This window comes from Panicum virgatum, chromosome 2N (assembly GCF_016808335.1).
Source record: "Panicum virgatum strain AP13 chromosome 2N, P.virgatum_v5, whole genome shotgun sequence".
Classification (NCBI taxonomy): Eukaryota; Viridiplantae; Streptophyta; class Magnoliopsida; order Poales; family Poaceae; genus Panicum; species Panicum virgatum.
This window is the reverse complement of record NC_053146.1, coordinates 11,839,601-11,983,779: the sequence shown is the minus strand read 5'-3', so window position 1 is coordinate 11,983,779 and position 144,179 is coordinate 11,839,601. Positions and strand designations below refer to the sequence as shown.

Here is a 144,179-nt window from a genome sequence, read left to right as displayed (position 1 = left end):
TTATATTTGTAAAAAATGAGGATTTTCAAAAATTTTGGGTGGAATGAGATTAACTAGCATCACGTAAGGCATAACTCTCCTCATCTCGATCCTAGCTCAAATAAAATCAAGTTAAACATAGAGAAATAAATGATAGAGTGAAAATATTTGGGTTTTATTTGGGTTTATGCCTCTACCTTGCTTAAAACATTTGGGGGATTTTTGTTTGATTTTGAGTGGTGTTAAATTTGAATTAGGCAATTCAAATTAAACACAAAAGCTAACCCTAACCCCTAACCCCTATCGGGCCGAAACCCACCTAACCGAACCAACCTCGCCCACCAAAACCTCCAACCGACCCGCCGACTCGGCCCGCCACCGGCCCGCACAGCCCAGACCGGCCTAACCTACACCGTCCCGCCGGTCTGCTAATGCCGCCTGCCGGTCCGTTAGCGGCGCGACACCCTGAGAGGCAGCCCCGCCTGTCAGCCACACCCTTCTCCCCTGTTCACCTTTCCCGTAACCCTCTCTCTCTCTCTCTCTCTCTCTCGCCGCATTGCGACGCGCCTCGCCGCCCGCTCGCCTTTTTCGCCCGCGCCCTGCCACCATGATGCCACTGTCTGCCACCCCGGTCGGCCTTGACCACGGCGCGCGCTCCGCCATGCCCCGCCCGTGCGCCCAAAACCCTAGCCGCAGAGCCGTCTGATGCTCGCCACGTACCCCAGCGCCCCGGCCGTCCCATCGCCACCACTCCCTCGATGTTCGGGCCCTACCGGCGCCCCTGGCCATCTATTTAAGCCCGCAGCCCCACTCCGCGGAACCCTAGCACCCCAATTAGGGTTTCTCCTTCGCCTGCCGCCGGAATCGGAGAAGAGAAGGAGGAAGCAGAGGAAGGGGGAAGGAGCGCCGCCCACCACCGGAGCTCCGCTGCGCCTGTGCCTGAACGTCGACACCGACATTGCTGTGCGGCACGACATGACCCCAACGGACCTTCCTGCCCCGACCCCTCGCCGCATCGAGCCCCGTCGCCCACGAGCCAGCTAGTGAGCCGCAACTGCTGCCCCTCACCTCCGCCTTCCCTCTGCTCCGGTGAGCATGGTCCGCCGTGGCCGAACCCTAGATGGCCTTAGGATACCCCCCACCCTTCTCTGTTTGATGCGCGAACCCCTGCACCGCCCTTCCGACGAAACCTCACCGGCGCCGTGCCTGGCCTCTGCCATGGCCGGTGACCGAGCGCCATCGTAGTGCTGCGGCCACGCTCTGCGTGTGCAGCACACTTATGCACGCAGAGACCCCCCAAGGCTGGCCCTTGGCCGCCTTGGCACCTAAGGGCCGCCGCCGCCACCACCGAACTCCTCCAGGCCCTCACCGTGGCACGCCGGTGTGCGAGCTCGCGAACCCAAACCGCCGCCGTGCTCTGGGCCTATCTCGAGTGCGTGCAGGCCCGAGGACGATATTTTGCCCTGCTCTGCCACCGGACGCGCCCGCCGCCGGCGTTGAGCATCACCGCCACCGCCGTGTTCTCCAGCCGTTGCTGTTGCAGGCCTGCTCCACCGGCCTCGCGCATGCGCGCATAGCATGCGGCACAACTAAAGGCCGGGCCACCGCCGCGACGTCGTGCACATGTCGTGCCCCGGTGAAAGGATCATGGTGATGCCTAGAGCGGGGGGGGGGGGGGGGGGGGGTGAATAGGCGAACCTGCAAAACTTAAAAAATTCTTCGCAGAAATTAGTCCTATCGGAACTTTCGACCCTGTGAAGGAAGTTCCGACCCTAAGCTAGGTATGAACAAGATTCTGTTTGAATCAAAAGTTCACCAATGAGTCATAGATACCCTTGCAAGTGATCTCGTGCACTAGAACTACTCAACGACGTAGATCTGGACAAAACAAGGTTAGGTCAACAAGAACAAGTTATGAACAAGAAAAGTAGTGACACAACGAGTTTGTTCCCAAAGTTTACACCCACAAAGGATGCTACGTCTCCGTTGAGGAGCTCACAAAGAGCCGGGTTGCCCTATAACCCTTTGTCGGATGGAGCAAGGCACTTCCGATGGCGGTCGGAACTTTCGACTCCTACTGTATTTTTCTGGTTTAGTGCCAAATTGTGCATTGTGTTGAGAGTTTGTTTGTTAGCTTCTAATCTAGACACTATAGCATCTCCAGACCGTAGTTTCGCATCCCTCTTAATAGTATGGTGCTTCCTATACTCAAATTCAAAATAGAAATTAATGAAATTCCACAAGGAAGCTCATGCACCGACCCATTAGCGAATTTAGCGTCGATACTTGCTCTTTTCAATTCCAATGATTTTAAATCCTGCTCATAACTCAATAAACATATTAGCTCCTTAATTGTGCATGTCATTATCATCAAAAACCACTTAGGGGGCTAAATGCACTTACACCCGTCTCGGCACACGCACACGCACACACGGGTCAGCCACACAGGATCAGCAGGCCACCGCGCCAGATCCCACTGACGCTGACAAGTGGGACCCACATAACAGAGAAAGAAGTGACTCCGACAAGCGGGCCCAGAGCGTCAGCAGGAGAAGAGAAGAAAAAGAAGAAGAAAAGAAGAAGAAGAAAGAAGAAGAATGGGCCATGGCCCATTAGCTGCTGAAGGCCGAGCCGGCCTTCGGGTCAGAGCCACGCAGAAAGGAAAGCCAAGGCCATAGTCGAGCCGGCCCGCCAAGCCAACCCGTCGCCGAGCCGGTCCAAGCCGAGCCGAAGTGGGCCGCGAGCCGGCCCAGGAAGAGATGAAGCCCACAAGCACAACACCTTTTCTCTTTTTCCTTTTTCCGGCACTGACATGCGGACCCCACTGGTCAGCAACTGCCACTGACCGACATGTGGGCCCTCTGACTATTGACCGTTGACCGATCAATGCTGACGTCAACAACGACCTTGCTAACGTCAGCAGACTCGGCCCCCTCATGACGTCACGCTGATGTCAGCATGCCATGTGGCACGCTCAGAGGCTGCCACGTGTTACTGATTTTATTTTTATTTTCATTTTTCAGAAATCATTTATTAATCTCAGAAATACCTTTTAACTTTAAAAATTCATAATAAATCCATTTTAGCTCCAAAAATTATGAAACCAATTTCATATTTTTTCTAAAAACATGATCTATGCGTTAGAATAGGTTTTGGGTGCAATTTGGATCTTATTTTTGATATTTGTGCATATTTACACTTTTGACCCCCTATACTTATATGTATCTACAAACAGGACCCACCACCGAGGAGCTGACCGAGGACCAGGAGTACCGGGAGGCTAAGGACTTCTACGAAGAACAATCAGGTTCACACCCATCTCTTTTCTTATCTCCCATAGACATCGCATGTTAGATCTGCTACCACTTTACTTTCTGTTAAGTGAAAACTGCATGGCCCCTTTTGTACACATTTACCCCTTGACCACCTACTCCGCCAATATATGGTTAGAAGACTACGAGCATATACAGCTTCGTGATATAGTCTGGGTGTATGAGTTTTACCTGGAGGAGGATGGTGAATAGGGTGTTGTCGCGGAGACGAGCAATGTAACTCGATCTCGGATCGAGGGCTGGGGGCATGAGTTGGGCATGCCCTGCAGGTACCTATGGCAGGTACGAGAGTTACCAGTTCGGGGACGGATCCTTCGGGATCCAAGATAGTGTAGGGAGGAGTTGGTGGGCCATACCTATAATGGGTGCCAGTTGCGGACCGCTGTGGCGGAAACGCATTTGTGACGAAGATGCTCGTTTCGGCAAGGACCGAGTTGCCTGGGCCTGGTGACAGAACTTTGACTGCGTGCACACCACTTATCCTTTATGAGAAAGGATCTGGTTGGACTAGCCATGCGCGGCGCCAAGCCTGCAGGAGGATAGAGATCAGTGCAGGGGGAGGACCAGTGCTGGCGTGAAGGGGTGTTAGCCCTCGCTAACCCCGATACAGCAGGGAGAGGCTTCACAGTCCCGGGACGATCTCTCGCAGGAGATCGTACCCAAACCCGGGAAAGCAAGATGGCGGCCATAGCCGTTAGTTTCGTGATTTTAGACCGGTGTTTCGATATCCGGGAGGGTCATTCCCGATCGGCTATGATTCGAGTGGGTCCAGGTGTATAACCCCTGCAGGGTGTAAAACTATACGTATAGCCGCGTACTTGGATATGTACGATTCTTGATCCGGCTTCACTGACTAGAGTAGGGTTACTACTTTTCTACCTCCCCCTAGTCAAGTCTTCCTGCCGTTGTGCAGCTGAGGTACGAGGAGAGGGAGTCCACGTGCCAACTGAGTGAGTAAGTGAACGATGAAGGAGAGAATGGTCGGGAGTTCAGGATGCCGAAAAAGCCCGAGGTGAATAGAGATGTGCTCTTGCATAGGAAACCCCTGCCTTTCCTTGGCTATTCTTTATACCTTTGCATCCACAAAGCTTGCATACGGATGGTGACGTGAACTTATCCCACCCTTGGGGATAGCTTGGCAAGATGCAGGATCTGAGGAGGAGTTCGACACCAATGACGATGGTTGGTACGATTGAAGCTTGGGCTACGCACAAGTCTGCTTGTGGGAAGAGGAGACCCGGAGTTGATGGCCTTGAAGACTAGACCCGCTTTTGATTTCTGTCTGGACTATGAATTCAGCCCTACGGGCTTGTAAGGATAGAGAACTATAAAACTCTTAGGATCTATGTAATAATTAAACCCATGTTTGTACTATTTAAGTGGTATGACTTCGATATTGCCTGAAATGACAATTCTGTATGTGATAGCGTCTGATTCAGTGACTATCACGACAATACTGGGAGTCGGGTTCTCTTATAGAGAACCCGGTTCGTTTCAGGAGCGGATTGCAATACCCCAAAACCCTCTAAAGCGGCTTGGTCCATGGTCTGTTTGCCCAAAATAGAAGGAAATCTTGGAATAATTAATTTGAAGACCCACAATGAAGCATTGTTGATGAAATTTCTCTACTAGTTCTTCAACAAAATGGACATCCCTTGGGTTCATCTAGTCTGGAACAATTATTATGCCAATGGTCAATTACCTGGGCAATAGGAAAAAGGATCGTTCTGGTGGAAAGACATTGTGAAATTGCTAGATCATTTTAAAGGGCTAGCTGCAGTTTCTATAAATAGTTGGGACACTGTTTTATTTTGGCAGCAGGGGCGGAGCCACCACTAGGGCGAGCTAGGGCGGCCGCCCTAGCTCCCCCTAGACGAGGTCTAGAGCATATCTGTTAACAGCATTGGTAACGGAGAAGAAGAAGAAGGATGAATTTGAGGAACATAGGAAGAACATAGAAGAATAGAGAATTAGCTTCCAGAGGACAGGTTACCAGAAAAAAGAGTAAGAGTTCATACAAGTTGTTCGATACCCTTCCTTCTCGCGCGCACTTAGTATTTAACTAGCGACTCTCTTGTGTTTACATGGGCTGGGTCTGATACGTGCGCACAGGCACATCTAGCGAACCCATTCGCTGTCGACAAAATGGACACTAGGCTTTCTAGTGCGGCGGCCTATAGTAGTAGATGCTTTCTCCGGTTCCATGGGTGCTGACAATATCCCTCGTTCTCAACTCTAGCAGGGGCTCATGACTGTGCGGCACCCCCCCCCCCCCCCCCCCGAACGCGAGGACGACGATTCTCTACTGCCAAGAGTTGTGAGACTCAGATTGGCCATTGGAGCATTGGGCGAGAGGACTTCATGGCCTTGTGAGCAGTCCGGTCGAGTGGGCTGCGGCCTCTTAAGCGGTTCAGCCTAGCACTCCAGCCCAGAGCTGCATCTTCTTGCCACCACACGATGTTACCGACTTCGGCAGTTCACTATCCACCCCCCTGCAGTCCCGCTCGGGCGCTCACACTGACGCGTCTCTGGCGTTGCGTGACGGCGCTCTGCGCCAGTTCGTCCTACAGCCCCGCCTTGGCACCCGCCAGCCGCACCAGCGGATCCTGTGCGCCGTCGCCACGGGCGCCTACAGCCGGGTAGCAAGCCTTGGTGCCTCACTTTGGTCGTGCAAAAATTTTATCGTAGAAGTTCACCCTAGGTCATTTCCTGGGCTGGCTTCGCCACTGTTTGGAAGGATTTGTGGAAAGGATCGGTTCCTCAGCACCTACCCACAGCTATACTCCTTCTCTAAAAACCTGACAGTCACCTTCAGAAAGGTAGTAACTGACCTTTCATTCAAAATTTTCATATACCCCTTTCAGAGGAAGCACATCAACAATTCTTGCAGCTAGAAGAAATCATCAACAATACCTCCTTATCAGAAAATAATGACCAACGGTCTTATATCTGGGGATCTAGTATTTTTTCGGCTAATAAAGCCTACAGAATGATGATTGAACACAGGCAAATACATCCAGATTTCAAATGGATTTGGAAATCTAAATCACAGATGAAACATAAAGATCTGTTTAGGATCAAAGACCTTCTGTAGTAGTGAGATCAGGCATAAGCTGAAAGTACAACAAGCTCCGAATTCTGAATACTGTTATACTGATTATGCAAAACTGAATATTTAACATTATTCCTTCTGCGTAGCTGCTACCACACTGCGGGAGAAGCTCTAAATTCTCAAAGCTGATGAAAGGTCCGCTTCCAAACCGAGAGGAAGCTTTACAAGGGATAGCTAGATTTGCTGTTGCCCTTATATCTCAAGTAATATTGATATTGTAATTCTGAATCATACTACTGTAACTTAAGATGATAATTGAAAGTATGTGTCAGTAAAAACTGATGTATTATTATACTACTGCTCGAGGACATGCTTGTGTCATTTCACTATTTCAGATGCAGCAGGGCGAAGATGTCCATCAGGCCAATGACGCGGAAGTTCCCGGTGCAGAGGCAGCAGTTGATACGTTCCAGCCTTGGCTCCACAGCTTCGTAGTGCACTCGCCTTAGCTGGTGAAGCCAGATCATCACCTCTGTTGCACTGCAATGGCGATCATCACTTGATATGTTCCAGGCTTCGCTTCAACTTCACACTCAGTGCGCTCGCCTTAGCTGGTGAAGCCAGATCGTCACCTCCGGTGCACTGCAATGGTGAAGACCCTGCATGAACAAGAAACAGAGCAAGCATGTCTTAGTAAGCAACTTTTTAAGCTATAAGACAGTGCGTGAAGTGATCAACCGAAGTACCAAGCCCCAACAGTAATTCAGGATCTGTTGACAAAATTTAGGGAAAATAAGTACTGTCTGCACCTGCTGTTAACAAATGTGTGTTCCACAGCTACCAGGGAACTAGACTAAATGGAACTAGATTTGATTGAATCTACCAGAGGTAAAGAAAATTCTGCCAAAGCATCTAATTGCCATTCCAGATCCGAATAAATCTAGTTACTCTAGAAGTCTAGAGGGCCTAAAATATTTTGGACTGAGACAGCCTTTTCATTTTCGGTCTAACCCTTTTCAGTCTAACATAATCTCCCAACTAGTATAATTGACATGTAGAGTTCAATATATCTGTTATAACTGTAAGTCCAATCAATTACAGGAGAAGTATTGCATATGAAAACCTAGTGCAGTATTTGTGTAATTAAGAAGAAAAAAAATCATAACTCGAGCAAATAAGGGAAGTGCACATACCTGGAACAAAGGAGACTAAATCTGCAGTAAGCATAAACTTCAAACATGGGTTAGAAAAGCAATGGCTAGCAAAAGATGATAATCATGACTAATGTTTCATGCCAGTGCAATGAATTATGACAAGATTGTATTACACAAAAAATAAAGATAAGCATCATCACTATCTGTCAACAAAAACTAAGCAAGTAAGCATTAAGGAACCGACTAGTATATTCTGACCAAACAAAACTTGCACGAATAAAAACAGAATACCCCTACAGCCCAAAACAGCACACTGGTCATGTTTCACGTCCTATTCTTAACGAGATACTACACTAAATAGAAACAAACTCGTCCAATCTACCATAGGCAAAGCAATCCGTGCAAGACCATCTAATAATCGCCATCTACAATGCAGATAACTGTATGTGGAACCTAAAATCCAGGTGTTTTTCTGCTTGAAAACGCAATATAATATTTCAGATCTCAGTTACAGAAAACCAATGCACATGAAAAAGAAAAAAAAGGAAATGACAGAAGCAGCGCAATTAAGCAATACGACGATCCAAGGCGTCATGCAGTAGCCAATGCCGAATCAAAGACAGGTCATGGGGAGGGCACGTACCTCGAGCAAGGAAAGCAGCACCTGCAATGGGGTTAGAAAACGCAATTCAGGCCAGGAAACACATACCGCACAAGGAGAATCGAAACCTAGCACATGTCCATCGCCGGAGGAGGCGGGGACGAGGGCTGCTCCGCCGACGGTGCCGCCGCCAGCAGCTGCGGCGGCGGATCGAACTCGACGACGTAGACCCCGTCGACTGCCATGTACCAGCGGATGAAAGTGCACGCGACGAGCACCGTTGCGGCGTAGCAGAGGCACTGGAGCGCGGCGTGGACGGGTGACCAGAACGCGGCCCGCTCGGCGACCGGCGAGAGGGCGAGGGCCCTGGCGGTGTAGAGCGCGCAGTGGAGCGCGACGTAGGCGCAGCCGAGCTTCTCGCCGGCCGGGCCCGCACCGAACACGCAGTACATGGCGTAGGGCGCCAGCTTCATCCGGATCGGCGGCGGCCACGGCCGCTCCACCTCCAAATCCACCTCCTCCTCCACCTCCGCCGCCGCCGCCGCCGCCGCCGCCGTGGCGGCTGGAGTGGAAGGAGCCAGATCTTGGAGCATGGATCGGGGGAGAAGGAACGGGGAGGAGCACTTGCGGGGGCCGGATCAAGATCGCGAAGCGCGCGCGGAGTTGCGGTGGGGATTGAGATCGGGAGGGGTGCGGGAATCGAAAGCTCTCGCGGGGGGGATTTGATTTGGTGGGAGGGAGGAAGGGGGGAGGCGGCGCGCCTGGGGTTTTGTTCGCGCGCTCTGGCGGGTCGGTTCCGTTGCGTCGCGTAGGCCTCACGCGCGCGCCAGCTGGCAGCCAGGTGGACGACTTGGCTGGCAGTCGGAATCCACGGAGTATGTCGGTGATGACCAATTTACAAATTCCCTAGCTTTTTTTTAGCTGTAATAAATTTTTGCATTGCCGAATTTTCGTTACCGAGTTGGGAGATTGGCTAATGTGGTCAAAAATCCATAGAGATTGGCAGATTGGCTACCGTAACGGATCTATAATTTTTGGAAAAAAAATCCAATTTACACTTTTGAGTTATTGCAAAAGTTTGATTTTCAACGTTCAACAACAAAATCAGATAATAGAGGTTATCCAACTATCAAAACATGGCAAATTTAGCTGCCAAAGTGGTTTTGAATGTGGGTTTTGTTTTTTCGAAAAAAAAATTCTAATTGGATCTAAAAAATTAAAACTAATCATTTTAAATCAGAAAAATATGAAACTAGTACTAAAATTATTCTAAAAATATGAACTATCTATTATTGCTCGATTTGAATCTTAGTTATTCAAAAATAATATGCATAACTAAAAGCAACTAAATATTATGAATATAAAAATATGAATCTGAATGACTGACAAGTATCGTGCCAATAGATACGTTATACTTTTAGAAAATTGTTGATACCCATTTCAGATTTTTTGACCTAAAATGAATTACTTATGAACTTTTTAGTTTAAATTTGGCAGTACTAAAAATTTTTTTTTGTTGATACCCAGTTTCGTAGTTGAAATTTTAAAGTCGACTTTGTGATAGTTCGAGGGTGTAAACCAGATCACCAAATTTGGCAAAAAACGATAAAGATGGGCTGCAAACTTACAGCAAAACACGTGAACAAAATGTGAAGGTAAGGCCCTATTTTGTCCGGATCCATGCTAGATTATTGCCAATCCTAACTACTATAACTAGTTGAATTTCCCGCGCGTTGCTACGGGAATTTGAGATTATAGTTATGATGATAGTTTGCCGTTATAGTTTAGGTAACATATTTGGAGATTAATGGAGAAAAATTTAAATAAAATTCATGGAGATTGGCAGATTGTCTACCGTAATGGATCTTTAATTTAGGGGGGGGGGGGGGGGGAATCCAATTTACACTTTTGAGTTATCGTAAAAGTTCGATTTTCAATCTTCAACAACAAAATCAGCTAATAGAGGTTATCCAACAGTCAAAACTTGCAAATTTAGCCGCTATAATAGTTTTGAATGTGGGATTTGTTTTTCTTAAATAAAAAAATTCTAATTGGATCTAAAAAAATCAAAACTAATTCATTTAAATAAGAAATATATGAAACTAGTACCAAATTTTTTCTAAAAATGTGAGCTATCTATTATTGCTCTATTTGAATCTTATATGCATAACTGCAAGGAACTAAATATTATGAATATAAAAAATAATCTTAATGACTTACAAGTATCGTGCCAATAGATACGTTATACTTTTAGAAAATTGTTGATACCCATTTCAGATTTTATTGACTTAAAATGAATTACTTATGAATTTTTTAGTTTAAATTTGGTAGTATTAAAAAGAATCTTTCATTGATACCCAGGTTCGTAGTTGGAAGTTTAAAGTCGATTTTGTGATAGATCAAGGGTGTAAACCAGATCACCAAATTTGGCAAAAAAACTATAAAGATGAGCTGCAAACTTACAGCAAAACATGTGAACAAAATGTGAAGGTAAGACCCTATTTTGTCCGGATCCATGCTAGATTATTGCCAATCCAAACTGTTATAACTAGTTGAATTTCCCGCGCGTTGCTACGGGAATTTGGGATTATAGTTATGATGATAGTTTGCCGTTATAGTTTAGGTAACATATTTGGAGCTTAATGGAGAAAAAATTAAATAAAATATTCCTAAGGATGTGTGTGTGTGTGAGAGAGAGAGAGAGAAGAAACAAATTAATTTATGAATGATGACTGATAGATGACTATATTCATTGTAATGGACATATATATAATACGTGATTTTATATATAGTACTTAAATTGCTACATAATAACACTATAGCACAATGTGTTTCATCGGGAGGGCCCTGCCCCACTATGTTGGCCGTTGCAACCGCGGAAGACGAAGTCACTACCACCTCACATCAAATGGTATATCAATACAGGCCCATTCATACTCCACTACAATGGAATGATCTTTCAAAGGTCTCTGATCTGTAAGCAGTGAGAAAACAAAGATTATGAATCAATAATTCTCAAAATCAAAGTAAAAGACAGGATCCCCTTCGCTACCGTATGTACATGGAATTTCACCCAATGATGCATGCTCGTGCTTCGGACGCCGCAATTATTGCTATCGAACCTGATGATCACGCGTGGTGCGATGTGGTACATGGATGGTGAGTGCTCATGCCGTTGCCGGTTGTCGGACCATGCGGAATCGGAGTCACTGTATACCTAGACGTGAGCAGGTGGCTCCAAGGTGATCGACTAGGGAGCCGCTAGAGAAACTGCCGCCAGTAGATGCTACTCTCTGCAGAGCACCTCAACTCCATCAAAATGGCACCCGCACATCTTCAATTTGCACGGACCAACGTAACTAATAACTTGAATAGGGAATTGACAAATCAATCATAATACCAAAGATTAGATTGGGGTTTCTCTTTCGTATACCTGATTTCATCTATAGAGGCCGCCTCGAAATATCAGTTGGTATCCCAGTAGCCATGTTCCATCAAATCAGTGGGAGAGGGCCTACGTCATGGCGGCACCATAGATGGGGAATTTATAAGTGACCCTACAATGAAACAGTCACATCCGGTTTGAAAAAGAAGACCAGAAGTATCTCATATGTGCGCCAGGATCAAGTTTCACACATATAGAAGACGTCATTGGACGAGAGTGGAATGCAATGCCCGAGTTGTATTGCCAATGATGTACAGATTATATACACGGGCATGCGGCCGGTTGAGGCCATAGTGGCCGGGCGAGGCTGTAATGGGGACGTGGGTTCCCGATCTTCTGTCAGATTCTAGATAACTCTCGTTGTAGGCGGAGCGAGACACACCGATCCGACTTTCAGATCCTAAGACCCGAATCCAGCAATCTTATCACCACAACTCCTCTGGTTATCAACCGTGTCACAACCCGGTTGACCTCACCAAGAAGGCTAATCCCTGCAAGCGCAACGAAGAACACAAGTAAGAACTCAAAAGAACGCAGCTCAAATGAAGTGACTCTGCAGATGAATGATTAATCTCACGAGTTGGGGTTTCACAAACCGATGAACGACGACAACTATTCTTGACAGAATGAATCTAAGCAAAACCCAAGTCTCACGATGGCAGCGGCGGCTGCTAATAAGAGTTTAGGTCGTGCAAGACCCCCTGGACGCGCCCCTATTGGGCTCCAACACGATACACGTGCGATCGGCCCAAAAAACAGTGACGCAGCACCGGGACAGATTCTGGACGTCAACTTCCATGGATTATTCCTGTCGACTCCTGATGAATTTGGACCTGAGACCAGTTCCATCGGAAGTGTCTTGAAATTATCTTTCCATCCATATCAAGTGCGCCCAAATCTGACTCCATATGCAATCTGGGCATCCGTTTTAGTGCGGACTGTTCTGGAGTCAAAAACTGAAACAAAGTCGAATCGGTTTGGGCCTCCAACTTGATCCGGACGTCCTTGCTGGTCCTCCACGCCTCCAAGGTCTTCTCCATGCCCTTGCTGGTCCTCTCCTTTGTTTCTAAGTACAATTAAGTCATTAGGTAGCAATCTATTCTCAGATTCACAATAAACATTACTTAGGAACGAGCTCACCTGCAAGTTCAATTGTCGCGCGCGTGCGCGAGTAATAGCACCATGTATATCATCTTGAGGAGTGTCGTTTGTATTCATAGGAGTGATGTCCTCATCATCCTCCCCCTCTTGAATTGGAGTCGTCCTTGACTCAAACTCATCTTCTTCTCCCAAATATGGCCTCAAATCTAAAATGTTAAAGGTGGGACTAACCCCAAACTCGAGAGGCAACTCAAGTTTATATGCGTTATCATTAATATTTTCTAAAATTTTATATGGTCCAGCAGCACGTGGCATCAATTTAGACTTTCTCAAATCTGGAAATCTTTCTTTTCTCAAATGCAACCATACTAAATCACCCGGTTCAAGTTTAACTTCCTTTCTACCTTGACTACCAGCAATTCTATATTTCTCAGTCATCTTTTCAATATTCTCTTTAGTTGAAGCATGCAATTTCAAAATAAAATCAGCACGCTCCTTGGCATCACTATGTACACGCTCAGTAGTAGGTAGAGGCAAAAGGTCAATGGGAGCACGAGGGTTAAAACCATACACTATCTGAAAAGGACTTACATTGGTGGTGGAGTGTTCCGCCCAATTATATGCAAACTCCACATGCGGAAAACACTCTTCCCACATCTTCAAATTTTGCTTCAATATTGCTCGCAGCTTAGCTTTTTGACATATAGTGCAGCGAGCCACAAACCGCTCAACATATCTCCTCATCCTTGGCCAAAAGAAGTGTGTGGCCAAAACATCCTCCGTCTTCTTCGTACCAAAATGTCTCATCAAACCTCCTCCATGCGCTTCCTGCATCAACAAAAGACAAACGGAACCAACTGGAATGCAGAGATAGTTAGCTCTAAACACAAATCCGTCATTTATCACAAACTTGTTCCATGTACGTCCCTCTTTACAATTCAGCAACACATCTTTAAAATCAGGGTCTAGCGCATATTGTTCTTTTATCGATTCAAGCCCAAAAATCCAACAATCAAGTTGGGACAGCATAGTATAACGTCTAGACAAAGCATCGGCAATCACATTATCCTTCCCTTTCTTGTGTTTGATAATATAAGAAAAAGATTCAATAAATTCAACCCACTTAGCATGTCTACGATTCAGATTATTTTGAGAACGAAGATACTTAAGTGATTCATGATCCGAGTGAATAACAAATTCCTTAGGCCATAAATAATGACGTCATGTCTCTAAAGAGCGTACAAGTGCATACAATTCTTTATCATACATAGAGTAATTCAAAACAAGGTCATGCAATTTCTCGCTAAAGTAAGCAATGGGTTTACCTTCTTGCATCAAAACACCTCCAATGCCAACTCCACTAGCATCACATTCAAGCTCAAAAGTCTTACCGAAATTTGGAAGTTGCAGCAATGGAGCATGTGTATGCTTGTCCTTCAATGTGCAAAAGGACTCCTCATGTGCTTTTCCCCAATGGAACACCACACCCTTCTTTGTCAACTCGTGCAGCGGAGCAGCAATGGTGCTGAAATCTTTGACAAAGCGGCGATAAAATCCTGCAAGACCAAGAATAAACTCCTCACCTGTGTGATGGTCTGGGGAAATGGCCAGCTCTTTATGGCTTCAATTTTAGTCTCATCCACCTCAATTCCCTGTGGAGTAACAACATAGCCAAGAAAAGAGACTCGATCCGTGCAAAAGGTGCACTTGTCAAGGTTACCAAATAAACGTGCATCACGTAAAGCTTTAAAAACAGCACGTAAGTGATCCATATGTTCATCCAAAGACTTGCTTTAAATCAAGATATCATCAAAGTAAACCACCACAAATCGTCCAATAAAAACTCTTAAAACTTCATTCATTAATCGCATGAAAGTACTTGGTGCATTAGTCAAACCAAAAGGCATTACTAACCACTCATACAAGCCGAATTTAGTCTTAAAAGTTGTTTTCCATTCATCTCCAAGTTTCATTCTAATTTGGTGGTAACCACTACACAAGTCAATCTTTGTAAAAATTATAGCGCCACACAACTCATCAAGCATGTCATCAAGTCGAGGAATAGGATGGCGATATTGAATGGTAATGTTATTTATGGCTCTACAATCAACACACATACGCCAAGTACCATCTTCCTTAGGAACCAAAAGCACAGGAACGGCACAAGGACTAAGGCTTTTACGTACATACCCGCGGTCCAAAAGCTCTTGGACTTGGCGCTGAATTTCCTTAGTCTCGTCGGGGTTGGTTCGATAAGTAGCTCGGTTTGGCAAAGTCGCTCCCAGAATCAAGTCAATCTGATGCTCAATTCCCCTCATAGGTGGCAATCCGGGAGGTATGTCAGCTGGAAAAATGTCATCAAACTCCTGCAAAAGGTTAGCGACAACAGGAGGTATCGAGCTAACATCATCATCAAGGGAAAACAGTGTTTGTTTGCACACCAAAGTGTAGCAAACATCATCATCAGAAATTTCAGCAAGGTCGCATTTTCTAGCAAGTAAAACTCCACCCATCAATTTAATCCCATCAGTCTTGGAACTAGGTGCAGACTTATCCTTTTTAGGTGGGTAAATAGAATTAGCAACTTGCTGATTTTTAGATTTAGTTTCATGCAAACTAGCAGCTCGTTCTTTTTCAGCTTGTACAATTTCAGCAGGGGTCATAGGAAGCAAAGTAATTTTCTTTCCCTTATGCATGAAGGTGTAAGTATTACTTCTACCATGGTGTAAAACATCATTATCAAATTTCCAAGGTCAACCCAACAAAAGAGAACAAGCCTCCATAGGTACAACATCACAATCTACAGAATCAGCATATGAACCAATGGAAAAAGAAACTCTGCAAGACTGTGTTACCTTAACTTTCCCCGCATCATTAAACCACTGAATATAATATGGATGGGGGTGTGGACGTGTGGCCAAGCCAAGCTTCTTGACCAAATCTGGACTCACCAAATTATTGCAACTACCTCCATCAATGATGACACGCACTCGCCGATTGTTGATGACAAAGAAAATCTAGAACAAAATTATGGCATTGAAGCTTCTCTGGTTGTTGTGCCTGTACGCTGAGCACTCGCTTCACAATGATGCTCCTGAAGGCTACCGTGTTCTCGCTACCCAGAACATGGCCGCCCTCCGCAGCCTCTTCTGCTTCTTCTTCTTCATCATCTTCAATGTCGGAGGCACTAATGTAGTCATCTTCTGTAGCAATGTATGCCTGCTTACTTGGGCAATCCTTCCGCACATGTCCAAATCCATGGCAGCGGTGGCACTGAATGTCGGTCGTGCCTCCCGTCGAGGCCACGGAGGACGAACTCTTGGCTGGCTCCTGCAAAAGCTTTTTACCTGAGTCTGAGGTTCGCGACGAAGATGGTTTTGGCATTGTGGCAGCTTCCGAAGCTGCTGGTCGCTTGCTGCTCGCAGGTGGGGCCAATCGAAAAGACGAAGGCTTGGTCAGCCCCGAAGACGGCGCCGAGCGTAGGGTGTAGGTGGCCTTGCTCTTGCTCTGCAAATCACATCCCTGCAACTCCTTCTCTGCAAGCATGGCAAACTGAAACAACTGGTTGACAGTGTGAAATTCTTTGTAATCAACAATGTCCTGAATGTCATGCCTCAAACCCGAGTAAAATCTACAAATAGCATCCTCAGTTCCCTCAACTATGGCACAACGCATCAAACCCATTTGAAGCTCACCATAATAATCCTGCATAGTTTTATCTCCCTGTTCTAAGCGCATCAATTTCTTACGCAAATCTCTATGGTAAGATGGGGGAACAAATCTATCACGCATAGCAAACTTAAGATCATTCCAAGTAGTAGGTGCAGTCCACCAAACGATAGCAAAATCTTTAAACTCACTAGTGGCTTGTCTAACTCTATGTTGCTCAGGTACAAGGTGTGCACTAAATTTTTGCTCTACTGTCAGCTCCCAATCAAGATACCCCTCAGCATCATAATATGCCGAAAAGGAAGGTATGGCAAACTTAACCTTAGCATAAGGATCATCGGGTACACGATTCTGATTACCTTGCTGGTGGTTGTGGTTGTGAGTAACACCCATACCTTGTGTGTTGCGGCGAAGACGATGGCGTAGCCGTGCTTCCCGTGTGACCGCTTCATCTATATTACCCTGGTCATCATACACCATGTCCTCATCTTGATTGTTCTGTTGACGAGCCTCCAGCACATCAATCCTGTCAATAAGCATGGATATTCGCCTGTCAACCCTCTCAATGATTTCACCAAGCTTGAGGCCTATGATCGCCTCGGTGACTGCCTTGGTGACGACCTCTTACATCTCTCTCTTGGCATCATCTAGCTGTTCTTGGCTAACACACTCGTTGAAGTCCTTGGGATTATGATCCCCACTTCCATCATCACTTGCCATGGTAGATACAAAAACAGGAACAAACAGTGAAGGTTATCCCTAATAATCTGACTACTCAGGTGGGATGGTGCCTCTCAAGGTCACAACTAAAGAGAGCGTCTTACCAAGCCCTTACAAGGTTCTTACCAGCGCTAGCAGTAGATGGTACAACCGGTTGCTGGTTCATGATACATGTGAGGAAGTGGTACCAAGATTGCAAGATCTTCTGGGTGTATTGATCTGAATATAATATGTGGAGCTTTGGGAGGCCCAAAAATATAAGTATGTGGAACACAATTCAAGTTCAGATAGCAATGCTGAATAATGGTCCAAAAGCACACTTGTCCTAGTTGCTGGCCTATATGTGTCCTAGAACAGTAATGGTAACAAACAGGATCAAGATCAAGTATCGATATGATAAACATCACTAAACATCAACAAACAGGATCAAGATCAAGTATGGAGGCACTAGTAGAAATCAACTTTTTTTTTTATTTTATTTTTTTGATATTTTTTTCGCAATCTGCCTCACCAGAATAGGCACACCACAAAATTTCAGCTCAAACGGATATAAGATGTGGCCTATGGAAATTCTGCAAAAACTTTAAAAGGCGTGCAGAAACTTCTAAGCTCCGACAGACAATTTTCTGAACCGAATTTTGAAATTCTGAATTTGCCCAACTCGACATAGCTTGGTCCCAGAGCTAGCGAAATTTTTTCTCTTGTCTGAAAAGTTAAATTTCGCCTGATTTCGAATCCGTATGCGAGAGTTATGGACGTTTGAAGTTTGGGGGCCCAATTAGGGTTTCGGTAGAGAGCAAAACCCAAATCGGGTGGAAGGCAATGGTGGATCTGAAGACAGCGGGGATGGAAAACACTACTAGACCAAAACATGAACTAACCAGCAACAAGATGATGAACTAGGACACAAAACTCAAAACTACGGACTCTGAAAAAGAAATATGCAAAAGGCTAAACACGGCTGTGGGATGGGAAAACTAAACCCTAATTTTTTTGGCTTTTTCGTGGACTATGGGACGAAAGATAGAAAACACGCGAACTAAAGATAGATGTAAACCTGACGGTAAACTTGAGTCTCTGATTACCAAATAATGGGGATGTGGATTCCCGATCTTTCTTCAGGTTCTGGATAACTCTCATTATAGGCGAAGCGAGACACACCGATCCGGCTTTCAGATCCTAAGACCCGAATCCAGCAATCTTAGCACCACAACTCCATCGTAAGTGTCTTGAAATTATCTTTCCATCCATATCAAGTGCGCCCAAATCCGACTCCGTATGCAACCTGGGAATCAGTTTTAGTGTGGGCTATTCTGGAGTCCGAAACTGAAACGAAGTCGAATCGGTTTGGGCCTCCAGGTTGATCCGGACGTCCTTGCTGGTCCTCCACACCTCCAAGGCCTCCTCCATGCCCTTGCTGGTCCTCTCCTTTGTTCCTAAGTACAATTAAGGCATTAGGTAGCAATCTATTCTCAGATTCACAATAAACATTACTTAGGAACAAGCTCACCTGCAAGTTCAATTGTCGCGCGCGTGCGCGAGTAATAGGACCATGTATATCATCTTGAGGAGTGTCGTTTGTATTCATAGGAGTGATGTCCTCATTAGGCGGGAAGCGGAGCGTGGCACAGGGAACGCACGAGCAGTTACAAGCAGCACGCAGCACAATCTAGAGCTAGCCACTTTGACACCCCCCTCAGTGTGAGCGTCGTGCACAACGCTCAGACTGGAACAAAAATCTTCGAACAAAGCCGTCGGGAGACCTTTGGTCATGATGTCCGCCAGCTGCTGCCGTGTGGGAACGTGATGAACGCGTACTGCGCCGATCGCCACCTTCTCCCGGACAAAGTGCACGTCTAGTTCGACATGCTTGGTGCGTCCATGGTGAACCGGATTCTTGGACATGTAGATGGACAAAACATTATCGCAGTAGATGAGTGTCGCTGTGTCGACCGGAACGTGGAGCTCACCAAGGAGATGACGGAGCCAGCAGCACTCGGCAGTGGTGTTGGCGACGCCACGGAATGTGGCCTCGGTGCTGGAACGCGAGACGACGGCTTGGCGCTTGGAGGACCAGGACACCAGGGAATCGCCGAGGAAGACGCAGAAGCCTGATGTCGAGCATCGCGTGTTGAGGCATCCAGCCCAGTCGGCGTCGAAGTAGGTGACAAGGCGTGGTAGGGTGGATCGCCTGAGTTGAAGTCGTTTGGTCGAAGTCCCGCGAACGTAGTGTAGCACCCACTTCATAAACGTCCAGTGCACGTCGCGAGGATCGTGCATGTGGAGACAGGCTTGCTGCACGGCGTAGGAGAGATCGGGGCGCATCAGAGTTAGGTACTGAAGTGCACCGATGATGCTCCGGTTGAAGGCTGGGTCCGAGACAACAGTTCCTATGGAGCTGGGCAGCTTGGACTTTGTGTCGACCGGGGTAGACGCCGGCTTGCAGTCGCTCATCCCGGCACGGTCGAGGATGTCGTCCGCGTACTGGGATTGCGAGAGGAAGAAGCCAGAGTGCGTTCACCACACCTGGATGCCGAGGAAGTAGTCCAGCGGACCAAGATCCTTCATCGCGAACTCGTGGAGCGGTTGCTCGACGATGCACTTGAGGAGTTGTGTGGACGAAGCCGAGAGCACGATGTCGTCGACGTACAGTAGGAGGTGTGCAATGTCTGTTCCCCGGTTGTAGATGAAGAGTGAGCTGTCGGACTTGGAGGCAGTGAAGCCCAGTCAAAGAAGGTGTGTAGCGATTGTCTAACATGCCGCCATTGTCAGATTGAAAGGCAAGTATGGGGCGACCAAACTGTGTTTGAACAAAGGCGTGAAAGGAAATCAGAGTGGGAAGCACATCTGACTTGCGACGCAACGGGAACGTCCACACGAAGTGGGAGTAGTCGTCAAGCACAGCGAGATAGTACTAGAACCCGGAATGACTCGCGATCGGCGAGGTCCAAACATCGCAGTGTAGGAGACAAAAGGGGTGGGGAGAAACATAAGTTGATTCATGAAAGGGTCGGCGAACATGTTTGCCTATACAACAGGAGGTACATGTATGAGAATGAGAGGGAGTGAAGCTAAAATCTAAAGAAGCTAAAATGTGGGAAAGAGTCGGGCGTCCAGGGTGTCCGAGACGAGCATGCCACAGGTCGACGGACGCATGGAGTGCACGGGGAGGTGGCGCAGGGCACGACAGTGGGTAGAGATCGCCGCCGCTATCACTGCGGAGAAGAAGCGCCTGACTGCGAAGATCCTTGATCGAGAAACCAAAAGGGTCAAATTCAACCGAAAGATTGTTATCACGGGTGAGCTTGCGAATGGAAAGTAGGTTTTTGATCAAGGAAGGACGGACATGGACATCACTGAGACGTAGAGAAGAGGAGTGGGTGGGCATGAGTGCATCGCCTTACAGACATGAAGGAATTTGGATGTATTGTTATCCGATGCTATACCCACCATCTCGCCATAGGGAGGAGGATCACGGAAGGCTTGTGTTCAGCAAGGTTTCACGATCAGTGCACGGCTGATTGGGACCCCACCAATCAGGTCAGAGGCGGCAGCTTACACCGGTCAGACCGGTCGCCACTGACCGGTCAGACCGGTCTCATCAGAGACCGGACAAAACTCATTCTCCAAGATAGGTTTACCGTGTCAAGGAGAAGAAAGAAGAGGTACAACCCACTGTTGATCCAGAGAAAGCTAAAGCCGATGATGTTGTGCAAATTGGCAATATTAAAGTGGTTGTCAATGATGCGGGTACAAGACCGATGGTTTTTGGTTAATCGGTCAATCCTTCTATCTAAAGGCCGATCATGGCTAATGATCATGAGGCTAGCAGTAGTAACTTGACATCAAAGTACTTTCAACTAAGATGGTGTCCTTCGGGGTTGACTCGTACTCAAAGAGGGAAGCTGCAGCGTCTACGTGCTCAGGAGAAGAAGGAAAAAGAGTTCAAGAGGCTGAGGGACAAACAATCTGACCACTGCAGACCAATGGTCCCCAAGGCAAGGTATGGAGGGTCAAAGCAGTTGACTAGCCAGCACGACCGGTCGAACCACCTCAGGAGACCGGTCTGACCGGTACAAGCGACCGGTCTGACTGCCCAGAGCAATCAGTCAGACCGGTTGAGGTTGCAGCAGAACAGAAAGCCGAATCGGCAATACCTGTTTCGGTTCCTTGCGATGGAGAAACACCGCTAACACTAAAAGAGTAGCAATATGGAGCTCGACAACATTTAAGTGCTCGGGGGGCAAAATATTGGCAAATGATAATTTACCTCATGAAGTTTCTATGCAACAGATCAGTTTGCAAGGGGCGCTCAAGACTTTTATCATGTATTTGAGGTCTTGAGCTGGTTGAAAATTGCAACATCAGCGGATAAAAACCGAATTAGAAGATTTTCAATTCGAGCTAGAAAATTAGCAAACTATTTGTAATAAGGCATATTGATGCTCTTACTTCTATTCTTCGGTTAAAGACTGAAACCGAATTTACTTGAGGGGCAGAATAGCAAGAGGTCTTTGAAAAGATCAAGGTTTATTTGTCTTCACCACCTGTGCTCAAGGCGCCTAGGAGAGGGGTTCCTTTTCAGGCTTTGTGTGGCTTCTGAAGACAAGGTTATTGGGGCTGTTTTGACTCAAGAAACCGAAGGGAAGGAGTATATCATTACATATTTAAGCCGACGACTTATTGATGCGGAGATGAGGTATACATTTATTGAGAAGTTGTGTTTGTCTCTTTATTATGTTTGTACCAAATTAAGGCATTATCTACTATCTAGTACTTGCATAGTAGTATGTCAAACCGATGTGATCAAACATATGTTACAAAAACCGATTTTGAGTGGTAGAATTGGCAAGTGGGCTTATGCTTTGGTTGAATATGATTTGGCTTGTGAACCTTTAAAATCTATGAGAGGCCAAATTGTAGCGGATTTTATTGTTGAGCATCGGATTAATTACAAGCATGATCTAGGCGTCGGCTATATTACTTGCACACCATGGAAGTTGTACTTTGATGGATCGGTTTGTGATAATGGTCAAGGGATTGGTGTTGTTCTTATTTCTCCAAATGGTGTTGTTTTTGAATTTTCAAACCGATTGGAAGAAGAGTGCACAAATAACCAAGTTGAATATGAGGCTCTTCTATTTGGCTTGGAATTCTTGCAATCCATGGGTGTGAAGCATGTTGAAGCCTTTGGAGATTCTCTTCTGGTGGTGCAGTAAGTATCTAAGGTATGTCAGTACTATAATGATTCTCTAAATGCATATCTTAATAAATGCCTTGATATTATTTAATCTTCCGATGAATTTATTATCAAACATATTCTGAGGGAAGAGAATGGAAAGGAAAATACTCTGACTCAGCAAGCATCTGGTTAAAATGTTATGAAAAAATATTTCAACATTCACAAGCCGATGCAAACGAAAGCCGAGTGTCTAGTTCTGGATGCACCGGTCCGACCGGTCAGCGAGACCGGTCTGACCGCCCAGACCGGTTTGACCGCCCAGACCGGTTTGACCGGTCCAGAGACCGGTCTGACCGGTAATGCAGTTGTTGGTTCTAATTCGGCCAAGAAAGACGATTCAATTGTCTCGGCCGAAGCTCAGGATTGGAGGGTCCCTCTTATATCATATTTGAGAGATCCTAGACGTGGAGCGGAGAGAAATATTCGGCGTTTGGCTTTTAAGTATGTTTTAATTGACGATGAGCTTTATCATCGAACTGCCGAAGATTTGCTTCTCAAGTGTTTAGACTCGGATCACGCCCGGGTTGCTATGGGTGATGTTCATGAAGGTGTTTGTGGTACTCATCAATCGGCTCCCAAAATGAAGTGGTTACTTAGAAGGGCCGGTTTCTATTGGCCCACCATGCTATCTAATTGTTTCAAATACTATAAATGGTGTGAAGAATGTCAGCGGTTTGGTGATTTATAATTGGTGCCTGCTGCGTTAATGCATCCTATTATTAAACCATGGCCGTTCCGAGGTTGGGGGTTGGATTTCATTGGACAAATTAATCCTCCATCTTCAAAGGGGCATCGCTTCGTGTTGGTTGCTATGGATTATTTCACTAAATGGACCGAAGCGGTTCCTTTGAAGAATATGACATATAAGGAGGCAATTGAGTTTATTACTGAGCATATTATTCATAGATTCGGCATTCCACAAACTTTGACAATAGATTAAGGTTCTTCATTTATATCAAAAGAGGTGCGTGCCTTTGCTGAATCTTATAAGATTAAGTTGCTCAATTCATCTCCATACTATGCTCAGGCCAATGGGCAGGCCGAGTCTAGTAATAAGATTTTGATCAAACTTGTCAAGAAGAAGATAGAAGAAAATCCTAAGAGATGGCATGAAGTGTTATCCGAAGCATTGTGGACTCATCGTATATCTAGACATGGTGCTACTAAGGTTACTCCTTTTGACCTTGTGTATGGTCAAGAGGCCGTTTTACCCGTTGAGGTAAATCTGGACGCATATAGATTGGCAAAGCAAAATGACCTCTCCACTGTTGATTACCATGATTTGATGATGGATAATATTGACGAGGTGACCGACAAGCGTTTGAAGGCTTTGAAGGAGATTGAGAAAGACAAGCTTCGGGTGGCCAGACCTTACAACAAAAAGGTAAAACTTAAATCTTTTCAGGTTGGGAATCTGGTTTGGAAGACAATTTTGCATCTTGGGATGAAAAGCAATAAGTTTGGCAAATGGTCGCCAAGTTGGGAGGGTCCATACAAGATTATCAAAATTATCTCCGGTAATTCATATATGGTGGAGACGGTGCAAGGTTAGCGTCTACCAAGGGCTATCAATGGGAGGTACTTGAAGAAGTTCTATCCTAGCGTATGGCAAAGTGCATGAGGACGAAGATGGCCGGTATTGGATATCGCCTTTAGTTTTATTTTTAGACTTGTTTGCTCTGTGTAAAATATTTACATCAGGATAGTTCTTGCTTTTTGGCTTGTGAAACTCACCAAAAAGCAGGGGGGCATATGTTGACAGCCAATTCCCGCAATTCAGAGGCCGACCGGTCGGGCCGACCGGTCAGACCGATCTGTCCAGTTGTAATCCGAGTAGGCTTCGTTTTATTTTGGAAATTCTTGTATAAACCGACTTGGAGAGGGGTACGACTTCCCCGGCCTATAAATCTAAAGGCTAAGGCCGATTGAGGTAATCCCAATCGATTCACACATTTATTCTTTACTTTTTACCTCCAAACCCTAACTTTTCCAATCTCATCTGCTGTTCTTCGCTCGTCTCCACGGCGTTCGATGGCGTTCTGAGTGGCCTGCCGACCTCAGAGCAACCCTAGATCCACAAGCTCCGACGGGGTCCCTCTTGAGCTCGAGGTTCTAGGTCTTCGCGGCGTTCTCTGTAGAACCGGTCTGACCGGTCGCCATAACCGGTCTGACCGGTCTATGCGCAGGGAGCCGGTGTGTTGGCGTGATTCTGTGTCAACAGATAATAATCATTTGCACTGCATTGTTGGTATTTGTAGGGAACAGAGAACATCCCAGAGCTAGCACAGACCATTGGATGAGATATCATACGGTTAAAAAGTATTAAGATGATGTGGATGCACCACATGTCATTAATGCTTTCTAGTGGGGAGTATCTATGTAAGGGATCTAGATAAGCAAGACACGAAGATGTCTGGGGCAAATTGTTTAATTTCAAGTGAGTGGGTAAGAAGAAAAATGGAGGGAACGATAGAGTTAACTAAACAAAATCGATCTGTTCAGCTGGCTTGTCAACCAGTCAGCCAGTAGTATTTTTCTCTCACACCAAATCAGCATCAGTCAGTAGTCAGTAGCCAGCAGCTAGCCAACAGTATTTTTATCTTATCTTACAACAAATCAGCATCAGCTACCAGCTACAGCCATCCGAACAAAGTGAATAATTGGATGGATGAGATTATTCGGTGATGTGGTTCAACGTGAGAGTAAAGAAATAGTAATTAATGATAGATAGTGGGTTCAACTAATATAATATATAGATAGATATGCTATAAGCAGTTGGTGACTAGAGAGTTGAATCGCAAGGATCTGGAGGAACAGACCCTGCATTCCGAGAGGGATTCCAAACAAAAGCTAATTCTTTTCATAGAACTGGTGCCCTAGTCAACCACAAATTCACAGCTCGCCAACCCACGGGCAACTCAGATTCTCTTGGGAAAAATCTGGCATGAACAGTATCAAAGCCCGGTTCAATCAGGTAAAGGCAACACCACACAATGTTTGGCTGAAGTTTCTGTTAAAGTTTCAGACCACAAAAGGAACAAACAGAGAAAGAGAGAAAATTTAACAGATTCAGTCATTACAGGACCTCACAACCACACTATCAAATTCGGTAACCGAGGCCCTGGAGCATTCTTCTTAGTACTGCCCTGGAGCATTAGTTAACAAGATGTCAAGCTAGAGAGATCAAAATGATCAATCGGCAACTTATGATGTTAAACTCCAGCGACACAGCTCAGCCAAGACATTCTGAAACTGCAGCTTAGCACTGGCACATGCTTCCTCAATGCTTCTTTTAGCTGCATTCAGTCTTGAGAGCTCTCCATCTTCACGCTCTTTCTCCTCAGCTATCTTCTGCGCTTCAATGGCGAAGACCCTGCAAGAACAAGAAACAGAGCAAGCATGTCTTAGTAAGCAACTTTTTAAGCTATAAGACAGTGCATGAAGTGATCAACCGAAGTACCAAGCCCCAACAGTAATTCAGGATCTGTTGACAAAATTTAGGGAAAATAAGTACCGTCTGCACCTGCTGTTCACAAATGTGTGTTCCACAGCTACCAGGGAGAACTAGACTAAATGGAACTAGATTTGATTGAATCTACCAGAGGTAAAGAAAATTCTGCGAAAACATCTAACTGCCATTCCAGATCCGAATAAATCTAGTTACTCTAGAAGTCTAGAGGGCCTAAAATATTTTGGACTGAGACAGCCTTTTCATTTTCAGTCTAACCCTTTTCAGTCTAACATAATCTCCCAACTAGTATAATTGACATGTAGAGTTCAATATATCTGTTATAACTGTAAGTCCAATCAATTACAGGAGAAGTATTGCATATGAAAACCTAGTGCAGTATTTGTGTAATTAAGAAGAAAAAAATCATAACTCGAGCAAATAAGGGAAGTGCACATACCTGGAACAAAGGAGACTAAATCTGCAGTAAGCATAAACTTCAAACATGGATTAGAAAAGCAATGGCTAGCAAAAGATGATAATCATGACTAATGTTTCATGCCAGTGCAATGAATTATGACAAGATTGTATTACACAAAAAATAAAGATAAGCATCATCACTATCTGTCAACAAAAATTAAGCAAGTAAGCATTAAGGAACCGACTAGTATGTTCTGACCAAACAAAACTTGCACGAATAAAAACAGAATACCCCTACAGCCCAAAACAGCACACTGGTCATGTTTCACGTCCTATTCTTAACGAGATACTACACTAAATGGAAACAAACTCGTCCAATCTACCATAGGCAAAGCAATCCGTGCAAGACCATCTAATAATCGCCATCTACAATGCAGATAATTGTATGTGGAACCTAAAATCCAGGTGTTTTTCTGCTTGAAAACGAAATATAATATTTCAGATCTCAGTTACAAAAAACCAATGCACATGAAAAAGCTAATGCCAGAAGGAACGCAATTAAGCAGTACGACGATCCAAGACGTCATGCAGTAGCAAATGTCGAATCAAAGACAGGTCAGGGGGAGGGCACGTACCTCGAGCAAGGAAAGCAGCACCTGCAATGGGGTTAGAAAACGCAATTCAGGCCAGGAAACACATACCGCACGGGGCGAATCCAAACCTAGCACATGTCCATCGCCGGAGGAGGCGGGGAAGGGGGTTGCTCCACCGCCGCCGGCGCCGCCGCCGCACCCACCGCCAGCAGCTGCGGCGGCGGATCGAACTCGACGACGTAGACCCCGTCGACTGCCATGTACCAGCGGATGAAAGCGCACGCGACGAGCACCGTTGCGGCGTAGCAGAGGCACTGGAGCGCGGCGTGGACGGGTGACCAAAACGCGGCCCGCTCGGCGACCGGCGAGAGGGCGAGGGCCCTGGCGGTGTAGAGCGCGCAGTGGAGCGCGACGTAGGCGCAGCCGAGCTTCTCGCCGGCCGGGCCCGCGCCGAACACGCAGTACATGGCGTAGGGCGCCAGCTTCATCCGGATCGGCGGCGGCCACGGCCGCTCCACCTCCAAATCCACCTCCTCCTCCACCTCCGCCGCCGCCGCCGCCGCCGCCGCCGCCGTGGCGGCGGGAGTGGAAGGAGCCAGATCTTGGAGCAAGGATCGGGGGAGAAGGAACGGGGAGGAGCAATTGCGGGGGCCGGATCAAGATCGCGAAGCGCGCGCGGAGTTGCGGTGGGGATCGAGATCGGGAGGGGTGCGGGAATCGAAAGCTCTCGCGGGGGGGATTTGATTTGGTGGGAGGAAGGAAGGGGGGAGGCGGCGCGCCTGGGGTTTTGTTCGCGCGCTCTGGTGGGGCGGTTCCGTTGCGTCGCGTAGGCCTCACGCGCGCGCCAGCTGGCAGCCAGGTGGACGACTTGGCTGGCAGTCGGAGCCGGTCGGTGATGACCAATTTATAATTTCCCTAGCTTTTTTTAGCTGTAATAAATTTCTGCATTGCCGAATTTTCGTCACCGAGTTGTGAGATTGGCTAATGTGGTCAAAAATTCATGGAGATTGGCAGATTGTCTACCGTAATGGATCTTTAATTTAGGGGGGGGGGGGGGGAATCCAATTTACACTTTTGAGTTATCGTAAAAGTTCGATTTTCAATCTTCAACAACAAAATCAGCTAATAGAGGTTATCCAACAGTCAAAACTTGCAAATTTAGCCGCTATAATAGTTTTGAATGTGGGATTTGTTTTTCTTAAATAAAAAAATTCTAATTGGATCTAAAAAAAATCAAAACTAATTCATTTAAATAAGAAATATATGAAACTAGTACCAAATTTTTTCTAAAAATGTGAGCTATCTATTATTGCTCTATTTGAATCTTATATGCATAACTCCAAGGAACTAAATATTATGAATATAAAAAATAATCTTAATGACTTACAAGTATCGTGCCAATAGATACGTTATACTTTTAGAAAATTGTTGATACCCATTTCAGATTTTATTGACTTAAAATGAATTACTTATGAATTTTTTAGTTTAAATTTGGTAGTATTAAAAAGAATCTTTCATTGATACCCAGGTTCGTAGTTGGAAGTTTAAAGTCGATTTTGTGATAGATCAAGGGTGTAAACCAAATCACCAAATTTGGCAAAAAAAACTATAAAGATGAGCTGCAAACTTACAGCAAAACATGTGAACAAAATGTGAAGGTAAGGCCCTATTTTGTCCGGATCCATGCTAGATTATTGCCAATCCTAACTGTTATAACTAGTTGAATTTCCCGCGCGTTGCTACGGGAATTTGGGATTATAGTTATGATGATAGTTTGCCGTTATAGTTTAGGTAACATATTTGGAGATTAATGGAGAAAAAATTAAATAAAATATTCCTAAGGATGTGTGTGTGTGTGAGAGAGAGAAGAAACAAATTAATTTATGAATGATGACTATCTTTCAAAAGGTCTCTGATCTGTAAGCAGTGAGAAAACAAAGATTATGAATCAATAATTCTCAAAATCAAAGTAAAAGACAGGATCCCCTTCGCTACCGTATGTACATGGAATTTCACCCAAGGATGCATGCTTGTGCTTCGGACGCCGCAATTATTGCTATCGAACCTGATGATCACGCGTGGTGCGATGTGGTACATGGATGGTGAGTGCTCATGCCGTTGCCGGTTGTCGGACCATGCGGAATCGGAGTCACTGTATACCTAGACGTGAGCAGGTGGCTCCAAGGTGATCGACTAGGGAGCCGCTAGAGAAACTGCCGCCAGTAGATGCTACTCTCTGCAGAGCACCTCAACTCCATCAAAATGGCACCCGCACATCTTCAATTTGCACGGATCAACGTAACTAATAACTAGAATAGGGAATTGACAAATCAATCATAATACCAAAGATTAGATTGGGGTTTCTCTTTCGTATACCTGATTTCATCTATAGAGGCCGCCTCGAAATATCAGTTGGTATCCCGGTAGCCATGTTCCATCAAATCAGTGGGAGAGGGCCTACGTCATGGCGGCACCGTCGATGCGGAATTTATAAGTGACCCTAGAATGAAACAGTCACATCCGGTTTGAAAAAAAGATCAGATGTATCTCATATGTGCGCCAGGATCAAGTTTCACACATATAGAAGACGTCATTGGACGAGAGTGGAATGCAATGCCCGAGTTGTATTGCCAATGATGTACAGATTATATACACGGGCATGCGGCCGGTTGAGGCTCGGTATTTTAGCGAGCCGAGAAAAGAGGCTCGGCTCGGCTCGTTCCAGGCTCGCGAGCCGCTCCGAGCCGAGCCGAGCCGAGCCGCTCCGAGCCCGAGCCGGCTCGTGAGCTACGAGCTTTTTTTCCAGCCCTATCCTTGGCCAAAAGAAGTGTGTGGCCAAAACATCCTCCGTCTTCTTTGCACCAAAATGTCCCATCAAACCTCCTCCATGCACTTCCTGCATCAACAAAAGACAAACGGAACCAACTGGAATGCATAGACGATTAGCTCTAAACACAAATCCGTCATTTATCACAAACTTGTTCCATGTACGTCCCACTTTACAATTCAGCAACACATCTTTAAAATCAGGGTCTAGCGCATATTGTTCTTTTATCGATTCAAGACCAAAAATCCGACAATCAAGTTGGGACAGCATAGTATAACGTCTAGACAAAGCATCGGCAATCACATTATCCTTCCCTTTCTTGTGTTTGATAATATAAGAAAAAGATTCAATAAATTCAACCCACTTAGCATGTCTACGATTCAGATTATTTTGAGAACGAAGATACTTAAGCGATTCATGATCCGAGTGAATAACAAATTCCTTAGGCCATAAATAATGACGCCACGTCTCTAAAGAACGTACAAGTGCATACAATTCTTTATCATACGTAGAGTAATTCAAAACAAGGCCATGCAATTTCTCGCTAAAGTAAGCAATGGGTTTACCTTCTTGCATCAAAACACCTCCAATGCCAACTCCACTAGCATCACATTCAAGCTCAAAAGTCTTACCGAAATTTGGAAGTTACAGCAATGGAGCATGTGCAAGCTTGTCCTTCAAAGTGTAAAAGGACTCCTCATGTGCCTTTCCCCAACGGAACACCACACCCTTCTTTGTCAACTCGTGCAGCGGAGCAGCAATGATGCTGAAATCTTTGACAAAGCGGCGATAAAATCCTGCAAGACCAAGAATAAACTCCTCACCTGTGTGATGGTCTGGGGAAATGGCCAGCTCTTTATGGCTTCAATTTTAGTCTCATCCACCTCAATTCCCTGTGGAGTAACAACATAGCCAAGAAAAGAGACTCGATCCGTGCAAAAGGTGCACTTGTCAAGGTTACCAAATAAACGTGCATCACGTAAAGCTTTAAAAATAGCACGTAAGTGATCCATATGTTCATCCAAAGACTTGCTGTAAATCAAGATATCATCAAAGTAAACCACCACAAATCGTCCAATAAAAACTCTTAAAACTCATTCATTAATCGCATGAAAGTACTTGGTGCATTAGTCAAACCAAAAGGCATTATTAACCACTCATACAAGCCGAATTTAGTCTTAAAAGCTGTTTTCCATTCATCTCCAAGTTTCATTCTAATTTGGTGGTAACCACTACACAAGTCAATCTTTGTAAAAATTATAGCGCCACACAACTCATCAAGCATGTCATCAAGTCTAGGAATAGGATGGCGATATCGAATTGTAATGTTATTTATGGCTCTACAATCAACACACATACGCCAAGTACCATCTTTCTTCGGAACCAAAAGCACAGGAATGGCACAAGGACTAAGGCTTTTACGTACATACCCGCGGTCCAAAAGCTCTTGGACTTGGTGCTGAATTTCCTTAGCCTCGTCGGGGTTGGTTCGATAAGTAGCTCGGTTTGGCAAAGTCGCTCCCAGAATCAAGTCGATCTGATGCTCAATTCCCCTCATAGGTGGCAATCCGGGAGGTATGTCAGCTGGAAAAATGTCCTCAAACTCCTGCAAAAGGTTAGCGACAACAGGAGGTATCGAGCTAACATCATCATCAAGGGAAAACAGTGTTTGTTTGCACACCAAAGTGTAGCAAACATCATCATCAGAAATTTCAGCAAGGTCGCATTTTCTAGCAAGTAAAACTCCACCCTTCAATTTAATCCCATCAGTCTTGGAACTAGGTGCAGACTTATGCTTTTTAGGTGGGTAAACAGAATTAGCAACTTGCTGATTTTTAGATTTAGTTTCATGCAAACTAGCAGCTCGTTCTTTTTCAGCTTGTACAATTTCAGCAGGGGTCATAGGAAGCAAAGTAATTTTCTTTCCCTTATGCATGAAGGTGTAAGTATTACTTCTACCATGGTGTAAAGCATCATTATCAAATTCCCAAGGTCGACCCAACAAAAGAGAACAAGCCTCCATAGGTACAACATCACAATCTACAGAATCAGCATATGAACCAATGGAAAAAGAAACTCTGCAAGACTGTGTTACCTTAGCTTTCCCCGCATCATTAAACCACTGAATATAATATGGATGGGGGTGTGGACGTGTGGCCAAGCCAAGCTTCTTGACCAAATTTGAACTCACCAAATTATTGCAACTACCTCCATCAATGATGACACGTGCTCGCCGATTGTTGATGACAAAGAAAATCTGGAACAAATTATGGCGTTGAAGCTTCTCTGGTTGTTGTGCCTGTACGCTGAGCACTCACTTCACAATGATGCTCCTGAAGGCTACTGTGTTCTCGCTACCCAGAACATGGCTGCCCTCCGCAGCCTCCTCTGCTTCTTCTTCTTCTTCATCTTCAATGTCGGAGGCACTAATGTAGCCGTCTTCTGTAGCAATGTATGCCTGCTTACTTGGGCAATCCTTCCGCACATGTCCAAATCCATGGCAGTGTTAGCACTGAATGCCGGTCGTGCCTCCCGTCAAGGCCACGGAGGACGAACTCTTGGCTGGCTCCTGCAAAAGCTTTTTACCTGAATCTGAAGTTCGCGACGGAGATGGTTTTGGCGTTGTGGCAGCTTCCGAAGCTGCTGGTCGCTTGTTGCTCGCAGGTGGGGGCGATCGAAAAGAGGAAGGCTTGGTCAGCCCCGAAGACGGCGCCGAGCGTGGGGTGTACGTGGCCTTGCTCTTGCTCTGCAAATCACGTCCCTGCAACTCCTTCTCTGCAAGCATGGCAAACTGAAACAACTGGTTGACAGTGTGAAATTCTTTGTAATCAACAATGTCCTGAATGTCATGCCTCAAACCCAAGTAAAATCTACAAATAGCATCCTCAGTTCCCTCAACTATGGCACAACGCATCAAACCCTTTTGAAGCTCGCCATAATAATCCTGCACAGTTTTATCTCCCTATTCTAAGCGCATCAATTTCTTACGCAAATCTCTATGGTAAGATGGGGGAACAAATCTATCACGCATAGCAAACTTAAGATCATTCCAAGTAGTAGGTGCAGCATCCTCAGCAATTAGACCAGTCCACCAAACGATAGAAAAATCCTTAAACTCACTAGTGGCTTGTCTAACTCTATGTTGCTCAGGTACAAGGTGTGCACTAAATTTCTGCTCTACTGTCATCTCCCAATCAAGATACCCCTCAGCATCATAATATCCCGAAAAGGAAGGTATGGTAAACTTAACCTTAGCATAAGGATCATCGGGTACACGATTCTGATTACCTTGCTGGTGGTTGTGGTTGTGAGTACCACCCATACCTTGTGTGTTGCGGCAAAGACGATGGCGTAGCCGTGCTTCCCGTCTGACCACTTCATCTATATTACCCTGGTCATCATACATCATGTCATCATCTTGATTGTTCTGTTGACGAGCCTCCAGCACATCGATCCTGTCAGTAAGCGTGGATATCCGCCTGTCAACCCTCTCAATGATTTCACCAAGCTTGAGGCCTATGATCGCCTCGGTGACTGCCTTGGTGACGACCTCTTGCATCTCTCTCTTGGCATCATCTAGCTGTTCTTGGCTAACACACTCGTTGAAGTCCTTGGGAGTATGACCCCCACTTCCATCATCACCTGCCATGGTAGACACAAAAACAGGAACAAACAGTGAAGGTTATCCCTAATAATCTGACTACTCAGGTGGGATGGTGCCTCTCAAGGTCACAACTAAAGAGAGTGTCTTACCAAGCCCTTACAAGGTTCTTACCAGCGCTAGCAGTAGATGGTACAACCGGTGGCTGGTTCGTGATACCTGTGAGGAAGTGGTACCAAGATTGCAAGATCCTATGGGCGTATTGATCTGAAGATAATATGTGGAGCTTTGGGAGGCTCAAAAATATAAGTATGTGGAACACAATTCAAGTTCAGATAGCAATGCTGAATAATGGTCCAAAAGCACACTTGTCCTAGTTGATGGCCTATACGTGCCCTAGAATAGTAATGGTAACAAACAGGATCAAGATCAAGTATGGATATGATAAATAGCACTGAACCGGGCTCAACGGAGCTCGTCGTGAGGTGGAGGCGCTAGTAGAAATCAACTTTTATTTTTTTTGCTTTTATTTTTTTGATATTTTTTTCGCAATCTGCCTCACTAGAATAGGCACACTACAAAATTTCAGCTCAAACGGATATAAGATGTGGCCTATGGAAATTCTGCAAAAACTATAAAAAGCGTGCAGAAACTTCTAAGCTCCGACAGACAATTTTCTGAGCCGAATTTTGAAATTCTGAATTCGCCCAACTTGGCATAGCCTGGTCCCAGAGCTAGCGAAATTTTTTTCTCTTGTCCGAAAAGTTAAATTTCGCCTGATTTCGAATCCGTATGCGAGAGTTATGGACGTTTGAAGTTTGGGGGCCCGATTAGGGTTTCGGTAGAGAGCAAAACTCAAATCGGGTGGAAGGCGATGGTGGATCGGAAGACAGCGGGGATGGAAAACACTACTGGACCAAAACATGAACTAACCAGCAACAAGATGATGAACTAGGACACAAAACTCAACACTACGGACTCTGAAAAAGAAATATGCAAAAGGCTAAACACGGCTGTGGGACGGGAAAACTAAACCCTAATTTTTTTTTTGGCTTTTTCGTGGACTATGGGATGAAAGACAGAAAACACGCGAACTAAAGATAGATGTAAACCTGACGGTAAACTTGAGTCTCTGATTACCAAATAATGGGAACGTGGATTCCCGATCTTCCATCAGGTTCTGGATAACTCTCATTGTAGGCGGAGCGAGACACACCGATCCGGCTTTCAGATCCTAAGACCCGAATCCAGCAATCTTAGCACCACAACTCCTCTGGTTATCAACCGTGTCACAACCTGGTTGACATTGCCAAGAAGGCTAATCCCTGCAAGCGCAACGAAGAACACAAGCATGAACTCGAAAGAACACAGCTCAAATGAAGTGACTCTGCAGATGAATGATTAATCTCACGAGTTGGGGTTTCACAAACCGATGAACGGCGACAACTATTTTGGACAGAATGAATCTAAGCAAAACCCAAGTCGCACGACAGCTGCGGCGGCTGCTAATAAGGGTTTAGGTCATACAAGACCCCCTGGACGCGCCCCTATTGGGCTCCAACACGATACACGGGCCATCAGCCCAAAAACAGTGACGCAGTACCGGGACAGATTCTGGACGTCAACTTCTATGGACGATTCCTGTCGACTCCTGATGAATTTGGACCTGAGACTGGTTCCATCGGAAGCATCTTGAAATTATCTTTCCATCCATATCAAGTGCGCCCAAATCCGACTCCGTATGCAACCTGGGCATCAGTTTTAGTGCGGGCTATTCTGGAGTCCGAAACTGAAACGAAGTCGAATCTGTTTGGGCCTCCATCTTGATCCGGACGTCCTTGCTGGTCCTCCATGCCTCCAAGGCCTTCTCCACACCCTTGCTGGTCCTCTCCTTTGTTCCTAAGTACAATTAAGTCATTAGGTAGCAATCTATTCTCAGATTCACAATAAACATTACTTAGGAACGAGCTCACCTGCAAGTTCAATTGTCGCGCGCGTGCGCGAGTAATAGGACCTTGTATATCATCTTGAGGAGTGTCGTTTGTATCCATAGGAGTGATGTCCTCATTAGGCGGGAACGCCGCGCACGGGCATGCCGCGCACGTCGCGCATGGCGAGCGCGGGAAGCGGAGCGTGGCACAGGGAACGCACGAGCGGTTACAAGCAGCACGCGGCACAATCTAGAGCTAGCCACTTTGACACCCCCCGCAGCGTGAGCGTCGTGCACAACGCTCAGACTGGAACAAAAATCTTCAAACAAAGCTGTCGGGAGACCGTTGGTCATGATGTCCGCCAGCTGCTGCAGTGTGGGAACGTGATGAACACATACTGCGTCGATCGCCACCTTCTCCCGGACGAAGTGCACGTCTAGTTCGACATGCTTGGTGCGTCCATGGTGAACCGGATTCTTGGACATGTAGATGGCCGAAACATTATCGCAGTAGACGAGTGTCGCCGTGTCGACCGGAACGCGGAGCTCACCAAGGAGATGACGGAGCCAGCAGCACTCGGCAGTGTTGTTGGCGACGCCACGATATGTGGCCTCGGCGCTGGAATGCGAGACGACGGCTTGGCGCTTGGAGGACCAGGACACCAGGGAATCGCCGAGGAAGACGCAGAAGCCTGATGTCGAGCGTCGCGTGTTGGGGCATCCAGCCCAGTCGGCGTCGGAGTAGGTGACAAGGCGTGGCGGGGTGGATCGCCGGAGTTGAAGTCATTTGGTCGAAGTCCCGCGAACGTAGTGTAGCACCCGCTTCACGAACGTCCAGTGCACGTCACGAGGATCGTGCATATGGAGACAGGCTTGCTGCACGGCGTAGGAGAGATCGGGGCACATCAGAGTTTGGTACTGAAGCGCGCCGATGATGCTCCGGTAGAAGGTTGGGTCTGAGACAGCAGTTCCTGTGGAGCTGGGGCAGCTTGGACTTGGTGTCGACCGGTGTAGACGCCGGCTTCCAGTCGCTCATCCCAGCGCGGTCGAGGATGTTGTCCGCGTACTGGGATTGTGAGAGGAAGAAGCCAGAGTGCGTTCAACGCACCTGGATGCCGAGGACTCGTGAAGCAGTTGCTCGACGATGCACTGGAGGAACTGTGTGGACGAAGCCGAGAGCACGATGTCATCGACGTACAGTAGGAGGTGTGCAACGTCTGTTCCCCGGTTGTAGATGAAGAGTGAGCTGTCGGTCTTGGAGGCGGTGAAGCCCAGTCGAAGAAGGTGCGTAGCGAAGCGCTGAAACCACGCCCTTGGCGCCTGCTTGAGTCCATAGAGGGACTTGCGCAGGAGACAAACGTTGTGCGGGCGTGCTGGATCGACGAAGCCGGCCGGCTGCTGGCAGTACACGGTCTCGGTGAGGTCGCCATGAAGGAACGCGTTCTTGACGTCGAGGTGGTGAACGATCCAGTCATGGGGGGCTGCCAGATGCAGGACGGTGCGGATGGTTGCTGGCTTGACGACCGGAGAGAACGTCTGATCAAAGTCCAAGCCGGGCCGTTGGGAGAAACCACGAAGCACCCATCGTGCCTTACGACGCTCCAAGGTGCCGTCAGCGTGATACTTGTTCTTGAAGATCCATTTGCCACTGATGATGTTGGCGTGGCTAGCACGAGGAACGAGCTGCCAAGTGCCGTTGCGCTGCAGAGCGTTGAACTCATCAGTCATGGCCGCGTGCCAAGCAGGATCGCGCAGGGCGGCGCGAACCGACCGAGGGACATCATATGCAGTGGCGATGTTGGCATAGCGTGGGTTTGGCTTGGCAATGCCAGCCTTACCACGAGTCACCATGGGATGCCGAGTAGGTGACGACAGCAACAGTGGAGTTGACGACATGTCCGGTGTCGGTGAAGACGAGGGAGATGGTGGCGCAGGCAGTGGTGATGGCGACGTCGTGGCCGGACGGGGAGCATCATGTTCTGTCGGGGAGACCGCAGGAGTTGATGCGGAACCGACAGAAGAGGGGGACGCCGTGGCCGGAGGTGGTGCCGCAGCGACACTGGCTGGGGCACCTCCAGGACCTCGCCGTGTACGCGCCACCGGAGCCACCGGGAACAAGTCGACCGGGGCAGGTGGAGGAGCGGTCGGGTTCACCAGTGGTGTAGGGACAACCTGTCGAAAGGGAAACACTTGCTCGTCGAAAACGATGTGCCGTGAGGTTAGAACGCAACGCGTGACGGGGTCATAGCAGCGATACCCTTTGGTGTTGTCAGGGTAGCCGAGGAAGACGCATGGCAATGGGCGCGGAGCGAGCTTGTTGGGTGTGGTGGCGGTGGTGTTGGGAAAACAGCGACAGCCGAACACGCGCAAGTGGTTGTAGTCGGGCTCCTGGCCGAAAAGGAGGAAGTAGGGGGTGGCGTGGCTGCATGGAGTGCACGAACGGCAATTGAGGAGGTAGCTAGCGGTTGGCAGCGCGTCGGGCCAGAAGGTGGGGGGGCATGGCGGCGTGGAGCAGCATGGTGCGCACGCTATCATTGAGCGTGCGGAGTAAGTGCTCGGCACGACCGTTCTGCTGCGAGGTGTGAGGGCAAGTGAGGTGCAAGGCGATGCCGCGTGCAGCGAGGAAGGAGCCGAAGGCCTTGTTGTCGAACTCGCCACCATTGTCAGATTGAAAAGGCAAGTATGGGGCGACCAAACTTCGTTTGAACAAAGGCGTGAAAGGAAATCAGAGTGGGAAGCACATCTGACTTGCGACGCAGCGGGAACATCCACACGAAGTGGGAGTAGTCGTCAAGCACAGCGAGATAGTACTAGAACCCGGAATGACTCGCGATCGGCGAGGTCCAAACATCGCAGTGTAGGAGACAAAAGGGGTGGGGAGAAACATAAGTTGATTCATGAAAGGGTCGGCGAACATGTTTGCCTATACAACAGGAGGTACATGTATGAGAATGAGAGGGAGTGAAGCTAAAATCTAAAGAAGCTTAAATGCGGGAAAGAGTCGGGCGTCCAGGGTGTTCGAGACGAGCATGCCACAGGTCGACGGATGCATGGAGTGCACGGGGAGGCGGCGCAGGGCACGATAGTGAGTAGAGATCGCCGCCGCTATCACTGCGGAGAAGAAGCACCCGGCTGCGAAGATCCTTGATCGAGAAACCAAAAGGGTCAAATTCAACCGAAAGATTGTTATCAGGGGTGAGCTTGCGAACAGAAAGTAGGTTTTTGATCAAGGAAGGACAGACATGGACATCGCTGAGACGTAGAGAAGAGGAGTGGGTGGGCATGAGTGCATCGCCGGACAGACATGAAGGAATTTGGATGTATTGTTATCCGATGCTATACCCACCATCTCACCATAGGGAGGAGGATCACAGAAGGCTTGTGTTCAGCAAGGTTTCATGACCAGTGCACGGCCGATTGGGACCCCACCAATCAGGTCAAAGGCGGCAGCTTAGACCGGTCAGACCGATCGCCACTGACCGGTCAGACCGGTCTCATCAGAGACCGGACAAAACTCATTCTCCAAGATAGGTTTACCGTGTCAAGGAGAAGAAAGAAGAGGTACAACCCACTATTGATCCAGAGAAAGCTGAAGCCGATGATGTTGTGCAAATCGGCAATATTAAAGTGGTTGTCAATGATGCGGGTACAAGACCAATGGTTTTTGGTAAATCGGTCAATCCTTCTATCCAAAGGCCGATCATGGCTAATGATCATGAGGCTAGCAGCAGTAACTCAACATCAAAGTAATTCAACCAAGATGGTGTCCTTCGGGGTTGACTCGTACTTAAAGAAGGAAGCTGCAGCGTCTACGTGCTCAGGAGAAGAAGGAAAAAGAGTTCAAGAGGCTGAGGGACAAACAATCCGACCACTACAGACCAATGGTCCCCAAGGCAAGGTATGGAGGGTCAAAGCAGTTGACCAGCCAGCACGACCGGTCGAACCGCCTCAGGAGACCGGTCTGACCGGTACAAGCGACCGGTCTGACCGCCCAGAGCAACCGGTCAGACCGGTTGAGGTTGCAGCAGAACAGAAAGCCGAATCGGCAATACCTGTTTCGGTTCCTTGCGATGAAGAAACACCGCTAACATTCTCGGTAAAAGGCAATGAGGAGCTAGTGGATCATGAGGCTACACCAAAAGAGCAGCAATATGGAGCTCGACGACATTTAAGTGCTCGGGGGGCAAAATATTGCAAATGATAATTTACCTCATGAAGTTTCTATGCAACAGATCAGTTTGCAAGGGGCTCTCAAGACTTTGATCATGTATTTGAGGTCTTGAGCTGGTTGAAAATTACAACATCAGCGGATAAAAGTCGAATTAGAAGATTTTCAATTTGAGCTAGAAAATTAGCAAACTATTTGTAATAAGGCATATTGATGCTCTTACTTCTATTCTTCGGTTAAAGACTGAAACTGAATTTACTTGAGGGGCAGAATAGCGAGAGGTCTTTGAAAAGATCAAGGTTTATTTGTCTTCACCACCTGTGCTCAAGGCGCCTAGGAGAGGGTTTCCTTTCAGGCTTTATGTGGCTGCTGAAGACAAGGTTATTGGGACTGTTTTGACTCAAGAAACCGAAGGAAATGAGTATACCATTACATATTTAAGCCGACGACTTATTGATGCGGAGACGAGGTATACATTTATTGAGAAGTTGTGTTTGTCTCTTTATTATGCTTGTACCAAATTAAGGCATTATCTACTATCTAGTACTTGCACAGTAGTATGTCAAACCGATGTGATCAAACATATGTTACAAAAACCGATTTTGAGTGGTAGAATTGGCAAGTGGGCTTATGTTTTGGTTGAATATGATTTGGCTTGTGAACCTTTAAAATCTATGAGAGGCCAAATTGTAGCGGATTTTATTGTTGAGCATCGGATTAATGACAAGCATGATCTAGAAGTCGGCTATATTACTTGCACACCATGGAAGTTGTACTTTGATGGATCGGTTTGTGATGATGGTCAAGGGATTGGTGCTGTTCTTATTTCTCCGAATGGTGCTATTTTTGAATTTTCAAACCGATTGGAAGAAGAGTGCACAAATAACCAAGTTGAATATGAGGCTCTTCTATTTGGCTTGGAATTCTTGCAATCCATGGGCGTGAAGCATGTTGAAGCCTTTGTAGATTCTCTTCTGGTGGTGCAGTAAGTATCCAAGGTATGCCAGTGCTATAATGGTTCTCTAAATGCATATCTTGATAAATGCCTTGATATTATTTCTTCTTTCGATGAATTTATTATCAAACATATTCCGAGGGAAGAGAATGGAAAGGCAAATACTCTGGCTCAACAAGCATCTGGCAAAAATGTTACGAAAAAATATTTCAACATTCGCAAGTTGATGCAAACGAAATCCGAGTGTCTAGTTCTGGATGCACAGGTCCGACCGGTCAGCGAGACCGGTTTGACCGGTCCAGAGACCGGTCTGACCGGTAATGCAGCTGTTGGTTCTGATTCGGCCAAGAAAGACGATTCAATTGTCTCGGCCGAAGCTCAGGATTGGAGGGTCCCTCTTATATCATATTTGAGAGATCCTGGTCGTGGAGCGGAGAGAAATATTCGCCATTTGGCTTTTAAGTATGTTTTAATTGACGATGAGCTTTATCGTCGAACTGCCGAAGATTTGCTTCTTAAGTGTTAAGACTCGGATTATGCCCGGGTTGCTATGGGTGAGGTTCATGAAGATGTTTGTGGTACTCATCAATCGGCTCCCAAAATGAAGTGGTTACTTAGAAGGGCCGGTTTCTATTGGCCCACCATGCTATCCAATTGTTTCAAATACTATAAAGGGTGTGAAGAATGTCAGCGGTTTGGTGATTTGCAATTTGTGCCTGCTGCGTTAATGCATCCTATTATTAAACCATGGCCGTTCCGAGGTTGGGGGTTGGATTTCATTGGACAAATTAATCCTCCATCTTCAAAGGGGCATCGCTTCGTGTTGGTTGCTACGGATTATTTCACTAAATGGACCGAAGCGGTTCCTTTGAAGAATATGACACATAAGGAGGTAATTGAGTTTATTACTGAGCATATTATTCATAGATTCGGCATTGCACAAACTTTGACAACAGATAAAGGTTCTTCATTTATATCAAAAGAGGTGCGTGCCTTTGCCGAATCTTATAAGATTAAGTTGCTCAATTCATCTCCATATTATGCTCAGGCCAATGGGCAGGCCGAGTCTAGTAATAAGATTTTGATCAAACTTGTCAAGAAGAAGATAGAAGAAAATCCTAAGAGGTGGCATGAAGTGTTATCCGAAGCATTGTGGGCTCATCGTATATCTAGACATGGTGTTACTAAGGTTACTCCTTTTGAGCTTGTGTATGGTCAAGAGGTCGTTTTATCCGTTGAGGTAAATCTGGACGCATATAGATTGGCAAAGCAAAATGACCTCTCCGCTGTTGATAACCATGATTTAATGATGGATAATATTGATGAGGTGACCGACAAGCGTTTGAAGGCTTTGAAGGAGATTGAGAAAGACAAGCTTCGGGTGGCCAGAGCTTACGACAAAAAGGTAAAACTTAAATCTTTTCAGGTTGGGGATCTGGTTTTGAAGACAATTTTGCATCTTGGGATGAAAAGCAACAAGTTTGGCAAATGGTCGCCAAGTTGGGAGGGTCCATACAAGATTATCAAAATTATCTCCGGTAATTCGTATATGGTGGAGACGGTGCAAGGTGAGCGTCTACCAAGGGCTATCAATGGGAGGTACTTTAAGAAGTTCTATCCTAGCGTATGGCAAAGTGCATGAGGACGAAGATGGCCGGTATTGGATATCGCCTTTAGTTTTATTTTTAGACTTGTTTGCTTTGTGTAAAATATGTACATCAGGATAATTCTTGCTTTTTGGCTTGTGAAACTCACCAAAAAGCAGGGGGGCATATGTTGACAGCCAATTCCGGCTGTTCAGAGGCCGGGCCGACCGGTCAGACCGGTCTGTCCAGTTGTAATCCAAGTAGGCTTCGTTTTATTTTGGAAATTCTTGTATAAACCGACTTGGAGAGGGGTACGACTTCCCCGGCCTATAAATCTAAAGGCTAAGGCCGATTGAGGTAATCTCAATCGATTCACACATTTATTCTTTACTTTTTACCTCCAAACCCTAACTTTTCCAATCTCATCTGCTGTTCTTCGCTCGTCTCCACGGCGTTCGATGGTGTTCTGAGTGGCCTGCCGACCTCAGAGCAACCCTAGATCCACGAGCTCCGACGGGGTCCCTCTTGAGCTCGAGGTTCTAGGTCTTCGCGGCGTTCTCTGTAGAACCGGTCTGACCGGTCGCCATAACCGGTCTAACCGGTCTGTGCGCAAGGAGCCTGTTGGTGAAGATCGTGTCGACGATCAACGCGCGTTCTAGCGCATTCGAGTGTGTTGGCGCAAATTAGTGTCAACAGATAATAATCACTTGCACTGCATTGTTGGTATTTGTAGGGAACAGAGAACATCCCAGAGCTAGCACAGACCATTGGATGAGATATCATACCGTTAAAAAGTATTAAGATGATGTGGATGCACCACATGTCATTAATGCTTTCTAGTGGGGAGTATCTATATAAGGGATCTAGATAAGCAAGACACGAAGATGTCTGGGGCAAATTGTTTAATTTCAAGTGAGTGGGTAAGAAGAAAAATGGAGGGAACGATAGAATTAACTAAACAAAATCGCTCAGTTCGGCTGGCTTGTCAACCAGTTAGCCAGTAGTATTTTTCTCTCACACCAAATCAGCATCAGCCAGTAGCCAGCAGCCAGCCAACAGTACTTTTATCTTATCTTACAACAAATCAGCATCAGCTATCAGCTACAGCCAGCCGAACAAAGTGAATAATTGGATGGATGAGATTATTCGGTGATGTGGTTCAACATGAGAGTTAAGAAATAGTAATTAATGATAGATAGTGGGTTCAACTAATATAATATATAGATAGATATGCTATAAGCAGTTGGTGACTAGAGAGTTGAATCGCAAGGATCTGGAGGAACAGACCCTGCATTCCGAGAGGGATTCCAAACAAAAGCTAATTCTTTTCATAGAACTGGTGCCCTAGTCAACCACAAATTCACAGCTCGCCAACCCACGGGCAACTCAGATTCTCTTGGGAAAAATCTGGCATGAACAGTATAAAAGCCCGGTTCAATCAGGTAAAGGCAACACCACACAATGTTTGGCTGAAGTTCCTGTTAAAGTTTCAGACCACAAAAGGAACAAACAGAGAAAGAGAGAAAATTTAACAGATTCAGTCATTACAGGACCTCACAACCACACTATCAAATTCGGTAACCGAGGCCCTGGAGCATTCTTCTTAGTACTGCCCTGGAGCATTAGTTAACAAGATGTCAAGCTAGAGAGATCAAAATGATCAATCGGCAACTTATGATGTTAAACTCCCGCGACACAGCTCAGCCAAGACATTCTGAAACTGCAGCTCAGCACTGGCACCTGCTTCCTCAATGCTTCTTTTAGCTGCATTCAGTCTTGAGAGCTCTCCATCTTCAAGCTCTTTCTCCTCAGCTATCTTCTGCGCTTCAATGGCGAAGACCCTGCAAGAACAAGAAACAGAGCAAGCATGTCTTAGTAAGCAACTTTTTAAGCTATAAGACAGTGCATGAAGTGATCAACCGAACTACCAAGCCCCAACAGTAATTCAGGATCTGTTGACAAAATTTAGGGAAAATAAGTACCGTCTGCACCTGCTGTTCACAAATGTGTGTTCCACAGCTACCAGGGAGAACTAGACTAAATGGAACTAGATTTGATTGAATCTACCAGAGGTAAAGAAAATTCTGCGAAAACAGCTAACTGCCATTCCAGATCCGAATAAATCTAGTTACTCTAGAAGTCTAGACTCTAGAGGGCCTAAAATATTTTGGACTGAGACAGCCTTTTCATTTTCAGTCTAACCCTTTTCAGTCTAACATAATCTCCCAACTAGTATAATTGACGTGTAGAGTTCAACATATGTGTTATCAGTCCTGTGTGTTATAACTTATAAGTCCAATCAATTACAGGAGAAGTATTGCATATGAAAACCAAGTGCAGTATTTGTGTAATTAAGAAGAAAAAAATCATAACTCGAGCAAATAAGGGAAGTGCACATACCTGGAACAAAGGAGACTAAATCTGCAGTAAGCATAAACTTCAAACATGGGTTAGAAAAGCAATGGCTAGCAAAAGATGATAATCATGACTACTGTTTCATGCCAGTGCAATGAATTATGACAAGATTGTATTACACAAAAAATAAAGATAAGCATCATCACTATCTGTCAACAAAAACTAAGCAAGTAAGCATTAAGGAACCGACTAGTATATTCTGACCAAACAAAACTTGCACGAATAAAAACAGAATACCCCTACAGCCCAAAACAGCACACTGGTCATGTTTCACGTCCTATTCTTAACGAGATACTACACTAAATGGAAACAAACTCGTCCAATCTACCATAGGCAAAGCAATCCGTGCCAGACCATCTAATAATCGCCATCTACAATGCAGATAACTGTATGTGGAACCTAAAATCCAGGTGTTTTTCTGCTTGAAAACGCAATATTTCAGATCTCAGTTACAGAAAACCAATGCACATGAAAAAGAAAAAAAAAGGAAATGACAGAAGAAGCGCAATTAAGCAATACGACGATCCAAGGCGTCATGCAGTAGCCAATGTCGAATCAAAGACAGGTCATGGGGAGGGCACGTACCTCGAGCAAGGAAAGCACCACCTGCAATGTGGTTAGAAAACGCAATTCAGGCCAAGAAACACATACCGCACAGGGCGATTCGAAACCTAGCACATGTCCATCGCCGGAGGAGGCGGGGACGAGGGCTGCTGCGCCGCCGGTGCCGCCGCCAGCAGCTGCGGCGGCGGATCGAACTCGACGACGTAGACCCCGTCGACTGCCATGTACCAGCGGATGAAAGCGCACGCGACGAGCACCGTTGCGGCGTAGCAGAGGCACTGGAGCGCGGCGTGGACGGGTGACCAGAACGCGGCCCGCTCGGCGACCGGCGAGAGGGCGAGGGCCCTGGCGGTGTAGAGCGCGAAGTGGAGCGCGACGTAGGCGCGGCCGAGCTTCTCGCCGGCCGGGCCCGCGCCGAACACGCAGTACATGGCGTAGGGCGCCAGCTTCATCCGGATCGGCGGCGACCACGGCCGCTCCCCCTCCAAATCCACCTCCTCCTCCACCTCCGCCGCCGCCGTGGCGGCGGGAGTGGAAGGAGCCAGATCTTGGAGCATGGATCGGGGGAGAAGGAACGGGGAGGAGCACTTGCGGGGGCCGGATCAAGATCGCGAAGCGCGCGCGGAGTTGCGGTGGGGATCGAGATCGGGAGGGGTGCGGGAATCGAAAGCTCTCGCGGGGGGGATTTGATTTGGTGGGAGGGAGGAAGGGGGGGAGGCGGCGCGCCTGGGGTTTTGTTCGCGCGCTCTGGTGGGTCGGTTCCGTTGCGGCGCGTAGGCCTCACGCGCGCGCCAGCTGGCAGCCAGGTGGACGACTTGGCTGGCAGTCGGAGTCCACGGAGTATGTCGGTGATCACCAATTTACAAATTTTCCTAGCTTCTTTTGTCGCTGTAATAAATTTCTGCATTGCCGAATTTTCGTTACCGAGTTGTGAGATTGGCTAATGTGGTCAAAGATCCATAGAGATTGGCAGATTGGCTACCGTAAGGGATCTATAATTTTTGGGGAAAAAATATCCAATTTACACTTTTGAGTTATTGCAAAAGTTTGATTTTCAACGTTCAACAACAAAATCAGATAATAGAGGTTATCCAACTATCAAAACATGGCAAATTTAGCTGCCAAAGTGGTTTTGAATGTGGGTTTTGTTTTTTCGAAAAATAAAAAAATTCTAATTGGATCTAAAAAATTAAAACCAATCATTTTAAATCAGAAAAATATGAAACTAGTACCAAAATTATTCTAAAAATATGAACTATCTATTATTGCTCGATTTGAATCTTAGTTATTCAAAAATAATATGCATAACTACAAGCAACTAAATATTATGAATATAAAAATATGAATCTGAATGACTGACAAGTATCATTCCAATAGATATGTTATATTTTTAGAAAACTGTTGATACCCATTTCAGATTTTTTGACCTAAAATGAATTACTTATGAATTTTTTAGTTTAAATTTGGCAGTACTAAAAAATATTTTTTTTGTTGATACCCAGTTTCGTAGTTGAAATTTTCAAGTCGGCTTTGTGATAGTTCGAGGGTATAAAGCGGATTTCCCTTGATCACAAAAATTTGGCAAAAAACGATAAAGATCAGTTGCAAACTTACAGCAAAATACGTGGAAAAAATTGAAGGTAAGGCCGTGTTTTGTCAAGATCCATGCTAGATTATTGCCAATCCTAATCATTATAACTAGTTGAATTTCCCGCGCGTTGCTGTGGGAATTTGAGATTATAGTTAAGATGATAGTTTGAGGTTATAGTTTAGGTAATATATTTTGAGATTAATGGAGAAATATCTAAATAAAATATTCCTAGGGATATATATATATATAATGAATGAATGATATATAACTATATTCATTCTAATGGGCATATGTATAATCTGTGAGTTTCGGAATACGATGGCTTTAATCGAAAAAGGAAAAGAGTCTCCATCTCATAATATTTTATTTTATATATAATACTTAAATTCTTACATAATAACACTATAGCACAATATGTTCCACCGGGAGGGACCTGCCCCACTATGTCGGCCGCTGCCACCTCAGATCAAATGGTATATCAATACAGGCCCATTCATACTCCTCGCACATTCGTACTCCACTACAATTCTATGTTCTAGCATTCCATTTAAATGGAATGATCTTTGAAAGGTCTCTGATCTGTAAGCAGCGAGAAAGTAAAGATTATGAATTAATAAATCTCAAAATCAAAGTAAAAGACAGGATCCCCTCCGCTACTGTACGTACATGGAATTCCACCCAAGGATGCTTGTGCTTCTGACGCCGCAATTGCTGTCGAACCTGATGAGCACGTGCGGTGCGATGCAGTACATGGATAGTGAGTGCTTATTTTCCATCAAGGGCAGAGCCCGAATTTCATTACTCTGGAGCAACGAAATTACAGCAAGCTCAGGTACCAACATCATGCGAAAACAAAAAAGGAAAAAGGTCTAGCAAACAACCGTAGCGTGCTTCACTAGTCCAGCAGGCTAAACCCTCTTACAGAAACAAACAGGCACCCTCAGGCCACCAGCAGAAGATTAGGTAAGTAACTAATATGAAAGGAAGGACTCTCAGAGCCAAACGCGCGCAAGTAACACGGGGAGACAAAAGCAGCAGAAGGGCTTCATCAACGCAGCAGAACCATTCTTGCGCCATCGCCGTGGGCTTGTGCATGGAAGATAGTGAGTGCTTATGTCGTCCCCTGTTAGGAATAAACCTGACTGTTCGTGTGTGCGCGTTGGTTGTCTGGTAGATGCGTGCATGTGTTGCATACTTGCATGTAGATTAGCTTGTGCTAATCCATGCGTAGATAGTTAGCGCGTGGGTCGGTCAAGTGGGCTAGCTGCGTGGTGTGTTCGTGCGTCAAGTTCAAGTCGCGCAGGAGCGCTGCGCGTAGGACAAGGCGAGTTAGTCGGCGGCAGCAGGGAAGGAGCACGTCAAGGCACTAGAGACCGATTCTCACGGGAGTTCGTTGCTCAAAAGGTGGAGAAGGCCGGGTCGCCAGGGAGAGCGCGTACGTGCGCGCCGAGTTCGCCGGAGGGCATTGCGTGGGCGCTGCGTCGCCGGGAGGCCTTTAAATGGACATGTAATCCCTGTGTAAGAGGTGATCCGAGTGGGATAACACAGGCTGTTCGGCGGCCGGGGCGTTCGTCGCCATGTCTCGTGTTCGTCGATCCTCGGTTCCAACATCCCCGGTTGTCGGACAATGCGGCATCGAAGTCGCTATATACCTAGACGTGAGCAGACGGCTCCAAGATGATCGACCAGGAAGCCGCTAGAGAAACTGCTGCCGGTAGATGCTACTCCCTGCGAGTACGGGAGCACCTCAACTCTGTCAAAATGGCCTCCGCACATCTTCGATCTGCACGGAGCAACGTAACTAATAATTAGGATAGGGAATTGACAAATCAATCATCATAATACCAAAGATTAGATTGGGGTTTCTCATTCGTATACCTGATTTCATCTCTCAGTTTGGTGCAAATCAGTGGGAGAGGTCCTACGTTGTGACGGTAGCATCAATGAGGAATTTACAAGTGACCCTGGAATGGAACCCGGAAAGAGGTGAACGTAAGTGATTTTTTTTATATCTTGTAACGTAAGTGAGTGATGGAGATGAATGCTTAGTGCCTATAATTAGCTGTGGTGTCCCTTGAGCCGCAAGAACGGTTCCATTTATTTGCAAAGTGAGTAGTAAATGAGAATATATTGAGTAAAGAAGAGGAGCTGATAAGGAGGTCCTCTTATATTCCTGTCGCGGCATCATCGGAGTCATGCTAGGAGGAGCTCTGGCAGGGTTAGCATTGCAGCTAGGTGCTGGCATGCCGCTCTTCCACGAGAAGTGTATCCACATCTAGGCGAAGAAGAAGAAGAACTGCCCGTTATGGCGGGTCATGGTGGCGGCGGAGGCCGATGAAATGGTGTAGTGGCAATAGCTTATTGCCGTATTGGCATGACAAAGGGATACGCTCACTGGGTGGAGTACTGTGATTATAACCGGGGAAGATCACATGTGCTTGTTCGTGTTATTTTGTTATTGATAATAATCACTTCCACCGCTTTGTTGGTATTTCTACGGAACACAGAACATCCCAAAGCCAGCACAGACCATTGGATGAGATATCATACAGTTAAAAAGTATTAAGATGATGTGGCTGCACCACATGTCATTAATGCTTTGTAGAGGGGAGCATAAATAAGGAAGATAGGGAGATGCCTCTGGAGTATATTGGGTAAGAATGAACCAATGGAGGCAATAGATAGGATTAACTAAACAAAATAATTGAATGGAAGAGATTATTCGGGTGATGTGATTCAACGTGAGAGTAAAGAAATAGTAGTTAATAATAGATAGTGGGTTCCGTTAATATAATATATACAGGTATAGATATGCTATAAGCTGCTGGTGAGTAGAGATCAGTTGAATCGCAAGGGTCTGGAGGAACAGACCCTGCATTCCAAGAGGATTCCAAACAAAAGCTAATTCTTCTCATAATTAAAACTGGTGCCCCAGTCAACCACAAATTCACAGCTTGCCAACCCCCGCGCAACTCAGATTCTCCTGGGGAAAATCTGGCATGAACAATATCAAAGCCCGGTTCAATCGGGTAAAGGCAACACCACACGATGTTTGGCTAAAGTTCCAGGTGAAGTTTCAGACCACAAAAGAACAAACAGTGAAAGAGAGAAAGTCTAACAGATTCAGTCATTAAAGGACCTCACAACCACACTATCAAATTCGGTAACCGAGGCCCTGGAGCATTCTTTTTAGTACTGCCCTGGAGCATTAGTTAACAAGATGTCAAGCTAGAGAGATCAAAATGATCAATCAGCAACTTATGATGATAAGCTCCCGCGACGCAGCTCAGCCAAGACAGTCTGAAACTGCAGCTCAGCACTAGCACTTGCTTCCTCAACGCTTCTTTTAGCTGCATTCAGTATTAAGAGCTCTCCATCTTCACGCTCTTTCTCCTCAGCTATTTTCTGTGCTTCGCAGCGAGCACGCCCAAGTTCCTCCTCAAGCCTAGCCATAGTTTGTTTCTCATTGTCAAGTCGCTCATCAATTTGGGACAGGCAAGCTGACTTCTCCAGCAACTGTGCTTTCAGTTGGTCTTTTTCTGTGAGGTAACTAGTATGATTAAATTTGACTTGGATCAGTTTAACCAGGCTACACTGCAAAAACTGAACATCAAATCCATGTTCCTCCAGATGGCGAAGCGTAGTGATCTTCTCTTCAAATGATGCAATGCTGTCTGCTATGCTTAATTTGCTTATATCCTCCACTGTGCTGGCAAATGTGGCCATCAGACCTATAGCCGTTCCTTCACGCAATGATGGCAAAAGTTTCGTAAGTGGACGGAAATGTGGTTGCTGTGATACCTTCTTAAACACATCCAACGCATCAATTAGAGGCCATACAGGTGAGCTCTTGACAAATGGAACCTGATAATCAGAGATTTGAGAGAAAGACATGTGTGAAGGCACATAACTCCCAGAAAAGGAGCAGGTCCTCAATTGGATGCTGTCAGTGGTAAACTCTGAGCTCTTGGCATTCTGTGAATGTAGCATGTTTGACCTCTCATCCACTTTGCTCCCATCCTGTTGAACTACATGATCAAGAGATAGGATAGGTATCTCTGTAAGAGGGTTGCTTTCTGTCACTTGTGTAGCAGCAGTGTCTGTGCACACATCTGCATTTCTGTTCGCTTGACAAACCCTGTTGATCGTACGAGACAGCTCTTTGTCCAGCAGACCAGGACATTCCTTTGTAGCCACTGCAGATTGTACAACAGTTGTCAAGTTTAATAAACCATCACAATGATGAATCAATGTAAGAGGAGCAACTTACATTTATCAAAGTTAACACCTTCAGAATCTGAACCGCTACTTGTCCCTCCTGACACCTTCACATTGAGAAAAAAGAAGATCCACTTGAATATAAAATATAGAAAGGAGAGGATTAAATAGTCACAAAATTTTTCAATCAGAAGAATGTACCTGTCGAGTCCAAGCTGAAGTTTTCTGACATACTGCAGAGTCACTCAAATCACAAACAATTTCTTTACCAGAGGAATTCTTCTTTTCCTCCAACTGAATTTGCACCTGCAAAAATATTAACATGGACAAGCACTGTAAGTAGCCTGCATGTAACTTACTTTAATTCATTAGACCATGAAGGGAACTCACATGACCAAAGGCATCAATTTTCCCCTGATGTGCTTGTGCTTTAAGGTGTGTTTCCCCCCTTGACTTTTTGGCTGTTGGAGATTCAGGAATACCACTATGTTCATCATCACTAGATGTGGCATCGACAAGTGAGCTTGGACATTTCCCAGATGCAGGTTGTTGCCTCAAGTTAACATGTATCTGCATAATTGAAGAAATACTAAGAATGGATCATGCAAATTCAGCTGTAGAATAAGATGAAAAGGTGTAAATTTTAGAGGAACCAATGCATTGTACCATATGCATCCAAGTTCCTATGGATACTAGTTGAATGCCTTTTGGATTAACTCTTATAGTATGGTCTCTTACATTGTGGGCATCATCCTCACAATGTGAATTGCAAAGGTAGGAAACACAGCTACTAAGTGCATTCACTGTATTACCTTGTCACCCGGATTCGTCCAATGCTTGCCATTCCAAATGTACAGTGGCCTCAGCTGGTGCACCACCTTGGTTAGCAACTGCTCCGCCTCCTCGTCATGGACACTGACCTCATACTCACAACCCTCCCTAACAACCCTGCGCACCACTCCCTGCGACCATGCCCCGTCGCAGTACACCTCCACCACAGCGCCAGGGCAAAGACGCACCTTGCTCCCCCGCGGGCGATGGTACTCCGCCGGCCTGATGTACCCCCAGTGCCGGTACGCCGCCGCCTTCCCCCCGCCCACCTGATCATCCATGAACTCCACGACGTAGCTCAGCCTGTCGACCGCCTTGGCCACCGTCGCGGGGAACCAGGAGCAGTCGCCGTACGCCCCCCGTTCCCTCAGCAATTCGACCTTCTCCCCGGCCTTGTAGACCCTGACGGGACGCCTCGGCTTGACGGCGATCACGGCCTGCGACGGGACCCACCCGCCGCCGACGTAGTCGCGGCGGGGGCGGACGAGGTGTGGGGGGAAAGGGAGGACCTCGCGGGTGATGGGGAACGCAACGGTGACGGGGGAGCCGGGGTCGGCGGGCGCGGGCGCGACGACGATGCCCGACCACCAGCCGTTGCAGTCGAACGCCTCGACGAAGTCGTGTAGGAGGAAGCGCGGCGGCGGCGCAGGGGTCGACGATGGTGATCCCCGGCTCGACGGAGGCGGGGGCCGCGGGCGGACGTGGGAGGGGTCGACGGATTCGGGGCCGTCCTGGGCTTCGAGGTGGGCGTAGGTGACGGTGTACTTCGCCGGGGACCTGCCGGCGGCGGGGTCGAATCCGACAACGGTGGCCTCGTACCAGGAGCCGTAGAAGCCCTCGTCGTCGATGCGGACCTCGATCTCGGTGCCGGGCGGCAGCGGGTTCGAATCCTGGGCAGGGAGAGGCGGGGAGGGTGTCGGCGGGCCTTTCTTGCGGCTCCGGCGCCGGCCCGAGGACGCCGGCGAGCGACCGGCGGGCATGGTGGGTGGGGTTTTCTGATGCTGGGGGTTCTGGAAGGTTGAGCGGCCGACTCGAGCAGAATTAGAGGCGTGAATGAGCGTGTAGTGGCCGTGGGAGCCAATTAATACTGCTGACAAACTAATATCACAAAAGCACTCCTGTAGAAAACTAAAATTGCATTTCAGTCCTTGTAAGGTTAGTCCCTATCCATTTTTTTTTTCTTGTTTCTAAAGAGATATTTACTGGTGTAATAGTAGAAGAAAGAAGTAGGAGGGGTCTTAATTTCAACTTGAGTTTCCTCTTGCCATTGGTGTTCAGAATTTAGAATGGGTAAGGTGAGGATCAATGGAGAACAATATGGCCGATGAATCCGATCTAACTCGTCTCTAAATGCCACATTAGTCTGCAAAATTTTGGTGCACGTTGAAGTGGATTCGTGGAAAGTAACTGATGATTAGGTAGACCAATTGCTAATTATGGGGCCCTTTCAATTTGGGGTTGTGGGGGGGATCGTGCCACTTGTGCTATGTGTTTATACGGGCCTGAGAATCACAAGACAATGGCAATGGGAATTGTTAATATCTATGTCCAAATTTGCTAAAATGTGAAATTAAGAAACTTGTACATCACAATTCATAATCTGTTGAGGCCCACCATAAACTTTGCATCTTTAAGGTATACATATAAAAGTTATTCATCTAACAAATAACATATATGAAAATTTGAGGTTTAATTGTTGATTTTCTAATGTTTGAAATTGTAAGATATCTTATTACTATATTATTAGATGTCTTTGATGAGTTTTAAACTAGTGTAGTATGATATATTTACCGCCATAAAAAAATTTATGTCAAGTTGGACCACCCTAACCCAAAAATCTATATTTGCCACTGTGCATTGAGACCCGAATTTTGTTTTTAGTATGTATACTTTTTGTTGAAATTCTAGTACATCTAGTTGATAGTTCGTGTACAGTTGATGAATTATAGGGCGTCGTTGAAGTGGTGGTCCTTGTCAGGTGTCCGTTCCCCTTGGGTACCCTCGGATTATTGCATTTGCGTGGCTTTATGAGAAGTCGTTTTCAGCTTCGCGTGTCACGACAAATGTCGGTAGTTTGGAGGCCTTGATGATCTTGATGGTAACAAGTCCAAATAAACCCCGTGATTTGCTGGTGGACTGGTGGTTAACGTTGTCTCTTTTGCTGTCCTAGGACTCGCTGAATTCTGCAGCCAATTTTAATTTCTTTTAGCTTCAACAATAAACAGGGATAATTTGGAGTAACTAACTTTTTTTATTTTGAGGGGTAATTGGAGTAACTAACTGTGATAAAGAAATGTTTAGCTTGCGTCTTTTACAGATTTGCAAGTCCATCATTAACTAAGTCAGACTACATGAGCTTGCATTATTGCTTGCAAATTCTTCTATTTGTAAATTTATCCGTTCAATCCGTTCAATGTCCATGACCATGATCAACAAAATCTGGTGGTGATGCTAAAAAAACACGCAACATGGGAGCACGGGAGTGGCGCTTGGACGGTTGACACTGACATGTCAAAAGTTGGGAGCGAATCCTCTCCTAGCGCTATCGCCTCCTTTGGTTCGCACTAGAATTTTAGCGTGCTAATAAATAGTAATATTTTAATCGCTAATTACGGTGTCAAATAAAGACAGTTTACAAAACCAACTCCATAACCCCGCGCTAGTGACATTGAAGAATCTAATAAGGCCTTTGACCGCGCGATTAGAGGGTGGGTACTGTAGCATCGCTGTAGTCAATTATCGTTTAATTACCGTCATTAGATTCGTCGTGAAAAATTACACCCATTTTTAAAAAAAATTTATAAATAGACTTCATTTAGTATTTTATACGTGCGAGATTTTTTTCGAAAAACGTACGCGCTATTTTTTAGAATGGCAAACAAGACCAGTGAATGGCCGGCGCGTTTGCGAGCACTTGAGCTGGGCCTGCGCAAGCTTGTTTATGCGACACGCAATCAAGGCATGGTCGTACACCTGTAGGCTAAGCACGTGTGGTTCCATTCGCACGTGCTGCTGCGTGTCTGTCTGTTGGTTATGCAAACTAGTGGCGACAAAGCACGATTAATCCCTTCCGAAACATAAACATTGAGGTTAGTCACGTAGCCGCATATTAATTCTGGCACTTAGCCTGGAAACGACCTTGGTGAGAAGTAAAAGCTCTTTTAGACCTTGTTCGGTACAAGGAATTGAAGGGGATTAGAGAAGATTAGAAGGGATTAAATCCCTAACAAAACAAAATTCCCCTCGATTCTCTTCTAAAAGGGATTAAGAAAATAAGACCTTAAGGTTCCAGGAGGAGAAGGCACACTAGAACAATAAGATGTCTTTTGGATAGAAATAAATTCAAGTACCTAGCAAATATAAAACAGCCACTATATATGGAAAACCAAAATTCCAAATATATCGGTACAAACAACATTCAATTTGGCCTACAAGATCTTTGGGAAAAAATATGAGGTGGGGAAATAACCGTAAAGAGAATTGAGAGCTCTGTTCGGCTAGTTTGTCAGCCGACCAGCAATTTTTTGAAACTAGTGTTGTCTTCAGTGTAGCATTATCATGGATTGGTCTAGTAGGTCTCTCCCTTGATCCCTGTAGTCCTATCAAATTTGTATATCTTAACCACCAAACACAAACCTAACCCCGCCATTATAAGGTTTGCACGTACCTAGAGCATATATCTTGAGGCTAAGCTAAAAAACTAAAGATTCGTGAGCAGAAATGCCCGAGTAGCACTCCATTCTTTAGTCACAAAGTTAGCTTTTCTTCTCTCTCAACACAGTTAATTGCTTGTAGTAATTCCCAAATCAAAATGCCAATTCAGTTAGGTTCAAGTCACTGACTCGTTTTATTGCTCATTCTTTTATTAATTATTTTTAAAGAAGCATGGTCGTGTTGTGGTGAAATCAAAACAGTATTTAATCATTTTTTGGTTATTTCAATTACTTTTATTATTATTTTTAAAATAAAGTAAAGACAAAGATTTTCCTAAACAAATCAGACAAGCCTCGCGGCAGCGCCCATCTCGGCCCCTTCGATTAACCGAGAAAAACCATCCGCCGGCGCCCGGAGGGCAGATTTCTCCTCCCCCGCCCCGCCCCGCCCGCGCGACGCGAATCCGCGGCGAGATTCCTCCCAGGATTCCTCCTCGCCTCCCCGCCGCCGCCCTGCGAGAGGCCACCCGACCAGGCTCCGACGCGCGCCCCCCGCCCGGGCTCGCCGGGGGGTTCGTGATGCCCTGCTGCCCGCCGCCGCTGCTCGGAGTCGGGCCGCGGCTGCGATCCTTCCTCCGCGACTACGACGCGCTCCAGTCCCTCGCCCTCGCGCTCATCTACCTCCAGGTGCGCATTCCCCTCCTCCCTCTTGTCGCCTCCGGCGGTCGGATCGGCCTGGCCCCAGCGCCCCGCTCGGCTGCCTGCCCTGTCCTTCGCGAGATCAGCCTGCTTCTCGCTCGTGTTCTCGCTGCTGCTGCGGCCGCAGCTGCTAGTATCCGCGATAGGAAACCTATTGATGGTGTCGGGTTTGAGCGTGCCGTAAATTTTCGAACCGGTGGTGGTAATTCCGCGCGGTGGGGCGTGAGTGTGGCTAACCAAAGTTTTGTCTAGTGATTTTAGTTGCAGAATGTGGTGGGAAATTGCAGTGTTGGTTGAATGCGATTCAGATGGGGTTCCCTTTAGTTTCTGGTTTAGGCGTGGAATGAGAGGAAGGGACATAGCTTGATGCTTGGGTTTTGACCTAGTATTCTTCTAGATGAAGCTTCAACGTTCAGTTTCCTTCACAGATAACTACGCTAACAGCTTAATAATTGGATTTTTTTCTCTGAATTTGGGCAGTCCCTGTTGCTGCCTTTTTTATCCTTACATTGCTAGAAACAATCAAACAAGCTAGCTTTTGTCGGATGCGACTTAGTGCATCGCTTAAACATGGTTATGTTCAATCAACTATCAAGCTGATGAAACAAATGAGAGGAATCTGGTAGGCTTACAATGTGGTGATGCTTGGCATAGGTTAGCATCCTACGTAGTTAGCTCTGCTGGTACTTAGCTTTACATTTGGTTCTCTTGATGATTATGCTATTTCAATGCTTAAAATGTTGAAATGGACCGTCATTCAGCGGATATTGAATTTAATGAAGCTGTGGTATTCGTGTTCATAAATACTTGATCAATTTTCGTTTTAGATTGGCTGTGCACTGATCGGATCACTTGGGGCATTGTTCAATGGGGTTCTTGTCATCAACCTGGTGATTGGTCTATTTGCTGTTGTTGCAATCGAGAGCAGTAGCCAGAGACTTGGCCGGACATATGCTGTCCTTCTCTTCTTCGCTGTCGTCCTTGATGTTGCTTGGTTTATACTCTTCTCACATGCTATCTGGTCCGTCTTCTGCAACCAGCATCTTTCAGTTTAGTTGCCTTGTCCTTTCATCTCTTGTAGTGTGAATCTATGCATGGAGAAAGGAATATGATATTCTGTACAATCAATATGCTTGTGACTTTGGATGGTGTTGTTCTGTGTTGGTACTCTTTTTGTATGTTTAAATGAATGGAGTACTGTGCGAAATAGCTTTTTATCCTCCCTGTTCGTTGATATATTAGATTTTCCTGAAACCATGCATTGAAACAAACAAGTAACAACCACTCTGCAAGTTTTACTGTCATTTGTTGGAGTCTAACATACTGAATTGCCATGTCAATCTGTTTCCCATGCTAGTTTCCCTGTTCTTCCTCTACACATGGTATTGAATTTTTATGGAGGCTTAGGCATACCCTTATTTCTTGAATCTTGTTAAGAGTTATGACCCTCATCTTATGCCTAATTGACTGAAAAATGTTTGAATCAATTATCTAAAGTTGATTACTTAAAAATTCCACTGGATGCTGCATTTTCAACACTGTATAAGAATTGATTTGCCAATGACTTTTCTTGCAACGAATACCTATATGGGTTTTGGTTTCTGTAATCTCATTGGTTATTACTATGAATATTAAAACTTAGAATTTAGCAGCATAAGTTATTTGGTACTCCCAAGCAAATATTACTATGCATGTAGTCGTATTTTCTGAACTTTTGCGGTAATATATTTAGGGACATTTAGATTGAACCTGTAGAACGATATGTGTAGATTCTTCTCAATGTTTGTTTTTGTAACATTTTAATTTTACAAAGTTCTGTAAAGACGTCACAATAGAGTCTAGTGGTTGTGTTTGGCACAATGTGTCAATATTCAAAGGTACTTATTTGTGACTGGGAAGAACATATGTGTCTATTTGATGAATGTACACATATTTGCTTCTGCAACAATGACTATGTTCTAGCATCATACTTTTTATTTCCTTAATTCTGTCATCTTCTTGTACAGGACTATTACTCCTGATGAGAAGTATGGTCAACTTTTTGTTTTCTCACTGAGACTAGCATTGTGGATGCAAATCATTGGGTTTTCAGTCAGGTTTTTGTCTTCATTCATATGGATCCAGATGTATAGGTTAGGGGCCTCGTCCAGCTCGCCAACATATTTTGATGCAAATCATGAAGTAAGAAATAGTTTCTTAAGCCCTAGATCTGATTCAGTTAGACGGAGCTCCATGGCAGACGATATACTGGGAGGTTCAATTTATGATCCTTCTTACTACTCGTCACTCTTCGAGGATTTCCGGAACAATCCATGCAATCATCAGGTACCTTCTAGTCTATGCTACTCCCCTCTGTTCTTTCTTCATTGGATGTTTTAGACTTACTGGGCAAAGCATAGGTGACCAAGTACCTGTGCCAATTTTTTCTATGTTGCTACCTCAATAAATCTGTCTTCTCTAGCTGCCTGCTTTTAATCTTATTCAATAAACATTGAGTCTTGAGGAATGCAGCGTACACTGGATGTGCTATAGGCACTTTAGAAAAATTCAGATCCATATCTTGTTGGAATCCTAGAAAATCAAGTCAAAATGAATGCATCCCCCTTTTCACTCCTAAACTATCATTGTATCACTATAACACAAACTGGGATTACATCTTTCCATGTGTTTGTTTGTCTGAAGTACTAACAAGATAGTTGCAGAGTATAGAGTACTATCTTTTTAATTGTTCTAGTAACTTTAACCCACTTAATTGCACAGTTTTCATTCAAGTGGCACTTCTCTTTGGTAAGACATTCGAATAATAGTTAAGAATAGAAAAATACATGTTTGAGCTGTACTTTTGGATTGCTTCTACCATTTAGAGCTTTTTAGCTATCGTGATGAGATTTGAAGTTTATGTAGCCAATTAGCCATGAGGTCTGGAACAATTAATTATATATAGTTCACAGATTTTCTAAATACAGTTGATATCTGGTAAGGTGCAAAAACTATATTGATTACTCCTCGAGTCAAATTGTTCTCCCATGGGATAGATGGGCTTCCATGTGACCACTGAAAAACTGATCAAGATTTTTTCTCTGGTGCAGAAATAATAAAAAAAGGAAAAAAAACATTCCATGGTTTATCTAAGTCACGCCATGGCATGGTTACATTTATCATTATGTTATGTGCAGTAACTGTAGATAACAAGGTTTACCTTGAATGAATCTTACCTGAGATTATCACAAAGCCAATGACATTAAATGAACTGCACAGTTTCTCATGTTATAATTCTGTATTCTCACTGCCACAAAGATTTTGGTTGCCTTTTTATAGCAAGTACAAGGGCAATACTGATTTTGAGTGTTTTCCTGTAATACATCTGCCCAGGTTGAAAGTTGTTACTTTCTGAATCCTTCAGTTGTAAATGTACTGTATGTCTGTATGCATTTTTCATGAGAGATTGAGAGTAGTTTTGTAGTCTTCTTAATCAAATTTTTTTTTAGAGAAGTCTTGTCAATCAAATTGGGCAAAAGCATTGTCTAGGGTACAATACTCTTCAAGTCATTTACCAATGCTGCAACTCTTGTCAACATTGCTACAATTGCAAGTTTGGAGTGTGTTAATTTAAAAAAAAAACTATCTGTTTGCAGGGTGATAAACAAAGTGGTAGTAATGACAGTGGTTCAACATCTGCGGGCCAATCTCCACGACTAAAATCTTTTGCTTGTAGATCTCTTCTGGCTAATGATGTAAGTGATACTGCGACAATGTCTATATATATCCCAATCATGGCCATCTAAAGTCCTTAGCAAATAGCGTCCTTAGCAAATAGCTAGGACCTTATGGAAATTTAAGCTTCAGTTGCCTCTATGAATGCACTTATGTTCTGCAAAATTTTGAACGCAATTAATCTTGAATTCTTAATAAAAGCATTGGTAGTATGATAACTTATTTGTACTAGTAACCTATGATGCTAATATGCTATTGCTATGGGTCCCTGATTCTCTGATACTCTCTTGAATTGATTTCATTAGAAGTGCTAAGTATCATGTAGTGCTTGATAAGCAGATTGCAGAAACTAATCTCTGCCTTGACATATTACAAAGCGTGGATGTAGGTGTTTTGTTTTTTCTTTTTCTTTTTTGCTCATCAACATTTGCTATTCCTTATCTCTTTCATCTTATTATTCTTTGTAAGTCTGCTTGGAAAAATAAGCAACACTCTGCAGTGAGCCGCTGCTCACTAATACAATCTGAATCATGTATTCGTGTGCTCTCTGAGTTTCAAGCCATCTTCTGTATGGTACCTGCCCATTGGCTGAGAGTTCTGATGAGATGAGAATGCACCTATTTTTCTGCTGCCTACTATGACAAAAAAAAACGTTTTTACCGCTGAGGGTGGACCAGTTGTCCATTTTGCGTCTGGAACTTTGCTCATTTTGTTTTTGCCACTACCTTTATTTGCTCCTTTCGTTTTCAGTTTCAGCACTTTTCCACCTTCAGTTTAGGTGGCATAAGAAGGCTATTTTGAACATCCAGAAGATCGGTCATTGGTTGTGAATGGCAACAATACATACTTTAGTTGGTTCTTTTGTCAGTTATGGAGGGCATGTTGGTTGTAAAGCTCGCAATGATCAAAAGTTTTGCATGCTTTTCAATCAAACACAGTAAAAACTGACAGTTAAAATAAATCAAATTTGCGCAAAATGGACGAATCTTTTGCTTAGGTGCTTAGGTTCTGGCCTGTCTCTAGATTAGTACCTAGCTCTTACATGAGCATGGGGTTACTGTTGAGAAGGGGCATAATGATGAACGGGTCCAGCTTAGTGGCAAAAGCAAATTTTCGCTAATAGGTGGCACCTTGGGCACTAAAATTTTTAGGGTGCTACTGCTATAATACTCCATAATTACCATCTTCCATTTTCAGACCTTTTCATTTGAATTACGCCATAAAACCTGACTGCACCTGATGTGTTGCCTTTACGTAGATGCACAGTTTCCTTTGCTCAGACATGTATTTTTGGAGATGGTTATGACTCCTTTTCTTTAATAGGTGGAAAGTGGACTAAGAAGACCCCTGAACTCCTAGCGCTCATGTTGAAGATGGAGCTTATTTTGGGAACCTAAGTTCTGTAGCTATCGTTCTTTTTGAAGCATAGAGATTTGTACAGCGCAAGTTCATTTCTCAGACCAGGTGATGTTCCAATGAAAAGTGATCGGCAAATACTTTAACAGTGACACACCTGTATTTCTGGGTATCCACAAGTCTTGGTGCAATTGTGGAGCACCATTTCTGTTCGGCACACTTGAGCCGGATGGTTTGGGAAAGAGCAGTTGAGTGTTGATGGTGCACATCGGTTTATGCCATGTGAGTTGTTTTACTGCTCAATATGGTCCATTTTTCAGACCTCTGTACTGGTGTTTCTCTGAACTATCAAGGAAAATGAAGCTGGTGGTTCATTAGTTGTCTAGCCACTTCGGTTCTATTCTAGCCGTAGCCCGTAGGCTGGCAGTTACTTCTTCCGTAGTATTTTGATTGTTCATAGTGTTATCTTGACAAGTTTCACATCTCTGGATCAGTAAAGGAAAAGAAATGTAAATTTCATTTGGTTCTTCAAAGAATTCTTTTCCGGGACCCATTTGAATTCTGATTGGATGCATGAATTCTGTAAGAAATGCCGCAAATTTTTCACAACGTGTTAATGGAAAACCACTTTTCCACGCAAAAAGAAAATTGATTGTTGGCTGATAGAGATAGAAGTCATAGAAACGTACTGATTTTTTTAACCAAAGCCTATCGTCTTATATCTGACTGACTTCCATTAAGCATACAAAGAAGACGGTAACAAAAAGAAAAAAAAGGTTACAAATCAAATTTGAGCAGGCCTTCTTCTCTAACTACATTAAGAATCTATCTGAATCTTGTCCTTGCAAGTGTCAGTGGCGTCATGGTCGTTGATCAATCGATTAGCGTCGTTCACTCCATACAGTGGGCGGGCGCGGGGGTGCAGTAGCGGCAGCCATCGTCTCTCTTGACGACGAGGACATGCAGAGCGCTCTCGGGGAAGATGGTCTTGCCGAGGAGCCGGAACTCGCGCTGCTTGAACGCCCAGATCTCCACGACGTCGTTCTCCTTGAAGCTGCACCGCCGGATGTAGTCCATGTACCCGCTCCCCTTGACGATGGTGCCGTGGCTGCTCGACCACCGCGACAGCAGCAGCTGCCCGCTGGCGCCGGCGGCGAGGTCCACCAGCCTCACGGGCAGCCCGCCGTGCACCATCCCCTGCCTCTTTCTCCTCTTCTTCCCCGGCTCCGCCTCGGGCTCGGGCTCGGGCTCCTGCTGCTGCGCCGCCACGGTCGCCGGGTCGTGGAGCAGGTTGGCGGCGTCGAGCTCCGCAACGGTCAGGAGCGGGCGGAGGCGGCGCAGGGCGCCGTCGGTGGGGATGCGGAACCGGTTCTGGCGCGGGTCGAGGTCGGTGCTCGTCACGCGCTTCTCGTGGATGAAGCGCACCTCGGCGGCGGCGTCCCGGAGCCCCAGCGCCGGGAGGATGTGCGCGCGCAGGCACGGCGGCGCGTCTCGGTGGGCGGGCGCCGGCAGCGGCCGCCGCAGCCTGCGCGGCGCGATGGCATTCAGGGGGGCGGCTTCTATGGGCTCCACGCCCGGCCGCCCGCGGGCTTGTACGGGACGGCGGCGGCGGAGTCGTCGTAGAGCACCATCGCGAGGCACCTCTTGCCCATCTTCTCTGCAGGAACGCCTTGTCAAGAGGCAGAGGATGGCGACGATGGCAGAGGAATTCGGATGGACGTCGCGGCGAGTTGGGATGATCGAATGTCCGAGGGATGGAGAACGTGCCGCGCCCGCGCCCTTTCTGTTTATACAGCTCGGCGGCGCCATTGGACACCGAGTCGAACTCGCAGTCCGACCCGACCTCGGCGCGTCGTGGCCGTCGGCGGAGGCAACAGCTAGCTGTGTCGCAGTAGTTCGTCTCGGAATTGAAGTGGCCGAGACATCCGTGTCCGATGCATTTTTTTTTAAAAAAAATTATAATGAAGAAACCGGAGCCCATGCCCCCATGATATATGCAGGAGACTACCACCGTGACAGGTAATGTGTGAATTGTGATAGATCTAACCTAATTTTTCAACAAAGTAGTACTTTTTTTTATCTTCACGCTATTTGCATATGCGTAACCTTTTTTTTTTGATAAATGCATATGCCGTAACTTTGTTGAATTTTGTTAATGTTGAAATGACAAGGATGTAAACAAGATTAGAAGACGAGGCAGGAGCAAGATCCATTCACGTACTACTATTCGGAGCGGGAGAGGCTATTCCCCGTTCTTGTAAGTGAACTGAAATGGTTGTAGGATCTGCGGGGGTTGGGGTGGGGGGTGCTGTTTGAAAGTTGAAATGATATGTTTTTGGAAATTGGAATAAAAACTTTGAGAATAAATGGCTAAATGTATAAATTGTGGAAACGCCCCTAATGGGCCTAGGGAGAGCTGACAGGCCCAAATCCTTAGGAAAACAGCAAATGTTAAATGGGCGGGCCTCTCGAGCCAGCCCATATCCAACTGGCCTGTCCGGACATAAATGAGATGGGCTCACTCGTATTTTGGGCGAGAAATTTCGATATTTGACACTCAATTCGCACGCCTCACGTGATTTGACACTCAATTCGCATGCTTTTTGAAATTTGACATTCCACACGCGAATTCTTTCGATTCGGGAGTTTTCAGCCTATTTTCTCAATTCTTCTCATTTGCATTTTACAAAGATCTGAAGAGACGAAATTGCCCCCATCTTATCTCTTTTCACCGTGAGATCGAATCTGCTTCTTCTCTCCCGTGTAACCACACTCGTATTTTTTTTTTTTTTTGCAAATCTGTTGGTTCGATGCTGGAAAGTTGATAGAACCCAGTTGGTGTTTGGTTCAACATTTGGTAACGTAATTGGATTACGGAGGGGAACCGATACCGTTACATGTTTGGTTTGACTTGGTCAGTAATCATTTATCGTGTAATCAGATACCAATCTGTACAACTCCAATCCTACCTATGCATCACTGCTATCGCTTTTATGGTATCGAACCTGCTACTCGAACACCTCTACTTGGATTCCCCTGTCTTTCTCCTACAAGCAAGCAGCTCCGCGCTTCCGCCCTCTAATCGCTTCCTGTGGAGGAGCTATTCCAGCGGCAGGCGCTCTGCCTCTCTCTAGCAAGAAGGAATATTGCTGAAGCCACCGTCTGTAAAGTTGTTGGAGAAGACTGACGGTTCCCTAACTTGTTTGTTGGATATATGTTTTGTAGATATGTGACCTTTTGCTCGTCAGAATATAGCTTATTAGTACTGTATGAAATGCTATTTTCTCATCTTATCCGCTAATGTTTTATGTTCTGTGTACCTGTGTAAGATTTGGATCAATAGCCAATTTGAAAAAATTGGCATAATATGATAAAGATTAGAGGAGAGTATAATTTTATCGGTATAACATGTTTTATGGAGCTAAATATAGAATTATTAGAAGGATGATCATCTAATTTTATTATTTCATCTATTATATTAAAAAGAAAAGATAGAAGTATTAAAAAGAGAAAAGGAGGTAAAGAAATAAAAAACATTATTACTAGATGATTTTTACACCTGCAGTTCACCCCTAGTAGGGCTACCCGAAGAGCTTAGACTTCGGGTAAATTCCTTGTATGACCCTGAAAGAAATGACAATCCCTTCCGTGGTCCTAAAAAACTCACTTCCTTCTTTAGCCTCATTTTTTTTTATCTTCTATCCCTTCTTTGGCTCTATCATCAAGTCTGTCAGTTAACTTGCATGAACAATAACTTGTGGTTTTTTACCCTTTTTTTCTTGACTAAAACAACCACCATAATTTATAAAACTTGTTACAGTGATACAACTGATGAAGACGAATCCATTTTGCAAAAAAAGAAGACATATATAGCATTTACAATCAAAACTAAAATTCATCAAATTAGGCTACTTTTAATATTTATGATTTTTATAGCACAAAACCAATGTTGTAAATAGCGGGCTATGAAGTTTAGTGGCAGCCTTCTCTAAAAGTTTTTGAAAGTTATAGCGGGCTATAACGAAAACTAAATCATTTAGCAGGATGATAAAATAATCAATAATCACATGTAAAATTATAACCATTATTGATCTAACAATAAAAAAATAAACACTAACATGTCTCTTAAGTGCCCAACGGTGCCTATGCTATGTTGTCTAGTTTCCATGCTACGTTCATTTAGATATCAATACTTTTGACTACATCTTTGAGCAAACAACACCACTAAAATCTACTAGCAACTTAGACATTTAGTACTGGTACATCTCGCAAAAGCCACTTTAGTGGACATCTTAATCTCATAAAACCCCTTTAGCATATGTAGCGGATAAATGCTGCATAGCGTAGCAGTAGATCTCCTAAAAAACTAATAGCGGGCTCTTTTCAACATTGCACAACACTATTGTCCGAAAATTTATAAAAAAATACCCAATAGTTCTAAGATAATATGTGTTAATTTATAAAATTATTTTGTATCATATGTAACTTAGATAATTTTGAAGTTCTTTAATAAAAACAAATTTAATCTTTTCGTTCAAAGAACAAATGTTTAACAGAACTCCAAAATTCTCTTAGTAAATCTCATCTTATTAGATTTCTTAATTTTTAAATAATGGTTTTGTGTCATAAAAAATCAGATAGTCTTAAAAAATAGCCTAATTTGACGAATTATAATTTTAAGCTCCTAAATGCTAAATATGTTTTCTTTATAAAATGGATTCTTCTCCATCCTTTGTATAACTATAATTTTTTAATGAATTTTGAAGTTGATTTTGAGGTCATTTTAAGAAAAGAGGTGTGAAGGACTATAAATTACTGTTCAGGCGAGTTAAGTCACAGACTTGACGGTTGGGCCAAAGAAGAGATAGAAGATAAAAACAGAGCTAAAAAAGGGAGTTTGAACTTTTCGAAACCACAAAAGAGACTGCTATTTCTTTTAGAGCCATACAAGAAATTTACCCAAGACTTACTACACTATGAATCAAGCGAAGTTTAAATCTAACCTGGAGCTCGCGAGCTCTAACTATTCAAAATCGGGCTATCTGATGAAGCTCGAGTATCTCTGTTTGCATGGTACGTACATGCATCCTACTACCTGTGCTAAATTTCTAATCATTCAATGTTAACATAATATAGTTGGATGCTAGAGCTTTCCGTTAGCTAGCAAGCTGCTATATCGCACAAGCTAAAATAGGTATAAAATAATAAAGCTAAATGCCTAGATATCTTCTCTTTTTAGCTTTTCTTTTCAGTTATATTTCCATTCGTTTATCAAAATAAATCTATATCTTATGTGTGAGTCTGCTCATTTATCTATAATTCTACTCCCTTCGTTCCAAATTATAAGTCATCCCAAGAATCTTAGAGATTCAAAATTTTTCAAATTTGATCAAATTTATATAACAAGATAATAACAATTACGATACCAATTAAGTATACTAGATTATTTGTTAGTTATATTTTCATAGTATATCTATTTGATGTCGTAAATCTTTGTATCTCTCTATAATTTTAGTCAAACTTTGAGATGATTTAACTCTCCAAAATTTTTTAAATGACTTAATTAGGAACGGAGGGAGTGCTAACCTATCGTGGTGAATATGTCAGTTGACCTCGGCTCGGGAAGTCGGGATGCTCCAGCTTGGCAGGCTCGCTCGAGCTCGGCTCATTCACAGCCTCCCGCTCAGGTAGGAGGCTCACGGCTCACAGGGCCTCAAGGTTCATCTCCTCCCTCTCCCTCTGTTTCTCGAACCTTTCCCTTCTCTCGGATCGGATTCTCTCCTCCCTTGCTCTTCCTTCCCTGGCGGCGACGACTGGGCGAGCAGCGGCGCCATTTGTCTCGTCTTCGCCCAGCCCTTTGCCGGCGATGAGCATCCACCAGGTATGCCCGCCCCTTCTCTTTCCTTGTGCTTTGCGAGACGGAGCACTCCAAACCCTAACAAAAACTATTTGTATTCGGATCTGAATCCAGCTACGATATATTACCTACTAACTTCGATTTCGTTTCCAAAAATTATCGGGTGTACATCCTATACTGGGTCCGCCCCTGTCTCCAGTACCAACTACAGCCCAACCCCTGTTAGGTGCTGATTAGAAGGGAAGGGAATTTGGGTACGAGCATGGATCGGATGTTCTTCCATTCCTGAACCTTTGTTGTAGGGCTCAAGCAGGAGGCACTGGCAGTTTGTGGTGACCAGGCCATATGTGTCCGCACAGATCAGTCAAATTCTTGTGAGGATTAGGCGCTCGGCATCCAACTGCTATATTTCTGCGAAGACCTGAGCTACAGTTGGCTCAATTCTTGCTAGTGCTAGCATGATATAGTGGTGTGCAAAATGCATGTGCTAGGGCCTCTTTGGTTCTATATGTGGCGCGAAGTTTTTAAACAAAAAGAAACGTTGCCAGGCGAAGGCGGAAACTAAGAAACCTTTAGCCTGTAGTGCTAGAGGGAAAAACCTTTTTGGTATCTACATAAAGTTGCACAAACTTGTCAGTATGCACCTGTTATTACACCAGGAAATAATCGTGTACCTCATTTAGTTGTCTAACATTGTTTTTATTTATGCTCCTATTGGATGCACCTGGATTCATAGCCACCCGTTATTGCATAATGCTGGATGCATAATGCTTCCCACTGGCCCCGTATGGCATATTAAGAATACTGCAGAGCATTGTGGAACCATTGCATGCCAAATATAGAGGCAGCAAAACTTATCACCTACTCACTCCTTTTTGCAAATTTAATAAAACTAGCTGCCACCCCTCTGTTACTACTGACTACTTAGCGCCTTTCACCTTTGTCTATTGTCTCAATCAATCTTCACTCTTTCCTTATATTGCTGCCTATTGCAGTTTGTTATTCTTGTTTCATATACTGCTACAAAAAATGGGAAATTATTATAACCTTGGATCTGGGCTTATACAAAATTTAAACAATAAACTTATATGTAGGTTCTAGTAAAAAACTCGTTTTAAAATTGTAATAATTAGAACCTATCTCAGCTCATACTTGGTAGTTTCGTTGCTATAAATTAGGAAATATATATATATTTATTAATGATATTGAAGTACTTTTTGTGATATTATACCTGTGCCAGTTTCAGTTTACATGCAAATAGATCAACTGACTGAGGTAATTTGACAAATGCATGCACAAAGCAACATTCAATTTGTTATAATGGAAGGAGTAGTTACTTAGTGCCAAGGTGCATGCAGCAGCATTTTTATTCTGGTCTTCCCTACTTTCTTATGGAAATCCATGTTCCGTGAAACTCTTGGTTCTTGAAGCTGACTCATCTGGCAACCATATATTGTGGCATTTGTATACCTTCTTGCTTTAGATAGTCTTTCAGTGATGTGATTTTAAGTTGGTGCTTACAATTGAAATTGCATCTTTAACTCGCTTATGCTATTGGTGTTTCTATGTCCTCCTACTTAGTAAGCTAGAAACCTGTAAAATAGTTGGTTTAGTGTTCCTAATCTGATATTTCTTCTTGGGCAGTATAAGATTTTTCTCTTCCAAAAATGATGCATTGAACAATAAATTCTTGTTCATTTTATACCACAGTACTGACAGATCTTCCCCCTTCCCCTTTTGTCAGATTTCTCCAAAGCATGAGCTGTGAATTAGTGTTACAGGAAGTTACAAAGGAAATAGTGACATAAAACTTGTTGTCAAAAGGTCAATTGGTGCCTTGAAATGGCTCAGCACACAGCTTCAGTTCCATTGGGTGACACAGCAGTTGTTGATGCCAAACCCTTGCGTACATTGACTCCCATGTTCCCTGCACCACTAGGGCTCCACACATTCACTCCTCAAAACTCACCTTCATTTATCTGTGTGACCCCATTTGGACCATATGCTGGAGGCACTGAATTGGGCACAGCTGCTGTTCCATCAATGTTTGCAGCACCAACACCTGCCGCAGAACCCAGCCAGACACAACTGCATATGGCTAATATGAATGGAGCTGCCCAAGTTAATGGTAATGCAGTCAACAGTTTGGTTACTCCTTTGCAAACTCCTCTGTCAGCTGGCGTGCAGGAATCTGGTAAGAGGAAGAGGGGCAGGCCAAAGCGTGTCCCAGATGCTACTGTTTCTTCGGCTCCTCTGGCTCCTACAGTTCCTCCAGTTACTTCATTGCCTTTGGTTCCTTCAGTTCCTTCAGCTCCTAAGGAAGGTGATAATATTGTTTCTGTGATGCCTTCTCCAGCCACCCCACAGGAATCTGGCAAAAGGAAGAGGGGACGGCCCAAACGTGTACAAGACGTTCCTGTACTGGGCCCTCCAGCTTCTCAAGCAGACAGTACACCTGTTCTTCAGACACTTCCTGGGCCCACTGTACATGAATCTGGTACGAGGAAAAGAGGACGACCCAAACGTTTGCAGGATAGTTCAGATATTTCAACTCCAATTCACTCAAAGGATAGTGAGCCCCCTCCCCAGCTACCTTCTGCAGCCACCTCACCTGAAAGTGGTAAGAGGAAGAGGGGACGTCCAAAGCGCATACTTGATGGTTCAGTGACTTCATCAAGTCATTCAGGTTATTCAATAGATGATGAAGCTGTTGACACAGCAAAACGTGGACGACCTAGGAAAATCGACACCAATCTGTTGCAGCTTCTATCTTTGTCTTCAAACGATCCTAGGGAATCTGCAGATAATGTACTAATGATGTTTGACGCACTGCGGCGGAGACTTGTGCAGCTGGATGATGTGAAACAAGTTGTAAAGCAGCAGCATAACTTGAAGGCTGGGAGCATCATGACTAATGCTGAACTTCGTGTCAACAAGAACAAGAGGATTGGAGAGATTCCAGGTGTTGAGGTTGGTGATATGTTCTACTTTAGAATTGAGATGTGCCTAGTGGGTCTGAATAGTCAGAGCATGGCAGGGATAGATTACATGTCAGCCAAGTTCGGTAATGAGGAGGGCCCTGTGGCTATTAGTGTTGTGTCAGCTGGTGTGTATGATAACACTGAAGACGATCCAGATGTTCTAGTTTACACTGGACAGGGCATGTCTGGCAAGGATGATCAAAAACTCGAGAGGGGTAATCTTGCACTGGAGAGGAGTTTGCATAGAGGTAATCCGATTAGAGTCATTCGTAGTGTAAAAGATTTGACTTGTCCAACTGGCAAGATATACATATATGACGGTCTTTACAAGATCAAAGAAGCCTGGATGGAGAAAGGGAAATCTGGTTTCAATGTGTTTAAACACAAGTTACTCAGAGAACCTGGCCAACCTGATGGCATTGCAGTGTGGAAAAAGACTGAAAAGTGGAGGGAAAATCCATCTTCTAGAGACCATGTTATATTGCTTGACATATCATATGGTGTGGAAAATAAGCCTATTTCCCTTGTAAATGAGGTTGATGATGAGAAGGGTCCTACCCACTTCACCTATACCACTAAATTGACCTATGGGAATCCAAACTCCATGAGAAAAACACAAGGCTGCAAATGTGCAAGTGTATGCCTCCCTGGTGATAACAACTGCTCTTGTATGCATCGAAATGCTGGTGACCTTCCTTACAGTGCTTCAGGCATACTTGTTAGCCGCATGCCTATGTTATATGAGTGTAATGATTCCTGCACTTGTTCACAAAATTGCCGGAACCGAGTAGTACAGAAAGGCACCCAGATCCGTTTTGAAGTGTTTAAGACAGGAGATCGTGGTTGGGGCCTCCGTAGTTGGGATCCAATTCGAGCAGGCACATTTATCTGTGAATATGCAGGTGAAATCATTGACAGAAATACTGTGAATGGTGAAGATGACTACATCTTTGAGACCCCTCCTTCAGAGCAGAAATTAAGATGGAATTATGCACCAGAATTGCTGGGCGAACCTAGTCTTTCTGACTCAAATGAGACACCCAAGCAACTACCAATCATCATCAGTGCAAAACGAACAGGGAATGTGGCTCGCTTTCTGAACCACAGTTGCTCGCCTAATATTTTTTGGCAACCAGTTTTTTATGATCATGGTGATGAGGGATATCCACATATTGCATTTTTTGCAATTAAGCATATTCCCCCAATGACAGAGCTTACATATGATTATGGCCAGAGCCAAGGTAATATTCGACAGGGATCCAACTCTGGTTGTCGGAAGTCTAAGAGTTGCTTTTGTTGGTCCCGTAAGTGCAGAGGTTCCTTTGGCTAAACAATCAACCCTTAATGAAAGTATTGGATCCAAATTCTGCAGTTACAAGGTTGGCAATTTCTATTTCCTTCATCTGCATTACTTTCCGAAAATATGTCTGATTTCCTGCTGTGTGACTTCTGACTTCAGAGTTCATTGCTAGTAAACTTTGCCACCTTTTCATTATGGTGTGGGTGTGATGGATATGATACATTCTAATTGGGAGATAATATTTAATGCCTTTGGATAAATTGGGATTCGGTACTGGCTACTGCATGGTCTTGACACTCTTCTAGGAAATTGAAACTCTTGAGACGTCGGAGTTTGTTGCTTTTTTTTTCTTTCTAATGTTCCCTATGTGTTTTCATTTCTGAAATGCGATTTGACCTGTGTGGTCATATTCATGGGCTGATAGGCAAACTCTAGGAGTTGGAAGAATATAGATACTTATAATATTAAATTTTTAATATATAAACTTGAAACACAGAATAATTCTCTGTTTAGCACTACTATCATGCACCAAGATCTCCAGCAAATGTAGCCAATTAACACAAGTTCTTAATTGGCCTTTTTGCAAAGATTTGTGAACTGCTGGCTTGATGATTTATGATATTTGTATCTGTAGTTATAGAAAATAAACAACAACAACATAGCCTTTTTTCCCAAGCAAGTTGGGGTAGGCTAGAGATGAAACCCGAAAGAAATAAGTTCAAGGTTCAGGCACATTAATAGCTAGTCTCCAAGCGCTCCTATCCAAAGCTATCTCTTTAGAGATGTTCCAATCTTTAAGGTCTCTCTTAACCGACTCAGCCCACGTCAGTTTAGGTCTACCTCTACCCCTCTTTACATTATCGACTAGCTCAAGGACCCCATTACGCACCGGCGCCTCAGGAGGCCTTCGTTGGACATGTCCAAACCATCTCAGCCGATGCTGAGTAAGTTTCTCCTCAATTGGTGCCACCCCGACCCTATCCCGAATAACTTCGTTCCGGACTCTATCCCTCCTTGTGTGCCCGCAAAACCACCGCAACATCCGCATCTCTGCTACACTCAGTTGCTGCACATGTCGCCTTTTTGTAGGCCAACATTCAGCACCGTATAACATCGCCGGACGAATTGCTGTCCTATAGAATTTGCCTTTTAGCTTTTGTGGCACCCTCTTGTCACAAAGGATGCCAGAAGCTTGCCGCCATTTCAACCAGCCAGCTGAAACAAATATGTAGATTGTATATTTTTTTTAAAAAGGGCTGGTTTACTTGTAACTGGCAGAGAAACCAGAAGTAAATACCCGATCCAATGCATAAACTGTTCTTTTGTAGCATCGTTTATAAATAATATGACTGAAGGTGCATCATATGTGATGTAGTGTTGTTTTGTACTCACTCATACTCACTGATGGACTATCTTCATGACCTTTCTTAAATTCTGCCCTTATAAGAGCATTTTATTAGTGACCTTATTTGCCAAACGTGTCTTTTTATTTTATTGAAATAGGATCAACACAATTAGAGCTGTATAGGTTCTTTCACATACACCTTTGCATATCTGCTGGTCAACAAATTTTTCTCGGAGTTCCATTTCAGATGAACTGAATTGTTGTTACCTGCAGAAACAGGTCCTCGTCATGGTGTGTTGGAAGGAGCAGAGGCTTCCTAGGTGTTCCTTGGATGATGGAATAAGTCTGCCCCTCTTCGTGTTAGAATGCAAAAATGGGGTGACTATTTCACAAAGCAGTGTCACTGTATTAGATTCTCGTGTTAAGTGTTAACTAGTTTTTAGGCATCATCTAAGGAGGGAAAATGAGTCTTATGCTCTTTGTAGTGTACTAGTAGTGATCTGCACCCCTGTTATGACCAACCTGTTGCAGTTTAGTGATTGCAGAATGCTTTTTTTTAAAAAAAGTATTGTTTTTCTTGATTCTAAATTCTTTTCCCCATCTTCTATGTTGAATGGTTGGTTCGAAGCCTTACTCTGATTTTTTTTAAGGATGGATTAGCTTGATAGTGAAGTCCTACTTGAGTGCGTATTTGCATTCACTACAAAGCCACCCAAAATGTTTAGGATATAGGATGTTAGGGTTCGTTTGTAGCCGATAGCTCCATTTCAACCCGAAGGACATGGTCTTGTAGGCGTATGCCCCGTAAGGGGTGATGAAGGCCGTCTTGATTTGGTCTTATTTTTTTTGGGCGATCTGATGATACCCTGAGTAGCAGTCGAGGAAGGATAACATGACACATCCTGCTGTCGAGTCGATTACTTGATCAATATGTGGTAGCCCGAAAGGATCCTTCGGACAATGCTTGTTTAGATCAGTGTAGTCGACGCACATCCTCCACTCGTTGTTCTTGGTTGGCCAACCAATCAGGGTGGTAGACTTCCTTGATGAACCCAGCTGCGAGTAGTTTTGCCAGCTCTTTCTTGATGGCTTCTCACTTGTCCGGTGAGAACCGCCGTAACCGTTGCTTTTTTGGTGTTGCTTTAGGGTCGACCTTCAAGGCGTGCTCGATCAACTCCTTGGGCACCCTTGGCATATCCGCTGGTTTCCACGCGAATACGTCTCGGTTGGCCCTAAGGAAGTTGACGAGCTCGAGTTCCTATTTGTCACCCAGTCCTGCTCCGATGATGGCTGTTTTGGAGTCGTCTCCCTCTTGTAGCTGGATAGTCTTAGTGCCCACACTGTTGGTTGGTTTAACCGATGATTTGCTTGGCTTCTTGGAAGGCATGGACTCCTTGAGTGAGAATTCTTTAGCAGCGGCAAGTATTTCGCTGACAGAGCTAGGAATCCGGATAGTAGAAGCATGATCTATTGCTTCCTTGTCGCACTCAAAGGATTTGAGGAGGTCTCCCCGTAGTGAAAGGACTCCTGTGTTGCCTGGCATCTTGAGGAGCATGTAGACATAGTGTGGCACTGCCATGAACTTGGCAAGTGCAGGTCTTCCCAAGATAGCATGATAAGAGGACTCGAAGTTAGCTACTTCGAATTTGATGTACTCTGTCCGGAAGTTCTGTTCTGTACCAAATGTGATTGTGAGGGTAACCGAGCCAATTGAAGTAGAGGACTTTTCGGGGACGATGCCGTAGAATGGAGCCTTGCTTGGAGTAAGTAGACTCATATAGTTGAGGCCCATCTTTACCAATGTGCTTGCAAAGATTAGGTTGAGCCCACTTCCGCCGTCGATGAGTACTCGAGTAAGCTTGGAGCCTTGAACGACTAGATCGAGTACTAGCGGGAATTTTCCAGGTTCAGAGAAGCTGGTCCACTGGTCCTCCTTGAAGAAGGTAATGGGGACCTCGCTATATTTGAGTGGCCTCTGAATTGCTGGCTCGACTGAGAGGATCTCTCTGAGTAGGAGCTTCTGGGCTCGCTTGGAGAAGCTAGGATCTCCTCCAAATATGACGTTGACGACGTTTTGATGCTGTTGGAAACCGTCATGGTCTTTCTTGTCGTCTTCATCATCTTTGTATTGTTCTTTCTTTGGAGTAGTTGTAGCTGCCGACTGGAAGGATTTGCGCAGGATCGTGCACTCCCACATCGAGTGGTTGCTCTTGGGGTGGATTGGGCATCTTTTGTTATGAAGTATCTTGTCAAACTGGTCCTACGGTTTGTCGCCCTTCTTGCCATGCGGTGTGCGATCCATGGTGCCGACTGTGTCGTCAGGCTTATGCTTACACGTAGGATCCCGCTGGTTGTTGGGCCCTCCACGATTGTTGTGGCGCTTCCCGTTATTGTCGTTGTTGCGGCGGGGAAAGCGACTGCGTTCTTGCTCCTCTTCATCTGCCCAGCGCTGTATCATGTCACGTAGATCTACCACTGTTTTGGGCCGATTACGCCCACAGTCGCGGTATAGTGATTGGACAGTGATGCCGCTTTGGAAGTAGTCGATGACGTCGTCGGCGGCGACGTTGGGGATGGTGGCTCTTGTGTCGAAGAAGCACTTGACGTAGGATCTGATCGACTCACCTTGTTCTTGCTTGCACATGGACAGGGCATGTCGAGTAGCTACACGGTGTAGCGACCCTTGGAAGTTGTCGATGAAGGCCTTCTTGTGGTCATCCCACGGGTGAATGGACTTGCGCGCCAAGCTTTCGAGCCACGTGAGGGGTGCGGGCTCCAGGGCCATCGGGAAGTAGAGGACCTTGGTGTTGGTGTCTCCCCCTGCAACACTAACAGCGGTCGAATATAAACGTAACCATTGAGCAGGGTCTTACTTACCGTCGTACTTCTGGATGTTTGTCGGCTTGAAATCCTTTGGGTACTCGACGTTGTCGAAGACACTACTGAGGGCGGGGAAACAATCGGAGTTGTCTGCAAGCTGTGCTCTCCGTCTTGCGTTGATGATGTTTACGATGGAATCGGCTACTTCTTCCCTGTTGTTCCCACGGTTGTTATTGTTGCAGTTTGGCTGAGAGCCAGGAGCTTGATTTGCTTGTGGTTGGCCACCTCTGGGGCGATGACTACTCGCAGCTTCCTGATCCTCTTGGTTTCTTCGGTTATGCTGTTCTTGCTGCTGTTGACGCTGGTGGCCTCCGGGGGTACGGCTTGCCTGAGGTATTACTGTTGCGGTAGCCCTTGATCGCGTACCACGAAGCGAGGACAGGGGGTTCTGTTTCTCGAGTTGTTCAACAGCATTTTTGGTGAGATTTATGACTCGTTCCAACTCGGGATTCTGGGGCATCGTCATGAGTCGCAGGGTTGCTTCTGTCATTGCGGCGATCGGTGTTCTGAAGATGGGATCCGCAGCATTGTTGAATTCGTTGTTGAGGTTGCGTGGCGGGAGATGAGCACGTTCGGCCGCACGAGTCCTGCGCACTTCTTTGCGTTGATTCCTTTCCCTGCGGGCTGTACGAGTGACTTCGTCTTCATCAGCTGGAGCGTCTTGGGTCAGGTTGTCTGCTGAGATCTGATCCAAGGCTTCGTTTGGATCATGGTGGCTTGGAGCTTCCCCGTGCTGGATGATTACCGGAACCAAACGTTCGCGAGAGAAGCTTTCTAGGTCTTATCCGAAATCAGCTAGGACAGTTCCACCGGAGCCAGTTTCCCTCTCGGTTACGAGGGGAGCGCCGTGTTGGAACGGGAGATCATCAATGCTGGCGACTTCTCGCAAGTTGTCGAGTAGCTCTGTGAGAGTATGATCTCGGCAAGATTTGAGGTGCATCTTAGCCAGCGCATTGGTGATGAAATCCAGGCTGTCTTGAGATGACTCGACTGGATCTGGATAGACGTCAAAAACGGGTGCCTCCCGGCTAGCGGTGGCTGATTGGTTTTCGACGTGAAGTAGGCGATCCAAGCTATTTTCATAGGAGGATCTAATCATCTGTTTGTAAACAGGCAATGAATTGCACAAACCAAAGACGGGTTGCGCGATAAGAGTCCCAATCCGAGTGAATTTCGGTTTGAGATCAATCTGAGTCCGAGTAGAACTCGAGTTGATTTCGAGTTTTGACTCGATCTCCTTGGCAAGGTCGGGAAGCAACATAACGCCGCGATCATGAGATCTGGCGAGCTTGTTGGAGTCTTCCGACGTGGAGCTCTTCGGCGTGGGAGAGTTGGTTAAGTGGCTATCGAAGCCACCTGAACCATTGGCGACGCAGACCCACGAGCCGAAGATGAAGGTGACGCCTCTGGGAGGCGTCAGGTGCTGAAAGCGAAAGTGGCCATCGAACTCGCCGAGTCCCCTACCTGGCGCGCCAGCTGTCGGTGTTTACCGCCAAGCCTGCTCAGGGATACCCTTGGCAGTAGGGTTTGTAGGTAGGGATCGACGGCTCTGGAACTCGATGGTGCAAGGAACACAAAGATTTAGACAGGTTCGGGCTGCGAGTTGCGTAATACCCTACGTCCTGTGTGGTGGTTTGTATTGCCTTTGGTGTAGATGTGTTTCGAGGGGGTCCCTGTCCGCCCTTATATATTCGGGGGAACAGGGTTACATGGAAAGTCCTAGCCTAGTACAGTTGGAGTCCTACTTCATCACGATCGGGTAGTTTCCTTGTACTGTAGCTAGTTCTACGCCTATTCGGGTAGTTATAAAAGAGGTAAGGTACATCCATGAGCTATCCTTACTCTAGAACATTCTATGCCTATGAGCAGTCCCGCTGCCCCGGGTCTGACAATGGGCACCACCTAGGTTGAAAGTACTTCTCCTTGTCTTGGTCCTTGAGGTTGCTGATGCTGGCCTCATGATCATTAGCCAACACAGGCTTCTGAGAATCATTGACTGATTTCTCAATAATTATCGGTCCCTTTTGTGCATCTTGAGTTGTGCACTTTCTGTCTTCAACTTGCACAACTTTGGTTGGAGCCTTCTCAAAATCAACTTGCATTGGCTCGGACTCGTCCTTCTTCTCCTTGATGCGATACTCTTGGCGCATAGGACGAACTTGGGCCGGTCTTTGCTGAGACCGGTCCGACCGGTCAGGGTAGACTGGTCTGACTGGTCCGGGGTTCTGCCCCTGACCAGACTGGTTCTGTCCCAATCTTTCGTGAACCGGCTGCCTCAACCTGTCGAACACAGGTCCTCTGGAGCTTCCCTCCCCCTGGAAGTGTGGTGGATACGGCATCGGATAGCATTGCATCCAAAATCCCCCGTTCTCCCATGCGGGAAACTGAGAATCCGACGCCGGCGGAGCCCATGGCTTAGTAGCATACATTGGCTGCATCTGCTGAGGAGGGAACAAGGTAACCACATCACCCCTGCGCTTGCTTGATTCTCCCCTAGGAGACGAAGGTGCGCCTTGACGCGGAGGTGACCTCGGTCTCTTTTTTAGGGACCGATCGTTCTGAACGGCCTTTGAGTACTTGTTCAACAGCTGGCCAAAGGTAGGCTTTTGATTTGCAAGTTTGCCCTGCACTTTTGGCTGATTAGTCTTCCACGTAACCACTTCCGGACGCTTAGGCTTAAATGTCCGGGGCTGACCACGAGGGCGGTCTGACCGGCCGCGAGGACCGGTCTGACCGGTCGGAGAAACCAGCCTGACCGGTCGGGACCGGTCGCCTGAAGAAGAACCATCTTGCCTCCCCAGCGTACGAGGCTTAAGTATAATCCTTAGATTCTTCTTCCCATCAGGAGTCTTCTTCTGAATCACCTCCCTGGCTAGAATCTTGTTATCAACAGTCAACAACCTATCATCACCAATGATCATGTTCTTGCCTTTTGCACCTTTGGCTTGATCCGCCCGAATCAGCACATTTGCATTGTTGACATCAATGGTGTGCATAGGGAACGGAGCTTTGTCTATCTTCATCTCTAGAAAGGACAATCGTCCTTCATTTATGCCCGATTGTACCTGCCGACGAAACACATTACAATCATTAGTTGCATGAGATGAAAAATTATGAAATTTGCAATAAACACGCTGCTTTAGCTCCTCAAGCGGCGGTATAACGTGAGTAATCTTTAAATGCCCAAGTCGTAATAATTCATCAAAAATACAATCGCACTTGGACACATCAAAAGTAAACTTCATCTCCTCTTGCCGATTCCTTTGAGTCAGCTTGAGAGATGTGCAAGTAGATGGTTTGGCCGAGGCGGGCCAAACAAACTCAGTAGCATATACCTCTTTATCCTCATCGTCCGATGAATCGGAATCATATTCAACAATATGTGTGTTTGAACGATGAGACTTGTAGGTATCTTTTTCTTTTTTAAACTTTGCCTCTTGGCCTAAGGCTCTTACCTGAAGCTGATTTATAAAATAAAAACTCGAACCATCAAGCTTTTCTCTATAATTAGAACGTAAACCCGCAAGAGCCAAATTGACCAAATCCTTTTCAGAAAGTGACAAATTAAAACATCGGTTTTTGATATCTTTAAACCTTTTAAAGTACTCATGGATAGATTCATCTCTACCCTGTCTAACCGATGTTAAATCCGTCAACTTAATTTCGTTATCCCCACTATAAAAGTGATCATGAAACTTCTGTTCTAATTTGTCCCAAGAACAAATCGAATTCGGGGCTAATGACGAAAACCAAGAGAGCCTGTTCCAGTCAAAGACAAAGAAAACATACGAATGTGCAAAGACTTGCTAGAACTAGCTTCCCCAAGTTGAGCAATATATTGGCTGATATGCTCCCAAGTGGACCGGTTATTATCACCGCTAAACTTGACAAAATCGGAAACACGCCAACCAGCATGGTAAGGAATCAAATCGAAAGCATCAACATATGGCCTTTGATAAAGCCGACTCCTACCCACATCTAAATCGAGTTTAGACTTGAACATACTGGCCAGATCTTCTCTCATCCTAAGAAGATCGGCCTCGTAGTTGCCAGTAGATGTTTGGCCAAAACGATGTGTCGCAGAATCAGTAGTGGACATCGTTTGCGTGGCATACTGTGGATTGGCCTTAATCCAATCATCCCAAACATCTTTGGGCAACGGTGGAGGAAACGGGGGTTCACCGTATGACTTCGTAATATACGGCGACACAAACTCCGCCAATTCTTCTTCCAGGCTAGGGGCAGCCGAAGTGGGAAGAGGCGCGAGCTGTGGCTGTGACGCAGAACCGAGCACCATGGCACCGGTCTGACCGGTCTGAGCGACCGATCGGACCGGTCCGCCCGCCGAGGCGCCAGTCTGACCGGTTGGAGCAACCGGTCTGACCAGTTCGGCCCTGGACGGCCGAACTGCGCCTAGGGGGGTGTCTGTCCCACGAAGAAATTCGGCGGCATACCGTACTGATAATTCTCTGTTGGTGCAGTCGAAAAACTAGGGTTAGGGGTAAAGTTAGAATAATCATTAATATGCTTCTTACCCCTATTTTGTAGATTCAAGTCGATAAGTAGATCTTGCCTAAACTTTTGCGACTGTTCAACTCTACCCAAAAAGCCCTCAGCAAACTGCTTAATGGAATCGAATGTAAAACTTACATCGCTTGAAGTGGAAGCAGATGAAGCAGCAGCTGTAGCTGTAGCCATAGTAGATGGGTTCGGCGGTGTGGTGCGAATGTGGGCATGACGAACTTATCCTTCTCGAACACGCCTTGCCGAGTCTTCCCAAAGCATGCAAGCAATCTCTTCTTGGCCTCCTCCTGCTCCTTCTAGAGCACAGCCTCGAATTGCTTCCAGCTCTCCTCAGGTATGTCTTCATACTTGATATCAAGAAGAGTAGAATCTACCTTGGTAGGGTTGATCTTTTCACCGGTCATTGCATCCGATGAATTCAAATCTCTCCCCAGCGGAGTCACCAAAAAATATGTTGACGCAGAATTGGCCAACACACAAGCGCTAGAACGCACAGGATCGCAACGATCGCAACCTGACGAAGCACACCGGCGACCGGTCAGACCGGTCGCGCCAACCGGTCAGACTGGTCGAGCGTAGAGAACTTCACGAAGACCTAAAACCGCGAGCTCGGGAGGGACCCCGTCAGAGCTCGCAGATCTAGGGTTGTCTTGGAATCGGCAGGCCACCCAAGACGCCCTTGAACGCCGTCGAGACGAATAAAGAACATCACGAGATTGGAAAAGTTAGGGTTTGAGGAAAAACAAGGAAAATAGTAGATTGATTGATTCGATTGGGCAGAAGGATCTCAATCGGCCGTGGCCTTTATATTTATAGGCCGGGGAGGACGTACTCCTTCCAAATCAGATTACAAACGGACTCTACAAAGGAAATCTAATCAGACTCGGATTACACAGAACCAGACCGGTCTGACCGGTCGGCCGCACATTTTGTCAATTTTGGCTGCCAACAGCAACATGTCATTCTAGCATATTTCCGCAAACTTTTGTTTGTTTTGGGAAACCAAAACTCTCCCAACTCTGTTATAATAACACCTCCAAGAGTGTCTAAGAAGTACAGTTCTAACTCGGTGAACAAAAGAAGAGTGACATCTGTTTGGCTCAACAAAATGTTTCCTGGTGCCCTCTATTCCGACATATGGAAGTAGCATTGCATCCAATGCAATTCACGTTTCTTTTTTCTTACTGATGCCTAATGTTCCTTTGGCTTCTTTACCATCACAGGGCTGAGGAGGAGACGAGAAGGCAGTAACCAGTATACAGGAGACGAGAGGCAGTAACCAGTATATAAGACAGTGATGGCACCATATGTATAACAATGTTTCCCAGTACAAGGAGTTCTCAATTGTGTTGTTTTCATGGAACAAGTTCCCAACTCAGTAGAGTAGAATAGGTTTGCTAGATTACAGCCCAATGGAAAGCTTTAGTCATCAGATGTGTTATGGGCCTTGCCAATTTGCATGGGTCCTTTGAGTTATGGGCCGCGCAAGGTACAGGCAAGGGATTTGTTATATTCGGATAGAGAACTTGTCCATGTCCAATTTGGTTAGTTTTGTAATTAAGTCCACTGCTCATCAAAGGTACCTAGAGCCTGATTGGTTGTGTTTTAAAGTTTGCAATACCAAATCATGGATAGGCCAATATACGCATACAAAATTTATTTGCCAAAACGGCAAAACGTGAGCAAGAATAGCAATTGGTTGGGTGCCAAAATGTGATAGCTAAAATTTTGACCATCATTTGGTTTGATGTCGAAATAAAGTACCATAAGAGTGTATTGGTACGAACAACCACTACGTTCGGCTGGTGGTTTCAGCTCCAGCTCTACAGTGAATCCCTCTTACCTCTCACCAGCTCCAGCCTCCAGCCACCAGCCAGGTAACAGTGTTTTTCTTTCACACCACTCCAGCTCCAGCCTCCAGCTCCAGCCTGCCGAACGCAGTGGCAAACTGAACATTATCAACTTGAGTCATACTAATTTTTTTTAGAACTCGACCAAACTAATGATAAATTGTATGGCTTGCCCATATTTTGGCAGGGCACATTTTGGCACCCAACGAATCAGCCCCTAGATGCAAATTACTGCACTTGATAGTCTACCACAATTACCAAACCAACCCTCCACTCCCTGCCCGCTAGGGTTCTACCCCAATTCGTCTCCGCCCGCTATTGATAGTCTACGTGTTGCATTGCATGTCGACCAAATTATAACTTTGTGTGGAAAAGTTGTGTAATTTGGATGAATAACACAAGGATCAATATAGCTACATTGTACTGTATCAACCATGAGCAACTTCAGATTTCACGACAAAATACACTAACCAAAATCAGTTTTTTATTGGTGATGACGGGGTTTGGCCATAAATAATTTTCTAATGCATTATGAGTTAAGTGAAGTTACGGCAGCAAACGCTACGTTTGATGCAACGTGTTAATCTCAACAGTGTTTCAAAGAGAGTTCTCAACAGTGTTTCAAAAAAAAATCTGTGTTTGGTTTTCATGGAAGAAATTCCCAACTCAGTAGAGAGGTTTGCCTACAGCCCAATGGAAAGTTTTACTCAGATATGTTGTGGGCCTTGCCATGTTATGGGCCTGCTCAAGGTCCGTGTTCAATTTAGGCTGCGTTTAGTTTGTGAAAAAGTTTGCACAGTAACCATCAAATTAAATTTTTGGACACATGTATGGAGCATTAAATACTGTTGAAAAAAATAATTAATTACATAGTTTAACTGATTACCACAAGACGGATCTTTTAAGCCTAATTAATCTATGATTAGACAATAATTGTTAAATAACAACGAAATGTGCTACAGTACCCAAACCCAAACTTTTTCACCAACTAAACACCCCCTTAGTTAGTTTTGGAATTTAACCCACATCTCATTTTAAGGTACCTAGATGCAAATAACTGCAATTGATGTGGGTCCACAAATCATATTTTCTGTCGTCTGGTTAGCTCCCGGGCCAAATTAGGCCCAAGGAAACGAGCGTCCGTCAACAATTCACCGGCCCACCACCAAACCCATAAACTGATAAACCCTCCACCCCCGCCCACTAGGGTTTCTCCCCCAATTCGCCGCGCCGCCACCCGCCGCCGCAGCCATGGCCGCCGACACCTCGAAGCCGTTCTTCCCCGCGACGCCGAGCCAGGCTCTCCTCCCCTCCCGGAGCGCCGCCGCTCGCGCCTCCCTGGACGGCTCCTATTGGCGCGCCTTCCGCTCCTCCGAGCTCGTCTCCGGCGCCGACTTCCCTGTCACCGACCTCACCTTCGCCCCGGCCGCCGCTGCCTCCTCCTCCCCGACCCTCGCCGCCGCGTGGTCCACCTCTGTGCATCTCTTCTCCGGCGACCCGCTCGAGCCGCTCCGCCGGATCTCCGTCGCCGGCGACCTCGCCTTCTCCCCCTCCTTCCGCTGCGACGGCGTCCTCCTCGCCGCAGGCGACAAGAAGGGCGTCGTCCGCGTCTTCCGCGCCGACAAGCCCGCGGCGGGCGCCGCCCTCCGCACGCTGTGCGCCCACGCCGCCGAGACCCGCGTCGTCCGGTACCCGGTCGCCGGCGGGGACAAGCTCCACCTGTTCACCGCCGGAGACGACGCGCTCCTCACCTACTGGGACGTGCCCTCGGAGACGCCCGTCTTCTCCGTCCCCGCCGCGCACCGGGACTACATCCGCGGCGGCGCGACCTCCCCCGCCGACCACAACCTCTTCGCCACGGGCTCCTACGACCGCAGCGTCAAATTGTGGGATGCCCGCACGGGAAACACTGGCCCGTCGTTATCCTTCTCCCACGGGGAACTGGTGGAGAGCGTGCTGTTCCTGCCGTCCGGCGGGTTGCTGGCCACGGCTGGAGGGAACATGGTCAAGATTTGGGACGTCATTGGCGGCGGCCGGCTCGTGCACTCTGTGGAGAGCCATGTCAAGACAGTGATGGCGCTGGCGCTTGGGAAGATGGCCAACACCACCGGGGAGACGCGGCTGCTTAGTGCGGGCATTGATGGATATGTGAAGTGCTTTGATTTTGGCAAGCTTAAGATCACACATTCACTGCGGCACCCGCAGCCGCTCCTGTCTGTCGCTTGCTCGCCCTGCGGCACTGTCTTGGTGGCTGGGTCTGCAAAAGGGAAGATTTATATGGGCAAGAGGAAGAAGGCTGTTGCTGAGGATGAAGGGAAGAAGGCTGGCAGTGATTTGATTGATTGGGTATCTCCAGAGCTGGAGAAGCCAGTGTTGAGGCCAAATTACTACAGGTACTTCCTCCGTGGACAGAATGAGAAGGCCAAAGAGGGTGACTTTGTGATTGAGAAGCCTAAGAAGGTGAAAGTTGCAGAGCATGACAAGTTGCTTAGAAAGTTCAGGCACAAGGATGCTCTAGTTTCAGCGTTGGTTAAAAACAACCCAAGAAGTGCTGTGGCTGTGATGGAGGAGCTAGTTGCAAGGAGAAAGCTGGTGAGATGCATTGGGAATTTGGATACAGAGGAACTTGCACTTCTGCTTGAGTTCCTTCACCGGAACGCGACATTACCAAGGTATGCAAGGTTCTTGTTGGGTGTGGCAAACAAGGTACTGGAGATGCGAGAGGAGGATATCCGATCTGATGAGAAGCTGAGGATGCACATTAGGAATCTCAAGAGAATGGTTGGAGAAGAGATCCAGATACAGCACACATTGCTGGGGATTCAAGGAATGATTTCGCCCATGCTTGCACTTGCCACCAGATGAGAAGGTGCTTTTCTTTAAAGGGAATTTTTTGCTATATGTTAATTTACAATGAGGGGGTGCCATATGCAATGTGTATTGCTTTGGAAAATCATGTTTGCTGTTTGTTAGTGAAGTATGTTACCATCTGTTTGAGATACTGCCTTACGTGCCAAATGATTTTTTTATCAGATCTGTCAGATGATTCCGAGTTTTGCTCATTTGATGGTATGCATTTAATACATAATCTGACATCCTCAACAAGCTTCAGTGCTTGTCCTCAAAAAGAAAAAAGAAATTTTTTTAATACTTGTATTGTTTTTGTCACATGTTTTGTTTGTGGGTTATTGTATTATTACTGCTTGCAATTCATATCTCAGCGTTATATCAGTATATATTGCACCGCATTCCTGTTGCAACTGTTTGCATCTTTCATGTTCATAGTAGTTCCTTTGTCATTGGGGACAGAGTTGTACAGGTAGCACCCTAATCCTTGGGGATATTCCTGACAAAGAATGATCCAAGCTGATATGCCAATATTTGTTGTTGTATAATCCCTTCATGCCTTCTTGACTATAGAATGTGTTTGTTATGAACTATGAAGTTTGCCTGCCGAGTGATTAAGATACTCCTCTGTACCCTAAATATTTATCTGATATTGACTAGTTGTGCCCATCATTCATTTACCCATTTTGCCCATCTTTTTGGTAATTGGTATTGCTATTTGAGTGTTACAAGATTGTTCTTTGTAGTTCTTATCACAATTTATGCTGTCTTTGAATAATTATTATATACATCTAAACATTATTGGGTGCTCCTAGCTGGCTGCAATGTTTGTGATTTCTTTTGCTCAGTTGTTATGAACCATGCAGTCTATCTTATACTCTCAGTAAGTGGGTGTTCCTAGCTGGCTGCAATGTTTGTGATTTCTTTTGTTCAGTTGTTATGAACCATGCAGTCTATCTTATACTCTATCAGTAAGTGGGTGCTTGGGTTCAGAACTTTCGGATAATGAAGCTCTTTCTATCACAAGCTTTTCACAGGTCATGCTATGTTTGGAGCGTTTTGTTTTTTTATTTCCTTCTGAAAGGGCAATTCAATTTACTCTACTTGTGATTTCTGTGTAATAACATAGGGAGGCAATGTAATTTTTATAGCTGTTCGATGCAAGAAAAAACCCATCCAGCACCGGTTAAGATTGTTAAACTAGTGAATGCAATGCAACGGACAAAGTACAGTTGTCTAGGGCAATTCTGAACACATGGATAAACTTGTGGTTCCTTTCCTAGAATATGCAATTGCTTTTGGGCACTTTCGAAACTATGATTGCAAACTTGTAGGCAGTGAAAAATTTGTTAATTGCTGTGTATAATGTACTCATTCAGTGAGGTTTTGGGAATGAATTGTCACACCCTAAAAATTCAATTTTAGGCTGTGATTATCGTTTCGAATAAACTTATCCATCTTGATTTTCTCAAAATTCTTCAGATTTTTTGCTAGCTTTTAACCTCAATTCTTCTAGAGCTAATTCAATTTTCGGAAGCATCAAGATTCCTTTGACGAATCCTGAATATTTTATTAACCTCTTGGTATCCTAAAATATTCTCTAAAAAATTTTCTAGGAATTTTCAGGGTTAAAATTATTTCTTTTCCTTCTATTTTTTTCCTTTTTCATTTTTTCCTCTCCCCCGGACCGAACCACCCCAAGCCCAGTCAGGACCAGCGCCCCTGTGCCTCAATGTGCCTCTTAGAGGTGCAAATAAGTGACCTTTAAATGTACCTCTAACTTTCTTTAATTTAAAATTTTATACTATTTCTTTAAAATAGAATTCCATTTTAGAGAAGTAGTACAAAATTTTAAAATAAAAAAGGTTGATGGTGCATGCAAGTGTCACCCGTTTGCACCCTAGTGCCTCTCATCTTCCATCACGCAAGCACAACCAGGCATAGCCCCCTAGACGCCGCCTTTTAAACCACACCACACGCCTCTACTCCTCCCCTGCCTTTCACCGCGAGCCGTTGGAAGAGGGGGTGAAATGAATCGGATGCTCGTAGTCTAAAAGGGGAGGGGTGAATTAGGCAACTTAAAATTAACTTATGACTCCAACTAGTTTGCACATAAATTTAAACTAAAACATATTATCTAGATGTGTGACTATGATTCTTCTAACGTGAAACCCTCATGCTAAATTAGTTTTGCAACTTATAGACAATACTAGCAAGATTTTTTAGATTATGGAAAAGTTACGGCCTTGATCATTCATATGTGAATGACTACAACCAAATAGAGTCAAAAGAGTTGTTAGACTCTAAACCTTAAATGAGGTGTTTCACAAATACGAGGAAAAAAGCAATAAAACCAAGAAAGAAAACTAGAAGACCAAGTTGCAATCTTCTTCTTCATTCATGTTTAAATCTTGCAACGTCTTCGTGTCTCTTCAATCTGTCACATCTCACTTGCCTAGAAACTTGATGTTCGGATCATATGTTGCTTGCCCTTTTATTTTCACATAAACCTCCATCTAGCGCAGAGGTGTGAGAAGTTGACATCACTTCCAGGAGGGAGTGGCACCAAGAAGTGTCACCAAGACTTGTCCCACCCTGATGGTGCAGATCGTGGGCGTCACGACCACTGGGAGGAGCCCCACCCCCGCCATGTTGCTGGGGTGGTCATCACGCTGGGGAGCACGGTGCTCATCCCACCACCGCCGAGGCGCATGGCACCCCGCCGCCGCCATTGAGAGCACTGGGAGGGAGGCAGGAGAGGGAGAGAGAGCGCGAGGTAGAGGAGAGGGAGGGAGCCCGCTAGGTGGCTGCGGGGGTGAGGGAGGGAGTTGTGATCTAGGGTTTGATCTTGCTTTTATATGCTGGAGGTGCTAGTGGACTGGTGCGGGCTAGTGTGGGTTGTCGCTTGGGCCTGATTTACCGAGGCGACTGTATTATAATACCCACCTCGGTTAATGATTTTACGAGGTGGTTGTTTGTAACCACCGCGGTTAATAAAAAGTAACCGCCTCGCTTAATGTCAGGCATTAACCTAGGCGGCTGAAATTGTTGCACGCCTCGGAGGTGTTTAAAAAAGGTTGCGGTAAATCATTTTTTGTAGTAGTGTTATAATGCAAATCTTTTGATAGTTGTAACTTTTTCAACCGTGGCTCTATTTTCAGCGTTTCTTACACTCTCGTGATCGTAGCTTCGAGCTCTATTCTTTATTGTGTTCTCTTAATGTTTTTCTTCAGTTGTTGTTATGTTCTTAGTTGTGCTTGTTTGTTTCTTGTATGTTTATGTTTGTACCCAATGCTTGTTGTGAGTAGAAGGAACGCAGTTTCAGAGCTGTGAAGATGAAGATTTTCTAAAGCAAGTTCTGAAGACTCTAAGCATCTATTATTTGGAATGAAGGCAAGTATATTCCTTGATCACATTTTCATCTCAATAGCCATCTATTTATTATGCGCTTGCATGCATTAATTTCATGGGCTCCTATTTATCCACATTTGTGATTCATATCCTCGAAAGCTAGGTTATTTACTTTAATTAATCTTTTGGGTAGCTTTTTTATTTGCTAAACTATGGTTACGGGTGGTTTATACACATTACACTGGATATATGACATACCTTTTGGAAACATTATGATGATTTCGATAATGATAATTAATTTAAACTATGGTATGACCACTCGGGAAAATAGTGCGACCATAAGGACTATATGGCTCTGGTCCTGGCTGATTAATTAGATATCTCTAGCTTGTTAGTAGCTTACTGAAAGGAGCAAGAGGGGGAACTAGATTCAAGAGGGGTACTCGGCCTGCCAAAGAGGTTTGGTACGCCTATGGGTACACTCGCTTTTGGGGAGGGTGCACTTGCCGAGAGGATGAAATCTTAGCGGGCTACTATTGGTTAGAGAGTCGAAATCTTAGCGGGCTACTATTGGTTAGAGAGTCTTTGTAAAGACCTCATAGTGAATATCTGCCACTCACCTTGGAAGTCTTTAAGGGCCTTGCAAACTCGGCAAGGGAGACACGACTTGTGGGTAAAGTGTGCAACCTATGCAGAGTATAAAACTGATATATCAGCCGTGCTCACGGTCAAAGAGCGGCTCGGACCCTCACATGACAAATTAATTAAAATTGTGTTATAATTCAGTTACTTATTGTTTCAAGTTTATTTGTCACACAATCATCTCTTTATTTTCATAAAATGTGGGCAATATTCATCTATGGCTTACTAAATAGGTTGCTAATGTTCAACTTTTTATTTAAAATGCTTACCGCTTTATTCAGTCAATCTCTATCCTTGTTTAAGCCTTGCATGCCATTTATTTCTTAACATATTTTCTGAGTACCAACCATAAGTATAACACACTTGCTAAAATCGTTGCTCAGAAAAGAAAGTTACTTTGAAGTTTTCTAAAGATGTTGCTGAGTTCTAGGCATACGCAACTCCCCCATCGATTGCCTGTGAAGTGTGGAGCTTTCGTTTCCAGGAGAAGTTGTAGATTTTTTATAGGCATTTAGTCGTTGTAAGTCTCTTTTTCGTGATATTGTTGATATTATTCCATTATGATGTCACTATATGTATAGAAATCCTGGTATACATATAATTATGCATTCGGTTTTCTTTTAAAAACCGGGTGTGATACACATGCATCATGCTGATGAAGAGCCCCAATTTGGTGCTGGATCTTCCTCGTATATTCACACAGAGTTCACATACATTGAAGTTATGGTGTCTTTGAGACTATATGGGTGGGTATACGCATCATCACGCTTGTACATGTTATCCATTCCTCGTGCAATGCTAACCACTTTCTCCAAATGCTCCCAAGGATAAGCTTGATCAAGACATCCCTGGACAATATCCATCCATGCTTCGTCGATTAGGGCTCTAAGCTTTTCATAGGCTTGATGTACTGTCATCTCGTGCTCCTTCATACAAGTTTGCACCGTGGACGCGACATGCTTTGAAACTTGTTCTCGCTTCAAGGAAGAGCAAAGGAAGTAATTTTAAAACAATTATTTTTCTTTAATTAGTTCAACTAATTTTAGCTTTTTCAAATAAAATTGATTTGCCAAGCTTGATTGTTCTAATAATTAAGAGTGGAAGAAACCAAGAAAACGTGTGCTAAAAGTAAAGGTGAATAAAAGCTTAAGTAAATGCACTAGCAATAGAGTGTTGTGGTACCGTAAATAAGATGCTTATTATTTACAACTATGATCAAGAATTATATGTATACGTTGATAGAGAGTTGTGGCGGTACCTCATGTGACATGATGTCATTACAGATGCACGCGACAATACAAGCAGCTCTTATCATTTCTGGATAGGAGAAAGCCCACTCGATGGCCTCCCTGGTAGTTACGTCTCCCATTAAAAAGAAAGTCATGTTCGCTATATGCATACATGCACTGCTACCCACTGAAATTTGTAGGTGCTCTTCAATTTATGCTGGTACATAGCGCTCATCGCACCATTTTTTCTCAGCACCGTAACGTTTGACAGCGTCAATAAACTAAATATATAGATGAACAAATGTTAGTTAAACATATACCTAAAAGGATATATCGTCTTTGTCTTTGACGAATTGAGCATGCTTGTTTTTCTGAAGTTTTAACTCTTCCATGATATCATTTATAGTGTTGAGTATGAAGATGAATAAGTCCTTCATGTATGTGGGCAATTTCTCTGCGGCTTGTTTATCCCACCTATTATATATAGTTTGTCACAGTAAAATTAATTAATGAAAATTTAAACTGTATACGATGTATAGAGCTTTCGTTCAAGTATGAAAGAAATTATCGAGCGCTTGGCCAACCTTTCCAGAGAAGTAATGCATATTTCATATTCTTCTATGGTGCTATAGTTGTCACAGAAGTCGTCCATCAGCGACACAAGTTTAAAGCATTTTGTCAATGCTATCCGTGCATATGACTGGCGAGGTTCATGAACAACCCCAAGCATCCAAAAATGCATCTCTGCCAGTCTATCCCGTGCAAATTTTGCATACGCTTGTGACTGGAGGCCTTTCCACCATCTGTAAATAAAGATGGATAAACACGATTAATATAAGGCATTATTTTTGTTTTCAGTTCAAGTAAACAAAATTCTAACTTCATAACAGTGCAAAATGTCAGTAGCAAGCCTTACTCTGTAAGAGCTTTCAACTCCTCACAATACAGAGCTTGCAGAATGTTGTAGTCCAACTTTGCAAATTCCAGTATGGCGTCATTTCGTGTAACCTTTTTCTCATACAAAGAGATGTAGCGCCTTGCTTCCACTCTTTGAACCCTCCTGTAACTAGGTGTTTCCAATGTGTATTCCACCTCTGCTGCCAGCTCTGGGTCTAAAGTTTTCATCATAGGCAGGAGGCGACTCCTGGTGAAAACCACGGCATTGTCAAGGATCTCTTCACCGCGAGTTTTGAGATTTGCAGCATCATACAGGGCCAACAGACATTTCGCATCATTACTTGCAAAGTTTCCACAGTCATCCTTAAACTTCACAAACACATCTGCTTATATAAGCATAATAACATGTTAATGAATCTAAAAATTAGTTTTGCATACACACACACAGAGGGAGGGAGAGAGAGAGAGAGAGAGAGAGAGAGGTAACTAACATATATCTATCTGATTAAAGGTTTTCCTATATATTCCAGAGGACAATTGCATTGTTTTGCTGGGCCTTACCAGAAGAGACATTGTACCCATGCTTTCTGAGCAAATAGAACCGCAGCGATACGACATATAGCTCGTCATCATCATCACAGCCTTCTTCATGCTGGGGACCTTGAACAACATCACGCAGCAACTCATCGATCTCCTTCCTGTAGTGGTAGTCCACTCCGATCCGTTGCAGCGTGTTGACGAGCTCCAGCTTGCGAACCAGCTCGGAAGAGGCAGTGGTGTCGAGTAAGATCTGCCTCACATCCTCCTGCTTGATCCGTGCCCTCTCCTTCATGGACAGAAGCTGCATGCAACATAGAGACGCATGAATGATACTTCATCACACGCGCGCGCGCACCTTGACGGTTTTTTTAATCAATGATACTGATCTTGAGGTACCTGCGATGGGGTGCATGGTGGTGTTTGAGGAAGAAGTCGCCCCAGATGCTTGGGGTGTAAGGCCGGGGCTCGCTCTGAAGAAGGCCCTCTTGTTGCGAGGCCAGAGCGAGCACAGGGCTGCCGCAGGTCCCCATGGATGATCGATGAACCTGCTGCTGCTGGCGATGATCGATCGATCAATCAGACTGGATGATGGATGTGCCTGTGGGATGGAGGAGGCTAGCTCGATCGGCTGCTGGGAGATGATCGATGTACTGAACCTCTCTAATCTGCGGGCCGGGCTTTATATAGACCCGGCCGGCCGCGAATCGGCCGGGCTTGTAGCAGATGAGTGCGTTTGAGTATTTCATATATGTTCCAAGTATAGTAACTGCATGAATATAATTGATTTATTTTGACACCCTATACTCCGATCAAGCAGCAACCGCATCCACCACAGCCCGCGCTGCATTATATCTGCAGGCCACTCGTTTTGCACATGCGCTGTTGTGCCGCTGCAGCACCTGCGCTGCGCTGATGAAGACATGCATGGCTGTCCGCAAGGCAGCAGACGAGGCCGTCGCTGACACCGCACACTCCCTCTAACCACGGGGCTACAATCTATACCCACGCCTCCCGAGTGCAAAGTGACAGGCACGTAATCCTATTATTGTCCACCACAAGAAAAACGAATTTTCATCCGTGCATATTAATACCGGTCATAATTTGCTCCGGCACTAAAGCTGGCATATATACATTTTAGTATCTGAGTCCAAATTTGAAAGCCCCGGGCGTTGTTGGTAGGCGATGTTCCTATTGACAGTGAGGCACCTGTTATGACTTCGTCAATTTCGAAGATTTGCTGACTCAGTATTCGAACATACTCATAGGGTTAGGGTTTGCATTCGTTCATAGGGGTGAATGTGTGTGCATTGTGAGTGTCTGTGTTATACTATGTAATGTCAAAAATAAGACACCGACCGGTACTAAATATCACTTTTTAGTACCGGTTGGTGTTTTGGTCTAGTACTAAAATGACACGGTTATTTAGTACCGATCAATGACATCACCTGGTACTAAATGGTGACATTTAGTACCGGTCTGTGTCTTGGTCCAGTACTAAATGGTCATTCACAGGTTACTTCAAAAGGAAAGCATATATATCTTCATCACATGTGATGTGTAGGTGAGGTGATAAGAAAGGTTTGCGCCATGCTTACACACGTGTATATTACGCTTGATTTTCTAGCAGTAGTCCACAAAGCTTGAGGCTCTTTTTCTAGAACTCCTGAAGAAAAACCTGGAAAATCCAGGTCGGGTGCCGTGCAGGGGTTAGATATATACTTGTTATAGCCATGTTTTTTTACATTGTTATAGCCATGTTTTGCACATGTACGTGTTGGGATATAAATGGATCGAATACGGACAAATATTATTGATATCATATTTATTTTCATATTTTTATTCGAATACGGAGTTGGATACAGATATTGTTAGTTTTTGCTAGATAAGATTATAATGGATATCGATATCATAAAAATATAATTTTAGTATCCGAATACGGATCACTTACGGATATTTGAACATACGGAATCGGATTAGGACGGATAAAACTCTTTCAAACTAGATCGAATTTGAATACGATCGGAAAATATCCGTACCATTTACATCCCTATATACGTGTGCCATATTTCCATGCATCTATCGCTCCCAGTGTGCAGATGCTGTAAAATACCGTATGTGCAGGTGCTGTAAAATACCATATGATCAAAATATGCAAACACACTTCGATCTGGCACTGGGGACTTAGGGGGTGGATGCAGACTTGGTGTCGGATCCCGTTTCCGAGATCCACTGTGCTTACCATACCAGTTCCTGGATCAGTAGCTGGTACGCACAGACAAATAGAAATGATACAGAAAGCCTGACGTTGCATACATTATAAAACACTGAGTCTTATACAAACCTCCTCGAGGTTCTTACATAACGGCTCGCAGGTCGTAAACTTATCACACGGCGGAAGCATACGCGGACACCTAAAACCAAAAGCAAAAGTTTGGGTGTAGGCGAAACCTTATCTACGCGTCTTCATCTACGCTGAACTCGTCTTCTGCATCTTCTGCTGAAAAACATGTCGACGAGCGGGGTGAGTACAGAATTGTAATGTCCTGCCTCCCCGAGTACAGAATTGTAATGTCCCGACACAGACACAGGCCGGGCCTGCTTACATGTGGCAGCTTTTATAGGACACAGACTGACCTCACAGACCAACACAAGTCTTTTCTGCACATTTTGTCCTCACTCGTGCGCACCCGGAAAGAATTTCCCGGTCGGTCACCCATCCCCAAATTGCTCCAGGCTAAGCACGCTTAACCTTAGAGTTCTTTGGATATCGGCTTCCGGAAAAGAAGTTGCAACTTGTTGGTATGAGTATTCTATCAATTCTATTAAGCCCTGGGCCGGGATGTCGCATCCTCACCCCCTTAAGAGACCGACATCCTCGTCGGTCAACCCCGAACCAAGAACGTCCTCTCTTGGCCACATCCGTGCGTCCAGTGGCAACGGCGCATGTGCCACGTCCGTGCGTCTAGTGCCAACGGCACATCTCAGATGCCCGCGCACTGACCCGCCACACGCCCGTGCACCATGCCCGCGCCCCTGACCCGCACGCGCCCGTGAAACCGCGAGAGTCGGCTCTGATACCATTCTGTAACGTCCCGTCTTCCCGAGGACGGGCCCGCTTACATGTGGCATCTTTTATAGGACACAGACTGGCCTCACAGACCAACACAAGTTTTTTCTGCACATTTTATCCTCACTCGTGTGCACCCGGGAAAAATTTCCCGGTCGGTCACCCATCCCCAAATTGCTCTAAGCTAAGCACGCTTAACCTTAGAGTTCTTTGGATATCGGCTTCCGAAAAAAAAGTTGCAACTTGTTGGTATGAGTATTCTGTCAATCCTATTAAGCCCGGGGCCGGGATGTCACAAGAATGTACTCAGCAAGTCCCATCTTTTAATCAAAGGTTTATTTATATGCATGGGGTAAGGCAAGGGAAGGCTTGGGTTTAGTTTTGCCGAAAAGCTGTTTTTAATACATGGGTGTAATTTGCATTATTTCTCTGAAGAAGAATAGATGCGAAAAGAGTATATACTATTATATAGGTTTTGGCCCTGGGGAGATACCTCAATCCCGCCAGTTCCCGTGCTTAATAGAACATTGCCATGCTCTGGCATTCCACACAGCTTAGCCCTTCATCTCGGGATCCGAGTTTGGGTATCTTTTCCAACTAACATTCACACACAAAACCTCTTAAAAACCTAATCACTGTGACTTCACCATAGCATGCCTGAGACCGCAGGCACGACTATCCGGATAGATTTAATCTTTGCAGAGTTTATACACTTTACCCACATGATGTACTTGAGTTACGTCAAGTACAACTTAATCTCGCACACGCATAGGACATATAGCCCACAACTACCACGGAACAACCAGGGGTCCAAATTAGCACACAGCTAATCAAGGATATATCATTTGGTTCACGACATGGTACACCACATAGGTGTAACACCCTATTTTTGAGCCCTTTTAAAAATTTACAAAATAAAATTTTGAAGTTCCAAAATGCTTTTGAAATTTTTTAAAAACCCTCTAGTAGTTTAAATCTTTGGTTTGGAACAAAATCCTTTTCAAAAAGTTTTCCAAAAGTTTAGGGTGCCCCTTTAGGTTTAGAGGTTGAAATGTGTGTGCCCAAAACTTTTCAAAATTTCAATCCAATTTGAATTTAAACTCCTTTTGGAAAATGTTTAAACCCTAAACCCTAAACCGGGCCGCCCCCTACCCTTTTTCCTTCGCGCAGCCCAACCAGCCCGCGCTTCCCCCTAGGGTTGAAAACGGGTCGGGTATACCCGGCGGGTAGCGGATACGGATTGTGAAAATACCCATTTTTTTATATGGATACGTGTATTTTTTCATCCGGGACGGATACGGGTAGTACCCGGATAGTAGGCCACCAGATACGGGTCGGATACGGAGCGAGCAGTACCCGGTAACTACCCAGATAAACGGATACGGATACAGGTACCTGGTGTTCGGGTACCCATTTTCTTTTTTTCTGCGTAATATATTTTGTAAAGTTCATAACTTTCACGTATGAACTCGGATTAAGATAAAATTTATATGAAAATTGTATAGCTCGACAAGATCTACAACATTATAATTTATATTTTTTTTATTTGGACTCATCTTAATATTATAATAACTAAAATAATATTTAGATCCATATCATGGTAACAAATACATCACATGTCCAACTCCAATACTCCATAGCTTATTAGCATTGTTATTTGCTCATTTTTTATAAGATAAGGTGTGGTGCATACGATTAGCACTAAGTTATTTTGCTCATAAGTCGTAACTTATATGTTAATTACGCCGCAATACATATAAGATGGAGCAGACGAGCAACTACTCCTGCATATTGCATGCAGTGCTACCATGTTGATTTGTAGGGTTGAAAACGGGACGAGTACTCACGGCGAGTACCGGATACGGTACCAAAACGGGATGCTTTTTTGGATACGGATACATGTATTTTTTGGATACTTATTTATCATAACTTGTCTGGACATTGGACTTATTGTTATGTTATCATGTAAAGTCTTTGTAAGTTGTATTGTTTGTGTTCAATTTGTCTTTGCGTTTCATGCACTATCCGGCAAGTATCCGGTATCCAGTCAATTAATATCCATATCCGACCGATCTCCATCCGAATAACTATCCGGTTCCCGTATCCATATCCGTTCCGTTTCTAACTACCCGTATCCGATCCCGAATCAGATTAAAATACATTTGGGTAGGATACAGGATGACCCACTATCCGTCCGTATCCGACCCGTTTTCACCCCTACTTCCCCCGACCCAACCCGCCTCCTCCCCTTTCCCTCGCCTGGGCCGCCCGTGCCTTGCGGCCCAGCACCGTACCCCGCGCGCGAAGCCGCCAACGCCGCCCCGCGTTTCTGCCTTCGCCCCAGCGCTAGCGCCCCAGCGCCCGGTCACCAGCGCCATCTTCCTCCCTCCCTTCTTCCTCACGTCGGCCAGCCCCTACACTGCGCCCGGCCACGTGTCCGCTCGAGCCCGAGCTCACCTCGCCCCTGTCCCGCTCGGCCCCCACCTGCCACACCCGACCCCTACCTAGCTCGAGCCCCGCGCCCTTCTCCCTCTCCCTGCTCGCACCCGGCCCCTACACCGCCACCGCCATTAACGATCAGCAAGCTTCCCGAGCTCCCCGGCCCGAACCGACTTCCCCTCGGCCTATAAATGCGACCCCGGTGCTCCTGCACTCCTTTTCGCCCCATCCAAGCAGTGCCATTGCCCTCCACCGAGCCCAATCGCGCGCGCGCCACCACTCGCTGCACTCCGGCCGCCTCTGCTCCACCGCACGATTAGCTGCCATTGCCCCTGCATTGCTCCGCCCAGACTGCTGGTAAGCTTCGCCGTGACCTGCTCTTGCTTCTAGTCTAGTTCCAAAGCAGCCTAAGGCCCTTCCCTCCCTGGAACACCAACGCCGGAGTGACGCCGCCGCGCGCAGTCCAAGTCTCGCCATGGCGAGCTCACTGCTGCACTGCAAGACCCCGCACAAGCCTTGCCCAACCTTACTGCTGCCGCGGCGCTAGCACCCCGAGCCTTTTAACCCGGGACCGAGTCCCGGCGTGGCCCGAATGCTGACACCGGCAAGCTCCGCCGCTGCAACGCCACCCTCGCTGCTGCGCCCGGTGTTGCGGAACCCCACAGCCCCGCACGAGCCTCGCGTTAGCTTGCACTCGCCCCACAGAAGCTTCCTAACCCATTAGCACCCACGGACCAACACGGACACGCCCTGAACAGCCTACGCCAGCGAGCTCCACCGCACAGAGCCGCCGCCGCTCGTGCCCGCGCTGCCCAAAGCCACGTCAAGCCTTGCTGATGGCCCAGGTGGTTTACCCGTGACGCGTGGAACCCCCTAGACCCAAACCCGAGCCGTTTCGACCCCCGGAGCACCGAAAATGGTGAACTCCGGCGAGCCACCGCTGCGCGCCGCCGCGGGACAGAGCTGATCTCAGCCGTCCGATCTGAGATCAACGCGCGAGATTAGAACATACCGCTTCGCCCAGGACTTTTTGCTGAAGAGCCCCTGGACTTTTTGAAATCAACCCGCGGTCCAGCCAGTTCAAAAATAATTAGAAATAAGCCCCTAACATTATGGTTTTAACCCTGAGCTTTTAAAAAATTGAACCTGCCGTCCAAAGACCTGGTTTTAAGAGTAGACCCCTGGAAACTTAGTTTTATTTACATTTAAGTCCCTGGTTTTTGCAAAAACACTTCTGGTTCACCTTTTTCAAGGTTTAAAACTTCCCTAAGCCATAACTTTCCCATATTACATCCAAATTTGATGATTCTTGTTTCTAAAATTTTCTAAAATCAAGACCTACACAACCATTTCAATTTTTACTCAAATAAAAGTTTATATTCAAACATTGTATGATTGTTTAAAGTGTTTGATCGCATTTGTCCGAGTAGTTAGTAACGTTCGACGTTCGTGCGTAGGTTCGAACGACACCGAGTTTGACGACGACCCCGAGGACCCAGACTACGTGGAAGAACAAGTTGAAGAATTTGAAGGAAAGTCCTAACGCCCCCTCCTTGATCATGTTGAACCCAGATTTTCGCAAACATAAAATATGACCAACGTTTAAATGAACTTATGCATGATGTGTCTTTTAGAATGTTTTTCTCCTCACTAGGAGTTACCCAAGTTAGTATAAGCCCATCCTTGAGCTTTGAGCACCCTGATCCCTTGATAACCCTAGGTCAAATTATTTTAATTGCATAGGCTAGGTGCTTCGCTATCGCAAAACTTTGAAAACAACTTTTTCCGTGTGAGTTTATAAATGGTTTTAAAATTTGTTTTGAGCTGGAAAAGACATGGCTACGCATCTACTTTGTGCGTATGCTACGGAGAGTCTGCCCTAGGATATAAGGATTGTCGTTGTGGTCATCACCTAGCATATATATTTCGTGCAACCACATGTCCAACCTAGGACGGACTTGATCACGAACCCATAGGCTTAGAGCTGCAATTCATCTGGAGGCAGGGTGCAATGGACACCAAAAGCGGACCTGGGACCTGTGTGGCGTACCAGAGTCTGGCCCTGGCATGGGACCTATGTGGCGTACCATATCGTAAACTAAATGATATATCTTGGATTAGCTGTGTGCTAATTTGGGCCCTTGGTTGTTCCGTGGTGATTGTGGGCTATATGACCTATGCGTGTGCGGAATTGAGTTGTGCTTGACGTAACTCAAGCACATCATGTGGGTAAAGTGTACAAACTCTACAAAGGTTGAATCTATCCGGATAGCCGTGCCTGTGGTCTCAGGCATGGTATGGTGAGTCACAGTGATTAGGTTTTTGAAAGATGTGGTGTGTGGATGTTAAGTGGAAAAGATGCCCGAACTCGGATACCGAGATGATGGGCTAAGCTGTGTGGTGATGCCAAGTATGTCAAGTGTGCTATTAAGCACAGGAACTGGCGGGATTGAAGTAACTCCCCCAGGGCCAAACACATATAATGACATATACTCTTTTCATACCCTTTTCTTTTCCAAAGAAAAATAGCAGGATTTCACTCATACATTAAAAATCAGCTTCTCCGCAAAGCAAAACCCAAGCCCTTCCTTGCCTTACACCATGCATCTAAATAAACCTTTGTTTAAAGATGGGATTTGCCGAGTACATTATGTACTCACCCCGCTCATCGACATGTTTTTCAGCAAAAGATGCAGAAGATGAGTTCGGCGTAGATGAAGACGTGTAGATAGGGTTTCGCCTGCGCCCAAACTTTTGCTTGTGGTTTGGGTGTCCGCGTATGCTTCCGCCGTGTAATAAGTTTACGGCCTGCGAGCCGTTATGTAAGAACCTCTTAAAAGTTTGTATAAGACTTTGTGTTTTATATTGATTGCAACGTCAGGTTTTCTATACCATTTCTGTTCGCCTGTGCGTACCAGCTACTGATCCAGGGACTCGTACGGTAAGCACAGTGGATCCCGGAAAAGGGGGTCTGACAACAGGTCCCATGCTGGGGCCAGACTCTGGTACGCCACACAGGTCTCAGGTCCGCTCCTGGTATCCATTGCACCCTGCCTCCAAGTGAATTGCGGCTCTAAGCCTATGGGTTCGGGACCAAGTCCGTCCTAGGTCGGACATGTGGTTGTACGAAACAAATGCTAGGTGATGACCACAATGACAATCCTTATATGCTAGGGTAGACTCTCCGTAGCATATGCACAAAGTAGGTGCATAGCCATGTCTTTCCCAGCTCAAAACAATTTTTAAACCATTAAGGAACTCACACGAGAAAAGTTGCTTTGAAAGTTTTGCGATAGCAAAGCTTCTAGCCTAAGCATTTGAAATAATTTGACCTAGGGTTATCAAGGGATCAGGGTGCTCAAAGCTTAAGGATTGGCATAAACAAACTTGGGTAACCCCTAGTGAGGAGAAAAACATTCTATAAGACACATCATGCATGAAATAAAAAGTTCGTTTTAAATGTTGGTCATATTTTATGTTTGCAGAAATCTGGGTTCAACATGATCAAGGAGGGGGAGATAAGACTTGCCTTCAAACTCTTCGACTGGTTCTTCGTAGTCGGGGTCTTCTGGGTCGTCGTCAAACACAGCGTCGCTCGAACCTACGTACGGACGTCGAACGTTACTAACGGTTCGGACGAACGCGATCAAACAAACAAGCACATAACATTTGGAAATAAACTTTGATTCATGTGAATTTGGTATGGTTGCGTAGATCTTGATTTAAGAAAATTTTATGGATAAGAATCGCTGAATTTGGATGAAAAATGAGAAAGTTATGGCTTAGGGAAGTTTTAAATCCTAGAAACTGTGAGACCAGGCAATATTCCTAAGAATATCCTCGGTCAGGGGCCTTTTTGTAAAAACTAGGGACGTAAATGCAATAAAGACTAAACTTTCAGGGGGTCTGGCTGTAAAAGCTGGTCCAAGGACGGTGGGTTCTATTTTTTAAAACTTCGGGGTTTAAATCGTAAAGTTAGATGCCTATTCCTTATTATTTTTGAACTACGTTGGACTGCGGATTGATTTCTAAAAGTTCAGGGGCTCTTTAGCAAAAGTTCCTGGGCGAACCGGTATCTTTTAATCTCGGGCATTGATCTCGGATCGGACGGCTGGGATCGGTTTTGAAGCATCCCCTCATAAGAGAAGACTTAAATGTGTTACAAACATCAGTCCCAGGAGGCTGACGACACATTTATTACATCAGATGGTTCATTACCATACAACTCTACGCGGTAGTGAGCAGAGAAGCGCCACTATCGCGAGGATTACAATCCACACACACGCAATGATATAAAATATAAAAAAAGGTCATCAGAGTCTTGCGCCATGCGGAATCTCCTGCGGGTGACCCTAATCCACAGGCAAGACTGGGTGCAGGACGGTACCCTACTCAACGTCCTCTGGAACGAAGTCTAGGTCTTCCTCTGTAAAAATTAAGAATGGGGTGAGTACAAACGTACTCAGCAAGTCCAACCACACCCACGGAGGGGGTATAAACAGAATATAATGCACAGGGTAAATCAAGGATAAGGCTAGGGTTTAATTTGCGGAAAACAATATTTTATGCAAGGGTTCATTTGAAAGAAAACATTTTTCCAAAACCAGTTTTCTTGTTCCGAGTAACACAAAGGGTTGATCCACACAGGATCCAAGTTTTAAACTGCTACCGAACTCCTCATCCGCCGTAGCACACGGCACAACTGCCGAACACATTTCCAAAACCACTCACGCCAACCCATCCCATAGTAAACACTAGTTGTGAGACCACACCGTAACTCGCCTAGTACCGTGGGCACGGACTATTCGAATAGGTCTCAACTCTGCCGAGGTGTGCAACTTCACCCACAAGTGGGGTACCACAACACGATCACCTGAGTGTCGGTGGAGATCCCAACAAAGCCTTTACCCACCTTAGCTAGACCTGACTAGCCAGCACGGAATCCACCAAGGGGCCAATGACCTATCTCTGAGGTTTAACCGGGGCCTAAGTCACACAGAACATATCCCTTCTCCTTGGTCACCCGTTGCTCTCAGCTCTCCTGATGGCTATCAGACTAACTAGTGGGGTTTATGCTAGGTCGTTGCCCATACAACGGTCGAGTGGTTTGCACGAGAGTGGAGTTAGGTGAGATGTAACACCAACTCGGTCCTTAGTGGCGACAAGATGGATATCTCCCCTTCCTCGCTCTACCACGCAGGTACGAGCACACCAAACGGCAACTCACACAGAAATGCCATCCATCCCATCTAGACTTATCTTTTCAAAAATTTCACTTTTATCCCTTCCCACACACACGCATTTTCTTTATAAAACAAGTTGTAATGAGTATGAGATCCTAAACGTTCTAGCAGCGATTAACGTCCAAACAAAACACATTCAGACATTAATCTAGGTGGTCAAGGAATGGTTATAACAAATCAAGGGGTGGCTATCCAATCGTGTTTTCAGCAGGCAAAACATATGCAATTTTGTAAAACAGGCCAATAGGTTGTTTTTATAAAAACTAGGACAAAAGCATGCATCAAAAGATGGGATTGAACTTGCCGTCTTCGAATCCTTCAGGGAGGTCCGGATCGAAGTGCTGTCCTTCGGGCTCGGGGTCGCAGAACTGCTCCTCGTTTGCTTGCTCATAGTACTGCTCGTTAGCGGGCTCTCCTTCGTTCACACCGTGATCTACGATGCATACAAACAAACACACAATCAAGAAAAAGAAATAAAAGTTTTATCGGCGAGCTCGAATCAGAAAAAATTAAGATATGGAGTTTGGAGTAATATTTTCGGGCGGTTTCCTAATGGCATGGACAAAATTATGTCGTAAGAGGCATGGTAACGTTTTAGGTAGATCCGAGGTCGTTTGGCGCATGAAATGATAGGTTATATAAAGGTTTAGGGGTTAAATCAGGGTCCAGGGGCCTATTTGTAATTATATATATGAAGGCAGGGGCTTGGTTTGTATTTTAGATACTAATTGGGTTATTTAAAAAATAGGGGTTTATTTATAAATGTGTTTATATGGTGGAGGGTTTGATTGCAAGATAGGAAAACAGGAAGAGCTTTTTGGTAAAAAGGGTGGGGGTTCTTTACTGAATAGAGGAAGAGGGGAGGGGCTTAAGGGCAAAACAACCCCTCATCCCCTTCCTCTCGACCGGGAAACAGGGGAGGGGATGGCGCTCGTCGGCGGCGCCGATTCCGGCGGCCAGGGGCTCGGGGGCGGCTCCGGGGCGAGGGGAAAAGGAGAGGGGGGCCCGCGGGGTCGATCCCCGGCCGCAGCTCGGGCGGAGGCGGCCCGGGTCGGCCTGGCCACGATGGCGTGCGGCAGCGGGCGGCGGCGGCTTTGGACCGGCGACTCGGAGTCACGGCGGCGGGCAAGGGAAGGGGGAAAAGGAAGAGAGAGCCTCGGGGGTACCGATGCCCACCTTGGCTTGGGCTGTGGCGCTGCGGGGAGGTGAGCTCCGCGGTGACCAGTGCTCGGGGCGGCGGCGATGGTGGGTGGTGGTGCTGGAAGGTCGGGAAGGCGGTCGTGGAGCGGAGGGGCGGCGCTGGGGGGTCTTTTATAGGCGCGCTAGGTCGGTTGAGTGGCACGGGGTGGGTGGTGGCCGGTGGGCGGCCGGCGGGTGGTGCGGGGTGGAGTAATGGCGCTCCGGCCGCTTGCTTGTGTCGGGACGCGGCGGCACGGCCGGCGAGGTGGCACAGCGGCGACGTGACCGCTCAGGCAGGCGGCGAGCGGGGCCGGTGGCACTGTGCGGCTTGAGGGCGAAGGGCGCGGCGAGCAGTGCCGCGTGCTCCACGTGGGTCCAGTGCACGCACAGGCGGCCGGCGGCGATGGCGGCACAGGAAGGCGGTGGCAGGTCGGCGAGCGGCGCGGCGGGGCTCGGAGCACGTGGAACGCGTGCTGCGCGTTACGGTGCAGGGCGGGCGGGCGTGCAGTGCATGGGTGCAGCGTGCGCGGCGTCGCGGCATCGCGGCTGGTCGTGGCGAGGCCCCGTGTGTGTGCGCGCGCACGGGCGCACTGGCAGGCTGGGAGCGGGGCGTGCGCAGCAGGGCTGCGGCGGCTTGCTCGCGGGAGGCGAAGGGGAGTCGGTCCGGGCCGGGTGTGCGGGGCAGAGCAGGCCGGGAGCCGAGCGCGCGGGCTGGGCAGGGCACGCGCGGGAGCGGAGCAGAGGAGGGAGAAGGAGAAGGAAGGGAGAGGGAGGGAAAAAGAAAAGAGAGAAAAGAAAAGAGAAAAAGGGAGAAGGAAAAAGGAAAAAGGGGAAAGGAAATGGAGAAAAAGAGAAAAGAGAAAATGAGAAAAGGGAAAAGGGAGAGAAAAAGGAGGGGGCAAGTGCGCGCCGGCGGCAACAGCGGCCGCGGTCGGCCACGCACGGCGTCGGTCACGCGTGCGCGGGCCAGGGGAGGTGGGGTACGTGCGGCGCTTGCGGCCAAGCGGCGCTCGAGTGCACGCGGCAGGGAGGAGGGGAAGGAAAGGGAGAGAGAAAAAGAGAAGAGAGATTCACGTCGACGATCGCGACAGGCGGTGAGGAAAAAGAGAGGAGAGTTCGGTTGGCGTTTGAAATCGGATGACAGGACAGCGGAAAGACTGGGAGGGAATTAGGGTTTAGGGGTAACTGAGCTCAACGATGAAAAAGAGTTTTGAAAAATATTATTATTAGCGCGTGTTTTATTTTGGTGCATTTTTCGGGATGTCACAGGTTTTGGGCGCGGGGGCGGCGGTATTCGGTTGCCGGGACCTCTGTCCCGCGGCGGCGTGCGGCAGGGCTCGTCGGAGTTCACAGATGGGGAAACTCCTTCTTCAGAGCGTCTTCGCATTCCCACGTAGCTTCCTCAACACCGTGTCTACTCCACTGGACTCTGCAAATCCGTACTTCAGAATTTCTTGTCCTTCTTGTGACAGTGTCCAGAATCTTAACCGGTATTTCCTGATATCGCAAGTCAGGCTGCAGATCTATTTCTTCTATTGGCACGTGTTCTGCCTTGGGTACCTTTAAACACCTTCTTAATTGTGAGACATGAAATACTGGGTGTATATCCGACATTTCTTCTGGTAGCTCCAGACGGTATGCCACTGCTCCGACTTTCTTCAGTACTCGGTACGGTCCAATGTACTGAGGGGCCAACTTTCCTTGCACTTGAAATCTTCGAGTTCCCCGGATGGGTGAAACCTTATTTCCCGTCTTTTCTCCTGGGTTGAAACTTATTTCCCGTCTTTTCTTGTCCGCGTAGCTCTTCTGCCGAGACTGGGCGGCCTTCAACTTCTCGCGGATTTCTGCTACTCTTTCCTCGGCTTCCTTTATGAGTGCGGGCCCGACTAGGGCACGTTCTCCAACTTCTGACCACATCAGGGGAGTTATGCACTTTCTCCCGTAGAGAGCTTCGAACGGTGACATGCCTAAACTCGCCTGATAACCGTTGTTGTATGAAAATTCTGCATAAGATAAACTTTGTTCTCAATCCTTGCCATAGGTGAGAACACATGCTTTCAACATATCCTCCATAATCTGATTCACTCTTTCTGTCTGGTCATCCGTCTGTGGGTGATAAGCGGAGCTGAAATCCAACCTGGTGCCCATGGCTTTATGCAGACTTTTCCAAAACCTAGAGGTGAACTGGGTCCCTCTATCTGAGACAATGCGGCTGGGCACACCATGCAACTTCACAATATTCTCCACATAGAGCTTGGCTAGCTTTTCTCCATCGTAGTTGGTTCGCACGGGTATGAAGTGAGCCGCTTTAGTGAGTCGGTCCACTATTACCCATATGGAGTCATGTCCCTTCTGGGTTCTGGGTAAACCCACTACAAAATTCATTCCTATCTCGTCCCATTTCCAAACCGGGATGGGTAGGGGTTGTAATAGCCCTGCTGGCTTCTGGTGTTCGGCCTTGATCCTTTGACAAGTGTCACAACGGGAAACAAACCGTGCAATATCCGTCTTCATCCCATTCCACCAATATTTCTGTTTTAAGTCCATATACATTTTGGTGGATCCTAGGTGAATGGAATATGCCGAGTTGTGAGCTTCATCCACGATTATCTGCCTGAAGTCTCCTTTCTGGGGCACACAAATTCTGTCTTTATACCATAGGGTTCCCTTATTATCCACTCTAAAATCTGGTGCCTTATTTTCTCCAGTCTGCCTCCGGATTTCCATCAGCCCCTTATCCGAACTTTGTGCCTTTCGGATTCTGTCTTCTAGCGTGGATTGGACGTTCAGCACTTGGCTGGAGCCTCGAGGGACAATGTGCACATTTAATCGTGTCATTTCCTCTCGCAGATGATCATCCTTGGGTCCATAGGATTTCCGACTTAGGGCATCGGCTATTACGTTTGCTTTCCTCGGGTGGTAATGGATTTCCAAGTTATAATCCTTAACCAATTCCAGCCATCTTCTCTGCCCTAGGTTCAGATCCGGCTGGGTGAAGATGTACTTCAGGCTCTTATGGTCAGTATATATTTCGCACTTATTCACGATCAAATAATGCCTCCAAATTTTGAGAGCGTGCACTACGGCTGCCAGTTCCAAATCATGGGTCGAATAGTTCTGCTCATGAGACCTGAGCTGGCGGGAAGCATATGCAACTACTTTCCCGTCTTGCATCAGCACACAACCCAATCCTTGTTGGGATGCATCACAGTAGATGACAAAATCCCGATGAATATCCGGTTGGGTCAGCACTGGGGCGGTCGTCAGTCTTCGCTTCAATTCCTGGAAACTCCTTTCACACGACTCCGTTCATGTGAATTTCTTTTCCTTCTTGAGTAGCTCTGTCATGGGCCGGGCTATCTTGGAAAATCCTTCAATGAATCTCCGATAATACCCAGCTAACCCAAAAAAATTTCTGATCTCACTGACGTTGGTCGGTTGCTGCCAGTTGGAAACTGCTTCGACCTTCTCGGGGTCCACTGTTACTCCTTCCGTGGTCAGAATATGACCAAGGAAGGCTACTTTCTCCAGCCAGAACACACACTTGCTGAATTTGGCGTATAGCCTATGCACTCTCAGCTTTTCCAAAACTACCCTCAGGTGCTGCTCGTGCTCCTGAATACTCTTCGAGTAAATAAGTATGTCGTCGATGAAGACTACGACAAACTTATCTAACTCGTCCATAAACACCTTGTTCATGAGGTTCATGAAATAAGCTGGTGCATTAGTCAGTCCAAAAGACATCACCGTGAACTCAAATTACCCATAACGGGTGACAAAGGCTATTTTTGGGATGTCGCTCTCCCTAATCTTGAGCTGAAAATATCCTGACCTCAGATCGATCTTGGAGAAGTACTTGGCCCCTTTTAACTGATCAAAAAGGTCATCGATCCTGGGGAGGGGGTGCTTGTTCTTGATAGTGACTTCGTTCAGTTCCCGGTAATCCACACACAACCTCATACTTCCGTCCTTCTTCTTGACAAATAGAACCGGGGCTCCCCAAGGAGACGAACTTGGCCTGATGAAGCCAATTCGTTGTAGTTCTTCCAGTTGTTTCTTTAGTTCTGCTAACTTAGAGGCTGCCATCCTATAGGGTCTCTTGGCTATAGGGGCGGTTCCAGGGACAAGGTCAATAACAAACTCTACATCTCTATCCGGTGGCATACCAGGAAGTTCTTTAGGAAAGACATCTGGGTATTCATTCACTATCAGGACTTCTTCCAAGGACTTGGCTTCCATGCTAAACACCATCGGGTTCGATCCACTCTCCCGGGTATGACAGGTCACCCGGACTCCTTCTGGGTTCGTGAGGTGTACCACCTTGTCAGTACATCCTATGAGGCCATTGTGTCGACTTAACCAGTCCATTCCAAGGATCACGTCTATTCCCTTGGACTTTAGTACTACTAAGTCTGCTAAAAGTTCTACCCCACTTAAATTGATCCTTACCCGTAGACAACCTAGTTGACAATTGATGTCACCTCCAGGCGTCCGGGTTACTAGGGGTGTTTTTAGTAGTACTGTAGGTATTTTGTGATTTTCCACAAAATTCGAGGATATGAATGAGTGTGATGCTCCAAAATCAAATAACACTGTTGCAAGGGCTGAGCTGACTAGGTACTCACCGAGTACTACGCCCTGAGTTCCTTGAGCCTCCTATGCGTTGATGTGGTTGACGCGGGCTCGTCCAAATGACTGTTGGGGCTGCCTCATCTGCTGACTGTTGTTGTTGTTGTTGTTGTTGTTGTTGTTGTTGTTGTTGTTGTTGTTGTTGTTGTTGTTGTTGTTGTTGTTGTTGTTGTTGTTGTTGTTGTTGTTGTTGTTGTTGTTGTTGTTGTTGTTGTTGCGGATGGGCACTCGGTTGGCACCTGACAGGACTGGCCTTGGTCCATTCACCGTATTGGAGAAGGCTGATGTAGCTGGCTTGTTCTTGGCATAGGGGCAGTCGGCGATGAAATGTCCCGTCTCACGGCAGTTGAAGCAGGCCCTCACATTGTTGTTGTTGGTGGTGACCTGGCTTGCATTACTCTGCGGGGCCCTCATGGTGTTCTGGCTTCTGGGCTAGGTGTTAGGGGCCCGTGGTCCTGTCACTTGAGACTGTGTTCTGTACTGCATTGGGGCTTGGGACCTTGGTGCGTTGTAGCTGAAGCTTCTGGGCTTCTGGAAACGATCCTGCTGGCGAGACTTGCTCTCCAGGAACTTACGCTTGTTATCTTTCCTTTCATCAATTTTGGCCCTCTCTATAAGGATAGCCTTGTTCATCAGGGTGTTGAAATCTGGGTAGATCTGTGGAGTAAGCAGGGTCCAGAGTTCTGGGTTTAATCCTTTCTTGAACATATCCTGCTTCTTCTCATCGTCATTCACCTCTTCTGGGGCATATCGGGCCAACTCCATGAACTGATGGGTGTACTCCTCCACCGACATGCTTCCCTGCTGCAGAGCGCGGAACTCATCTGCCTTGCGCTTCATGGTGGCCGAGGGGATATGATATCGGCGGAATCCCTTCATAAATTCCCCCCAAGTGATGGTGGAGGCATCTTTGGCAGCAGCGCAGTAATTCTCCCACCAGGCTAAGGCAGACCCGGTGAGTTGGTGGGCTGCTAGAAGAACCTTGTCCCGATCCTGGCAATCGAATGGCTCAAGCTTTCTCTGAATCACACGAAGCCAGTCGTCTGCATCCAAGGGGTTGCTGGATCCAGCAAAGGTGGGCGGCTTGGTCCTCAGGAAAGCTGTCAGCTTGTCATTTATGGTTTGTCCTCGTGGCTGCCTATTGACAAGGGTATTGGCCAGTGTTTCTAGGATGAGGGTCTGATTTTGGATTATTTGTGCCAGGTCTCCGAGGGGTGGAGGTGGTGGCAGTGGCACTTCTCCTTGATTCTCTCCTCGGTTCTGACTCACTTCCTGTTCATCCTGGGGAGGGTTCTGTTCATTCGGCTGCATTCCCGTGCCAGCGACTGCAGGGTTTCGAATGCGGGAGGCCCTCGTAATGCTTCGGGAAGCCATCTGTAAATTGGGTAGAGTTTTGTGAGATTGGGATTAAGTGATGTTTAAGTTGTTTAATTCGTACTTTTGAAAAGGCAGAGTCTACTTTCTGCCGATAAGCACACAACTAACAAGCACACAAACAAGGCAAACAACGGGCACACACAACTTCATTAAAACAAGGGAGGGTACAACACGAGGTAAGACTAAAATGCGTACTACATGTACGGTTACAGGTTCACACTTGGGGTACAACTTAAACCAGGGAGGGTACAACACTAGGATGGCATCGGGCATTCTACTCGCGGGGCGAGCCTTCTTCTGGGGCGGAGTGTGCGAGTAGTCCTTGTTCGCCATCCTCTAGGTTTCCATTTGCCAAGGGTTGCGTAGCAGTTTCTCCTTCATCGGTGGCAGTAGACCTTTCAGGGTTCTCGGGTGGGGCTTGTGAGGTTATCACGATTGGTCCCCATCCTATGACGGGCGTCTCGAGTAGAACTTGGTCTTCTCCAATTGCCGGGACTGGGGTTCCACTTCTGGTCCATTCTTGCATACGCCGGTCTCGGGCTTGCCTGAGGCTCTCTTGAGCAACTGCTTCACTGCTGACTGCGGCTGCGGCTCTTGCCTCGGCTTGGGCTGCTCGTACCTATTGCAGTCTCACCACGAGCTCTGCTTGCTCGGCTCGATGGGTCTGCTCCCTCAGAATGTTGGCTTGCTCGTCAAAGAGCTGATCCAAGGCGCCTAGGTAGGTAGCCACTTGGTACAGAGGGTCCTCTTCATGGCGGCGCCGTTCCAGACTTCCCATGCGTGCTTCCTAGACTGGGGTTCTGATGGCCGGCGGAAAGAACCTCATTGGCGTGGGGGTTAGGTGTTCTTCGAAAATCCGGCACAGGTAGCGGAGTGCCTTTCTGATGGCCAAGGGATAGGTGTCTTGGTGTCTAAATCCCGTAGCAGTCACTCGCCATGACTGGATGTCGGGGTAGCGATTAGTTCTGGGGATGACTATGATCACCCTGCAGCGGAGAGTGCCATGATGCTCGTACTCTCAGCTGTAGTACCTTGGGCGTTCCGTGACGCCAAGGCTCTCCAGGGCGTTGATCAACAGGCTGGGGAAGCCAGGTGCAGCTTGGCATTCGCCTTGGGTCCATCCTTCCTCAGCCATCTAAAAACCAAGATAGGGTGAATAAACTTGCACAATTATTTGGGGTACACAAAGGGAGTAGATGATATTTATTATTGCAACATGGTGGGGTACAAGCTTCATGGTTACATGATTATTAGGGCAAAGGTTCTAGCTTGGGGTGCTACTCCTATCATGGGGACTCTTCCTCGATCCTAAGAGGGCGCTTCTTCAGTGAAAGATACTGATCCATCACGTCATCTTCGGTCTGAGTACCTTTATCCCAGTGGGTTTCTTCGAGTTCTTCTTCTTCGGTCTGAGTGCCTATATCCCAATGGGTTTCCATGGGTTCTTCTTCTTCCTCTATCCACCCACCTATTCCTCTGCGAGCCTCGTATTCTTGCATTCGGGCTTGGAGAGCGGCTAGGGAATTCTCGGCGCGTGCGGTCCTTGCCCGTTGTTCTTCCAGTTCTTCTTCACGTTCTTGCATTTGGACTTGGAGAGCGGCTAGGGAATACTCGGCGTGTACGGCTCTTGTCCGTTGTTCATCCAGCTCCTGGGTTGCCTTTTCTGCTTTGTGGACTTGTTGCTTCAGTTGTGCCGCTTGTTCGCGGTAGAGCTCATCCAGGCCGGTGAGATAGATGGATAGGTGAGAGACTGTGTCTTCTAGGTCTTCTTCTTCTCTTCCAAGTCCTCTCATCCAGGCAATCCATGTGCGCCCTCTTCCTTCAGTCGGCGGGAAAAATCACATAGGAGTCCGCTGAAGGTGATGCCTGTATATCACGCGTAGGCGTCGCAGGGCTTTACGGGCGGCTTTTCGATAGGTGTCCGGGAAGCGGAAACCAGTGGTGGAGATGAACCAAGGGTCCACATCTGGGTAGCGGGTGCTCTTTCCCACGAAGATCATCAGATCGCACCGAAGAGTGCCCTTGGAGTCGTACTCCCGGTAGATAAACTCTGGTGGGTCCAGAACTCCAATGCGTTCCAGGCTGAGGATCAGTAACTTGGGAAGGCCGGGCTCTGCATGGCAGATTCTACCAATCCATCCATTGTCAGCCATCTGGAACAGGGTAAGAACCAGTGGTGAGTGTTTGTGTGAAAGAAGGATTAAGGAAAGAAAAGTCCTAGTGAAAAAGGGCTAGAAAAAGGGTTTCGCTCCTAGGGTCACGTCCTACGGCCAACCTACGGCTCTGATACCACCTGAAGCGTCCCCTCATAAGAGAAGACTTAAATGTGTTACAAACATCAGTCCCAGGAGGCTGATGACACATTTATTACATCAGATGGTTCATTACCGTACAACTCTATGCGGTAGTGAGCAGAGAAGTGCCACTATCGTGAGGATTACAATCCACACACTCGCAACGATATTAAATATAAAAAGAAGGTCATCAGAGTCTTGCGCCATGCGGAATCTCCTGCGGGTGACCCTAATCCACAGGCAAGGCTGGGTGCAGGACGGTACCCTACTCAACGTCCTCTGGAACGAAGTCTAGGTCTTCCTCTGTAAAAATTAAGAATGGGGTGAGTACAAACGTACTCAGCAAGTCCAACCACACCCACGGAGGGGGTATAAACAGAATATAATGCACAGGGTAAATCAAGGATAAGGCTAGGGTTTAATTTGCGGAAAACAATATTTTATGCAAGGGTTCATTTGAAAGAAAACATTTTTCCAAAACCAGTTTTCTTGTTCCGAGTAACACAAAGGGTTGATCCACACAGGATCCAAGTTTTAAACTGCTACCGAACTCCTCATCCGCCGTAGCACACGGCACAACTGCCGAACACATTTCCAAAACCACTCACGCCAACCCATCCCATAGTAAACACTAGTTGTGAGACCACACCGTAACTCGCCCAGTACCGTGGGCACGGACTATTCGAATAGGTCTCAACTCTGCCGAGGTGTGCAACTTCACCCACAAGTGGGGTACCACAACAAGATCACCTGAGTGTCGGTGCAGATCCCAACAAAGCCTTTACCCACCTTAGCTAGACCTGACTAGCCACCACGGGATCCACCAAGGGGCCAATGACCTATCTCTGAGGTTTAACCGGGGCCTAAGTCACACAGAACATATCCCTTCTCCTTGGTCACCCGTTGCTCTCAGCTCTCCTGATGGCTATCAGACTAACTAGTGGGGTTTATGCTAAGTCGTTGTCCATACAACGGTCGAGTGGTTTGCACGAGAGTGGAGTTAGGTGAGATGTAACACCAACTCGGTCCTTAGTGGCGAAAAGATGGATATCTCCCCTTCCTCGCTCTACCACACAGGTACGAGCACACCAATTGGCAACTCACACAGAAATGCCATCCATCCCGTCTAGACTTATCTTTTCGAAAATTCCACTTTTATCCCTTCCCACACACACGCATTTTCTTTATAAAACAAGTTGTAATGAGTATGAGATCCTAAACGTTCTAGCAGCGATTAACGTCCAAACAAAACACATTCAGACATTAATCTAGGTGGTCAAGGAATGGTTATAACAAATCAAGGGGTGGTCAAGGAAAAACGGGAAAGGAAATGGAGAAAAACAGAAAAGAGACAATGAGAAAAGGGAAAAGGGAGAGAAAAAGGAGGGGGCGAGTGCGCGCCGGCGGCGACAGCGGCCGCGGTCGGCCACGCATGGCGTCGGTCACGCGTGCGCGGGCCAGGGGAGGTAGGGCACGTGCGGCGCTTGCGGCCAAGCGGCGCTCGGGTGCACGCGGCAGGGAGGAGGGGAAGGAAAGGGAGAGGAGAAAAAGAGAAGAGAGATTCGCGGCGACGATCACGACAGGCGGTGAGGAAAAAGAGAGGAGAGTTCAGTCGACGTTTGAAATCGGATGACAGGATAGCGGAAAGACTGGGAGGGAATTAGGGTTTAGGGGTAACTGAGCTGAACGATGAAAAAGAGTTTTGAAAAATATTATTATTAGCGCGTGTTTTATTTTGGTGCTTTTTTCGGGATGTCACAGGTTTTGGGCGCGGGGGCGGCGGCGTTCGGTTGCCGGGACCTCTGTCCCGCGGCGGCGTGCGGCGGGGCTCGCCGGAGTTCACCGTAAATGGTGCTCCGGGGGTCAAATCAGCTCGGGTTTGGGTCTGGGAGGCTCAGCGCGTCATGGGTAATCCACCTGGGCCAAGGGCGGGGCATGGCGAGGCTCTGGGTAGCGTGGGCATGGGCGGCGGCGGCTCTATGCGGCGGGGCTCGCCGACGTAGGCCGTTCGGGCGTTTCTGGGTTGGTTCGCGGACGCTAAGTGGTCGAGGAGCTTCTGTGAGTCAAGTGCAAGCTAATGCGAGGCTCGCGCGGGGTTCTACTGCGCAGCAGTGAGCTCGCCACCGCGAGACCTCGACTGCGCGCGGCGGCGGCACGCCGGTGATGGCGTTCCTGCCTGGGTAAGGCCTTAGGCGCTCTGGACTTAGCCTAGAAGCAAGAGTGGGTCACAGCAAAGCTCACCTGAGCGTTGGTTTGGGCAATGCGGGGTCGGCGTGGGCAGATTTCGCGGTGGCGCAGAGGCGGCCGGAGTGCGGGCGGGCGGCGGCGCGCGCGATTAAGCTTGGTGAGAGGTGGTGGAGCTTTTGGGTTGGGGCGAAAAGGAGCGCAGGAGGGCTGGGGTCTCATTTATAGGCCGAGGAGAGGCGATTCGAGCAGGGAAGCTCGGGAAGCATCAACGCCATCAATGGCGGTAGCGGTGTAGGGGCCGGGCTCGAGCAGAGAGAAGGGGAGGGGCGCGCGGCTCGAGCTAGGTAGGGGCCGGGATGAGGAAGGTGGGGGCCGAGTGTGGAGGGGCAGGGCGAGCTCGGCTCGGTTGGCCACGTGGGCGGGCGGGTGTAGGGGCCGGCCGGGCGGGAGGAAGAAGAGAGGGAGGAGGAAGACGGCGTCGGCGCCGGGCGCGGGGGCGTGAGCGCTGGGGTGAAGGTGGAAAGGAGGAGCGGCAGAGGCGGCTCGGCGCGGGCGCGCGCACACGGGAGTTGGGCCGGCGCGGCGCGGCAGGGGCCCAGGCGGGGGAAGGGGAGGGAGCGGGTTGGGCTGGGCCGCGCGGGGAGAAGAGGGAGAGGGTGGCCTGTTTAGGATTTATGGTTTAAACAATTTTGAAATGGAGTTTGGATTCAAATTGGTTTGGAATTTGAAAGGTTTTAGGCACACACAAGCACAACAAAATTTATTTGAACCGCATCAACTTATAGAGGCACTCAAAACTTTTGGAAAACTTTTTCGAAAGCTTTTTGTTTTCAAAAGAAAATTTAAACTACTAGAGGGTTTTAAATAGGTTTTTAAAAGCATTTGGAAACTTCGAAATTTTATTTTGCAAAATTTTTAAAAAGCTCGAAAATAGAGCGTTACACTTGGGTGCTAGGAGCCTCTCCTTTTCTTTCTCCTCTACATTTATCTCTTGTTTCTCCTCCTCTTCCTTTCTTCTCCTTCCTTGTACTCTTGCTCTTGAGATCAGAAAAGTCTAAATATCTGGCCCTAATATTCTAATACTCCATTTTCAGTAGCATAGGACATAATAAATATGCTAATCACCCTTAGCGTGTACATCAGTTCCAAATTATAATTCGTTTAATTTTTTAATCCAACTTTGACCACTTGTTTTATTTAAAAATTTGTACAAAATATCACTTCTTTTGTTGTGGCTTGCTTTATTAATAAAACTGCTTCAAGAATAACTTAAATTTGATTTTATTTGTACAAATTTTTTTAAATATGACGAGTTGTCAAATTTGATGTTAAAAAATAAAACAAATTATAATTTGGAACATAGGAGCCTGTTTAGTAGCGACGTAATTTATTTGTTCCTCATATTTCAATTTTCGCGCACACAGTCCACTCCGACATCATCATAACTAACAGTAATTAAATTGTTTCCGACACACTTGCTGTCACCGAGCCTAAAATAAGGCCACCTCCAGTTGTTCGAACTTTGAAATCCATCTAAGCCTGGTTTAGTTGCATAAATTTTACACCTAAAACTAATATTACAGCATATGCATGAAGTATTAAATCTAGACGAAATAAAAAACTAATTGCATAATTTGTTTGTAAATTACGAGACGAATCTAATGAGCCTAGTCAGACCATGATTAGATACCAAACTGCTACAGTAACTATATGCTAACGATGGATTAATTAGTCTTCATAAATTTGTCTCGAAGTTTACAGACGAGTTTTGTAATTAGTTTTATAATTAGTCTATATTTAATACTTCAAATATGAAAAAAAAATTATTTTAAAATCTATACGAAGGGAACTAAACAATACGCTAACTCTAGTGCTGCATTCCACTGCTCCTCCCAATGAAACAATAAAAAAATCATAATCGGGTGGTGGTTGAGCACTGCTGTTGCCAGCGACGGTTAACCATTCATGTATGGTAGAATATTTTAATTGGAACAGCGGCGCATGGTTTGAATGATCTGCACGTTTCGATTTTGGTTCTTACATCAAGCTGTCGACTGCTACAGCATGTTCTGTTCGGTTTAATCCTTGTTTAACAAGTTGCATAAACTTTACAAATTAAAACTATCACATCGAATGTTGCGGCACATCCATGAAGTATTAAATCTGGACGAAATAAAAAATAAATTGTATAATTTGTTTGTAAATTATAAGACGAATCTAATGGGCCTAATTAGACCATGATTAGACGCTAAATTGTTACAGTAACTACTATAGTAACCATATGCTAATGATAGATTAATTAGTCTTAATAAATTCGTCTCAAAGTTTACAGATGAGTTTTATAATTAGTTTTACAATTAATATATATTTAATAATTCAAATATAAAAAGATTCTATTTCAAAAAATTGACACGAGAAATTAAACGAGGGCTTAGTCGAACCGTGCCTTTTCTCTATTCCCTTTAGGTGCACACTAGAGCTGCCCTAATGTGTAGCATTATTGGCATAAACTTCCCATGTGAAGCATGTGGTGCTTCATATGAAGTCCATCCAGATCATTGATGCCCGGCCCTACAGTCTGATGAAAACAGCAACACACCCACACATACGCATGCATCCCACGATGTGGAGGAACTATACGGCTGTGGAGGAACCACCTGTGTATGATGCTGTCAGCCTGTCACCACCAGCTGGCGCTGCAGTACCCGCTGATGCAGACAGTACACCTGTCAGCAAGTGAGCAGTAGACGATGAACTATCACATCGAAAGAAATCTTACTATGAAGTATTAAATCTAGACGAAATAAAAAATTAATTATATAGTTTACTTATAAATCACGAGACGAATCTAATGAGCCTAATTAGACATGATTGGACACTAAATTGCTACAGTAACGGCTGCAGTAATTATATTCTAATGATGAATTAATTGGTCTTAAAAAATTCGTCTCGAAATTTGCAGATGAATTCTGTAATTAGTTTTATAATTAGTTTATATTTAATACTTCAAATATGGAAAAATTCCATTTTAAAAACTTTACCCTTGTAACTAAACAAGGCGGAGGTCGTCAGTCCTCACTGTCATCGTAGCCTTGTTGTGTTGTAATTTGTAAATTTATGGTGTATATATATACTCTATGGCCGGCTATAGAATAGACTATTCTGTAGCCAGTCCATCCTACGCACCTCAGCCCTCCCTCCCGTCCAATCCGGCGCGCGTTCCGTTTCCATTCGCATGCGAGCCGCCGTGTTACAGGCTGCACCTGCATGAGCCGGCCAACTTTTTTTTCTAATAAATGACCGTGATTACCGTTGCATTTACCTCATGCATGTCGCCTATTATTGTCTACACGGTGCATGTGAGTGTGCTACGGTATTTTTGTCCACACGTGCATGCCAGTGCCTAATATTTACGAGAATGGCTCAAGTAATACGAATTAGAGTTTACTATAAGAGCATATCAGATTTACTATTTGCAGTACATATGAATTACAACAATCTCTAAGTAATACATGAGATCAGATTTATTATATGATGACTTACGATAGGACACAGCTTAGTACTATTTTGATAGTTTTGGACAGATTTACTATTTGTTTGTATTGGCAGTCAATATTATTATCAATTTACGATAAAGTATTATTATCAACATTTACTATAAATTCAGGTAAATTGGTCCATCCTGATTATAGTCTCAAGCCAATCAAAATATGGTAACTAGTTCATGGTAAATTGGTCTCATTGTTATAGTAATTGGTTTATCAGAACAGTTTAACACCAAATTACGGTAACTTATGATCCTAATTATCTCATTAAGCCATTTGAATTGCCATAAAAATTTTATGGTAAATTATCCTATTTACTTTCCACAGAACAGCTTGTGGTAAATGTTACGAACACCAAATTGTAGTAACTCGATCGCCATTCTATGTATCGACTCTAGACATTTGAATTATCATAATAATGATACGGCAAACTGGTCCTGGCATTATCGTAATTGGTTTCGCGGAATATCATGATGCTAATTTATCATCTCAAGCTATTTGAATTCTAGTAAATATTTCATATGGTAAATTTATGTTACCATTATAGTAACTTGTTCTTAAAAAAAGCTTGATTGCGAATTATCATAATAATGATACGGCAAACTGGTCCTGGCATTATCGTAATTGGTTTCCCGGAATATCATGATGCTAATTTATCATCTCAAGCTATTTGAATTCTCGTAACTATTTCATATGGTAAATTTATGTTACCATTATATATAGTAACTTGTTCTTAAAAAAAAGCTTGATTGCAAATCTATGCATATTCTCGTTGTAGCTTGTATTCTTGTAACACGACATGCACAAGCCTGAAAAAAACCTAAAAATTATCACGTACACATGCAACCAAGTGTATACAAACCATGTTCAAATATTATCGTAAGCCAGTCCACTAGCTTGCGGCACGCCATAACCGTGAAATCAAATTCCCAAAACAACCGTGCACTAATCAATCAACCTGAATTAATTACTAGGTCCTTGCATGCACTAATTGCATGTGACAGACGCGGCCAGGAGTAAATGCCCAAACGGAGGGATGATCGCTGTTTGCATGGTCAAACGGAGTGGCTATTCTATAGCCAGTCCATCCTAAAATAACTTATTTTGTGGCTGGCTACGGAGTATATATATATATATATATATATATATATATATATATATATATATATATATATATATCATCGCTCCGAGTGCGCACGTGCTGCAGAATTATGAAGAAATAGAAAATATGCAAATTAAAGGTACTTGTGACATCTTGGAACCACCACCACAATAAAAGCTTAGAAGAAGAATTTGGCAGAAAAAAATGTGGCATGCTTAAGCGGTATGCTAACGACATGCAAGAAAGGGGATGCGTATCAGTGTATGCTGATGAAACGCAAGGAAGTCGTGCTAGCTGGGCTGCTGTGGCTCCTTGCTTCGTCACCGGCCGAACAGAGCCGAAGACGAGCTGGAAAAGCAGCAGCTGGCGCTGCGGTGACGGCCATGGAGACCTCGATCGATCTCCATTCCCTGCTACTGTACCCCATTTGCATGTGCTGCCCTTTCCTACCGGATTTCCTAGAGCCAGCTCATCCAATTCAGTTGTTCATTACTGTCGACAATAAGATGGGGGATCGGAGCTGAGAAGGGTCGGGCCGCCGGGTTGTGTAGCGGGCTGTTTGGTGTGAAAACCGTTGTGACACACAACACGCTACTCCAAATCTAAACTAAAAAGGTCATAAACCTTAAAACGAGTATATGACAAATAATAGAACAATTGTATATGACAAATAATAGAACAATTGTATATGACAAATAATAGAAACTAAACCTGCGAATAAACAGTTCCCTATTATCCAATAATTTAGTATAAAAAGCAAAAAAAAAAACTTGTAGAGGCATTTCTGTTATTAGCCCTACTTTTAAGTAAAATTATGATTTTGCCATCATTTTTTAACTTTGCGGTTTTGCTCCTTACTATTCACAAGTCAATGTGATTTTACTCCGAGTCAACGGTCAAAACAGCGGCAAATACATAAAGACCGAGGACTAAATCGCAATAACTTATGAAAATAAAGGGTAAAATCACAAAGTTAAGAAAATAAGGGCAAAACTCCAATTTCACTTCAAAGCAAGGGCATTTGCGTTCTTACCCCTACCATAATGTGTAATTGTGATTTTGCCCTCATCTTTTTAACTTTGTGGTTTTGCTCTTTAATATTCACAAGTCAATGCGAACCACAATTACACTTCAACCTAGGGGTAAAAACACCAAAAAAACCATACTTGTATTTTCCCTTCTCTCCTCCGTGCAACCACCCACCCACCCCTAACTGGTTTTAGTTCCCTCTTTTTGTAAGTAACGTTTGTAAAGTGTTGTTTGTCTCATCAATAAAAAGTTCAGGCAACCCCAAGGGTTGTCGTAGTTTGCTTCAAAAAAATTAAAATGTTCATCTTTTCTTTGCCCTAGAAAAACAATGTTCTTCTTTTTTTCTTAAAGTAGGATTATTTTTTCTTAAAGTAAGGAGTAACATCACTAGCATGATAAAAATGAGTATCACCTTTAAAGCGTAAATGTGTCCGAATTGCATTGAAATTGTCACACCACAAAATATCTATTTTGGGTTGTGAATTCTTTTTAATATAGTTATCCATCTTCTAAATTTTTCAAGAATTTTTCAGAATTTTCTGGAATCTATTCTCACTTTTCTCTAGATCTACATCCATTTAATAGAAAGTTCTAGAATCCTTCTCACAAGATTCAAATATTTTATTTGGATTGCTCGTGTCCCAAACTATCTCAAGAATTTTTCTTGGAATTTTGGTATTTTCGAGATACAGTTTTTTGTGGATTAAAATATTTATCTAGACTTTTCTAGATTCATTTTAAGTCTAAAAATATATTCTGGGCAAATAAAACCCTTACTCTTTTCTCCCAATCTAGTTTCAACAAGTTTTCCCCCAATTGAGTTTTCAATTCTCTAATCTTTCACTTGATCAAATCATGTTTGAAGCAATGTTATACAGTCGTCCGACTAATCGCGATTTGTCGCGATTAGTCGACCTTATCGCTCCGCTGGCTTCGATAAGTGGAGCGACTAGCTTTTGTCAATCAGATGTCTGATCGTCCGACTAATCGTTGCCTAATCGAGATTAGTCGTCCGACTTGCTGCTTGGTCGATCAGGTTGCCGGCCAAAAGATGTCCAGCCCGCCGCCTGTACTGGGCTAAATTAGGCCCATTAGGGTTAACTATATAGAAGCCAATTCTGTGCACCACGCAGGCACAAACCTCCACTCGACTGCTCGAGTCGAGCCGCCACTGCCGCCTGCGTCACGCCGCCGCTGTCGCCTGCGTCGTGCCACCGCCGCCGCTCGCATCACGCCGCCGCCCGACCGCCTGTGTCACGCCGTCCAGGTCACGCGGCCGCCAGCTCGCATCACGCTGTCGCCTGACCGCCTGCGTCACGTCGCCTAACCGCCGCCCGTCGGCGTGGCGGCGTCTCAAGATGAGATCCTCCTCCGATGGTAAGTTTTCTTGCTCTGCTCCGCTCTTGCTCTGCTCTTGCTCTACTCTTGGCTCATTGCTCTTGCTCTGCTTGGCTCATTGCTCTGCAGATTTCAATGCACAGCGACAAAGACAGGTGTAATGCTTGGTTCTTTTTAAATTTTGAATTACTTGCTCACTTGCTGTAATGCTGTTACACATTTAATTTCAGCTACTGACTTCAGTTTTTCTCTATGTAATTAGAATTTCAGCAGCAAAACAGCAAGGATATGGAGTGTGGGACAAGAATATGGAGTTCTGGACAGTTCAAACATCAAATCTCACAAGTAAGTGTCACCAAACTGACTATCATTGTGGTGTTCCTGCTTGCTATATAGTATATAAGTACATATACATGTACATATATGTCCTGGAATATATAGGACGACTATAGCGACGACTAGGACCGACTAGGGTCGACTAATCGACCTGATCGACGACTAGTCGCGACTAGTCGCCTAATCGGTGCCATGGCGACTAGGCTCGACTAGACGACTGTATAACATTGGTTTGAAGCGATGTCGTGTGGTTCTTTTGGTGTTTCACCGACAGTGCTCCCGTGTTGCTAACGACCCTGTACGTAGGGCTACAAACGAGTTGAGCCGAGCTAGGCTCGGCTCGGTCTGGCTCACGCATTCAGCGAGCCGAGCTTGGCTCGGCTCGGCCAGTGAGCGAGCTCACAAAATCGGCTCGGCTCGGCCAGTGAGCGAGCTCACAAAATCGGCTCGGCTCGGCTCAGCTCGTAATCGGCTCGCGAGCCACGGCCACATGAATGACTGTAGACTATGGACGCGGCGAGTCGAGGCAGGAGTGGGTGGCGGCTATGGACGAGCGGTGGCTCGTTTCCAGCCCTCTGGAGTAGCAGTAGATGAGTTGTTTGGGGTTGGGCCGTTGGAGGTAGGAGTTTGGGCTCGGCTCGGATCGGAAATTTGGCGAGCCGAAAAAATGGGCTCGGCTTGGCTCGCTCCAGGCTCGCGAGCCTCTCTGAACCGAGCCGAGCCCCAACGAGCCCGAGCCGAGTTTCAAGCCGCGAGCTAATTTTCCAGCCCTACCTGTACGATCTCTCTCCCTCGACCCAGTTTGCTGTCCCCCTTTCACTTTTGGGTCCCCAGCCTAGGAGCGTGCCAGTTCCACCTGGATCATCTCTAGGAATCTTATACTGACATGCTTTGCATACCGGACACGCATCCAAATTCTTATATTCCTCACCATGATAGAGGATGCTGTCATTAGGACATGCATGTATCTTCTGTGCTTCCAATCCTAGAGGACAAATAACCTTTCTTGCATCATATGTTGTTTTAGGCAATGTGTTACCCTCAGGGAGAAGGTTTTTCATAAGTTTTAGCAACTCTTCGAATCCCTTATCAGATAAATCAGTTGATGCCTTCCATTGCAACAATTGCAATGTGGTACCCAACTTCTTGTGCCCTTGTTTGCAATTTGGGTACAACAATATTCTGTAATCCTCCAACTTACGCTTCAGAACTCTCGATTCCTTTTGTGTTTCACAAACTTTCTCCGCTTTGCATAGCATCTGACCAAGATCATCTTCTACAACATGTCCTTTAGCATCTTCTTTAGGCTCACCCATTGCAGTATCTTCAAAGAAGGCACCTTAATTGGCCGCAGAGTCAGGAATCCTGCCCTCTTCTTCTTCATTATTATCCAGCATAATTCTTCTTTCTCCATGCTTGGTCCAAACATAGTAGTTGGGCATGAAACCGCTTGCGAACAAGTGACTGTGGATGGTTCTTGATGTTGAGTAATCATTCTCATTCTTACATAATCACTACTAGAGAATAGTGTTTTAGTAACACCAACTTGTGTTACGATAGCACAACAAATATGTTACTAGGTATCCTAGTAACATATCTTCTTTATGTTTCTATATGCGATGTTACTATAGCCTAATCTATTATAACAGAATACATGTGTTCCTTTATATCCTAAAACGTGTTACTACACAATAACACAATTAGTAATCTAGTAGAACACTTATCAAGTGTTACAACATTTGTCTTTTGTAACATATTTTTTAGCTTTAGTAACATTTCTACAATGTGATAGAGAACATAGTTTGGAAAAAGAAATATATGGTTCGTAACAAATGCTTTATCTATTGTAACATATTCAAAATTTTCAAAAAAATATTACACATTGCCTATAGCAAATAATGTTGAAATTATTCTTATTGGAGTAAGCATGATTTTGCACGATCACACAAACTGTAATTTTTCAATAATCAGAATAAGGTACATTGATTGTAGAAAGAAAACAAATGTATATAATATACATAAAGGTATACAAGTAGAAAACAAATGTTACATTGTAGCGAAGTGTACAAAGTCTATACTATTGGAAAGGAAAAAAAATTAAGTATCCTGGAATTCTGAAATTCATTGTTTGTTGATCCATTCTCAAATGCATCCAAACCTAAGAATTCAGTCATTGATCATTTCAACCTTCATTTAGAAATATAGCTTTAATATGTATCATTTTGAAGTGGATAGAGAAATTAAGCTAGTTGTAATATTATATATTCAAAAAATCAGCTATATCACACACAACTCAAAGGCCAAGCAATTGAAACTCCTTTAGCACCATAGTAAGGTCATTATAGACTTCAATTGAAAATCTTTTGATCCAACTTTGAAGACAGATGCACCGTTGGTAATTGTATTGTCATAATGTAGCATGCGTGATAGCTGTTCAACTATTAGGAGTAACTACGCTAGAACAGCTACCTCTTTCCTGTCAGGAAAAGTAATACTCTGGGGTTACATGCTGAACAAAGGACCAGCACAAAAGTAAACAAGCAGCCTTAAACGGCTGTAGATTCTGAGCAAAGGCAACGATAAAAAAAAAAAAAAGCGAAGTTATCTCAGCAGCAACAGCAAGATGCTTTTATCTTTTATCCAGCACAATTCTATTGAAGTTGAACCACAACAAAGCAAAGCAAAATAACATGCAAGGAGAGCGATCTGACACTAACGTATGATCCACAATCCTCCATCTAATATTCTTTTGCTTAAGCAGAAAAAACACACTGGATGAGGGAAACATCGTCATCCATCACATATGTATACACCAGTATCCTAGCTAGTCGGCTGAGAAACAAACTCACGGGATAGCTAATTAGTCAAATAAGAAAAAGAGTTTACTGCTTCAGATTTAACTTCCTAGGCATCCTGCATCGAAATCCATGATTTACTTTGAAACAAGGGTGACAAGTCCTTTGAGAAATAAAATCTCACTAAGATCTGATAGATAAAAAGTATCTCACCATATATCTTCACGAAAAAAGAAGTTACTATACTAGTAAGGTTGTGTAACAGTATATGATAATTTGGAGGCAAATGCGTTCTCGTGAGCATAATACAGACCTGGAAGAAGCATTGTAAAATTGATTACGGAGAGTTCCTTGCTGCAACTTTACATCTGAACAAAGTTGAACGAGAAGATAATCTCTTCGCAGCATTCTCATACTTTGATAAAGATGGCAGTGGTTACATTACTCATGATGAGCTACAAAAGGCATGTGAGGAGTTTGGTATACGAGATACACACCTAGAAGATATTATCTGCGACATTGATCAAGACAATGTAAGTAGATGTGCATCTGATTATGAGTCTGCTGATAAAGGCCAATAGTTCCATCTCACTTATCTCTTCAGGATGGTCGGATCGACTACAATGAATTTGTAATGATGATGCAGAAGGGAAATAACCCACTAGGGAAAAAGGGTCACGCCCAGATGAGCTTTGGTCTTAGGGAAGCATTGAAGCTTCGCTAAAGGTAACTGATGTTTTTTCTTTGCATTTCTTTCCTTAGCAATCGACATAAACCTGCAGCTTATTCCATTTCCAGAAAAATGATGCTCCGTGGCATACTAGCATTCCACATACCCAACAGCATATTCTTACTGTTTGGTTGTTTCTTTTCCAGGCATGATCAATCCTCAGTGTAAAGTGCCATTGAGCATTATAAACCAACTATAGCTGAGAAAATGAGGCTCGGGACCTTGGTACTCTGGTACCGAAGGTGGAGCGACATGGTCGGGTCTGTCAACCGAGCATGCTGCATGCAGGAAAACAATGGCAGATTTTTCCAGAGTTATAAATAGCAATCAGAACAGACAACGGCGGAACCAGGGGGGGCGAGCAGGGGCCACGGCCCCCCCTAAAATCAGTGAAAATTTTTAACCCCCACCTATATTCTAAAGCCCAACACAAAGGTCAATCAATGCAACGATGCTTTGTACTTAAGTTTTTCGGCTATCGTCCTTAACAAACCCAACAACACATATTGAACGGTGCACGTATACACATCTACCTAGGCAGCTAGCTAAATACTAGTCAAATCCAACCCGAAGACTCCAATATTACTCCCTCCGTCACCAAATATAAGGCATTCTGGAGTTTTTAGAATAAATTATGGCTATATAAAAGACTCTCCTACCCCTAATTACCCTAATTATTAAGTATTGGGACTCTATTTGGTTAACTAAATATGTGCTAATAATTAAAGTAGCATGACATTTCTGTTCGCCGATGGCAAAGCGCCGACGGCAGCTACAGGGACGGCGAAGCCCTTGTTTGCCGTGTGTCAAAAGTCGCGCACACGGCGAACCTTTTCGCCGTGTGTATATATAGGCGCACGGCGAAAAAAAGCGAGAAGACGCCGTCCGGGCTAGCTGACGGCGTCGGCGTCTGTTCGCCGTGTGTCTGCACCGTGGACACACGGTGAACTTTCAGACTTCGCCGTGTGTCCTTGGTTCTGGCACACGGCGAAGAGCAAGGTTTGCCGTGTGATGGCCCTTGGCACACGGCGAAGAGTAAGGTTTCCTGTGTGTTTTTGCTTTGCCGTGTGTTCTTCTGGCGACACACGGTAAAAAAGGTCTTCGTCGTGTGCCCGAAATAATGCACACGGCGAAGATTCTAGCACACGGCAAAATACCGTTTTCCGGTAGTGAATACCCTACATTTCTAGAAAACCAAATAAATAATGCGGTTTTCAATCATAATTGGTAGAAATAATTAGGGGTAACAAAGTCATTTGTTTAGATAAGTAATGTGTCTGAAATTTCCTAAAACTACACTCTTTGTGGGACGGAGGGAGTATGTTATAATTTTTTTCAGAAAACATGGTCAAACTAAAAAAACGAAGACATTTGATATTATTTTATGAAAGAAAGAGAATACAAATTCGCAATACGTCTGCGAAGTTGTAAAGTGCAAACAGAACATATGTAAAGCATTTTTTCTATCTAAAATATTAGGAACACGTATATATATCTTGATATGTTTCTCACGTATAGTATAAAGTATCTGCTCGGCCCCCCTTATTCAAAATTTCTGGTTCCGCCGCTGAGAACAGACGTATAAATAGAATGCAGTCTTGATCTGAGTAGACCGGGTATTAATGCAATTACCAAATATATGTGCCGCGAAGATTGAGGAACCGTCCAAAGATATTGCAGATATGAATCCATTGAAATCATTTGTGTTTGGAAAGATGCGGATTTGCTCCGCCTTCGCACGGGGATTCAAACGAGCGCGCAGGCGGGGCGAGCAGCAGACACGCGCCGGCCGGCACAGCTCTATCTGCTACGCGGGCACGCAGCTGCGCGCCACCTTGCCGTGTTTCGCGTCTCGTCTCCGAGTTCCATTCGCCATGTGGTGCCGGCTGCCGGCGTGCTCCTCGTCGGGGGTGCGCTCGCGGTACGCGGCCATCTTCAAGTTCGGGGACTCCCTGGTGGACGCCAGCGACGACTGTACTCACCGCTTGTTCGCGTTCCAGCGCACCTCGTCCACTCCATCGGCAAGGGCGTATTTGGATTTTTTTTGTTTAATTTTTTTTACTGCAACTAAGAACCTGTTGATTATATTAATACAATGCCGTGAGAACAAGTTAACGTGATATTTAATATATGAGGTTTATCAGTTTTATTCTGAAATGTGAGTATTTTTTAGTCCACGTTTTACCGCCGGATCTGGTCATATAAGCATACAACTTTCAAACATATGCGTGTCGCACGTGCACCCTACCAGTACACACAAGGAAGTAACAAAAGATGAGAAGAAAATAACTCTGTTGCACTTCTTCTCCGGCGATAGGCGGGCTGGAGTTGGGCGGAGCGGCCGCCGGCGGGGTCACCGCCGGCCGCGGCCGGCGAGGCCAAGGGGGTGAAGAAGGATTCGGGTTAGGGTTTGGGATTTGGTCATGGCTGGCGGGTTTAGAGGGATGGCCGGGGAGGTCACCGGACCGGCGGTGGTCATGGGTTGAGGGCGGTGATGGCACTGCCGGGTGGGTGGTGGAGGATGGCGGTGCCGGCGGCGGGGGAATCTGATGCAGTCCTCTCAGGTAACGGTTGTAATATATCTTGTGTGGGCACTCTCGCTGTTCCTGATTGCAGGAGGTGCCAATTCCATCATGGCCTATTACCTTGAATATAACAAGCAGTGGAACCGTAGTGTGTTCAATATTCTGCAGCATGACATCTACTTCTGCATAGTATTGTTTCAACTGCTCTACCCCAGGACACAGGAGGCGAAGAAGGTCATGAAAGTGCAGCAATAGCATTACTTTGGAGCATAAAACATCTGTTATGGCATCCTATCACCGTTGCTGCCTTCTTACTGTTTAGGAGTGGTTGCTAGCTGGATGGTCAACTACTCCTATCCTAGCAAAGTGGTAGACTACATGATGGATCATGCCGACTCAAGATCAAGTGGTGGTGATTCCCAAGCACACTTCGGTCCTGCCAACAATATGAGGGGCTGCAAACACATGGTGAACTGGCCAAGCCTACAAGGTAATCCGTAGTGGCAGTGGTAGCAGAAGTTTCTCCGTCTACATGTGTGAACTGGTTCCAAAGGAAGGTGTCATCACCGTCGAGAAAATCTGGGACCGCTGCAGGGCGGATAACTTCATCTCACAAGGCATCAGCAGCTCGCGGGTCAAAGGTGATAGAATATCTTGGATCTTCTGGGAGTAGATCGAGTGGGTAAATATCTAGATCCGGGAGGAAATACCTTCCCCATAGCTGCTGCTGCCATAGCGCTGCAGTCGAGGTGGTGATGGGGTGGGGGCGTAGTTGCGGAAGAGGTCGCTGTGGGGATGAGGTCGAGGACGACGACGGCGTGAACATCGGCGGTAGTGTAGTGGAGCCTTTCCTCCGCCTCTGCGCTCTCTAGATCGGGTCGCTAGGGTTAGGAGGAAGCACGCATTTCGTGCCCTGCTGTGCCCCTCGCCTTTTATTATTGTGCAGCACGAAGGGGGGCCTACTGCAAGTAAATGGCAGGCACACCCCCGATCAGGGCATGTAGGAGGCGGAGGAATCGGTCCTTAGACCGATCGGAGATCACACAACTAACATTCTCCACTTTGATCTTCGTCTTTCTTACTACTTATACTTAACATTTACTTCTCAATGAATCGATATACAGAGTCCTTCCATCATGACAGTTCCTGTCGTACCATCAGACGCATTGACCACATTACAAGTATACCCCTCCGTCTCAAAATAAACACTAGCCCCCTTTGTCATCCAGAAATCATAGGCTCTACCATAGACCCATGTCTACTGAGTGTTTTCTAAAAACTTGGGCGGTAAGCCTTTGGTAAGAGGATCCTCAAACACTTGCTTGGTACTTATATGCTCAATACTTTCAATATGATTTTAGATTTTCTCCTTAACAATGTATCTCTTAATATTAATATGTTTGGCAGCACACTTGACCTGTTGTCATTGGAGTGAAATACTTGATTCCGGGGAATGATTTTAGTAACTTTAAGTGCATGCTTGGTGGCCTCATATCTTGTTATATTGAAAGGTATGCATCACTGATGATACTACAACTGTCTGTTTGTTTGGAGCTTTTCCATATTAAAACTCCAACTGCGAGTGTTAACAACTATTGTGGATTTCTCTGCACATCTCGCAAAAATTATATCTTTGTACCCATAACTATTTGAGAGTACTTGTTTTTTCTAACTTAGCTTGAGGCCTATAATATTTTGCAAAAAATTCAAGACTTATTGACTCCATTTAAGTGATCTATATCTGGAGTGGACTTTTGCCAAAATATCCCGGATACTTGAGCAACATCAGGGTAAGTTCTTTCTTGAACACTTTCCAGGCTTTGACAGCTGAAACACATGGAACCGGTTTCTTTCGATCAATCTTATATTGGTTTCTAGGACAATGAAAGTTCCGGTAACTATCACCCTTGACTATAGAAGCAGGCGTAGGTTTACTTGGACGCATACTATATTTCTTTAGAATCTTTTCTCAAGTATGAATTTTGTGATAGTCCTAATAACTCTTTTCATTTATCTCAATGAACTTCAATTCCCAGAACAAATTACGCTTCACCGAGATCATTCATATCAAAACTTGAGGACATAAAACTTTTTCTTCTCCAATAGCAGATCAACATCTTTACTAGCAAGTAAGATGCAATTATCCTACTCATTCTCATCGAATCCAAACTTTAAATACCACTATCTGGAGGCTTGTTTTAATCCATAAATAGATTTCTTCTGGCGGCATCCCATACATTATTTTTCTTCCATGACAAAACCTTTGGGTTGTGCCACGTAAAATTTTTCTTGCAAAACCCCGTTGAAAAAATATTGTCCTCTCATCTATCCGATGTAACTCTAAATAGTAATGTGCCACTAACGCCATTATATGATTCTAAAAGAATACTTGCATGAGACTGGTAAAATATCTCATTATAATCTGTTCCTCAACTTTTGGTACATCTTCCATATGCGGCTGTTGCAGCTCTTCCTATTGTGTGACAACAGTTTCTATCGGCTCCTAAAGGATTGGTTCCTGGTTCTTATTTGTTATTACCACAGGAGAACTAACAACAGGTACTGTAACCACAATGACCTGCATTGTCGGTACAGCAGCAACGTGTATCGAGAAAGAATGGCTCCTGAATCATCAGAGTGGGAACATGTACCCGCTTCTCCTCAAGTTTAATTTCTCGCGCTACCATGCCCCCCCTGACCATCTCATCCTCCAAGAGGATGGCAAGTCTCGTTTCTATGAACTTCATATGTTTGTTAGGACAATAGAAACGATAACCTTTATATAGTTGGATAATGAAATGGCAACTGACTGTCTTGGAATCTAATTTTCCAATATTTTTAGAATATGGAAATTTATTTATGACAGTATGTTCTTCCACACCATCTTCTCATATATTATTTGAGAATCAATGAGGCAAAGTTTAACACGTGACTTATGTATTTGCAACATACATACATACATGCATGCATCCTGCTGAAATATAGCCCTATTTGGTGCTGGATCTTCAACAGATTCACACGGAGTTCACGTACATTGAAGTTATGGTGTCTTTGACACTGTATGGGTAGGTATACGCATCATCACACTTGTACATGTTATCCATTACTCGTGCAACGTTGACTGCCTTCTCCAAAAGCTCCATGGGTTGAGTCTTGTCTAGGCATCCCTGAACAATTTCCATCCATGCTTCATCAATTAGTTCTCGAAGCTTTTCATTGGCCTCCTCTACCGTGATCCCGTACTCCATGCAAGTTTGCACCGTGGATGCCACATACTTTGACACTTGTTCTCGCTTCAAGGGCAAAAAATTAAAGTAGTAATAAAAAAGTAAATTGTAACAGCAACTTTTAGCTGCTTCAACTGCAGGAGTATTTTCAATTCATGACTTGTACCATGCAATATGCAGCGAAGAAGAACACTATATGCCGAAGTAGCAGACAGAAAATGACTAATAGATGGAGTGCATACCTCATGTGACATGATGTCATTGCTAATGCGCCCAACGATACAAACAGCTCTTATCATTTCTGGATAGGAGAGAGCCCATTCAATGGCCACCCTGGTAGTTATGTCTCCCATTAAAATGAAAGTTATGTTCACTATATGCATACAAGCACTGTTGCCCACTGAAATTTGTAGGTGCTCTTTAACTTTTGCTGGTACATAGCGCTCATCGCACCATTTTCTTTCAGCACCGTAATGTTTGGCCATGTCAATAAACTAAACATATAGATGAGCACAATGTTAAACACAAACCCAAAACCATGTGTGTCTTTTGTGGTTTTTTGCATGTTGTGATGTTTGGAGCAAAACTTACCAGTCCCTTTACAAATTCAACATGCTTGTTCTTCTGAAGTTTTAACTCTTCCATGATATCACTTATAGTGTTGAGTATGAAGATGAATAATGCCTTCATGTATGCAGGCAATTTCTCAGCGGATTGTTTATCCCACCTATCATCCATTTTCAGCAAACTATATAGTTTGTCCCAGCAAAATAAAGAAAATTTAAATCATATATGATGTATAGCTTTTGTTCGTCATCCTTATATAATATAAGTACCATATAGATATTATTGAGCATTTGCCCAACCTTTCCAGAGAAGAAACGAATATATCATATTCTTCAGTTGTGCTATAGTTGTCACAAAAGTCGTCCATCAACGATAAAAGTTTAGACCATTTTACCAACATTATCCGGGCATGCGATTGGTGAGGCTCATAAACAACTCCAACCATCCAAAAATGCATCTCCACCACTCTATCCCGAGCAAATCTCGCATACGCTTGTGACTGGAGATCTTTCCACCATCTGTAAATTAAAGACTGAATACGATTAGCACAAGACAGTATTTTTTTTCAGTTCAGTAAACAAATACTTCAGGATGCAAAATAAAGGACATTGCTTGTCTCGTCTTACACTGTAAGAGCTTTCAACTCCTCACAATACAGAGGTTGCAGAATGTTATAGTCCAGCTTTGCAAATTCCAGTATGGTGTCATTTCGTGTAACCTTTTTCTCATACCAAGTTATATAGTGTCTTGCTTCCACTCTTTCGACCCTCCTGTAACTGGGTGTTTCCAATGTGTATTCCACCTCTGCTGCCAGCTCTGGGTCTAAAGTTTTAATCATAGACTGAAGGTGGCTCTTGGTGAAAGCCATGGCATTGTCAAGAATCTCTTCACTGCAAGTTCTGAGATGTGCAGCGTCATACAGCGCCAACAGACATTTGACATCATTACTTGTAAAGTTTCCTTGGTTATCTCTAAACTTCACAAACACATCTGCTTATATATAAACAAAAAATATAATGTTAATGAATCTAAAACGTTAGATGCCTAATTTTTCTTCCATGGGGCACGTTTTATTAAATTCAAAGTTTGTATACCAAGCAGATGCGTTTTTTTTTGTTCGAAGATCTAGCACATTAAATCCGGCATGTATTAATAAGAAGAAGAGACTCGGAGCATGCAGATGCTTAGTATAAGTTGTGTTACTATATATGCATGCCATACCAGAAGAGACATTGTACCGATGCTTTCTGAGCAAAAAGAACTCAAAGTGATAAATGAGTATGTGAACATACGCACGGTGGTATACAGATGAAGTGTTTGTGTGTGTGTGTTTATACCCATGTGCTATTCTATACCTTAGGTGGTCCATTGCTGTAATTTGTTCCTGTAGGCATGTAAGCCAATCTCCGGCAAGTTCAGCACTAATTCGTTGATCAGGGTCTTCGGTTCAACGTCCATGCATACTTGCCAAAGAAGAGACTTGCCAGTGCAATAATGAAACATTTGATTTTGTCCTGGTAGTATAGTTCCTGGCACCTTCCATTCTCAGGGGAAGATTTATTTTCATATGTGTTTGTTTCATGCGCATGCTGCCTCAGGCCCTCAGGCTTGCAAAACTCTGCTGAACAGTTTCCAAAAAATATATGTATATCGAGTAGTAGTGTGTGCGGTCATCATTTGGGGTGCCAATCCCACCCGACATATCAAATATACGTATATTGTGTACATAGTAGTGTGTGCGGTCTCTCGTTTGCCGTACCCTAATATAGGGCTGGCTAGCTAGCAACTAGGGCGGCGGACGAGGCTGCTCCGTGCAGGCCCTACTATTCAAATAGGGTCTGGTGGCTTCGGCTGTAGCCATGGATCAATGCAGGTTGCTTATTCCGTTCACTGGCGGTAGGCAAGCACCGTCATTGGCTTCATGCAACGGCAAGGGTCGATGCGGCGGCAAGCACCTCTACTCCAGTCCATGCCAGGAGGTAGCCCGCCGGACGCGGGCCTTCCGTCCCTCCGTCGCTCCCCTACCTACACTGTGGGGGCAGTGGCAGATCCAGGGCTGTTGAGGCAGGATCTAGCCTCGCCCGTGGAGGCGGTGGGATGGGAGGCAACCGTGGCATCTACAACACGCTGGTGAATGCTCGGTATAGGCTATTCACTACTGGAATCGAGTAGTTTGCCGTGTGTCTGGGGCACACGGCAAAGTCCATATTGCACACTGCAAAAGCTTTGCCGTGTGCAACACACGGCAACGCGCACACGGCATACATGTGTCGGTAAAGTGTTTATGGCACACGGCGAAGCTTTCGACACACGGCAAAAAAAATGAACAGTAAATAAAAAAATTGGGCCCGGCCACACCCCCGCCGCTGCTGCCACCAACAGACCGCCACCACCGCTACCACTAGAAGCCGCCGCCGCAGGAGCCATATCCCCCTCCACCGTCGACGTCGAGCACCGGAGGAAGAGTTCGTCGCCGTCGCCGTTGCCGTCCCCCAGTGCGCCCTCCCGGTGGGGAAGAAGGGAAGGGCCGGCATTTGGTGGCTCCAGCGGCGGGATCCAGCGGCGGCGGGCCGGATCCGGCCTCCAGCTGGGGAAGGAGGGTCCGGGCCCACAGATCCGGCGGCGGGAGAGGAGAGGAAAGGGGCCGCGCAGCGGAGGAGGAGCAGGGGCCGCAGATCCGGTGGCCGGAGAGGAGAGGGAGAGGGCCGCGCGCCAGAGGAGGAGCAGGGGCCGCCCGCACCGTGAGAGGGCCGCGCCGGGAGGGGGCTGCCGGACCTTGCGCCGTCCGCCGCCGCTGCCGGTACTCGCGTCGTCCACCATCGCTGCCGAAGCTCGAGCCGAAGCCCGCGCCGCGCCTGGAGCTCGCTGCCGGCAGGGGGCGCTCCCAGTACGCCGCCGCCGCTCCTCGCCCCGCCACTGCTCCTCACTACCGGTGAGGGGCGAGCAGAGGGGGGATGGGAGGGGAGGCAGAGGAGGGGCCGCCCGGCCTGGCAGGAGAGGGGAGGGGAGGGGAGGAGAGGAGAGTAGGGGAGGGGAGGCGACCAGGCAGGAGTGGAGGCCAGGAGGGGGCGGCGGTGGATCTGAGGTAGGAGAGGTAGGGAGGTGGTGCCGGTTAAGTGTGTGGGTGGGAGGGTTGGTGGGGTGGGGGTTGTTTGCCGTGTGCTCCAGATCTGGGCACACGGCAAACAGTTTACCATGTGTTTTTTGCTCGACACATGGCAAACGGTCCGTTTGCCGTGTGCTCGAAAATTTGCACATGGCAAAAGTTTGGACACATGGCAAACTAGCTGTTTCCCGTAGTGATTGAGGAATCTTATCCAGTATAGGCTGGTGTCGACATTATCTTCCTGAAGATGAGAGATTTACGGGAAAGTTTCGGCAAGCAAACAATCTGGACATTAGGTTTCTAAGTAGACAAGAGATGTGATGGATTGATCCCGCGTGAATTTATTGCAAGATTGAAGCAAAAAATGAAGAAGAAGATTGGAGCTTAATCTTCTAGCTTTCTTTCTTTGTTTTATAGCTTTCTTTCTTGTTTTTATGAAATCCCTCATTTGAGGTTTAGAGTCAAAGAACTCTTGTAACTCTTTAGTTGTAGTCATTCACTTGTGAATGATCAAGGTCGGAACTTTTTTCGTAATCTAAAAAAACAAGTCATATCTCGACGTTTGAACCATCACTGATCTTGCTGCTAATCAGCTTGATTCACCACCACAGGGTAGCGCACGTGCGCGTGCCACCATGGTCCGGCCAGAGGGAGCTCCTAGCCTTTGAATCCACCTCCAGGGTCAGGGGAGCACAGAGCGTGCGGTGCCTTTCCACCGAGAAAATGAGTTAGAGCCGACTAGCACAAGCTCATCCATCTTCCTCACGACGCCATTTAGATGAAGCTTATTATGTACCCACCCCCACCACACCGCTGCAGGGACCAACTCTGCAGCTGCTTGCCAATTCGTCGTGGTGGATTGTCGCTGCCACTCAAATCCCACCTGGATGGGTCACGCAAGCGTTTCAACCACCCAGAGACACTAATTGATTTAAAAAGGACTACTTGCACCGTTGAACAGCAACTATTTCTTTCCAAATGCCTCCCAATCCCACTGTGTATTCTGATAATCTTCGAGGGAGGTGTTGGGCATGCATCACCACCATCTTGGACTCCCAAACTATAGGATAATTGGAAGGAGTCCAACTATATATATGCTAGCAACATGTGTGTACTTCATGACAACGCACGAGAGGTTATATTCCAATCCAATGTCAAAGTATGTGTAGTATGCACTATCAAACAACAATATATATCAGTAGTGCAGCAGGTTGGTTGTGGTTGGTGGTATTTCATTTTTGACATGTCAGAGAGACAATTTAGCACAGAAAAAGGAGTGCATACGGCACACACTAAGAACTAAATATTTTTTAGAAAATGGATAAGGATCCGACCTTTTGCATCATCCAATGCATATGGCCATGTTCGATTATTACATCGTACCAATCATATATTTGGAAAATTATAAAAGTAATTGCTCTAGAATATATGATAACTCATATCATTCACATAATCTGAAGAGAAATTGACAGTCATTCTTTGCGCAGACCTCCATCCAGTGACAAATAATTTTCGTCACTGTCGAAGCCAAATTCGTTATAAAAATAGTTCGACGATGAATTTATGACTCCCTATCCGTCAAAAACGGGGCATCAAGTTTGGTTTGACGAAATGGGCAGAACGTCACAGAACTACTTTTTTATGTGACGAGAGAACTTTCATCACAGGGACCAACTCTGCAGCTACTTGCCAATCCGTTGCGGTGGACTGTCGCTGCCACTCAAATCCCATCTGGTGGAGCCACGCCACAATTTCAACCACTCAAAGAAACTGATTGATTTTAAAGGACTGCTTGCACCGTTGAACAGCAACTATATTCTTTCCCAATGCCTCCCAATCCGAGACTGTGTATTCTGAAAACCTTCAAGAGATGTTGGTCATGCATCACCACCATCTTGGACTCCCAAGCTAGCAGCATGTGTGTACTTCATGAAAACACGAGAGATTCCAATCCAATGCCGTGCCTCCCAATTCTTTTATTTTGGTGAAAACTTAGTGTGTGTAGTATGCACTATCAAACAACAATATATATCAGTAGTGCAGCAGGTTGGTTGTGGTCGGTGGTTTTTTTTTTTTTTGACATGTCAGAGAGATATTTTAGCTCAGAGAAAGGAGTGCATACGGCACACACTAAGAAATAATAAAATGTTGGGACGTTGATGCAGGGCAATGCAGTGTACCGGAACAGGTGCCTAAGAGTTAATTTTGTAATCATTCCAAGTTGGTAGGGCTGGTGGCAGAAACTAATAAGCATTATCTGTACTGTTATTTTCAACACACACACACACCACACACGCATATACTGCCGCTATGTCAAAAGTTCCTCAAAGTCTGAGTTACATATATGCTAAAGCCACACTAATGCAGGTTTATGTTCACATCAGTTCCTGCAGGTACATTTGGTATGTCCAATTAGCTTCTTGAAATGACTTGAACAATGAGAATCCTCTTGAAACAATCATGTGCAACTAGGATGACCACAGGTATCAACGGGAAAAAGTGCATCGGCAAAAAAGGGTATTCATAATGACAACAATCATTCTTGATGTCTTTTAAGCACCATGTTGACTTCAAATTCTATCCAGCCCATCTATCTCAATACATACTTCTGCTAATTGTATTTTCCACTTAATAATTATCATCAGTACCGCTACTAAAGTGTCCTTTTGGTCCATCGAATTAAAAAATCCTAACCTCTCCAAAAAATAACTAATAATAGAATAGCCCTGCAACGGCTACTGTGTTACTCCCTCCTTCCCCGTTTATAAGGCATACACGTATATCAAGATTCAAACATTCTCATCTTTGACCAATAATATGACTATTAAATTTTTGTTTTTATAATGCAAATTTCATATGATTGGATTCATAATCAAATATAGTTTACAATGATTATAAGTTTATAATCAAAAGTGATATAATATATGATAAATAAATGGTCAAAGTGTTGTTTAGAAGACCGTGTCATGTTCCACCGTGCCTTATAAATGGGGAAGGAGGGAGTAGCTTCCAATCATCAACTGTATGTGCAATGGCTTTCCTAGCTAAGATCTGCAGCATGACTAATATGGAAACACGATTGAGAAACAATGTTTCTGTACAGACTGCGGCGTGAATGGAAAGAGCTGGACTGGCATGTTACATTTTATTGATGATGAACTGAATGAATCAACTGAACTGCAAAGATAAATGAAGTACAATAGTGGATCCAGGTCGAACAGAGGCATGGCCTCGCAGGTATGTTTTATCATCTTCGGGCAGGTGCAGGATCACACTATGTAAGTTATCAAAGAAGAACCATCATAGGAGATGTGGTTTCTAGACCCGTCTCCTATGACTCAACGGAGATGTGTCTTAACAACCCGTGTCACCTATTAGTCTGCTAAAAAAATTCCATAAATAATCCACGTCTTCTATATACCTATATAGGAGACGCGTGTTGTAAACTCACTTCTCCAAAAAGTTCATTTATCATAGAAGGTTCGGAGGGGAGTAGTCCGAACCCGAATTTTTTCTACAATCTAGTATAACATTCTTACGTTCGTGCCCCCCTCCCCACCACCACCCAACAGCTGCTTCTCTCCCGATCCAAATCCCTCAGTCACCCCTTCTCTCCCCTGCCGTGTCGCCCCCTCCCCTCCGTCTTCCCCCGCCACACCTTCCCCTCCCCGGGTGAAGGCGGTCGGCCGGCCGGTAGCGGGAGCTCCATGCAGGCGGAGGCAGCCTGCTGGTGCAGGAGCTCCAACACGGCTGGCTGACACGGGAGGTCGAGGCGTGACGGAGATGGCCAGCCTCAAATCCACCGAGTCTCCGAACCCCACCAGCCTCCCACTCATGCCGACGCCGGTGATGCTCCACTGGGCGGCGGTGGCGCTCACTCTCGCGGCCACAGTTGAAGGAAGCTTGCACGCTGTTACATAAACATTCTTGGCCACCAAGTATACTGTGAACGTGTTCCATTTGTAAAATTTTGGAAGCCACTAGGTGGAGTGGAACCCTTCCTCAAGTAGTGAGGGATCTCTAGGTAGTTCCTAATGGGAGTATGTAAATGTTAAAATACTGTGACACATGGAGCATTTCTTCCAGATATGTATCACACAATGAGTTTCTATTATTTTTATTTCTTTCAAGAACACAATAATGAACTTTTTGCTGGCTTTCAGTTCATTTCTAGACCCAAAATCTGGCGTGATATTACCTTCTGTGTTAGGTAGACTTTCATCGACCCCAGCATCCTCTGCTCACTAGTGAACCAGAGACTGATTTGCTCTTTTGTGCAATCATAGAGTGACTTGCTCTTGTGCTATCAGACAGACTACTAATACGATCGACTGGACTCGACTCGGCCTAATCGACGACTAATCACGACTAGGTCTGACTAGACGGTTCGAACAAACTGGTGCTATGCTATTTCCTGGCACCTTCTATTCCAAGTGTCCACATTTTTACTAGTGCGCCTTTCTTTTTTCTCCAATGTGTGTTAGCAGGTTAGTGGCTAATAATGTCAAGTATCAAATTTATAAAGGCGCATAGGTAATGGTCAAGCGTCTCGTTCTGCTATTTATGTGCATCTACTGCCTTCATTACAGTGCTTCATCACCATCTTCAGCTTAAGATTCGCCACATGGGTTCTTCCCCAGTTCTGTAGAAAATAGAAGGAATAATTGTGAAATCTTCATCTACCACAAGTGCCAACAGATTCTAATGCAACAAGTTGTCTCCCGCTAGCTGCTTCAAATGACTCGAACAATGAGAATCAACTTGAAACAACAAGACATCCAGTCATCCATGTGCAACTAGTTTGGGGACAGTAGCAAACGTGAAAGTGCATTGACAAAAAAAAAGATATTCATAAAGATAACAATCATTCTTGATTTGTTTTATGCATCATGTTGACTTTAGTGTCTATCCAGTCCATCTATCTGCTAATTATATATATTCTCCACATAGTAATTATCATCAGTACTACAACTGAAGTGTCCTTTTAATCCTTTCAACTTGGACATCGTAACCTCGCAAAAAAAGGCTAATAATATCGTAGCTCTGCGACTGCTACTGTTTTAGCTTCCAATCATACTCTATATCATATACGCCGTGGGGAGGGAGCCCTGAGAGCACCCGAACGTCCTCCGCTCGACACGTGCAGGCGGGAGGACGAGCGACGCGGGGCCTGGATTTGCCGTTCCGTCGTTTAGCCGCGGCTCTCTCGCTGCGCGTGGGCCGCACCTCTGCCGCACCGCCTCCCCCGCAGCGCCTCGCCTGCGCCTGGTCCCGACGGGCTTATGTACACCCCGACGTGCCTCTGCTCCGGCCGGGCTCCTTCCCTAACCGCGGCGGCGGCGGAGCTCCTTCGCCGAGCTGCGGCGAGGCGGAGGCGCCAGCGCCACCCTCCTCTGCTCGCCCGCTGGCCACGCCCTCCTCTGCTCGCGGTTGGTGGCGCAGGCACGGCACCGGTGAGGACGAGCTCGGGAGGGAGGAGCGGCCAGCTCCCAGCGCCAGGCAGCCCGCGTGCGTGGACTTGGCGGCGGCGGGCGTGGCGGCAGCGGGCGGCGCGCGGCCGCGGCGGCAGTGGGTGGGCGGGCGCGCGTCGTGCCCGGACGCGGTGGCGGTGGGCACGCGCCCACCCGGGCGGCGTGGGGACGCGGCGGCGGCGGCCCGGCCTCCGAGCTCTTTGCTTCCCCGTCTCTCTCTCCGTCTGGCAGGGGCCCTCTCCAGCGATCTCGAGCTTCGCCGGCGGCCCTCTCTCCCCGCTCGCCGGTCAGGTCGCTGGGATGGCACGCGAAGCAGCGGGGCTACGGCGGGCGTGCGGGCAGGCGGGGCTACGGCGGGCGTGCGAGCAGAGCGCGGCGTGGGCGCGGGGGCGGATCCGCCCCGGTCTCGAGCTCCCCGGCGTTGAGGCCATGGCCGTGGGCCGCCGGCGACGCCCCTGCGACTGGATCCATGCGGTGGCTGTGGCCCGGGCGGCGCTGTGTTGGAGTTGGAGCAGGGAAGGCCTTGGGTGAGCTCCGCGCTGCCGCAGGGCGGAGGCCGCGACGCGCGGCGCGCATCAGTGCGGAGGCGCGGAGGCAGCGCGTGTAGCTGAGGCGCAGGACTGAGCAGCGGCGCGCGGAGGCCGTGGGGAAGATGGGATAGGGGATGGGATACAGTTGCCTGAGCCCGGCGCGGCGTAGCGCTGTCCTACCTAGTCAACTTTATGTGCAATGGGTCTCCTAAGACTGCAGCATGACCAATATGGATGGAAACACGATTGCGAAGCAATATTTTTTTCCCAGTGCCGCCTCCTTCATCTATTCTGCAGTAGACAGGCCATAGTTGGCACTGGGAACACCGACCCAGGCAGGCAGTGTGATCAGAGAAACGTGCTGTCATCAGGAAGGCGACTTCCAAGGGTACATCCTTCTCACTCACCTGCATCGCAATGCATCTTGGTCGGTCCAGCAGTTGACGTGGCAGCACCAAACAAACCAGTAGAACACATGGATGTGTTGCCCTTGTGGTATGCTATTCATTTCCTGGGACCTTCCATTCCTTATATATAGGATGATTTGCCAATGCAATACGTTTCTACTACTGTTCCTTTCATTCTTCTCCATTCTACTAGTATGAGATATATAAAGATGCAGTGGCACTCGAAAAGCATCTGATGCCACCGAAGTGCATCTCGCATTCAATCCTGCTGATACGTGATGATACCTACAATTTTAAATGGTTCCATGTATCTTCCAGATAAATATATTGATGTGATTCTTCATCTTCAGTGTACCACACATGACATTTACTAGTTTGCTTCCACAGATTAATGGATAGTCTTATAGATAATTTTGGTGTGTCAATCTCTACCATCAATGCCAACAGATTCTGTTGGGGACTGCATATGAGAGACATTTAAAAAGTCACGCATGCTGCTTAAAATGGGCAGGGGCGGGCCCACATGTATTCATGGGTATTCAGCTGAATACCCATTATTTTAGGAAAAATTTTTTGTATACATACTATATACCATGCATATATATGAAATAAGTAAAATAGACAGGCCTAAATCGATACCTGGACCAAGTTTCCCGTCCCCAGACCCCAGCCGAGCCCATCATCATGGTTCCTGTCCCCACCGGACCACTCGGCCACTCCCCTCCGGCCTCCGCAAGTCCGCAGAGGGTCCCCAGACCCCAGCCCAGCCCATCATCGTGGTTCCTGTCCCCACCGGCCCACTCGGCCACTCCCCTCCGGCCTCCGCAAGTCCGCAGAGGCACAGACCGTAGAGCGGCAGAGGCGTGTGAAGCTGGGAACACAAGAGAGGACCGACTCGGCGGGGGGCGGCGCGACGGACAGCCGGCTGTCCCCAACCCCAACGCGCGTCGGTCCCGGGCTCCCACCTCATGAGGGCTGCGGCCTGCGGGGCAGCGGGACAAGGCCACGCGGGGGGATCCGCCGCCAGCAGCTTGGCGACTGGCTGGCTGAGGCACTGCCGCACTGGGCGGTGGCGAGCAGCCGCGCATGGCACACCGGCACGGTGGCACAGCCGCACAGGCCACATGGGCCAGGGCAGCAGCCAGCCAGCTGAGGAATACTGAGGTATAATTTGCTAATTGGCCTTCTGTTTCAGCGTGTTTGTGTGATGTAGGTGCAGTAGTGAGTAATAGCTATAAAGATTAAAACATAGTCCTCTTTTTAGTTCAGATGTTGCCACTCCAATATAATGATATGTTGATTATTTAGTTGGTATTTTATTACTGTGTCATGAATAATTGTGTTACCATTTGATTTTTGGGTCATGAATCCGTAAGCTAGTATGTTAAAAAAAAATTATACCATAGGAAAATTTGAATACCCACACTTCAAATCCTGGGCCCGCCCCTGAAAATGGGTGTATCTTGGGATATTCTATCCAAGTGTTGGAGTGGCTAACGGTCTACCTGCGCACTCCCGGAGATCCCGCGATCCGCCAACGTCGCCAACGACGCGCACGGCGCGCTCTGCGACACCCATGAAGCGCCGACCGCGTCCACCGCGCCCACGTGGCGCATGGCCGCGCTCACCTCGCGTTCCGCGCTTGTAAACGGCTCAACGAGCCTCTGTTGTACATCTACATATTGTACACTCTGTGATCAATACAAGCACGGTTGATCCAATCCTTTCTCTACATGGTATCAGTTACCTTAGATCCTATTCTCTAGCTTCTGCACTCTTTCTTCTCTGCGCGCCGCGCCGCCATGTCGTCCCCGGCGCACTCTTCCTCCAGCTCATCTGTTTCTTCCGACCTTGATCCCCCACAGCCCGCTCCCGCCGCCGTCGTGCAGCAAGTGAACATCCGTTCACACGTTCCCGTCCTCCATTCTCGGGAAGTTCGGTCTCGACGACTTCGTCTGCTCGGTGCCGCCCATGGCTCAGCGCACCGCCGAATGGCGGCAGATCGATCAGACGGTCGTCAATTGGATCTACACCACCATCAACAAAAGTGTATTCGACATCATCTACCGCCCGCGCGTCTCCGCGTTCACCCTCTGGGGCGACGTCGAGGGCCTCTTCCACGACAACGAGATGCACTGCGCTGTCTTCCTCGAGGCCGACCTGCGCTCCGTCACGCAAGGCGACTCCAGCATCGACGAGTACTGCTCGACCCTCAAGCGCCTCGCCGACAAACTTCGTGACATCGGTCAGCCCGTCTCGGAACCGAGCCAAGTGCTGAACCTTCTCCGCGGGCTGAACCCCAAGTACCGCCACGTCAAGCCGGTGATCACCTCCAGGCGCCCTCCCCATACCTTCCAGAGCGCGCGCTCCTTCCTCGCCCTTGAGGAGCTCCAGATGCAGCACAACGACAAGATGGAGGCCTGTCAGGCCCTGCTGGCCGCCCATGACCGCCACGCCGTGAACACGCCCTCCGCACCTTCTGGCGGCTCCGGTTCGTCCTCGCGTTCCAAGCAGAAGTCCAAGGGCAAGTCCAAGCCCAAGCCATCCGGTGGCGGTGGCACCTCCAACACGTCCCAGTAGCATCAGCAACCACCCCGCGGCCAGTTCCCTGGCGCACCCTGGCAAGCCGGGTACAACCCATGGACCGGTCTCGTCCAGGCGTGCCCGATGCCGTTCCGCGCCCCGGCCTCCGGCGTTCTGGGACCGTGCCCGCCGTTCCAGCCTCAACAAGCCATGGTGGCCCAGCAAGCGTTCCAGGCGCCGCCCTACCAACTGCCTCCACCGGGCTACCCGACGACTCTGTCGGACTCCACCTCCAGCACTTCCCCATGGGACACGAGCGCTCTGTACACCGCGCTCAACTCGGCCGGTGTCGCCACCGTTCCACCCAGTGCAAGTGACTGGTATCTCGATACTGGCTCCTCCGCCCACATGATCTCCAACGCCGGTAACCTCACATCCTCCCATCCCCTCCCGTACTCTACTTTGATCACCGTCGGGAATGGCGCACAGCTCCTAGTTTCTCATACTGGCAGCGCTCCCATTCCGACGTCATCCCGTCCCCTCTATCTCAACAATGTTCTTGTCTCGCCTTCCCTGGTTAAGAACCTCATCTCCGTGAAGCAACTCACCCGTGACAATAATGCTTCCGTTGAATTTGATCCATCTGGTTTTTCCGTCAAGGATCTTTGCACACAAACAGTGAAGCTCCGATGTGATAGCACCGGTGACCTCTACCCACTTCGACATCAGCCACACCAGACCTTCGTTGCCGCTGCGTCCTCGTCGGTGGAGCTGTGGCACAGTCGACTTGGACACCCGGGCTCCAATGTTCTCCAGCAGGTGCTTCGATCCTTTGAGTTTCAGTGTAATAAGTCCGCCATACACTCTTGTGATTCCTGTCACCTTGGCAAGAGTACGCGGCTCCCTTTCCAACACTCAATGACGCAAACTTATTTCCCATTTCAAATTTTGCATTCTGATGTATGGACATCTCCGGTTTACAGTCATTCGGGTTACAAATACTATCTAGTGTTGCTTGACGATTTTACTCACTATGTTTGGACGTTCCCGTTGCGTCACAAGTCTGAAGTTCCTGCCATCCTGCGCTCGTTCTTCACTTATGTTCGCACTCAATTTGGCCTGCCTGTCCTCGCTCTCCAGACGGACAATGGTAGAGAATTTGATTCTACCATAGTTCGCCACTTCCTTGCTGATCTTGGGGCCACTGTACGCCTCTCCTGCCCTTACACGTCCCAACAAAACGGCAAAGCCGAGCGCATTCTTCGCACACTGAATGATTGTGTACGTACTTTACTAATCCATAGTGCAGCACCATTGACGTTCTGGGCGGAGGCCTTGAACACGGCCACCCACCTTCTGAACCGGCGGCCGTGTCGCACCACCGGATCAGTGACCCCGCACCAGCTCCTCCTCGGCGTGCCGCCAC

The 144,179-nt window shown here is 46.0% G+C and overlaps 5 protein-coding genes and 1 pseudogene across 5 annotated transcripts; 3 read left to right on the top strand and 3 right to left on the bottom strand.

Annotated features, from left to right (window-relative positions):
• Positions 1–49,281: 49,281 nt before the first annotated feature.
• Positions 49,282–52,476, bottom strand: LOC120659761 (DUF724 domain-containing protein 3-like). Its single transcript, XM_039937985.1, has 5 exons — positions 51,424–52,476; positions 51,002–51,181; positions 50,813–50,917; positions 50,664–50,718; positions 49,282–50,589 (listed from the first exon to the last, which is right to left on the bottom strand). The coding sequence occupies exons 1-5, from the start codon at positions 52,420–52,422 to the stop codon at positions 49,652–49,654; spliced, it is 2,277 nt and encodes a 758-aa protein (XP_039793919.1). The 5' UTR covers positions 52,423–52,476; the 3' UTR covers positions 49,282–49,651.
• Positions 52,477–55,484: 3,008 nt separating this feature from the next.
• On the top strand, positions 55,485–61,417 carry LOC120659760. The gene is made up of 5 exons (XM_039937984.1): positions 55,485–55,782; positions 56,622–56,815; positions 57,801–58,119; positions 59,430–59,528; positions 60,832–61,417. The coding sequence occupies exons 1-5, from the start codon at positions 55,675–55,677 to the stop codon at positions 60,865–60,867; spliced, it is 756 nt and encodes a 251-aa protein (XP_039793918.1). The 5' UTR covers positions 55,485–55,674; the 3' UTR covers positions 60,868–61,417.
• A 5,080-nt stretch (positions 61,418–66,497) lies between these two features.
• Positions 66,498–72,935, top strand: LOC120659759 (histone-lysine N-methyltransferase, H3 lysine-9 specific SUVH1-like). Its single transcript, XM_039937983.1, has 3 exons — positions 66,498–66,745; positions 68,466–71,081; positions 72,621–72,935. Exon 2 carries the CDS (start codon positions 68,564–68,566, stop codon positions 71,030–71,032), a length of 2,469 nt encoding a protein of 822 aa, XP_039793917.1. The 5' UTR covers positions 66,498–66,745; positions 68,466–68,563; the 3' UTR covers positions 71,033–71,081; positions 72,621–72,935.
• Positions 72,936–82,810: 9,875 nt separating this feature from the next.
• LOC120659758 (protein SLOW WALKER 1-like) lies at positions 82,811–84,663 on the top strand. The gene has a single exon (XM_039937982.1). It carries the CDS (start codon positions 82,853–82,855, stop codon positions 84,464–84,466), a length of 1,614 nt encoding a protein of 537 aa, XP_039793916.1. The 5' UTR covers positions 82,811–82,852; the 3' UTR covers positions 84,467–84,663.
• Positions 84,664–89,077: 4,414 nt separating this feature from the next.
• On the bottom strand, positions 89,078–91,739 carry LOC120658719 (annotated as a pseudogene).
• Positions 91,740–129,755: 38,016 nt separating this feature from the next.
• LOC120662396 ((E)-beta-caryophyllene synthase-like) lies at positions 129,756–132,085 on the bottom strand. The gene is made up of 6 exons (XM_039941551.1): positions 131,938–132,085; positions 131,343–131,706; positions 131,016–131,234; positions 130,741–130,876; positions 130,392–130,643; positions 129,756–130,215 (listed from the first exon to the last, which is right to left on the bottom strand). Exons 1-6 carry the CDS (start codon positions 132,083–132,085, stop codon positions 129,937–129,939), a joined length of 1,398 nt encoding a protein of 465 aa, XP_039797485.1. The 3' UTR covers positions 129,756–129,936.
• Between the last annotated feature and the right edge of the window lie 12,094 nt (positions 132,086–144,179).

Bases quoted from the DNA above. Each gene is read 5' to 3' on its own strand.
- LOC120659761 (XM_039937985.1), bottom strand. From the start codon at position 52,422: ATGCCCGCCGGTCGCTCGCCGGCGTCCTCGGGCCGGCGCCGGAGCCGC. The intron at 51,182-51,423 runs GTAATACAGTGA...TCAATTATGCAG, and splicing joins GGACGAATCCGGGTGACAAG to ATACATGTTAACTTGAGGCA. The intron at 50,918-51,001 runs GTGAGTTCCCTT...ATATTTTTGCAG, and splicing joins AAATTGATGCCTTTGGTCAT to GTGCAAATTCAGTTGGAGGA.
- LOC120659760 (XM_039937984.1), top strand. From the start codon at position 55,675: ATGCCCTGCTGCCCGCCGCCGCTGCTCGGAGTCGGGCCGCGGCTGCGA. The intron at 55,783-56,621 runs GTGCGCATTCCC...TTTTCGTTTTAG, and splicing joins TCGCGCTCATCTACCTCCAG to ATTGGCTGTGCACTGATCGG. The intron at 56,816-57,800 runs GTCCGTCTTCTG...CTTCTTGTACAG, and splicing joins CTCTTCTCACATGCTATCTG to GACTATTACTCCTGATGAGA.
- LOC120659759 (XM_039937983.1), top strand. From the start codon at position 68,564: ATGGCTCAGCACACAGCTTCAGTTCCATTGGGTGACACAGCAGTTGTT.
- LOC120659758 (XM_039937982.1), top strand. From the start codon at position 82,853: ATGGCCGCCGACACCTCGAAGCCGTTCTTCCCCGCGACGCCGAGCCAG.
- LOC120662396 (XM_039941551.1), bottom strand. From the start codon at position 132,085: ATGGACCACCTAAGGTATAGAATAGCACATGGGTATAAACACACACAC. The intron at 131,707-131,937 runs GTATGGCATGCA...ATATATAAGCAG, and splicing joins TCGGTACAATGTCTCTTCTG to ATGTGTTTGTGAAGTTTAGA. The intron at 130,877-131,015 runs GTTGGGCAAATG...AATGGATGATAG, and splicing joins TTCGTTTCTTCTCTGGAAAG to GTGGGATAAACAATCCGCTG.